Source organism: Lontra canadensis, unplaced genomic scaffold (genome assembly GCF_010015895.1).
Source record: "Lontra canadensis isolate GAN:19392208 unplaced genomic scaffold, GSC_riverotter_1.0 scaffold1, whole genome shotgun sequence".
Classification (NCBI taxonomy): Eukaryota; Metazoa; Chordata; class Mammalia; order Carnivora; family Mustelidae; genus Lontra; species Lontra canadensis.
Genome location: NW_022630995.1, coordinates 97,711,213 through 97,855,391, shown reverse-complemented (window position 1 = coordinate 97,855,391; position 144,179 = coordinate 97,711,213). Strand labels below are relative to the sequence as shown.

Sequence of the window (144,179 nt, the reverse complement as noted above, 5' to 3'; positions counted from 1 at the left end):
TTTAATCTATATGGAAGCAGGATATACACACTGTTGTGTACCTTACTTTTTTCACTTAAGATGAGATGATTTCATTCCTACTTAAAAAGAGCACTCTTGTTCTTTTTAACCAATGCACAATACTCCATTTAATGGCTGAAGTTATAATTATTTAACCAATCTCCTGTAGACAGGCATTTAGATTGTTGCCAGTCTTTAACTATTACAATAAAACTTCAATGAGTAACATTGAACAAAGGTCACTTAACACTTAGACAAGTATGTCTGTAGAAAAAGATTCCAAGAAGTGGAAGGATGTAGAAAGATACAGCCATTAGATAGATATATATGTATTATTAAGTCAACCTTCTTAGCTGTTGCACCAGCTAAGTTACCACCTGTGTGAGAGGGCACCTGTTTCCCCAGACTCATGCCATTATTGTGTTTTATGAAATTTTTGGATATTTGCCCTTTTAAGAGCAGAAAAACAACATCAGTGGAGCTTTAAATTTAATTTTTCCTATCACAAATGAGGTCAACTATATTTTCTCAGGTTTAAGGGCCAATTATTTTGCTTTTTCATGAACTGTTGTATCTTTTACTCATTTTTGGTTGTTTTGGGTTTTTTTTCTTATTGACTTGATGGAGATTTTATATTAAGAAAATTAGCCCTTTTCTTATGATTTGAAAGTATTTTTTCAGTTTTCATTTGTGTCTGACTCTTTTAACAGCTTTATTAAGATACAAGTGATACACAATAGACTGCTCATAGTCAAAGTGTATAACTTGAAAGCTTTTAATACCTATAATTAAGGAACAATTGACCTGCCATAAACAGTATATTTAAAGTATGCAGTTAGGTAAATTTTCACTTATGTATACATTCATGAAATTGTCACCACAATCAAGAGAAAGAACATATTCCTGGGATGCCTGGGTGACTCAGTCGGTTGAGCATCCAACTCTTGATCTCAGTTCAGATCTTGATCTCAGGGTTGTGACTTCAAGTTCTGTGTTGGGCTCCATGCCAGGTGTGGAACCTACTAGAAGAAGGAGAAGAAAGGGGGGGAGTACATATTATATTTCTCACCCCCAAAAAGCTTTCTTGTGCCCCATTATAACCCTTTCGTCTTGCCCCTCCCAGCCTCCCACTCCATCTCCCCGATAATAGCAGTTCTGTGTTCTGCCACTATTGATTGGTTTGCATTTTCCATCATTTTAAGTAATGGAAATATACAATATATACTCTTTTATTTTGGTCTGGTTTTCTTTGTTCTGCATAATTATTATGCAATTATTCATGTTATGTACACCAATAGTTCATTCTTTTATTGCTGAGTAGTATTCCACAATCATCTCAAATGATTTTCAAAAGGGGTCAGAAAAAATGTATACATACACATACATACATATGTATATTTAGAAAAAGAATATGACAAAGTGAACGGGGCAAAATATAAACAACTGGTGAAATTGAGTAAAGGGTAATTGGGAGTTCATTGCACTATTTTTTAAAAAGTAGATTTATGGAGGTCAAACTTACATATCATACAACATATCCATTTTTTAAAATTTCTTTTCAGCGTAATATATCCATTTAAAGTGTGAGTCATCTGGCCTAGGTTTATGCAATCCTCCAGCACATCTCCAAAGCCCAGGTGGCCCATTCCCAGAAATACATAGATGAGGCTTCAAGAAAGAGTTCAAAGATATCCTTATCTAGTATGACCAGACCTTGCTGGTAGCTGAGCCCAGTCAGTGTAAATCCAAGCAGCTCAGAGGTTCTGAGGCACGCTCTGGATGCCAGAAATCCTACTGAGAAGCCCACCACAGGAACAGTTTTCACTTTTATACAACACAATGGTTGTAGGGTTTTAAGGCTTAAAAAAAAAAGGTAGGGTCTCTTGCAGGTTAGGATGATGTGAATACATACATCTACTTTTCTCTGTCCCCAAACTCTACAAAATTACAGTAAATGAGTTTTGTTTAGTATCTAAACCTACAAGTCTGAGGAAAACGGTAGGGGAAACAGCAACATTCTAGACATTGGAAAATAGGTGATGTGTGAAAACTGCTTTAGTATCCCCCAAGGAACCCAAATCCCAAGTTGACCCCAACAAAGGTTCAAAATCAATACAGTTTGCACCACAGTCTCAGAAGGATGAGAAATTGGCAACACCAGAAAAATCTGAAACAGGGTGAGAGAGTTCTTATGTGGGTAGTGCTCGCTTTGGCAGCACATATACTAAAATTGGAATGGTACAGGAGGTGTGAGTAAAAGCTGTTTGAGAAACAGTAAAATGCCAGGTCTCTTACTCCAACCTAGAAAAACAGAGAAGGGACGCCATGAGACCATATGTCTAGTGAATTGCTGGATGCGGACATCCCTAGCCTTCTTCCCCAACACAACTCCCAACATGCTGACGGCCAGAAAAGAAACTAAAAAACTCTTTTCCATAGAATCTGACCTTCCTAAGAGCAAGACCTTCAGACGCTGATCCTGGAGGTTCCTCTGTAAATGGCCCACCCAAATTCTGAGTCAGTAAAATTCAAAGTTGAAAAGTTCTTCCCACAGGCTCAGTGCATGAATCAGTTTTTTAGGCTCACATTTTCTTGATCATGAGCAGAGAGCCAGGGGATTACAAACCTAGTGAAGAACGCCTCTACCACAGAAAATGGAAATCAAGATAAGCAAACAGTGGAGAAAAACAGAAAGCAAACATGGAGGGGAAAAAAGCTTAGAAAAATACATCATAAATTTATTTAAAAGAAAAAGAGGGATAGAATGTATTGTATCCATGAAACAAAAATAAGATGCCAGGAAAGAAAGAAAGAATGGAAGGAAGGAAGGAGGGAGGGAGGAAGGAAGGAAGGAAGGAAGGAAGGAAGGAAGGAAGGAAGGAAGGAAGGAAAAGGAAAGAAAAGAAGTAAAAGAAAAGAGCCTTAAGACATTAGAAATGCAACAGCAGAAATGAAAATGTTGATAGACAGGTAGAAAGATAAAGTAGAGAAAATCTCTCAGAAAATAGAATAAAAAGTCAAAGAAATGAAAAACAGAAAAAAAAAAAAAGAAAGAAAGAAAGAAAGAAAGTTACAGCACCATCCCAGGGGGGCTAGCGTCTGAGTAATGAGGGAAAGAAATCATCAATGAAACAGTCTAAGAACATTTCGTGGAACTGAAGACCTTGAAATTACTGATAGAAAGGGCCCAGAAACAGGCACATCATTATAAACTTTCAGAACTCTGGGAAGAAAAGTAATTTCTTAAAAACTCTCAGTGAGAATAAAATGAATTACATATCAAGGATCAGAAATGCGATCCTTTACCTCTTTTAGAGATACTTATTGGATATTGAAAAGTGAAACAGTATGATGTCTGGATTTTGATTTAAAATAATTGAAAGTTGAGTAGGAAGTGGGAGGGAGCTACAGATGCAACATTATTGGCCAGGAATTGATAACTGTGGAAGTAGGGTGTATATATGGGGGGAAATCATTATATTACTCTTCTTTGTAGATATTTAAAAGAATTGTAGGAATGGTTTGGATTTCTCAGCAACACTGGAAACAAAAAGACAATGAAGCAATGCTTTCAAAATTCTAAAAGAAATATATTTCCAAACTAGAATTCTATACCTAGACGAGCTATAAGTCAAGTGCAATGGAAATGCCAAAGTAGATCATGGCCTTAGATGAATCAATGGTGGCCCATCCATTTTATTAGGAAGTAAGACAGAGTGTTAGGTGCTGATAGAGTTAAGTTGTATATTTGTGTAATAGAAATAAGTGTTAGCTCTCTTCAGATTGCTTCTGATTGCTTTGCTCTGAGGAGCTCCATAGTCTAGTAGGGGTTGTGGATATAAAGATAAGACTTAATATACTAAAATAAAATGTATTAGGTTCTATAATAAGAGAGCTCTGTATAGGATCTTCTGGACCTCAGCCATATTATGGGGTCAGTGATGCCTGAGATGATTCTTGAGGAATAAATGAAGAAGAAAGGGAAAAGCATTCAAGGTAGAAAGATCACATTAACAGTGGTACAAAGGAATAAACATGGTGTGAATAGAATATAGCACAGAGCCAAACACAAGAGAGTGCAATAAATACTAACTGGCATTAGTTAAATTACTTGGTGTTTTCACGGACTTGGCATATCTGGCATTACTGGAGGCCGGGGATGAAACCAGAAAGAATTATGCAGATGTCTATCCAAGGGTTAGGCTAATCATCATGAAAAAGCAGAGCCAGGAAACACGGTGCTGAAAACTGTATAGGGTGCCTCATTTTACTGTGCTTTGCTTGACTGCATTCGGAAGATAATTTAGTTTTTTACAGATTGAAGGTTTGTGGCAACCTTACATTGAGCAAGTCTATTGGTGCCATATTTCCAACAGCTTTTGCTCACTTGTGTCTCTGTGTCACACTTTGTTAATTCTCAAAATAGTTCAAACTTGTTCATTATTCTGCTGTTTTTTATGATGATCTGTGATCAGTAATTTTTTTTAAGATTTTGTTTATTTATTTATTTGAGATAGAGCATGTGCACAGTGGGGGGGACGGGATGCAAGCAAGGGGGAGAGGGGCAGAGGGAGAGAGAGAAGCAGGCTCCCCGCTGAGCAGGGAGCCCGATGTGGGGCTCCATCCCAGGACCTGAGATCATGACCTGAGCTGAAGGCAGACGCTTAACCGGCTGAACCACCCAGGCGCCCTGAGTGATCTTTGATGTTATTATGGTAATCGTTTTGAGTCATCATAAATCACACCCATATAAGACAGTGAATTTGATAAATGTTGTGTTTGTTCCAACTACTCCACAGAATAGCAGTTCCCTGTCTCTCTCTTCCCCTCAGGCGTCCTTATTCTCAGAGACACAACAATCTTGAAATCAGCCCAAGTAATAACCCTACAACGCCTGTAAGTGTGCAAATGAAAGAGTCACAGATCTCTAACTTTTTTTCATTTTAAATGTTTTATTTATTTTGAGAGAGAGCACGCGAGCAGGGGGAGGGCAGAGGCAGCTGGTGAGAGAATCTCAAGCAGGCTCCACACTGAGCTCAGAGCCCAGGGCGGAGCTTGATCCTACAACCATGAGATCACAATATGTCTCTCACTTTAATTCAAAAACTAGAAATGATCAAGCTTAGTAAGGAAGACATGTTGAAGGCTGACACAAGCTGAAAGCCTCTGGTGCCAAACAGATTGCTAACCTGTGAATGTAAAAGAGAAGTTCTTAAAGAAAACTAAAAGTGTTACTCCAGTGAACACTGAATGATAAAGTGGAGCAGTCTATTGCAGTGCTCTAAATAAAAGATCAAAACAGCTACATTTCCTCAAGCCAAAGCCTGATCCGGAGCAGGGCCCTGACCCTCTTCAATTCTATGAAGGCTGAGAGAGGTAAGACAGCCGCAGAAGACAAGTTGGAAGCTAGCAAGGGTTGGTTCATGGGTTTGAATAAAATAAGCTATCTCCATAACATAAAAGGGCAATATGGAGCGACAAGTGCTGGTGTAGAAGCTGCAGCAAGTTCTCCAGAAGATCAAGCTAAGGTAGTTAAGGAGGGTGGCCGTATGAAACAGACCTTCAATGCAGATGAAGCTCCTTTATATGGGAAAAAGATGCCTTCTAGGACTTCATAGCTAGAGAGAAGTCTATGCCTGGCTTTAAAATTTTAAAGGACAGGCTGACTTTCTTGTTGGGGACCAAGGCAGCTGGTGACTTTAAGCTGACACCAATACTCATCTGCCATCCTGAAAATTTGAGTGCTCTTCGGAACCATGCTCAATCTACTCTGCCTATGCTCTATAAATGGAACGACATATCCTGGAGGACAGTACATACGTTTACAATGTGGTTTATTGAATATTTTAAGTTCGCTATTGAGGCCAACTGCCTAGAAAAAAAGATGCTTTGCAAAATATAACTGTTCATTGGCGATGCACTTGGTCACTCAAGATTTCTGATGGAGATGGGCAATGCGATTAGTGTTGTTTTCATGCCTACTAACGCAACATTCATTCCAGCCTATGGATCGAGGAGTAGTTTTGACTTTCAAGTTTAAGAAATACATTTCATAAGGCTCTAGCTGCCATAGACAGTGATTCCTCTGACTGACCGGGGCAAAGTAAATTGAAAACTTTCTGGAAAGGGCTCACCATTCTAGAGGTCACTAAGGGGTTCCCTGGCTGGCTCAGTAGGTAAATAATGTGACTCTCGATCTCAGGTTTGTGAGTTCAAACCCCACATTGGGCATGGAGCCCATTTAAAAAAATTTTTTCAATTAAAAAAATTAAAAATAAAATAAAATAAAATAAAATCTAGATGCCATTAAGGAAATCCATAATTCATGGGAAGAAATCAAAATAACAATACTCACAGGACTTTGGAAGAAGTTGACTCCAACCCTCATGGATGACTTAGAGGAGTTTGTGAGACTTCAGTGGAGAAACTAACTGCAGGTGTGGTGGAAACAGCAAGAGAACTAAAATTAGAAGTGGAGCCTGAAGATGGGACCGACCTACTGCAACCTCAGGACAAAACTTGAACAGACGAGGAGTTGCTACTTAGGGGTGAACAAAGCACGTGTTTTCTTGAAATGGAATCTATTCTTGGTGAAGATGCTGGGAAGATTGTTGAAATGACAACAAGGGATTTAGAATGTTATATAAACTTCGTTGATAAAGCAGTGGCAGGGTTTGAGAGGACTGATTCCAATTTTGAAAGAAGTTCTACTATGGGCACGAGGTAGTCAAATAGAATTGCGTGTACAGAGAAAGCATTTGTGAAAGGAAGAGTCCATCAATGCAGCAAACTTCACTGTTGTCTTATTATAAGAAATGGCCACAGCCACTGCAATCCTCAGCAGCCCCCAATTAGTCAGTAGCCATCAACATCAAGGCAAGACCCTCCACCAGCAAAAAGATTATGACTTGCTGAAAACTAAGGTGATGGTTACCATTTTTTAGCAGTAAAATATTTTTATTTTTTTAAATATTTTTATTTATTTATTTGACAGAGAGAGAGAGATCACAAGTAGGCAGAGAGACAGGCAGAGAGAGGAGGGGAAGCAGGCTCCCTGCAGAGTAGAGAGCCCAATGCGGGGCTCGATCCCAGGACCCTGAGATCATGACCTGAGCTGAAGGCAGAGGCTTAACCCACTGAGCAACCCAGATGCCCCACAACAGTAATTTTTAACGTATGTTATAAGCAAGGACCAGGACAAAAACTAATTTGGTCTTCATGTTTGTTTATTTTTAACTGAAACACTAACCACTATTTATCTTTTCCTGTGAATTTCTGAGTTTTCATTCAAGATGAGTCTAGGCCAACTGCGTAGACTCTGAGTAAAATTACAGAACATTCTACAAGGAAAACATAAGAACATATAGATTCATTCTCTTTTAAGTTTGCAAAAAGAAGTCATTGACTGAAATGGAACTTCTGTTTGGTGAATTAATGGGCCCCTATAACCAAACGATTATAAGTCACAATTTAACTGAAAACCAGAAGGGTAAAAATAGCAAAGACTAAACATATAATATCCTTCTTTCTTCATCTTTACTTCTGGAAGGTGTGTCTTTCTTGCACGATGAATCACTGCCACAGACCTTAAAAATTTGTTCCATAAGAAGGAAGTACCAGAGAAGCAGGAAGACTGTCACTGTGGGCCCCGCTGCTCAGGAGGGAAAAGGCACACAGTCTGCGTGTTGGAAAACTCTCCTTCCCTGTAGGCCCCACAAAACGGAAACTAATGTTAAAAGAGAAAAACTCCTCCTTGTTTCAACTTTACTTGTCCATACAACTGAAGTGATTTTGCTACTGATTATCATAGAAGGCAAGCTTTTATTGCCACCTAACCTTCTTGAACTAGTCTTGGGTATTCCCATAACCAACACCACTGTAAAACTTTCAACATCTCAATCCTAAAAGTTGAATGAAAGCATGGTGCCTAAAATTTGCAGTGTATGTTTGAGATTTTGGCAACCATCCCTTCTCTATAAGCCTGGAAACAAAATGAAAAATTATTGACTTTAAACCAGAATCAAAATTAAGGTTTTCTCTTTCAAGACTTAGCTTGATTGCTACAGAATTGTATCCAATTTCCAGATTAATAATTGTTATAGTAACCAAATGTTCCAATAGTATTAAAACCACAACATTGTCTAAAGTCTATGTATATACTTTATCTCTGTTTTTTGTGTGTTCTCTAAAATTTCTATTTTTACATATTCCTTTGATTGTTTTATTAGAAAGTGAAAATCAGTACTGACCTTTTTTAGCTTTTCTCCCAAGACATTTTTCTTTCCATCTATGAAACACAAGTTGCAAATAACAGTGTCTTCAAAGTTATACAGAAATAAGTTATGTACACTTATTTTCTCATTTGCCTTTCCAATAATGATTACATAAACAATTGTGATAAAGAATTCGTGGGTAGAATTATTAATATTTTCTATTTCTTTAGGCTCTTTTAGCTAATTCAATATACCAGAGCAGCCCCTAGTGGACATTTTTGTACTCCGAGAAGAATCACCTCATTACCTTACAATGTATGAAACTGGTTAAGGAAGGCAATCTGTACAGATATTACTGATGGTTATATTTCTTAATATTGCTCTGGTGAGCAAATATATGAGCTAATAGAGTTCACCTAATACAAAGAATGATAACCAGCCTCACAACTATTGAGTATTTAAAGAGAGAAGTATTTCAAATGTGTGAACATACACATATAGTCCTTGCTTCAAATTTAACATGTCATATTTTCTAAAATAGTCCTTATAAGGAAAACAGCCGATGCCCAGATTGCTAGCAATAAAAATTCTCAGTTAAGCCATTCATTCTCACTTACTCTCCTGGATATCTATGGAAAGATGCTTAATAGAGACAATGCTGTTGCTGTAAAACCAAGACACAAGGTAGAAATTACTGTATGTTATCCCAGGTGTTGATATGTAAATGCAGTTAACAAGGGGGAAAAGCTATGCTAATACCAACAGTCTCATTTCCTTTTGTTGAAGTAAGGTTGGATTCGTCAGACATTCTATTAAAACTAGCATGGGTTTTAATTGAATTTAAATTATACAGAATTATACAGGATTTTACACATTCATGGAGAAACATAAACAGGTGCCATCAAAATGCAATAATACAGTATTTAACTTTATTCTAATACTCTTACCACTTTCTCCCCAGAATAATTTAACCATGCACACAGCTCCCCTGCTGGGTTGGATTAGAGACCCAGAGAGGCACAGATGTGTAGGACAGGCAACTCACCCCTGCCTCCACACGTTGTTCATCCAACTTGTTGCTAGGATCCAACACAGGAAAAGTGTCAGGACTTCAACCGGTGCAGGGGAAAAGGGAGCAAAAGGGAGTCATTTGCAAGCGGTGAAAAAGAACAGAGGCACTCCTATAGAGTTCGGCCATGTCATCACTAAGTCAACGAGACAACGTTCTTCTGTTAACTTTTATAGGCATAAAACACTTATCTGGGCACTTGGACAGTTAGCAGGGGTCAGCAAATTATGTTTTTGTATGGCCTGTGAGCTAGGGATGAATTCCGCATTTTCAAAGACTTTTTTTTTTTTAGGATTGATCAATTGATTGATTTTAGAGAGAGAGAGAGAGAGAGAGAGCTCTAACAAGGGGAGGGACAGACGGAGAGGGAGAGAGAGCAACAGACTCCCCTGCTGAGCACAGAGCCCAACGAGGGTAGGGGGGCTCAATCCCACGGCCCTGAGATCATGACCTGAGCCAAAAACCAAGAGTCAGAGGCTCAACAGACAGAGAACCCTGGTGCCCCTCAAAGATTTTTTTTTTTAAGATTTTTTTAAAAAGGAAAAAGAGGGGCTCCTGGGTGGCTCAGTCAGTTAAGCGTCTGATGCTTGTTCTCAGCTCAGGTCTTGATCTCAGGGTTGTGAGTTCAAGCCCTTGGACTCCATGCTGGGAAGGACCCTACTTAAAAAAAAGAATATGTGTATCAGGAAAAACTCAGTTTATTCTTCCTATAAGTCTCCTTTACTCTTACACTACAATCACATTCACAACCAGATATGAAAGTAGGGAGTTCCCCCCAAGAAAGCCTCTGACACCAGCTGGGTGTCCTATGACTTCATTCAAGTCTGACCCTGTTTACTTGGAGATAGCCTCACATCCCACAGGTTAATCGCCCATGAGACTGCCTCCGACATCAGATGCCAATTGTACATGGTAGGTCCCCAGGTTACCCACAACCTGTGTCCAACTCGACCACAAATTTGAGCCAAATCACAACCCCCTCATTTGGGTTCAATGACTTTGCTAGAGGAGTTCCTAGAACTCAGGGAAACACATTACTGGTTTATTAAAAGGTATGATAAAGGATACAGATGAAGAGCCAGATGAAGAGATACACAGGGCAAGGTCTGGGACGATCCCCAGCACAAGAGTTTCTGTTTCTGTGTGGCTAGGGTGTGTGGATACGTTCACCAATCTGAAAGCAATCCAAAACCCATATTAGAATTTTATGGAAATTTCCTGTCATTGGCATGATCAAGTATTAACTTCATCTTCAGCTCCTCTCCCCTCTCTGGAGAAAGGGGGGTTGAGTTGAAAACTCCAAGTTTCTTTTTTTTTTTTTTTAAGATTTTTATTTATTTGACAGAGATCACAAGTAGGCAGAGGCAGGCAGAGACAGAGGAGGAAGCAGGCTCCCTGCTGAGCAGAGAGCTCGATGCAGGGCTTGATCCCAGTGTACTGGATCAAGCCCAGTACACTGGGATCATGACCTGAGCCAAAAGCAGAGGCTTTAACCCACTGAGCCACCCAGGTGCCCCCAAAACTCCAAGTTTCTAATTATGGCTTGGTCCTTTTGGTGACCAGTCCCCATCCAGGAGACCACCCAGAGTTGCCTCATTAGAACAAAACACACTCACATCACCCAGAAAATTACAAGGGTTTCAGGAGTCCTGTGTCAGAACGGAGATCAAAGACCAAATATTAGAACAAAAGATGCTCTTCGTGCTTTTATCACTTAGGAATCTACGAGGGTGTCTGTTGTTCTGTGCCAGAAACCAGGGGCAGAAACCAATATATATTTTTTTCTATTATTTTACAATATGTGACAGAGATATATGATTCCTGCAAAGCCTAAAATATTGACTGTCTGGCCTTTTACAGGAAAAGTTCGCTGATCTCTGCTATACAGAGAGATTTAACCCTCCATAAAGTTAGTGTCTAGAAAGGAAATTAAAATAACAATAATAATAATAAACAAAATAACATAATTTTTTGACTCCTTACTATGCAACAAGCACTGAGTTAAGTGTATGACATTCATTACCTCATTTAAGCCTCACCAAAAAAAAAAAAAAAAAACCCTAGAAATAATTATGATTATCAATCTCCCAATGAAGAACACAAGACTTTAAAAGGTTAATAACCAAGGTCACATAAGTGATAAGACCCAGAATTAAAATCTAGGCTGTCTGACACAGAGCACTTAACTACTCAGTTCAGGTGCACATGTAAGGATGCCAAAATGTAGGAAGTGGTAAGAATCTCAAGGAACATTAAAAACCCAGCATGCAGTGGAAAAGCAAGGATGACAGATAAGCCTTCTAGAGGGATGCTCTGGGAACATTTCACGGACCAGGCAGCTTTTAAACCAGTCCATGAAATATTGGAAAGATCGAGATAAAGGACAACCAGGTGGGGGCAGTTTAGAGGCAGAAGCCTTGGGAGTGTTGAGGGAATGGTGAGCCTCATTTCATAGAACAGGCAGGAAGAGTCTGGGAGATCAGAAGGACACTAGGTTAGAGGGAGACTGTGGATCCCAAGGAATGCTAAACCTAGGGGAAAAGGGTCACTGACATCAATGGGCCTGAACATTTACGACTGAACAATTGGCACAACCAACCCAATGCTCTGGGGACATTAACCTGATCAGGATACACTGGATGGATTAGAAGAAGGAGAATTAGAAGCAGAAACATAAATTAGGAGAGCGTTAACATACTCCAGATCCAAAATGGTAACAATCTGATCCAGAGGGCAGACAGGGAGAGCAGAGTGGTACAGAGAGAGAGATGTCCAGAGTATTCGTAAGGTCTCTACCTGCAGCCCTTCCAAGTCACAGAGCAATGTAGGGGGGTGGGGGGGGTGGGGAGAGTGGTCTGGCAATGGCAACCCCTTCTTGTTCCCACAGGCCCCCCACCCCCCGCCTCAGGCTAAATATTGCCCCTTTTCATGACATTGCTACTTCACTTTTTCCCCAGGTTTTTGCCTCCCACACACCCCCCCCACAGGTTTTACTGACTAAAGTTCCCCGTTTTTGTTCTCTTGACAAAGTCACTCTTTGATTTTAATGGAATTTTATTTTAATGGAATTTTATCTGAATAAAAATGCCAACATTTGGGGGTTGTGTAGAGGAGGCAGAGGGAAAAATACTCACAGTGTGGTTTACCAGGTCTATAATCCCCGGGAATTGTCTTCTAAAAGAGTGATGACATCCATACACAGATGAACGGTTCATACTTCCTGACATTCAGGCCTTGGTTTAATGAATCTGTCAGTTTGTCACTTAAAAAAATTGAGTGTCTATTCAGCAAGGGAAATAAGAGAAATGAAAATGCAGTCTCTGCCCTTAAGTAGCTGAGAGTTTAATATACATACCAAATGAATCAAATAAATCAAATGTACACCAAATAAATCAAATATACATACCAAATCAAATATACATATCAAATGGATACAGAACATTTTAATGTAACTATATGTTAGTACCATCAAATCATATTCCTTTGGAACACTTGAGGAATGACTCTTTTTTAATAGCTAAATAATATGAACAGGTAAGTTCACTTACCCTCTCATTCTCCTTTTACATGTTTTTTGCATATCTACTTTAACAAAGTTCTTTATTTCAAACCCCTTGAATAGAAAAGTTCTTTTAAAACATACTATCTCGGGGCACCTGGGTGGCTCAGTGGGTTAAAGCCTCTGTCTTCAGCTCAGGTCATAATCCCAGGGTCCTTGGATCGAGCCCCTTATTTGGCCCCCTGATCAGCAGGGAGCCTGTTTCCCTTCCTCTCTCTGCCTGCCTTTCTGCCTACTTGTGATCTGTCTGTCAAATAAATAAATAAAAACTTTAAAAATAAAATAAAATAAAATAAAACATACTATCAGTTTATGGGGTGCCTGGGTGGCTCAGTCGGTTAAGCACCTGCCTTTGGCTCAGGTCGTGATTTAAGGGTCCTGGAATCTAGTCCTGCATCAGGCTCCCTGCTTGTCCCTCTGCCTGCTGCTACCCCTGCTTATGCTCTCTCTTTCTCTCTCTCTTTCTCTCTCTCTCTCTTTCTCTCTCTCACACACATGCACAAATAAATAAAATCTTTTAATAAAATAAACGATCTCTTTAAGAATACACCACCATGTCTTTAACCTACCAGGATCTCACTGGAAGGAGAATGTCCCAAAAGGCAGGATACCGTTTGTTAAATCATGAGAGTAAAAAGAAGCATGGAAGAGCATCGTTACCCTGACCCTGTCTGTGAATGCTTCAAGACAGAGAGGAGCGATGAAAATGTTGCTGAGGGGGAAAACAAACTCAAAAGCCAGCAGAGACTATTTTAGCAATGAGCTGAAAGAGTGGAGTGAGGACCCCAACCCCAGGGAGGCATCAATGTCGAAAGCCGAGAGGATGAAAGACTGTGGAGGGGCTGGAGCCGGTAGGTCAGGCATTTGGGACAGGAGGTCCTTGTGTAATAGCGCAGTGAAGTCTGGCCTGTGGGGGAGCAGAGGGGTCCCTTGCAGGGGTCACGAGGCTGGACAGCCCCAGTCTACTGACCAGATATGTGTTTTGGACTGGTTGATGTCACAAGACAAAGGTCCTGACAAATCTGAATGCATACATGCTGAAAGAACTCAGAGAGTAACCACTGACATAATCAAATCAGAGCCACCAGGTATATTCTCACAGGGGTAAGTCTAGACTCAGAGTTTGGAGCTGGTGTTCCAGAACTTCTTTGTCCCTGCTGACCCGTCTGGTCCACTTCCCAACAGCAAGTTCTGGCTTCCTTTCTGCCCTATGGTGCGTTTGAATCAAGTCCCACCACCCTCCACGCATGAATCATCGTTGAGCCCACAAGGAAGGATTCCAGTAAAGGAAGCGAGCCGGACTGTTAGAGGAGCTATTCTGGGAGCCTCATTCTTCACTGGACGCTGCTGATTTCACTTTGTGGATTTACAGGGTAGCAGCTGTGTTTCGATTTCTCCTGTAAAGCTAGCTGCGGAGAAATATCACGAATTAAAACAGACAAAAAGAGACCAAAAATTACTTTACCAGTTACCCCCAAGTTGACAGTCTATAGATTACAACCAAATCTGAAAGTGGTTTGCTGGTCAATCGTATTATTCTGTAGCTCAAGTGTCTCATTGAAGACCTAAAGCAGGTGAGGTTTTCGGCCCAGATCCAGAATTTAAAACTTGTGTAATACAATGTCAGCCTACCTACAGTTTTATGAGAATCTCTGTGAAGTTTTGAGGGCTTGGGACTGTATGCTGTTGTCCTTTGTTTTCAACGAATACATTTTTTTTTTAATGATGGTGTTTCCCATATCTACTTCCCATTGTCGGCAACTGAGACCTGAGTTATTTATAAACTGCTGTCAGACTCTCAAAATGTCTCTGCCTCACCACATACTGAACTGATCCTTCTCCCTCCCTCTTTCACTGTAGATGGAGAAACAGATGATCACAAAGCTTTAAGAGGCCCTTGGCAGGTTTGTATGGTGGGAGAGAGCTTGGGGAGAGAAAGGAGGAACTGGAGTTGAGGCACAGAAACAGTTCCTGGGAAAATGGCTTTGCAGGGGAGTGACTCCAGCCGGTGATACTGAGCACAAACCTGTGAGAAAAGAGAGCCAGCCATGTGCCAATGGGCAAGAGGGATGGTCCCTGTGGACCCGCAGTGGGAGTTTGCTCTGCCCCTTCAAAATGTCATCCAGAGACATCCTTGGGCTGCTGAACGGGGCACACAAATCCAGATCTATGCCTCCAGGTGAGAAGCATAAGAAAAAGGCTTCCTCTCCCCTGTGTTTAGGAGACCTGGGTTCTCTTTCTGATTTTACTCCTAGCTGGGTGGCCCAGGCTACAATCCCTTAGCATCTATGAGTTCCAGTGACATTTTGTGAATCAAGAGAGGATCTGAGTAAATCAGCCCCCTGGCCCTAAAATCCCCCAGGCCTATAATCTGTCAGTGTATCTGGTAGCCTCTGCAGAAGGAAAAGTCTGGGGCAGCGGTTCCTCTAAAGCTTCTGGTCATTGTCTGGTCATGTCTGTGATTGGGCCAAGTCCTCTGGTTTGTGGGATTAACAGGAGGCACCAAATAACTGTGTGTCATCAGAAACAAAGAGTTTGGAAAAGACATTTCCCCGAGCTAACTTAAATATCGCTGCTTGAAAATAATAAAACGCTACAGAAAGCAAACATCAACGCCACCACAAATCAACATCTGAAGAACAGCTCTAGAAAACATCTGGAAAATAACAGCAAGTGAACCAACCACCAGATAAAATGTTCGATTTCCCAGTCACTGATGTTACTCACTGCAAAAGCTGTTAAAAGGTCTTATGAGGAATCCTATCTTGGCACTGCGTGAACAGCAAGAAACCCAGCTGTTTGCACTTGCTCTGTAACAAGTGCCAGTGTACATACAGTAATCCGCAGTCGGCTGAGGAGGGAGCAGCAAACTGCGAGATGCGAGGTGAAATCCCGACGCAGGAGTGATCAGGCTACTGGGACCAAGTAACAGGCAAATGCCTCTTTTCACTCCAACAGCCCACTTCCAGAGCAACTTCCTTGTGAAATGTTGTTTCTTGCTATATATTCATTCATTTGCTTTTACTAGCAATTTATATCAAGGCCTGGAAAGAACTTCTATTTCCAGGCAAGCGGCCCTCTAAACCATAACAGATGTTGGGAATGCTATGAGACTGGCCAAAAAAAAGGCCGGGAGTGGGGGGATGGGGGGGAGGAGGGGATATCAGCAGGGACCCTATCAGCGACAGACACGAAATGAAGGGGCCCCCAGGTGAGTGGGCAAGAAGACAGATAAGCTGATGAGCATGACAAAACAAGATACAGTGAATCCTTCAAACTCCTTACCTCAAAGAACCAGAGGATTGTATCCATTCTGCAGTTGAGGTTTTGACAGAGAAGGAGGTAAAATTGCAAGCAAAGGGGGTGCCTGGGTGGCTCAGTGGGTTAAAGCCTCTGCCTTTGGCTTGGGTCATGATCCCGGGGTCCTGGGATGGAGCCCTGCATCAGGTTCTCTGCTCGGCGGGGAGCCTGCTTCCCTTTTTTCTCTCTGCCTTCCTCTCTGCCTCTTGTGATCTCTGTCAAATTTTTTTTTTAAATCTTAAAAAAAAAAATTGCAAGCAAAGGAAAAAGGTGGGAGTGCTCAGACACTCAGACATCAGGGCAGAAGGATTATTTGTAATTCTATTTAAGCACTCACTGAAATCAGCAATTCCCTGGAATTTCAAAGGAAAAGTTTAATCAATTTTGCTATTGCTCATTCAATTGTTAAGCTCCTTACTATGTATCAGGAAATCTTCTGGGTGCAGCTGGGGTGAGCAGAATAAGAGTAAACAAACTGTAAGGTCTGTAGGGAAGACATATTATTCTGGTCATCTCGTGAGTAAATAATCACCACCTACAATCACTGTCGTGAAAACAAACCAAAACATATGCAGAAAAGGGGTTTTGTCTCTTCCTTTATACACTAGGAAAGATAGATAGTAATCAAATAACCACAGAAATAAATATAAAATTGTAACCATATGAGTGCTGCAAAGGAGAGGCAGGGGTTATAAGAAAGAACAATTACAAGACCAGAATTTGTCAGAGGTAAGAGATGGCTTCTTTGAAGAAGGGATATTTGAACTTTAATTTGAAGGATGAGTGCAGTTTAATTAGGTGAAGGAGGGACTGGGATACAGGTGGGAAAGAGTTCTCTGGGGAAAGATCAGAAGGAATGGGCATCAGCTGCAAAGCCAGTGGTCAGGAATGGAGGCTTCATACGGAGCATGCTGCAGACTGAAACTGGGAGAAAAGGGAAGAGAAAAATTTGCAGTCTATAAGCCATATTTGTCTTTGCTCTCAGGCATTAAAGGATTTTTTTATGGGAGATAATATGATCAGATTTGGTGTTAAGATCACTCAGGCTGCAGTGTGTCAAATGGATTACAGGACCAGGAATGGGTACAGGTAGACCAGTCAATGGATTCTTTCAGGCCAAGTGATAGAAGACTATAGCTTGCACTCAGGCGGGTGGTGGAGGAGATGGAATTTCATCCAGACTGAGGGCCAAGACAAGGTGAGCTTGTTGGGTCTATGATCAGGCGGGTCAGCGTGGGGAAGGAGGGTGGGTGATGCTAACAATCCCAAGAACCCACACTTCTCAAACAAGACCTTGCTTTGAATGCAGAATGCAGAAAGACAGCAATGACTTCTAGGCAACACAAATACCCAAGGAACGCTACCATGTCTTTTCTTATTTCCTGACACTCCTTTTCTTAATTCCTGATATTATCCAACAACTTGTGCCCGAAAATGATGACATAGAAGGAGAAGGAAATATAGGAGAACCAAAGTTCCTTTTTCCTTTCGTCCTTCCTTATTCATCAGGAAGATGGAATGTTCTAGAGAGTATTGGTATGCTGTACACATATAAATAAGTGCAAAAAAGAATTGAGTTGCCAACACCTAAAAAAACAAATAATCCAGTCAAGAAATGGGCAGAAGACATTTCTTCAAAGAAGACATCCAGATGGCCAACAGACACATGAAAAAAATGCTCCACATCACTCGGCATCAGGGAAATACAAATCAAAACCACAATGAGATACCACCTCACACCAGTCAGAATGGCTAAAGTTAACAAGTCGGGAAACACCAGGTGTTGGCGAAGATGCAGAGAAAGGGGAACCCTCCTACACTGTTGGTGGGAATACAAGCTGGTGCAGGCATGTGGTAAATAGTATGGAAGGTTCCTCAAAAAGCTAAAAATAGAGCTACCCTAGGACCCAACAAATCCCCTACTAGGTATTTACCCAAAGGATACATAATGAATTGAAGGGGTACCTCCACCCCAATGTTTATAGCAGCAATGTCCACAATAACCAAAATAGGGAAAGGGCCCAGATGTCCATCAACAGATGAATGTTAAAGATATACACACACACACATATATATATATATTATATATATATATATATATTATATATATATATAATGGAATATTACACAACCATCAAAGAAAATGAAATCTTACCATTTGCAATGTTGTGGATGGAACTTGAGGGTATTATGTTAAGTGAAACAAGTCAATCAGAGAAAGACAATTATATTATTTCACTCTTATGTGGACTTTAAGAAATAAAACAGAAGATCATAGAGGAAAGGACAGAAGGATAAAGTAAGATGAAATCAGAGAAGGAATCAAACTATAAGAGACTCTTAACTATAGGAAGCAAAATGAAGTTTTCTGGAAGGGAGGGGATGGGGGGATGGGGTAACTGGTTGACAGGCATTAAGGAGGCCACATGATATGTAATGAGCTCTGGGTATTTTATGCAACTGATGAATCACTAAACTCTACTTCTGAAACTAATAATACCCTCTATGCTAATTAATTAAATTTAAATTAATAAAAAGAGTTGAGTTAGTTTTATGCCATATTTCCATTCTTCCAGTAAGAATAAAACGCATATGCATGTACAAGCTAAGAAGTAAAAAAAACTGTGTAATTTTGTGATTTCACAAGTTAAATCCTCCTATATTTGCCTTTTTTAAAAAAGATTTTATTTGTTTTTTTTGATGGAGATCACAAGTAGGCACAGAGGGAGTCAGAGAGAGAGGAGGAAGCAGGCTCCTCGCTGAGCAGAGAACCAGATGCGGGGCTCGAACCCAGGAGCCTGGGATCATGACCTGAGCTGAAGGCAGAGGCTTTAACCCACTGAGCCACCCAGGCGCCCCCATATTTGCCTTTTAACTAGTATTATACTTGGCACACCTGGGTCGCTCGATCAATTAAGCATCTCCCTTCAGCTCCGGTCATGATCCCAGGGTCTTGGGATCGAGTCCCAAATGGGGCTCCTTGCTCAATGAGGGGCCTGCTTCTCCCTCTGCTCTGCTGCCCGCCCCTTTGTGTGCTCTCCTCTCTCTCTCTTTCTGTCAAAATAAATAAAATATATAAGAAAATAAACTGGTATTGTACAATATAGATGAATGGTAAAGTTCATGCCAATAATTAAAAATTTTATCTTTCCTTACTTAAAATGACATGAAATAATACTCAAAAGACAGACCATTGAAGAAAAAAACTAAACATATATTAGTGTCTTTAATGGTACTTTCCCCCTGCTCCTTTGAATAAGACATCTGGAACTTTCATTTGTGGTAGACCCAAAAATTTCATAGCAGGCCCTGCATACTATATTCCTTCGTATCTTGTAATTGACTGTTTATTTGCATAATTCTTACTAGATTGCCTCCCTGCTGAACATACAGCAGACAGGAAAGAAATGTCCAATAGAAACAAATCTGGACGTGGGTCAAGAGAGAGTATATTTGAAAGGATTATGGCAATCAGAGGATAGGAACTACTGGAATAGGGAGAAAGCTCTGGTCAACCAGACCATCGCAAGTGTATCAGTGGTCCTTCTAAGAAGAGGAGATATGCACACGGACATGTGTACCTGCAGAGGAAAGACTGCGCCAGGACACCGAGGAGGCACCATCTGCAAACCACCGAGAGAAGCCTCAGAAGAAATCAGACCTGCTGATTCCTGTATCTTGGAATTCTAGTCTCCAAAACTGAGAAAAGAAATTTCTGTTGTTTAAACCACCCAGTCCATGGTATGTTGTTATAGCGTCCCAAGCAGACTAATGCAGTCTTCTTATTTTTGAGATACTTTTTTATATTCTGTATGAAAGTTTGTGCTTTCTGTGGAGTTTGTTGTTGTTGTTGTTGTCAGATATATGTATTGCAAATATTTCCCACTCCAGTGACTGCCTTTTCATTTCTTCATGGTGTCTTTCAAGGAGCAGAAATCTCTAACTTTCATGAAGCCACATTATTTAATTCTTCTATATTATGGTTTGTGCTTCAGTCATTCCCAACATCTCCGCTGCCTCATCCAGTCAACCAAGGTCGAATCAGGAGACAAAACACCTCAGTTATGTACTTCTTTTTTTTTTTTTTAAACAATCAGACCTTTAAACAGAAATGTTCGGTATAAATGATTGTTAAGCAATAAATTGTGGTGAACCACTAATGGAGATTCTAAGAGTTTTCTGAGGGACAGATGGTAGCTACTTCCTTCAAAGCCAATGGAGAGTGAATGGGGAAGGAAATTTCAAAATGGAGAGTCATCTCTCCCACTAGGGCTGAGACTGAGACCTTCCAGGGAAGGGATGGCTGCCACAGGAGCCCTCAGCCTGCTGGTGGCAGGAGACTACTGGAGGGCACTAGGGGACAAAGAAAAGTGACAGAGGACACAGACCTCACCTGTGTCAATGACACAGCAGGTCAGGTCTCAAGATAGATATTTGTTAGTTAAAACACTCCAAGCAAGAAAGCGAGCAAAGAAAAGAAGAGGGAACTCCAAACCAGGAAACCTGAGAAGGAGCCAGAAGACAAGTAGAACCAAGCAATGCTGCTAAGAGAAGGTCCCAACACCAGGTTTTTGTATTTGCAGTTTCTGCTCGGGGATTTCTTTCCTAGCCCATCTCCATTTAATCCTACATAACCTTCCTACCTTTCAATATCAGTTTAACACATCTCCTCTTCTGGACGCCTTCTCAAATCCAACACATAGTGAACTGCTCCTTTGGGTGTAGAACGTGTCTGCATTTACCCTGTGATAAAAGTTAAGCTCCTTGAAGTAAGGAGACGTGTGTATTCTGCATTCGATCTCCAGATCATAACACACTTCTTAGCATGTTGTTGGTATTTTGGCATTCAGTAAATGAAGTTTTCTTTTGTTTTGTTTCTTGAAATCTGAATAAATCCCTCTTTTCTCTGTCCCAAACCACTTTATTTATACTTCTGTCGTGGAATGTATTGCCTATGGTTATGTTTCTATGTTGCTTGGTCTCCCGAAGAAAGTATTGTTCCTACTAATCTTCGCATTCCTGTGATCGACAAGCACTGTGTTTTGCACCGAGTAAGTATTTTCAGAATATTTGCTATATGAATTTCAGCAAACTCATACAAGGCCTTTATAGAGTAGTAAAACTGATTTGTGATTGGCTTGTGAAGCCATTTCCTTTATAACTATATCATATAACCTTGGAGGTATTGGTTTAAACTCGTTTGCCTGACAGAAACAAAAGAGCTTAAATAAGAAGGAAGGGAGTGTTTTGTTTTTTTGAGGGGAGTTTTTTCTATGAAGAGTAGGACTGTGGTTGAAACTCTGGAATGGGGGGTGCCTGGGTGGCTCAGTCGGTGAAGAGTCTGCCTTCAGCCAAGGTCGTGATCCTAGGATCCTGGGATCCAGCCCCGCATCCTGCTCCCTGCTCAGCAAGGAGCCTGCGTCTCCCTCTCCATCTCCTTCCTGCTTATGTTCCTTCTCTACCTCTCATTCTCTTTCAAATAAATAAAGAAAATCTTGAAAGAAAGTAAGCAGGAAAGAAAGAAAAAGAAAGAAAGCAAGAAAGCAAGAAAGAAAGAAAGGAAAGAAAGGAAAGAATGGGCTGGAGGGAGCCCTCATCACCAGCACTGCCTCCTCTGTGCGTCCTCATGGCCTTGTCCCCACTTACAGCAGATCTTTCATTCTTTACTGCCTGCCTTTCCTCCTTTCCTTTCTTCCCTCTAACGGGTGAAATCACAAGGCACAGGAGGGAAATGCTGTTGATAAGCATTCGCTAGGGTTGAATATGGCCTCTCACAGCTCCAGAATCTACAGTTTCTCCACGGAGACAGACTCCAATCTAAGAGAACTGAAATTGGATTATTTTAGTCAGTCCCAGGTTGCAACTAGAGGGACTCTGACTTCGCCTGTTTGTGTCCAGTGCCTGCTTCTGTTCAGTCAACTGTAGGGTCATGCAGTGTCAGCCTGGCTAGGACCCCACTGCCCTCCCCACCACCCCGGGACAATGGGGCCTAGAGGAGGAGAGGAGAGAGGTTAGAAAGGAAAGGAATCTAAATAGAACTAGACAGAAGGAACCTAACACCTTATTCACCAACCCAGTCAGAGTTTAAAAGGAGGAAATCATGTCTGGGTGGGAAGAGGGATTCTACACCACCAACCATAGGGCTGGCCCTAAATTGAATAGTCAGCAATACAATGTAGAGAGGGTAGGGTCAGGTTGCACATGCCCCGGTCACATCAGATATGACCTCTTACGGGGCTGAGGCTTTTGGGGCAGCTCCCATCTTGCTCAGTAGCGGCTTACCAATGGTTGAAGTCTGGCCAGCAGGCAAAGGCACTGGGCTGGACACTGGTAGAGGTTTATGATTTCCACCATATATGCATGCTAGCAACATATCATTGCCCACAATGACCGTTTTTGAAAGGCAGCATGTATTTATATAGCTATATATATTTAAGTGAGTCCGAGAAAAAAATAATTTTATTATATTTTTATCACATCTCATAGCATTTTCCTATATTTATTATGGGAGAAGGTACCACTGAGCCAGCTGCAGATCTGTCTCGTTTGTTTAATTAATGTAAAAATAACAAAATAAATTAATTTTTTTAAAAAGTCAAGTTTTCTGATCTACTCTGCTGTCTGTTGTCAACTGCTAAGTACTTTCCTAGAATCATAGCACTTTCAAAATCTTAATTCATAACTTATTGACCAGAAAGTGTCCCACGGCCAACCTAACCACCGAAGTCATTGTGCTGAAAGGCAGGGTTTTGGAACAACTCGGTACCCAGTACTTCATACTGCTGTCCCCTGTCACCCACATCTCTGCCCTAGCACTTTAAGGCTTATCTGTATTTTAAAATTAAAAGGACAAAATCTTTAAAATTAAGAAGACATAGGACAATCTTATCAAAAAAGAGTAGATCCTAAATGTTGAGATTTTAGGTGTAAGAGAAGTGCGATTATAGAAATAAAAATGGATGTAGAAACAGAACTTCCTGTCCTCTCAAACGAGAGCACCGGGTAAACATCTTTATTTAATGTGGTCCATGGTGCTGGGGTTGTTTATGGAGTGATATATACTATGGAATGTGGAATTGAAGGACTCTAATTCTAGCAAAATTAGTTAAAGAACATTTTCATTACTTTGGTTCCATATCATCCTACTTTGTGATCCAACACCTAAAAGTGATTCCGCTTTCTAATTACCAAAAAACAAACTATTTTTTTGTCCATTTTGTGTTTATATTCCCATGCATTCTTTCCAGATTCACTGCATTATAGAACTCCTCTCAATCCCACTCTTCATGTCCTCTTCAGTCAAAGCACTTCTATTCATTGTCCACCAGATGGCGATGGAAGCCCACCGACACATTATACCACAAAGCAGAAGAAAAATGAGGTAAACCCAAAGGGAGAGGTAGAACTTTCTACTTTGTTTTTAAACTTAATTGTTAAATGGAAGAGGGCTATTGCATCTTACAGCCTCAAATATTGAGCTTCTTAAAAACCCCAATTTTTAAAAATTTAGAAAGGTTTGTTAACGACAATGTTTTTAGTGAGCTAACTAGATAAAGTTTGCTAACCTTTTTTTTTTTTTAATTCTCAGTAATCTCCTTATTGAAACTTCTTGGGTGGGGAGGAATCAAAAGTGGTGTTCCTCAATATGCTTGAAATCTCTTATACTTTTTTTTTTAAGATTTTATTTATTTATTTGACAGACAGAGATCATAGGTAGACAGAGAGGAAGGGAAGCAGGCTCCCTGCTGAGCAGAGAGCCCGACACAGGGCTGGATCCCCCGGGCTCGATCCCAGGACCCTGGGACCATGACCAGAACCGAAGGCAGAGGCTTAACCCACTGAGCCACCCAGGTGCCCCTCTTATACTTTTTCATACTCAACTATAGCATAGAAGAGAAAATCTTCATAATGGATATAATTAGCTACTGGAGACCGGATCAAATACCTTCATACCTGGATTCTGGAGTCTTTCAGGCAACCCTCTCTCCTTTCTTTGTGGCTTCCCCCATTTCCTATCCCATTCACTGAATTATTGAGATAAATGTGATCTTGGGGTGAGTTTCTTAATCTCTTCGAGTTTCAGATTTCTTGTTTATAGAATTATTATTTTTTAAAGATTTATTTATTTATTTATTTGTCAGAGAGAGAGAGAGAGCACAAGCAGGGGGAGCAGCAGGCAGGGGGAGAACCAGGCTCCCCATGAAGCAAGGAGCCCAATGCTGGACTCGATCCCAGGACCTTGGGATCATGAACTGAGCCGAAAGCAGACACTTAACTGACTGAGCCACACATGGTGTCCCTATAAAATTATTTTTTAAATGTCTACTATTTTGTGGAATTAATATGCTAGCATACCTAAAGCAATGCCTACCACATAGTAGGTGTCCCCAAATGGCAATATTTTTTTTAAGATTTTATTTATTTATTTGACAGACAGAGATCACAAGTAGGCAGAGAGAGAGAGGGGGAAGCAGGCTCCCTGCTGAGCAGACAGCCCGATGTGGGACTTGATCCCAGGACCCTGAGATCATGACCTGAGCTGAAGGCAGAGGCTTAACCCACTGAGCCACCCAGGCACCCAAGAATTTTATTTTTATTACCAACTTTCCCCTTATTTTGAAAGTGTACATGTTGCTTACTAACCGTAGTGATTTGTATACAGTTCTTATCATTTATGCCTAATGATCATGGGACAAAATTATGACTATGCCTTTTGTTTACATATATGCAGATTAGCTATCAAAATGACTACATTTTGTATCTCTGAAGAACTCATGTATTTGCAGCCATTATAATTTTTTGCTACTTTATCTTGGTTGGCTGATTACAATATCAACATAATACATACCACACACACACACATACACACATAGAGAAGATACGTTACCTAAGCCCAGAGTGTGTCTCAAAGCACATATTTTCCAAACTTCAGCTAGGGGCAAAACTAACAGATACCAGACCCAATGACTTACTCTGCCTTGGTTCTAGAGAAAGACAGTGGGTTATATGACCTGATTTCAGCTCTACAACTTCTACACCTCTGCTAGAGTTCCATGGAGAACAAAGTAAGAACTCTTTGTCTTAGAAAGTAGGCAGGAAATCCCCCACTTCACTCATGTATCAGAAATCTCCCAGATCCAGGAAATAAGAACAGCTAGGCCTTAGAGATGGCTTTTGGATGAAGTTTGTGCAGTCTACGATGGGGCACCGTCCATCCAGTTTCGGTGGGCAGTTTCATTCAAGGATAATAAGACTAATTTTGATAAATAATAAAGATCTTCAGTAGGTTCCCTTAAAGTTGTAACACAGAAATCTTTCACAGGGAAAAAAAAAAAAGAAAGAAAGAAAGAAAGTAAAGGTACCTACAACACTTCTATGTACCATTCCTCACTATCCGTGACAGTTAAATTCTCCTCCTCTTTCAATCCCTCAGTCCCTCCGTGTTGTTCTCTCGGTATTGCTTGTACTTTGCTCACTCCCTTCTTCACACGTGGTATAAAAGTAAGCAGCCATCAGTCGCATGCAGCCGGGCACCAGCCACAACGAGGACAGCTAGAGGCCTCTCCGTTCTCTCCTTGTGAGAAGTATGTAGGATCCCTTAGAACGTATCGTTCTCTCTTCCTGAATGTTTTTTCTCAAAAGAAATGTTCTCAGAGAATTTCTGGGGAATAACATTACCCATGTTGTTATATTTAAAAGAAGAAAATCTCATGGGAGAAATTTCTGTTTAAAATAACCCTCTCCCATACCAACTTTCTTGTAGCTCGACCCCCATAATACCAAATAAATGTGCTAGAATGTGATAAGGACTTGTTTTAGTGTATTACACAGCCACTGTGAATAGGATTCTATGTGATTTCTACTTTTCACCAGTGAAGTAAAAAGTTGTAATAAGAAAAAAAAACCTTTCGAAAGAAATTGTGAGCCAAGAAAATAATGAAAATCTACTTCAATCCTTGAACAAAATACAGCAGAAAGAAAGACCCCATGGGAAGAATACCATATTAGCTTGCAGGGGTACCTTAACAAAATACCACAGACTGGGTGGCTTAAACAATAGACATTCCTTGGGACACCTGGGTAGGGTCGGTGGGGCATCCAACTCTTGGTTTGGGTTTGGGTGGTGATCTCAAGGTGGTAAGACAGAGAGACCTGTGTCAGGCTCTACGCTCAAGTCAGAGTCTGCTTGAGATTCTCTCTCCCTCTACCTTTGCTCCTCCCCCTTCTGCTTGAGATTCTCTCTCCCTCTTGCACGCTACTCTCTCGCTCTCTCTCAAATAAATAAATAAATCTTAAAAAAAAAAAAAAGGTAAATTCCTTTTCTCATACTCTGAAGGTCTGAAGTCCAAGATCAAGGATTCAACAGGTTTGGTTTCTACTGAGGAGTCTCTTTGGCTAGCAGATAAATGGTGGCCTGCTTGCTCTGTCCTCACATGGTCTTTCCTCTACGCACAAATATCTATGTCCTCATCTCTTCTTATAAAGACAGCAGTCACATCGATTAGGGACAACCCATATGAACTCATTTTACCTTAATTACCTCTTTCAAGGGTCTATCTTCAAATACAGTCACATTCTGAGTTATTAGTGGTTAGGACTTGAGGATGGGTCCGTCAGGCCCCTTGAGAACGTATCTCTTTGGCATGCAGATTATTTTGAGAACCTGTGCGCCCAGGAGAAACTTTTACGCTTCCCTTAACTACGTAGAAGAATCTAAGTTAGAGAGTCTTTCCAGAATAAGGGTATTAGCAAAGATAAAATTTATCTGTGTGACCTATCTACCCAGCAGGGCAAACATCTAATTACTAAACATCTGCTCTTCTTATCTTCCTGGAATTACATTCCTTTCCTCTGAGGTCCCAAATCCCTTCCCCCTTCTTAGTCCAGAATGACATATATACCTCGTTTTGCTGGTCTCTGGAATATCCATGTCTATGTGGATTCCTTGTACATATGCTCTTACATTTGATTTTCTTCTGTTAATTTGCTTCGTGTCAATCTGATTTTTAGTCCCTCTAGGACCTTTGAAGGGGACAGGAATTCTTGCTTTCTGACATACAAGTTACAGGGGAACACAATTCAGTCCATAACAGAGATTTAAATTTTGTTGGAATTTTAGTTGGATATGCTTTTAAAGACTGTAAGGATATTAATAAGCATTTTTGTAATTACTGAAAATATCAAACTAAATGAAATCCATGTGGCAAATGGAATGACAAGTTATGGAAGCTGGAATGGGGAGCAAGTGTGGAGCATGTGTAGTTGAACTTCTCTCCCACTATGGGGCTACCTTTTCCAGAATTCCCAGAATCCCAGATTAAATGTAGCTCATGATCAAAATTCAGCTCATTTGTCCTGTTCTGACACCTGAAACAATAGACTTAACACTCTTCAGAAGAAAGCTTTCTAATATTTTAGGAAGTTAGACTCATCTTCTCTAGTCCACCCCCCCCACCACCCACAAATTCTTGCACATTTTTATATGTCAATCTTTTTTTTTTTTAAGATTTTTTTTATTTGAGAGAGAGAGAGCAGGAGAAGTGCAGTGTCAGAGGGAGAAGCAGACTCTCTGCTGAGCAGGGAGCCTGATGCGAAACTCGATCCTGGGACTCCAGGATCATGACCTGAGCCAAAGGCAGTTGCTTAACCAACTGAGCCACCCAGGTGCCCCAACCTTTTTTTTTTTTTTTTAAGATTTATTCATTAACTTGAGAGAGCATGCATGAGTGGGGGGAGGGGCAAAGGGAGAGAAAGAGAGAATCTCAGGCTGACCTCCCCACCCTCCCACCTTGAGCTTAGAGCCCTACTTGGGCTTGATCCCATGACCCATGAGATCATGACCTGCGCTGAACTCATGAGTCAGACGCTTAACAACTGAGCCACTCAGTCACCTCTATATATCGTTTCTTAAAAACCTTGTCATCGTAATGATTTTTTTAAAAGTGTGTCCTAACTGAATCAGTATGTTTGGCATATTTAATCTGGGATGTTTTGAAGAGAATTGTTTCACATAATTGACCTTTTTATGTAATTGAATCTTATCCTTTCCACTTGTAACAAAAAAAAAATGAACTAGATCTGAAATATAGAAACACCCCTTCTTAGGATGTTTTAACTTACGTAGCTTCATAAATAAAAATTTATCTTCTGGAGCAAGTTTGTCAATTTTGCATGCTTCCAGCAGATGGCACTAAAGATTGTGCTCAGTAATTTTAGTCGCGGGTAGCCCTTCCCAGCCCCTTCATGGCCTCTGCCACCCAGAAAATAAGGGTTTCTGAGGGGTAAACACACAAGGATGTTGCAGGGAAGGAAACTAGGCTGGGGTCACCCATAGGCCCCCTGAGTTGTCCCGCTGTTTGAGAAGGATGGGTGTTTCCCGCATCTCGCAATGCACTGTGGGCCACAGTGTGCCCTCGCTCTTCAGTTGGGAAGTTCTGATCTGGGCCATCTTCTTATTAGTTTGGAACCTATAATGAGTTTACTTTTTTTTTACTTTTTTTTTTTTTTTTTTAAGATTTCAGTTATTTATTTGAGAGAGAGAGAAGAGAGGGAGAGGGAGAGAGAGCAGACTCCCTGCTGATCTTAGAGCCTGACGCAAGGCTTGATGCCAGGAACCTGAGTTCATGACCTGAGCCGAAGGCAGACGCTTCACCGGCTGAGCTGCCTGGGTGCCCCTGAGTTTACATTTTTAAAGTGTATTTTATAAATATGAATCCCAGGTCAGGGAGAGAGCAGTGAGAATTTTGAAGGTATTCAGAATAAGGCTTTGAAGATAAAGGGATTTAGGAATGGAAATTCATAATAATTAAGTATACAGTGAATTGGCAGGGCAAAGAGTGAATCATGCCATTGTTATGGACTGAATTGTACCCCCGCTTCAAATTCATATGTTGAAACATCAAACCCCACGTGACTGTAGTGGAGCTAGATCTTTAAGGAAATGATTTAAGGTTAAATGAGATCATAAAGATGGAGATCTGATCTGATAGAACCTGTGTCCTTACGCAAAGAGACACCAGAGAAGTATCTCTCTCTGTCATATGAGGACATAATGAGAAGGCCGAGTTCTGCAAGTACAGAAGAGAGCTCTCACCAGAGCTTTACCAAGCTGACATCCTGAGCTTAGATTTCCAGCCTCTAGAGCTATGAGAAAATAAATTTCTGTTATTTAAGTCACCCAGTCTGTGGTATCTTGTTGTGGCAGCCTGAGGTAATACACCATTTTTTCTATAACAGACAATGATCAGCAAGAGGAAAGATAAATGCCAAAATGGAAACACTGCTGAATGTGTGGCAAGGTGAGCAGTATCAACATCCCATGGCCATTAACCCATTAGGAGCTGGTTTGGGATCTTAAAGGCCTAAGAAAATACTGCTGCTGTAGAATGCCAGGGAAATGCCAGAACTGGAAGCATCAGCATCACCTGGGAGCTCATTAGAAATGCAGAATATCGGGCGCCTGGGTGGCTCAGTCAGTTAGGCTGAGCGTCTACCTTCGGCTCTGGTTGTGATCCCAGAGTCCTGGGATCAAGCCCTACATCAGGCTCAGCAGGGAGCCTCCTTCTCTCTTCTCTCTGCCTTCTGCTCCCTCTGCTTGTGCTTCAGCACGCACGTTCTCTCTTTCTCTCTCACTATCCCTCTGTGTCAAATAAATAAATACAATCTTTAGGGGCGCCTGGGTGGCTCAGTGGGTTAAGCCTCTGCCTTCAGCTCAGGTCGTGATCCCAGGGTCCTGGGATTGAGCCCCGCATCGGGCTCTCTGCTCAGCAGGGAGCCTGCTTCCCCCCCGACCCTGCCTGCCTCTTTGCCTAGTTGTGATCTCTCTCTCTGTGTCAAATAAATAAATAAAATCTTTTAAAATAAAGTAAAATAAACACAATCTTTAAAAAAGAAAGAAGAAAGAAATGCAGAATCTCATGACATCCCCAAATCCACCAAATCAGAAACTGCCTTTTAACAAGATTCTCAAAGTGATTCATATACACACTGAAGTTTGAGAGGCACCACTTATCGGTTGCTACAGGCAAAAAAAGAGAAGAGTAAGCTTGCTCCTAAAACTTCAAAGAGCTGGGGCACCTGGGTGGCTCAGTGGGTTAAAGCCTCTGCCTTCAGCTCAGGTCATGATCCCAGTGTCCTGGGATTGAGCCCCGCGTCGGGCTCTCTGCTCAGCGGGGAGCCTGCTTCCACCTCTCTCTCTCTGCCTGCCTCTCTGCCTACTTGTGATCTCTGTCAAATAAATAAATAAAATCTTAAAAAAAAAAAAAACTTCAAAGAGCTGACTCAACTTTCTGTTTGGTGGACATGCATATATGGCCCAGGAGGTAAACTTTTCTACTTACTCAGGACTTGTGAATATTGGGGCTTAGAAACAACGGCGCTTTAGGAACCTAGCCTAATCATATGTGAGAGTTTCTAAGGGTTCTAAAATAGGTTGTATAGCCTTGCTGCTGTATATCTCTCTGTGTGTGTATGTGTAGAGAGAGAGCTGTCCTAAAGAGATTTCAAGTTACATAGTAGGTGCTCAGTAAATGAGAATTCCATTCATTCAATTCCCTTCAGAATAGCAGGTTAGAAATTCTCAGATGGCAGACTTGTGGGCCATGTTTATCATATTCCCAGTGGAATATATACGGTTGTTCAATTTAATTAATTGCTTCAGACTGCTGTGCATTTTCAGTTCTTCCATTTTACCAATTTTCTTGTCTTTCCTGTATTTATTTTGCCAATAGAGATTGTTGCTCTCAATGTGTCTGTATCAATAACAGCTCTTCCCCTGGCCTTGTGATTCATTGTTTCTAACTTGCTATGGGCTGGAGAAGTATAGAAATTACAGTACTGTAGATCTAAAATAATAGCCAAATATTCTAAGTAAGAACCTGAGAGAATTTCCTGCATGTACTTTTATGCACAGGTTGACTATGTGATAACTATTTGCCTAATAATCCCATTTCTTTTTTCTTTAAGGATCTTAGCTATGTCTTTGATGTTCAGATATAACCCTGCTACTCAAAGTGTGGGCCTACTAAAAATGCACTAAATGTGTAAATGTACCAGATAGAGGAGGAGAAAGAAGAAAAATAATTTTTCATTTTGGGAGAAGGGACACCTAATAGGGAAAGCTTCTAAAAGAGAAAAGGTGGGGGTGCCTGGGTGGCTCAGTGGGTTAAGCGTCTGCCTTCGGCTCAGGTCATGATCTCAGGGTCCTGGGATCGAGTCAGGCTCTCTGCTCAGTGGGGAGCCTGCTTCCTCCTTTCTCTCTGCCTGCCTCTCTGCCTACTTGTGATCTCGTTCTCTGTCAAATAAATAAATAAAATCTTTAAAAAATAATAAAAATAAATAAATAAATAAATAAAAGAGAAAAGGTGTTCCACAAAGTCAAACAGGTCAAACAGGATTTAAAAACTAGAGAATTAAAAAAAAAAAAAAACTGAGGAAGATACAGAAAGAATTGGACTATCATCTTCTGAGATACACACTGGTCTTTAGTTGTGAAATCTCTTGCACCTTCTATTAAAGAGAATAGGACTCCTAAGTTAAGGGTGACAAATAGTGGTACATGTGTCAGAACTTCACACTCGGCAAAAACGTCCCTCCTGTACCTGCAGAAGGGCTTAATTTCAATTATAGCACTTTCCCACTGAACACAGACTTGGAGTCAGCATTTGCCTCCAAACTGCCCATCATTTCAGAACTGACACAGGCCCTACCACATTTGGCATTTCTGTATTTAGATGTGTATTCGCACATCTAAAAACTATGACTTTTAATGACTGGTGTAAAAAAAAAAAATTGAAGAGATGTCCTGAAGAAAAAGAGCATCACCTCCTAATGTTAAATAAAACAACGAACCAATTCAGCTTAACTTTGCTGTTCAAAAGCAGTGTTTCTCCTATTCTCCTGTGTGTCAGAATCACCAGGAGAGACTGCAGTTGGGTGCCCTGTCCAGAGTTCAGTAGGTCCTGGGTGGGACCTAATAATTTGCATTTCAAACATTTTGAGATCCACCATTCTAAAGAATACTGGAACAAATTTTAAATATGTAAAACTGAAAAATCCTTTGACAAGCAAAATAGTACATCATAATTAGCATAGCTTTATGAAGAAAAATGTAAGGGAACCCAGCAGAGTTTGTAGTGAAAGAACAAAGATTGTGAAGCTAAATAGACCTTGGTTTGATCTCTGGTTCTGCTACTTATAGGTTCATGATTTTTACTAAGATGACTTGAACTCTACTAAGCCTTAGTTTCTTCTGGTAAAGTGGGGATAAGAAAAATATCCTGTAGAGTTATTGTGAGGACTAAATGTATCAAGTGACTAGTACAGTGCCTGGTGCGTGGTTAAGTATTCATTCAATCCTTCTTCCTTTCCCTCCTTTTCTCCATTGATGGCAGTCATGGAACTTAAAGTAATGGAGTGAAATAACATTTTTTTTTTTAAAGATTTTATTTATCCATTTCACAGACAGAGATCACAAGTAGGCAGAGAGGCAGGCAGAGAGAGGAGGAAACAGGCTCCCAGTGAAGCAGAGAGCCTGACGCAGGGCTCGATCCCAGGACCCTGGGATCAGGACCTGAGCCAAAGGCAGAGGCCCCAACCCACTGAGCCACCCAGGTGCCCCTGAAATAACATTTTTTAAAAGGTTGTAGGATCTGACATGCAAAATATTCTTATAACCATACTAGAAAAAACTACAGTGAATTAGTGGACAAAGTGGAAGCAATTTAGGTTGTAAAGACTGTGGGGAAGATCTGCGGAAACATATGGTCGCAGTCCACCTCTTTAGAAGTCGCCGGTAAAGTAACAGGGCTCACCTTCATTCCATATACCTGTGATGAAAATGGGATTCCTATACCCAGGAAAATACATTCAGGGGCACAGTACCAATTGCCTCGTTATTCCCTTACCCTCATAATGGTAGCCCTTATCCAGGAGTTTTTCTTCTGAGCCTTTTTTCAAAAAACTCCTGGAAAAGTGTTGGAAGAGCTTCCCCCTTTTGTCTAAGTGTAGTGTGATATATCGTTGAAAATCATAAAACCCAAAAGCACAAACCCAACCACTGAAATCCTATTTGTAGTCCATTTGGGTCATTAAAGCACCAAGTACCATTAATTTATGGCAATGAGGAGAGGCAAGCTTTGCATTATTCCGGAACACACTACATGATCTCCATAATTAATTCAGTAGACTTATCACTCCAGAAATATCTTGCTAGATCCCATTTCGAGTTCAATGATGTTTCTGAGCAATTTCATTTCGAATACAGAATGATGGTAGCATACTCAGAATTCCAAGATGGCGAGACGACTTGGCTAATGTAGTCCAAGACTTGCTTGCCTGTCAGCATGCTGGGACAGGTCAGGGATTCAAAGATTTCAATGTAGAGGAAGCAAACTGAATTTTTGCTTCGGATGCTGGAGCTCCTTTCCTAAACATCGAAGAATGAAGCTACCCTTGGCAAAAATCATAAAGATAAAGCTTGTCCTCCAGTTTCTCTTACTCTGTTTTCTCCTTCCTCTTCCCCAGGTTTAAGTCGGCGGGAAAAGTTTAGAATATTATTTCGATTCTTGTGCTTATCAAAGAGAAATGTTTCCTTCTCCTCTGCTGAAGATTAGAATTCCCTGGGAATTCATGGACCCTGAAAGCCATATTTCCTTTAGAGTTAAAAGTAAGGAGGGGAAATTCAAGATTAAAAAACAAAACCGAATCCAGGGTTCTCTTTCGGGGGAAGGGAGGACGGGTGGGTGGGGTCAGTCCGGTGCAGCGTGGCCCCAGGGCTCCGGATGTCACCCCGCGGCTCTCGGATCCCCCTCCCAGCAACGTCGCGCCAGGCTCGCCGCGCGCCCAGCCTCCGCACCGGTGGGAGCCGGCCCAGGTTTCCTTCTCCTACCGGGGTCCATCCCTCCCGCCTCACAGCGACCCTGGCTACGCCGAGGCCAGAGCCTTTGTCGCCAAGTTGGCGGTGAGGCCGCGGCCCCCTACTCCGCCTCGGGCCCGAAAGCGCCGGGCTTCCGCCGGCAGGGGGCGTTGCAGCGGCGGCCCGAGGCCCGCGGTGCGGGGACCGACCCGAGGCTGGAACCTCGCACTCAGCGTTGGGGGCGCGCAGCACCGCCGGGCGGGACGGGCCTGGGTCAGGGGCCAAGGGCCAGGGTCGCGGCACTCGCGGCGGCCCAGCCTGGCTCCGCGGTGCAGCGCCGGCACGCCCGGCCGCGGTCCCGGGCGACTCCCTCGGTGACGCGGGGCGCGTTCCTTCCTCTTCCTTTCGCCTCTCCGGCCCCGCCTTCCCTTCCCTCCGCCCACCTCCCCGAAGCGGAGCTGCCGCCGCCAGCCGCGCCGTCATGTCGGCCCCCGCCGAGTCCCCTCATCGGGCCGCCAGTGCCCGGATCTCGCCCAAGCTTGGCGGAGCCACAGCCTCAGGAGCCGCCGCGCCCGCAGGCCCGGGCCCGGCGCCGCACCAGCAGAACGGTGAGGCGGCCCGCCCCAGCGGAGCGCGGGGCCTAGCGCCGGCGGGGCAGCCTGCGCGGCCGCTCAGGACACACCGGGCCGGGCCCAGAGGGGTGATGGGGCGGGGGATGCCGGAGGTGGGGGCCAGGGTGAGGGGAGCCGCGGACTAGGCCAAGCTGGGGGCGGCCTGGGGGGGGGGGCCGCGGGGCGCGGGGGGAGGGGACGGGCGCCCTGGCGTGGGGGCGGGGGCCGACCCGGGAAAGCTGGGGCCGGGGCTGTTTACGTAATGTGACCCTAGGCCCGAAGGCGTCCGGGGTTAGTAGGGGAGGTGAACAGGGAGGGGCCCAGGTCCGCTTTAAAAACCGTCGTAACCCGGCCTGAGCGCCGGCGAGTTGCCCCGAGCGACCCTTTCGCCGGCGAAAAGGCGAGGCCGCGGAGTGCGCGGTCTGGGGAAGCCTGGTGTAGCCCTCGAGCTGCACGGATTGTGCCCTTCCCGTCTCAGGAAAATTGCTTTGATTTCTGCGGCCCAGCGAGCACGTTGCCTTGAAGGGAACTTAAGTTAGCGCTCAAGTTTGTAGACAAAAGGGTGTAAATATGCAACACAAGTGTAACCGTAATCCTGACCCAGTTCGGCCGCAGGCTCTGTCATTGCTGCTGCGGCTGCCGCTCTGGCGTTTGGAGTCTGCTTGTGGTGTTGGAAAGGGAGCAGGTGTCAGACGGATTTAAACGAACACCTTTAGATGGAGGGGGAGGGGGGAGCTTTTTTTTTCCGCCAGCTCCACTTTCAGAAAGACGACAGCGTGCCAGAGTTGGCCCGGCTTGGAGGGAAGCTTTCAAGGCCTTCATACAGGCAGCAGCCAGCAAGACTTGAAAGCCGCGTTCATGCTAAAGTCGTAGCATTTTAGTATGCGGGAGGTTCAAGTGAAAAACGATCATTTCTAGGATATTTATTCCCTGATCATTGCGATCTGAATGTTTTGTGGGTGGCGCCGGGAAAGGGGGACCTCACGTTATAAACTTGATAGTATTTTAGATGAGAACCTTCGAAAGTCATGAAAAAGGCCCTGTTTTTGTAAGAGAACAAAACTACACTAGTACTTTTCAAACAGTTGTTAGACTGACCTGTTTTGTCCAGGAAATTCACTGGACTATATAAATCAGTTCAGCCAATATGTGGTTTTTCAGCTGACGCTTTTCAAACATGAATACCATTTATCCCGAGAATCAGAGGTTGAATTTTTTTTTTTCATAAAAGTGATGTCTTGGGCCGACTATCCTTTGGATCAGCCATACTTGTCAATATTACATGCTTTACTTCCAGTGGTCATTGTTTACTAGGGTGTAGAGTGAACAGTGTAGTAGATTTTGTGTTCCTGTCCTGAACATTCATAAAGATATTTCTGAGCAGTGTTTGTCCTTGTAAACTTGATATAAATTGTTGTTTTTCCTTTTAAACGGTCTTCTGTGTAAAGGAACTGGCACGTTTATTTAAGGAGAGATTGCGAGTCTTTTGGAGTATTGTAAACCCATGTTTAACAGTGATCCAAGGATTGTCTTTTCTTGATTTTCTGCGTATGCATTATTTTGTTAGTGAATGATTTTTTTTTAAGATTTTATTTATTTATTTGACAGATATCACAAGTAGGCAGAGAGGCAGGCAGAGAAATAGAGGAGGAAGCAGGCTCTCCGTGGAGCAGAGAGCCCAAAGTGGGGCTGGATCCCAGGACTCTGGGATCATGACATGAGCCCAAGGCAGAGGCTTTAACCCCCTGAGCCACTCAGGTGCCCTGTGAATGATTTTTTAAAGTGGCAAATACGTCTCTTAGCCTTACAAATTTTGTGAAGGCCCAAGAGATGCCAGGATATCTATTGTAATGAGGATATTAAATCTGTTAAGAACATTAGACGCCAAATATAGATGATGCTTTGTTTCTACTGTTTGTAATCATTACTTTAACATAATTCATTACTAGCATTTGTTGCGTATTTACTAGTTGGGTACTTAAGATTAGCCTAGTAGAAATCAGAATCCCTGCCTTTATCCTAAATTCACCCTTATTTTGTTGATATTCAAGTTGATTCTGACCTTGATGGATTTGAAGGGTAGGAATAGGAGGGCAAGACTGTCTTGAGGCAGAGGTTACAGCATGAACTAAAGTCTCTAATTGTGAAAGTGCATGGCATGTTTAGAAACTAAGCTGTCAAGAGGCAAGAAGTGTGCTGGGTAATAGGGAGAACCCAAGGCATTGAAACTGAAAGGAATACTTAAAAAGGGGTCAGGTTGCAGAAAAGCCTTAAATGTCATTGTCATGGAATTTGGAAATTAAATTCCTCCTACATTCCATCTCCTTCATAGGCCAAGAGAGTAAATTTTACCAGTTCTCATCACAAGAAAAACAAATCTGTAATTATGTATGGTGACAGACGTTAACTACACTTATTCTAGTGATCATTTTGGTAATTTATACAAATATTGAATCATGTTGCATACTGGAAACTAATAGAGCGTATGTCAGTATATCTCAATTTAAAAAAGATAAAGAACTAGAATCAATTTTTTTGTTTTATGGAAGGTAGTAGCTTAAGTTGAGAAGTAACAAGGTCAAATCTAATTTTGGGGGGTTTTTTTTGCTAATCTTAGAAAAAAAATTTTTGCTGCATTGTATCGGCATTTATAGATAAAGACTAAGCAGTCCTTTGGGGTTTTGGTTTATTCTTTAGGCCTACATGAAACAGTTTGCCTTTTAATGTGTCTCTGTGGAATTCCAGACATGGTGAAAAGAAACAGGTCAGAAGTGTGCATATGAAACATTACAGGAGACAGAATTGTTAAACTGGAATGGTGTCTAGTGATCACTGATTTTAATGGTTATCCAACATTTTAAAAATCAGATTTATTTTTTCAAAGAAAGTAGTGGCTAGAGCACTGATGGAGAAATCCGAAAAAACTGAACCTGCTACAGTTAAAATAGAGGTAGGGGTTCAGTTGTTCTTGGAGTGCAGTCTGAAAAACACCTGGTCCACTTTTGTAGATGTCCAGTTTTGTAGATGAAACCAAGATCTGGAAAGGTTAGGTGGGTATGTTTTTCACCAGTTCCTGTGTAAACTTTGTGAGGGCCGCAGTTTTGTTGCCCTTGTCACTGCTGTATATTCAGGTATTCGTTAAACATCTGTTACATCAAGTCCAATTCAGTCTTCTAATTATTCCAGTTCTCTTTCTATTAAGAGACTATAGAAAGTCTCTTTAGAGACTTTGACCTATTTTTGCAAGGGTAGGGAATAGGCAGAAAACTGACACTTCATTATCACTTTTGTTTTCTAGGTTTAACTGCTCACATGCTTTCCCCCCACTCATTTTGAAGATACAGTTTGACTTGAGCCTGTGACGTACTTGTCTTAAACTTCCTTTTGTGTACTTGTATTTCTATACTTCAGTTTTTCACTGAGCAGCTTATGGGCTTTCAGAATTATTTGTATTTCCATATGAAGTGTTAGTTGAATATTCTTCAGATTTTTCTCCACCTTTTGAGAGTCTCTCCAAAGCCCAGTCCTCAAAGAAGGGAAGATTGAGTGAAATAATATCCTGGTAATATGATGGTGTAATTCCAAAATTTCTCCCAGTTGACTTAAATTAAAAGAGATGTTTTAATTAGTTTATTTATGTATGTATTTATTTTAAAGGTTTTGTTTATTTATTTGACAGAAAGGCAGCAAGAGAGGGAACCCGAGCAGGGGGAGTGGGAGAGGGAGAAGCAGTCCTCCCACCAAGCAAAGAGCCCGATGCGGGACTCAATCCCAGGACCCTGGGATCTCAACCTGAGCCAAAGGCAGAGACTTAACAGACTGAGCCACCCAGGTGCCCCTGAAAGAGATAGTTTAAAAGCTTTTGATGGTGGGGGGGGGGGGGGGCACTCGGATTTAACAGTAAACCACTACCGCTTCATTCTATTTAAGAAGCAAATGGTACTCATTTTCAAATGAAAACGTGTTTTCTTCTTTCCATATGCCTTTTCCAGGAATGATACTATTGGCAGTTTTATCATTTCTATAGCCAGTCATGTGAGAAAGATGAGTTAGTAATGGGAATTACTGGGATCCATTATGGAAGATATAAACATACCTTTCGCTCAGCAGTACAATCGGTCAGTTATAGGAAACACTTCAGCTTTGAGAGCACATGCAAAATTTAAAAGGATAAAAATCTCCCTAGTGTGTCTGAAGTAAGTTCCTTTTGCTCAGAGCAGGATCTGTGTCTCAGGTTTCTAGTCTTCCTTTATAGCTTAGCGGAAGCATCAGGTCCTCTGGTGAAGATATTGCCATGGTGTAATGTAACCATCTGGATACAGCATTTCCTTCTAAGCTGATTAATATTTCGAGAATCTTAAAAATCATTCCTTATATAAACAAGTGCCTTTTATCTGGATTTAACTTTTCTTTTTCATTGCCGTTTGTGTTGCATTAGTTATTGCGGTATCTTATTCCCACACCACACCCTCCCTCCCCTCCTGGTTTCTGAGACTAGATCTGTAATAATTTTTGTAAACCCCATTCCTTGCCACTGATTATAGTATTTCAGCTAACTTCATTTTCCTAATTATCTGTAAACCCTGAAGTATTAGAAGCCTAAAGACACTGAAATTTTTGAGCCAGTCTTCAATGGACTTTCCTAGAAATGAGAGCATCCTCACAGTCAGCCCTGCATGTGAGAGCAGATCGTGTTTTATTCAGAATTGTCAGAAGGTGTGGGCTAGTGAGAAGGTTGACGGCTTTGATACAGCTCCAGGTTTTATAGAGGTAATTACTTTACATCTCTGAGCTGAAGGGGATAATAATACCTTCCTTCTAGAGTTGTTGAGAGAATTATATTAAATAAGTAACTATTTTTAAAGTACCTGGTGCTTAGCAAAATGAGATACTTAGCAAATGAGAGTCTCCTACATTCCTTCTCCTTCAGAATACCAGGATATAATTTCTTCAGATGGTGGAGACTATATGAGTTTTCCTCATCATATTCCCAATGGCAGCAGGCAGTAGGCACTCAACTGAGTAAGTGAACTTGGCTTCATATTCACTATTGTTTTTGAAGACGCCCCTAAAAGGATCTGTGTAGGGCCAGCTCTCCCTATCCTTTCCTATATTTAAGGCTCAGTCACTGTTTCCGTCTTTTTATTATCTTATTCCCCTGCCCAGCCCTTCCTCCCTCCAACAGATCTGCTGTTGGAAGGTTCCCTCTAATGGCCATCTACCTCAGCTAGCTGGCTTGTGGGAAGGTGGATTTAATTGGTTTCAAGTTTTCTAAAATTCTGTGCTGGAAGGTGCTTGTAATAGGAGCCAAGGAAAAGCAGGATGAGGTAGGGAAGCGAGAGGGAGTAGTAAAATGCCTCGCCTAAGCCAATGGCCAAGTTGTAGCTTGCTTGTTGTTCCTAGTATTTCTGAGAAACAGGTATTGTGAAATGAGCTTTGGAACCTGCAATGCCTGGCCTTTTCACTACTTACCAACTCTTTGAATCTGTATATATTAATGACCTTGCATGTCCTTATTTGTAAAATGATGATAGTGCTACTTCACAGGGTTGTTGTAAGAATCATGTAAGATTACGTAGAGAAAAGCAAAGTACTTGGCATGTAGTGGGTTCTCAACCAGTATCTGTTTTCTTTTGGTCCCGTTACTCTTTTTTTTTTTTTAAGATTTTATTTATTTATTTGACAGAGCGAGAGAGATCACAAGTAGGCAGAGAGGCAGGCAGAGAGAGAGGGGGAAGCAGGCTCCCCACTGAGCAGAGAGCCTGATGCGGGGCTTGATCCCAGGACCCTGAGGTCATGACCTGAGCCGAAGGCAGAGGCTTAACCCACTGAGCCACCCAGGCACCCCAGTCCCGTTACTCTTAACACTCTTTATTAAAGCAGCCAAAGAGGAGAACTGATGGACTTAATGCAGTGAGATTTCATCCAAATGGTCATATAGACTGTCTGGCTCTGTCTGCCAGCAGTGACTGGGACAGTTAGTTTTGTAGCTATTAGTCTTCCATTAGAAAAGAATAATCCAGGGTATCCAGATGTGATTGGAATTCCTCATTTTAAAAAAAGATTTATTTTAGAGAGAGAACACGTGGAAGTGAGGCGGGGCAGAGGGAGAAAGAGAGAGAGAATCTTCAAGCAGGCTCCCCACTGAGCACTGAGCCTGATGTGGGGCTCCATCCCAGGACCCTGAGATCATGACCTGAGCCGAAATCAAGAGTCAGATGCTCAACTGACTGAGCCACCCAGGCACCCTAGGAATTCCTCATTTTTAAAATCACTAAGGGGCACCTGGGTGGCTCAGTGGGTTGGTTAAGCCTCTGTCTTCAGCTCAGGTCATGATCTCAGGGTCCCGGGATCATGAGTCCCGCATCAGACTGTCTGCTCAGCAGGGAGCCTGCTTCCCCCCTTCTCTCTCTCTGCCTGCCTCTCTGCCTACTTGTGATCTCTCTCTCTCAAATAAATAAACTCTTTTTAAAAAAATAAAAATAAAATCACTAGGGTTGTGGTGGTCATATATTTTTTATGCTTGTAAAAAATGTATATTTTAACAACATTACTGATACTTTATTGCCAGGGGTCCTATATCCAAAATATTGAGTAATCAGTACTGCGTGTACTGATGACTGAATGGATACCAGCCTTGACACTAGAACAGGATTCTGTAAGCCTGTAATGTTCCAGGCTTTAGTCTTTTAATTAGCTGGATCATGAGGAGGTCTTGCAGGTCTGGGGCAAGGGACCAGCTTTGTGGGGTATAACAGGAAAGCAGGATCAGGGCTGTGTGACTATTTACTGGTGGCATTCTTTAACAAGAATGATTGTTAAAATGCATAGTAGCTGGATATTGACCTATTTCTTGGTAGTTCAGTGATGAATAAATTATGTTCTTGTATCTGATTCTGCCTCTCCAGGTTAGTATGAATGGGTCTCTGTAGGATAGAGGATCTTATACTTTGCTGACCTTGATGTTCTTCTTAAGGTGCTGAAAAAAAAAGCTTTAATCTGACTTAAAAAATATTGAAATGTGATTCAAGAAAAGACTAATGAAACAAATATTCTTGATATTAAAAATGTTACTTCTGGGACGCCTGGGTGGCTCAGTGGGTTAAGCCTCTGCCTTCAGCTCGGGTCATGATCCCAGGGTCCTGGGATCGAGCCCTGCATCGGTCTCTCTGCTCGGTGGGGAGCCTGCTTCCCTCTCTCTCTCTGCCAGTCTCTCTGCCTACTTGTGATTTCTCTCTCTTTGTCAAATAAATAAGTAAAATCTTTTAAAAAAATGTTACTTCTCTGACAAGGGAGAAGATGAAGAAACTCATTTAAGGAGAGCTTATGATTAATTTTTTTTATAAATGTATAGTGACTAGATATTCCATAAAATATTTACCTTGTAAATTTGGATTTTCATGTCTGGCTTGCTTACAGCAAGAATAGAATAAATTTTTCTTTGGTGGGAATCTAGTCTCTAGAAAGAGATTATGTCCCTGAGGCAGATATATCCTTTGGGTAGATCTTATGATAATTTAGTCTTGCCAAGAAGGGCATAGATGTCTAGAGAAAACCAGTTGAGCAGAGAAAGTAGTGAAGAAAGAAAACTCAGCCAGCAGAGAAAGTAGTGAGACCACAGAAGCAGAGGTGGGAGTGATGTGCTTTGAAGATGGAGGAAGGGGACACAAGCCAAGGAATGCAGGTGGCTAACTGATGGTATAAGCCAGGCTGACCAGATAAGTACCTCCATTGAAAGGTATATAGCCTGTTTGTTGAAAATCTTATGTTTACTTCTCAAGTCAAGTTTGGTAACAGTGAGTAGATAATGTGTTAGAATAATGTTTCCTTTTTTATACAGACATACCTCACTTGAGGCTAAGAATGTAGAAGCTTTTCAGAGATTGTATATAATCTGAATTTTTCTGCTTTTCAGTGATTTGTTGATGCTCTTTTTGTGAGTCACTGTTAAGCCATTAGGTGGATGCGGTGACACTTTTTTTTTTTTCACATTTTTATCTCTGAATTTGGGGAGCATCTTAGAATTGGTAATTTTTTTTTTAAGATCTTATTTATTTATTTGTCAGAGAGAGAGAGAGGCAGGCAGAGGGGGAAGCAGGCCCCTGCTGAGCAAGGCATCCGATGTGGGACTCATCCCAGGACCCTGGGATCATGACCTGAGCTGAAGGCAGACGCTTAGCTGACTGTGCCAAACAGGTGTCCCAGAATTGGTGAAATTTTGAAATTGGTTTTACTGAAACTGTACAAGTTATAGTACAGTTTTTTTGAAAAGCTGCCATTGACATCTGATGTGGTGAGGTGAGGAATGGCCCGGTACTATGTTCCCATCCTAATCTTTGAAATCTTTGCAGCTAAGATTAGGAAGTGGGGATATTATCCTGGATCTGGGTGGGCCTGATATAATCACAACAGACCTGATTAGAGGGAATCAGAAGGAGTCAGCCAGCAGAGAAAGTAGTGAGACCACAGAAGCAGAGGTGGGAGTGATGTGCTTTGAAGATGGAGGAAGGGGACACAAGCCAAGGAATGCAGGTGGCCACTAGAAGCTGAAAAAGGCGGGGAGAGGGATTCTCTTCTTGGAGCCTCAGAAGGAACCATCTCTGCCCATGACACTTGGACCTTAGCCCCATGAACTGATTTTGGGCTTCTGACCTCTGGAACTGTAAAATAATAAATTTGTGTTGTTTTAAGCCACTAAATTTATGGTAATTTGTTATAGTAGCAGAATATACCTTGTAGGTTTAAAAAGCAGCATCATCAAAACACCTTAGATATAATGAAATACAATATATTACTATTTTTCTTTTGTTTCAAGTGATGTTCTTTTACTTGAATTAGTAGAGTAAAATGTGTAAAATGCCACAGTAAACAAGTTCAAATGTACAAGAACATGTTTGTTCTTGTACTAGAGTGTAAGTTGCTTTAAGTAGCGGAAGCTCTTAAAGTTTTGTGTTCTTTCTTTTTACTTACCATGTAGTCCTTGTTGATCCATCATGATGAGGGAAATGCCTGATTCAGAAGTATTTTATGATTATTTACTAGACTTTACTAGACTCAGAATATAGGAATGGTTTCCATGGACCAGGCACTATGCTGAGCTTTAGGGATATGATAGAGCTGAGAGCAAACTAGACTTGTTCTTCACTGAGTTTGCAGTCAGACAGTTACAGTAGCATGTGAAAAGTGCTAGCATCGTGGTCCAGGATACTACAGATGCAACATTAAGTAGCCATTCACTTGCCGGGTTAGCAGATGTTTTCTAGAAGCAGAGCTGACCTGAGATCTGAAGAATGAGTAAAAGTTGATCAGATGAAACGGGGAAGAGGGAATTTTTGAAGATTCCAGGTGGGGGGGTGGTTAGAGGTGAACAAACACAGTTTGAGAAAAATTTAGTATGGTCAGAGTGCGCGTGGAACAGTGTTTCTCAGCCTTTTTATACGCAGGGTTACCTTAGTGCTAAAATTTTAGGTGGTGGCATTCTTGAAGGAATTAAACTTTAGACACTTGTATTTTTAAAAAGCGGATTTTAGAAAAGTATCACATGTTTATTTGATCCCCTTCAGAAGGCTTTACAAGGCAACTTAACTGTATTCTGCGCTTACCAACCCCTTTGATGGCCTTTTGAGGTAAAACTCGCATATACTCTTTCCTGATATGTTGTGGCTTCTTTGCTCCCTTCCTGCTAGGTCATCATTCTGTGTCACTTTGACCTAATGATAGGCACCTTTGGTTTAATAAAATTATGTTTTATTTACTGATATCTCTCTCTGTCTCTCTTAAATAAATAAATAAAATCTTTAAGAAAAAAATTCTTAAAAAACATAAAAAGACTGCAATCAAGGCGTCAGCAGGGCTGAATTCCCTCCTCAAAGCTGAGGGAGAGTATCCAGAGAGTATCTGTTTCTTTGCCTTTTCCCACTTTTAGAGGCTGCCCGCATTCCTTGATTCATGGTCCCCTCTTTCTGTCTCCAAAGCCAGCAACATCTGGCGCCGTCTCAGGATCTTCTGTAGTCACACCTCCCTGACTCTCTTCTGCTTTTAAGGACTCTTACAATTACGTTGAGCTCACCTGGATAATCCAGGCTTTTCTCCTGATTTTAAGGTCAGCTGATTAACGATCCTGATAACAGTCTGCTACCTCAGCTCCCTTTGCCATGTAATGTATCATATTCACATGTTCTGTTGAGTAGGACATGGACATTTTGGCGGCGGGGCGGGGGTGAATTATTGTGGCTCCCAATGTCTTACAGACTTATGTTTAAAATTTTGAATATTTTCTTGATGGCAAGAAAAACCATTAGAAAACTTTAAACAGAGAAATAACATGACCAGATTTGCTTTTTAGGAAGATCACTCGGGTTATGTGTGGTGCAATCATTTGTCTAAAAAATAGTGTCATAGAGGGGCGCCTGGGTGGCCCAGTCAGTTAAGTGTCTGCCTTCAGCTTAGGTCATGATCTCGGGGTCCTGGGATCGAGCCCCACATCAGGCTCCCCACTCAGAGGGGAGTCTGCTTCCTTCATCATGCTCCACTCCCTGCCCCAGCTTATGTGTGCACACACTCCCTCTCTCTCTTTCTCAAATGAATAAATAAAATTTTTTAAAAGTTGTGTCAGTTTAGTAAGTCATTGCCAGCACTTTTTTCCGTTTATGCTTTAAAAGCTTATTTTGCAATAATTTTAGATTTGCAGAATTGTTGCAAAGATAGTACAGAAAATGCCTTGTTCTTCACTCAGCTTCCTCTAAGTATTACATCTTCTCATGTCTTAACATCTTACAAAATCATGGTACATTTATCAAAACTAGGAAATTAACATTGCTGAAATACCATTAGCTAAACTATACCATTTCCGCTATTTTTTTTTTCCTGTTCCTGAATACAGTCCAAGATATCTTGTTGCATTTAGTTGTCATGTCTCCTTAGCTTCCTCTGATCTGTGACAGAGCCTTAGTTTTTTGTTTGTCTTTTAGGGCTTTGACAGGACCAGTTATTTTGTAGACAGTTCCTCACTTTGCTGATGCTTTCCCATGATAGGCTGGGTGTATTCTTAAGAATTTATGAATTTTTATGAATTCATGAATTTTTAGGAAGAATAGCACAGAGGTGAAGTGTCCTTATCACATCCTATCATATCAGGGATTATATGTATCTGCTTGTTTTATTACTAGTTTTGTTAATCTCTTGGACACTTGATTGAAGTATCTTAGCTCAGACCTCTATAACAAAATGCCATAGATGGGGCGCCTGGGTGGCTCAGTCATTAAGCATCTCCTTATTATAAGGATACTAATTCCATCATGAGGGTCCTACCCTTGTGACCTGTTCTAAGTCTAATTACTTCCCAGAGGCCCCATCTTAAAACTATCAAATTGGGAGATAGAATTTCAACTTATGAATTTGAGAGGACATATTCAGTCTCTAATAGAGGCTTCCAAGTTCCTCCACTGCAAAATTAATATTTTTTTCCCTACTGTTTGTTAGGAGTAACTTAACTTCAGTCCACATTCAACAGAAGGGGAATTAAGAATTACACTCTTCCTTCTGCAGTTAGGTGTATCAAATAATTTGTAGGTATATGCTGAAATCACAGTAATTCGTAAATATTCTTGGGGAGATACTTTACTATCCTGCTGCTTCTTAAAATTTTATCCACTAATTTTAGCATTCCTCAGTGGCTCGCACCTGCAGTGATTTTTACTATGGAATTCTAATGGTAATTTTCTCTTTTCCTCATTTATTCTACATTTATTATTTGGAATTTTTCCATATTTTTCCGTAAGGAAGATTTGCCCTCTTTTTTTCATTTTAAAATATTTTCAGTCATTTAAATTATTTTGGACTCATGAATATTTACTTTATTCTTTGAATTATAATATAGCACTATCATTATTTATATTTCTTGCTCAAATTGTTACAGTTTTAGCCATTGACATCTCTTTGAGGTTGTCTCCTGTGTTTCTCTGCTGCCACTGTTGTGTTTTTCGACTGCTTCCCTACTTTGTTTTTTTTTTTTTAATTTTTAAATTTTTTTATAAACATAAAATGTATTATTAGCCCCAGGGGTACAGGTCTGTGAATCACCAGGTTTACACACTTCACAGCACTCACCATAGCACATACCCTCCCCAATGTCCATAACCCCACCACCCTCTCCCGACCCCCCTCCCGCCAGCAACCCTTCAGTTTATTTTGTGAGATTAAGAGTCTCTTATGGTTTGTCTCCCTCCTGATCCCATCTTGTTTCATTTATTCTTTTCCTATCCCCCAAGCCCCCCCACTTTGCATCTCCACTTCCTCATATCAGGGAGATCATATGATAGTTGTCATTCTCCGATTGACTTACTTTGCTAAGCATAATACCCTCCAGTTCTATCCACGTTGTCACAAATGGCAAGATTTCATTTCTTTTGATGGCTTCATAGTATCCATTGTATATATATACCACATCTTCTTTCTCCATTCATCTGTTGATGGACATCTAGGTTCTTTCCATAGTTTGGCTATTGTGGACATTGCTGCTATAAACATTCAGGTGCATGTGCCCCTTCGGATCACTACGTTTGTATCTTTAGGGTAAATACCCAGTAGTGCCATTGCTGGGTTGTAGGGTAGCTCTATTTTCAACTGTTTGAGGAACCTCCATGCTGTTTTCCAGAGTGGTTGCACCAGCTTGCATTCCCACCAACAGTGTAGGAGGGTTCCCCTTTCTCTGCATCCTCGCCAGCATCTTGTCATTTCCTGACTTGTTAACTTTAGCCATTCTGATTGTTGTGAGGTGGTAACTCATTGTGGTTTTGATTTGTATTTCCCTGATGCCGAGTGATGTGGAACATTTTTTCATGTGTCTGTTGGCCATCTGGATGTCTTCTTTGCAGAAATGTATGTTCATGTCCTCTGCCCATTTCTTGATTGGATTATTTGTTCTTTGGGTGTTGAGTTTGCTAAGCTCTTTATAGATTTTGGATACTAGCCCTTTATCTGATACGTCATCTGCAAATATCTTCTCCCATTCTCTCAGTTGTCTTTTGGTTTTGTTAACTGTTTCCTTTGCTGTGCAAAAGCTTTTGATCTTGATGAAATCCCAATAGTTCATTTTTGCCCTTGCTTCCCTTGCCTTTGGCAGTGTTGCTAGGACAAGTTGCTATGGCTGAGGTCGAAGAGGTTGCTGCCTGTGTTCTCCTCAAGGATTTGGATGGATTCCTTTCTCACATTGAGGTCCTTCATCCATTTTGAGTCTATTTTCGTGTGTGGTATAAGGAAATGGTCCGGTTTCATTTTTCTGCGTGTGGCTGTCCAGTTTTCCCAACACCATTTGTTGAAGAGGCTGTCTTTTTTCCATTGGACATTCTTTCCTGCTTTGTCGAAGATTAGTTGACCATAGAGTTGAGGGTCTCTTTCTGGGCTCTCTATTCTGTTCCATTGATCTATGTGTCTGTTTTTATGCCAATACCATACTGTCTTGATGATGACAGCTTTGTAATAGAGCTTGAAGTCCGGAATTGTGATGCCACCAACTTTGGCTTTCTTTTTCAATATTCCTTTGGCTAGTTGAGGTCTTTTCTGAATCCATATAAATTTTAGGATTATTTGTTCCTTTCTTTGAAAAAAATGGGTGGGATTTTGATAGGGATTGCATGAAATGTGTAGATTGCTTTAGGTTGCATAGACATTTTCACAGTATTTGTTCTTCCAATCCATGCTTCCCTACTTTCTGACACTTCAAGATAGTCCATTTGTCCTTGCCCTATCCCAGCACCAGAGTCAGTCCTTTGTCCTAGGAGCCCTGGTTCCTTCTTTCAGGGCATGGTATTTAGAAACTGAGAATTGGGCCCTGAAAATATTGTAGCTCCTGGCATATCACTGCCTCAAGGCTTTCTCATTAGACAGAGTCAGGAGATATATATGTATCTACTAAATTATATATGTAAACATCTCCATAATTATATCTACGTCTGTCCCTCTGTGTATATATATTACCTAAACATCCTGCAGTTAGGTTATCCTACATGTAATGCAATTAGACTGATCTATCAGTTTTTATTCTATCTATCCTAGATTATCTTTTTTTTTTTTTTTTAGAAGTTTGTGCATAGTAGCTTCTGGTTTGGTTGATTTTTTTTTTTTTTTGAGATTTTATTCATTCATTTGACAGACAGAGATCACAGAGAAGCAGGCAGAGAGAGAGGAGGAAGCAGGCTCCCTGCCGAGCAGAGAGCCCGATGCAGGGCTTGATTCCAGGACCCCGGGACCATGACCTGAGCCAAAGGCAGAGGCTTTAACCCACTGAGCCATCCAGGCGCCCCCTATCCTAGATTATCTTGACATCCTGGTTGATTTTTTTTTTAACAAAAATTTGCATATAGTACAACTTGCTTGTATTCTTTGTAGTGTGCAGCTCCATGGATTTTGACAAATGCATGCAGTCAAGTATCTACCACCACAGTATCATATAGATCAGTTCTGTTACTATAAAATGGCTTTAACGTAGTCCTGTTGTAATCCTCATCTCTTCCTGCACCAGCCCTGACAACTATTGCTCTGTTTTCCAATTCTGTCATTCTGCTTTTTGAGAATGTCATATAAATGGCATCATAAAATAAGTAGTATTTTAGTTCTTGTTTCTCTCACTGGGTTACATTCATCTGTGCTGTTGCATGAATCAGTTGTCTGTTCCCTTTTATTGCTGTGTACTATTCAGTTGTATGTGTGTACTGGGATTGTGTAACCATCCTCTGTTGTTGAATATCTTGATTGTTTCTTGTTTTTGCTGATTGTGAATAAAGCAGTTGTAAACATTCATGTACTGGTTTTTGTGGGAGCACAAGTTTTTGGCTCACTTAGGTTAAACATGTCGGAGTAGCACTGCTGGGTCAAATGGTAAATACAGTTGATTGTGAACAACACAGGTTTAAACTGCATGAGTCCACTTATGCAGATTTTTTTCGATAAATACAATACAGTACTATAAATGTGTTCTCTTCCTTATGATTTTCTTAGTAACATTTTCTTTTTTATAGCTTACTTTAGTATAGTAATGTACAAAATATATGTTAAGTTTATGTTACTGGTAAGGCTTCTGGTCAGTAGTAGACTATTGGTAGTTAAGTTTTGGGGGAGTCAAAAGTTATACTCAGATCAACTGTGCAGGGTGTTCTTGCTCCTAATCTCTGTGTTGTTTTTTATTTGACAGAGAGAGACACAGCAAGAGAATGAACACAAGCAGGGGGAGTGCGAGAGGGAGAAGCAGGCTTCCGCGCAGCAGGGAGCCCGATGCAGGGCTCAATCTCAGGACCCTGGGATCATGACCCAAGCTGAAGGCAGATACTTAACAACTGAGCCACCAAGGCGCCCCTATATTTAACTTTAATAGAACTTGCCAAACTATTTTCCAAGGTGGCAAAATAGTACTATTTTGCATTCCCTCCAGTAATGAATGAGAGTTCTTGTTGCACCACATCTTTGCCAACATTTGATATTCTGTGATTTTTGGGGGCGGGGTTTAGTTAGTCTAATGGGTGTATAGCAGTATTTCATGGTTTAATTTGCATTCCCTAATGATTAATGATGAGCATCATTGTGTATGTTTATTGTCATCCCTATATCTTCTTTGGTGACTCTATTTTCAGACCTTTTACCAGTTTTTTGGTTGGATTATTATTTCTTAATAAATACTGGATACACATCATTGAGCATGTGATTTGCAAATGTTATCCCCTTGTCTGTAGCTTGTCTTATAATCCTCTTGGTGGTTTTTGTAAATCGAAGGTTTTTAATTTGATAAAGTCACTTTTCTCAATATTTTCTGTTCTTTTTTTTTTTTTTTTTAAGATTTTATTTATTTAGTTGACAGACAGAGATCACAAGTAGGCAGAGAGTCAGGTGAGAGAGAGAAAGAAGCAGGCTCCCTGCTGAGCAGAGAGCCTGCTGCGGGGCTGCATCTCAGGACCCTGGGATCATGACCTGAGCAGAAGGCAGAGGCTTTAACCACTGAGCCACCCAGGCTCCCCAATATTTTCTGTTCTTAATCATGCCTACATAATCTTCTATACTTTCTTCTAGGAGTTTTTAAATTTGACTTTCATAAATAAATAAATAAAATATATATATATATATAAATTTGACTTTCAGATCTATGAGTCATTTTGACTTAAATTTTGCTTAAGACCTGAGATATGTTGAGGCTCATTTTTTGAATATGGACCACAGCAGCAACATTTGTTGGAAATACTATCTTTTCTTCATTGAATTGGCTTGACAGCTTTGTCAAAAATCAGTTGGCTGTATCTTTGTGGCTCTATTTCCAGAGCCCCTTTTTTCTTATGTTCTACTTGTCTGTCCTTTCACTGGTACCACACTTTTTTGGATTATTGTAGCATATAAAGCAAACCTTGAAATTGGGTAATATGAGTCCTCCAACTGTGCTTTTTCAGAGTTGTTGAGATTTTAGTACCTTTGCCTTTCCATAGAAGTTTTAGAATCAGCTTGTTGATATCTATAAAAGAGCCTATTGGTATTTTTATCATGATAACATCAAACTTAAAGATCAAAACTGAGATAATTTATATCTTAATACCAAGTTTTTCAGTCCACAAATACAATATATCATTCCATTTTTTTAAAGAAATCCTTGCTTTCCTCAGTGTTTTGTAGTTTTCAACATATACAGGTCCTTCACATATTTCATTAAATTTATATTTTAAGTACTTTCTTGTGATACTATAAATAGTACTGTTGTTAAAAAATTGTGAATCCTGTTTGTTCGTTATTTAGTGTGAGAAGTGCATTTGACTCTTACATACCGATCTTCTGTCTTGTGACTTTGATATACTCACTTATTAGTTCCAGGCTTTTCTTTTGTGTGTTTTTCTCTTTTTTTTAAAATCCTGTCATTCTGTAAATATCATTTTATTCTTTAATAGTCTGTGTGCCATTTATTTCTTTTTCTTGCCTTACTAAAGTACGTGGTAAATCCTGAACTTTGTTGAGTAGGGGAGTGGCTTTTATTTTTTTACTGTGAGTGTGTGGTAGTGAAGAATATGGTAATTACTAGTGTTGCTTAGTGCCATTGCTTCAGTTTATGCCACAGGACCAGCGTGTTACCCGTCATTGCTTTTGTGCCATTAGTACAAATGTCACCACAGTGAAGAAGGCAGATATTTTAATATTGTTATGAAAGTAGTTTTTAACCTGTGGATCCCCCAGGAGTCTCCAGTATTACCAGGGTTCTAGGTACTACATTTTGAGAATTGCTGTTCTATATCCTTACTGTATGCATTTCCTAGGTCGGCTGTAACAAAGTACTCCAAACTGGGTAGCCTAAAATAACAGAAATTTATTCTCTTCTGGTTCTGGAGACTAGAAGTCTGCAGTTAAGGTGTTTGGCAGGGCCACATTCTCTCTTTAAGGGAGAATCTTTTTTTTGCCTCTTCCAGCTTTTGGTTGGCTGTTGGCATTCCCTATATTTTGGCCACATCAATCTGCTTTATCCTCTCATTGCCTTTTCTTTGGTGTGTAGGTCTTCTCTTTATGTGCATCTTACAAAGATATATGTGATGGCATTTAGGACCCACTCAGATAATCTCACGATCCTTAACTTAGTTGTGTGTCTTCTGTCATAAAAGATAATATTGGTCCTTTCCCATATAAAAGCATTTTTACACATTCTGGGGATTAGGATGTGGATGTATCTTTTGGGAGGCTGCTGTTCAACCTACTACCCTTATTCATTACATAAATGTTAGACTGCTTCCATTTATACACACCATTTTATACACACTGATATTCTCCTGTTTATATTTTTCTGTCTTAATAGTTATATTCAGTAGGAACTTAATAGCTTACACATGTAATTTTAGATAGCAAAAAGAAGTAAAATCAATTTTGATTTATCCAATTATCACAATATATAAAACATCATTTTAACATGTATTCAATATTAAAAAATTACTGAGATATGTTAGTTTTTTCACTCAATTCAGATTAGCTATAGTCTAGTACATAATAGCCACGTGTCACTGGTGGCTGCCATATTGGATAGTGCAGGTCTATAGCACATGTGTATGATTCCAGGTGTTTTTACCTCTTGTGATAGATCCAGTTTTCAGCACTTAGTTGTTGTTGTTTTTTTTCCTTTCATTCTTTCCTAGTGTACCTGATTCAATTTGTTAATATTTTCTTTATGCTTTATAGCTCCCAAGTAATATATTCTAGGAAGGAACTATTTTTCTAATAGAATAGGATAACTTAGTGCATTCTCTACATATGTACACATACTATGTTTAACTTATTTGAAGATAATACTTTCTTATGTAAGACTTACTGAAACTATGATGTCTGGACTTTTAAGAATATAATGCATTTTTATGTTAGGTAAAGGTGGATGTTTTTCAGTTTTAGAATCTGGAGTCTGAACCTTTTTTTAAAAAAAAGATTTTATTTGTCAGAGAGAGAGAGAGTACACAATTAGGGGGAGTGGCAGGCAGAGGGAGAAGCAAACTCCCTGCTGAGCAAGGAGCCCAATGCAGGACTTAATTCCAGGACCCTGGGATCATGACCTGAGCCAAAGGCAGGCACTTAAGTGACTGAGCCACCTAGGTGTCCTTGGATTCTAACTTTTAAAAAAAGTAGTTAGTTACTGCTTTCAGTTACTATTGCTACATAATAAATTATTCCAAAATTTTATAGTTGAAAACAAGTATTTTATTATGCTCACAGATTCTGTTGATCAGGAATTTGCACAGGGCAGTACCAAGATGGCTTTTCTCTGTTCTCTGATGTCTAGGGCCTCAGCTTCGCAGACTCAGAGGTGTTTTGATGGCTAATGACTTAAAATCTCCAAACTTCAAACCTGAGTGCCTAAAGGTGACCTCTCCATGTGGTTTGACTTCCCCAAACCATGGTAGCTGTGGAATAATTGGGACTTCCTACATATCTAGCTGCTCAGGGATCCACATGCAAATGTTCCATCAAACAACATAGAAACTGAATTTTCTCTGACCAAGCAGGGAAATCACATAGCTTTGCTTCTGCCAGTCTTTCTTGGTGGAGCTGTGATAAGCCTGCACAAATTCAGGGGAAGTAGACAGATTTCACCCTTTAGTCCCCACAGTATCAAAGAATTTGGAGACCGTGTTTTAAAACTGCCACAGTTACTGAGGGAATTATAGGAAATACAGGCAAATGAAACTGCTAATACTAATGAAATGTCCATGATTTATAGATTGTGTTAAAAATAAAAGAGCATAAGTTTATATGACTTATGTATTTATAATATTTGTCAGGCTTGGTTTTAGTATATGCAGAAGAAATAAAACTTTAATATTAGTTTTGGTATTATACCATAATAAAATTAGGAGAGTTATTGAATACATTTTAAAGTTGAAGAAAATGTGTTGCTTGTTAGGTCACAGTAAGACAAAATTTTTAAAAATATTTTTACATATCCTAGATACCATTTTCTTTTCATTTAAGCTGATCCTTATGTTTTTTTTTTTAAAGTAGAAGCTTTTGAAAGTTGATTTAAAATATTTGAAAGGAAATATTTTTCTTCCAAAGAAATCTTGATTCATTTATCATTTTGACCAAATTATTTTTGTATACTTTTCATACATTTAGAACATTTAGATCTTGATATAGAATAAGGAATGGTGAGCATTGACATATTGTTAGCTCTGTACACCTTCACATTCCCCTGAAGTAAGCACTTTCTTTGATGGACTGGGAAGTTAAAAAGTTCTCTGGTGGGTAGTTCACTTCTGATAAATTCTAGCATCTAGTTACAGCATTCCTGTTAGTTTTAGAAGAATGATGTTTGAGTAGGTTGGACATACTGATGGTTATTTCCCTGTTTTCAGATCATGTAGCATGGATGAGCCACAATATTTATTAAGTGGATAGATACATAAATAGGTTTGTCTAATTCTACTTGGCTCTTCTCTTCACTAATTAAGTCTTACCAGTGTAGAGTTTTCTGAGACTGAAGTCAAGAGTAGCAAACCATCTTTGTATATTTAAGGAAAGAAGGGAGGGAGAACATTTCTTTTTTTCTTTTCTTTTCTTTTTTTTTTTTTTTTTTTTTTTGGCATGTTAATGAAAGATTCCTATTGACTCTTTTCCTTTTAAGTAAATAAATTCTTTCAGGTGCACTATGACCATGTAAAATATCCTGTAAGAAAAGTAAATTATAGGGGCGCCTGGGTGGCTCAGTGGGTTAAAGCCTCTGCCTTCGGCGCAGGTCATGGTCCCAGTGTCCTGGGATCGAGCCCTGCATCGGGCTCTCTGCTCAGCGGGGAACTTGCCTCCTCCTCTCTCTCTCTGCCTGCCTCTCTGCCTACTTGTGGTCTCTGTCTGTCAAATGAATAAATAAAATCTTTAAAAAAAAAAAAAGAAAAGAAAAGTAAATTATACACCTAGTAAAACAGCCGTTATCGAGTTTGGGTTCTTTGTATACTTCTTGGAATTATAATAAGTATGGATGTTATTTTTTATCTTTTTTTCTGCCATAGAATATGTATTTATGTGACCAAACTTAAGGTGCCACTACATTATTGAGTAGAATTGAAAACAGAATAAGGAAACATAAGCTTTATTCATATATCTTTTATAACAAGTATTTTTATATTTTTATGCTTTCTATTTTTAATACATTAATATAGCACATTTAATACATTATTATAGCAATATTATATATTATGGCAATATATATTATATTTCTATATTTAATACATTATTATTTAATACATTATATACATTTAATACATTATTATTACATTATTATCAATACATTGTTATTAATACATTACATAATTTAATACATTATTATATTATATTTTAATACATTATTTCTATTTTAATACCTTATTATAGCAAAGGAAGTGGCATTTCCTTTGTGTCAGTGAACTTGAATCAGCTTGTGAATATTTTTTTGGTTGTCCTTTCATTTGAGGTATGGTACAGATAATGATTTCCTTCCACAACATAGAAAAATTAGATTCGAGGATAAAGTTTGCCCTTCGTTGGAACCAAGACTGTTAGGGACAATTGACTATTTGCCTGGATAAGGAAAGCCAGCCAGACTTTAGTATAGCGTGGGTGGGAGGTCATTGTTTAAAAGCATGAATTTGGGCCAGGTTACTTGATTTATCTTGGTTCTGTTACTTCCTAAGCATGTGACTGTATTAAAGGACTTAACTTAGGGGGCACCTGGTCATCTCAGTCATTAAACATCTGACTTCGGCTCCAGTCATGATCCCAGGGTCCCTGCTCAGCTGGAAGACTACTTCTCCCTCTCCCACTCCCCCTGCTTGTGTTCCCTCTCTTGCTGTGTCTCTGTCAAATAAGTAAGTAAAATCTTTAAAAAAATAATAAAATAAGTAAGTAAATATAGGACTTAACTTCTGTGCCTCATTTACCTAACTTGTAAAGTGGGTATAATGATACATTTGCTTCGAAGGACAGTGAATGGCACATAATGTAATATGTTTAATGATATTTATAATATTAACAAAAGTAATACTAAGGTTAATGTTAATTTGAATGGTATTGATAAAAATACGTTCTGTAGTGATCAAGGAAATAAATATGTATGTCAGTGGAAGTATTAAAAGCATTAGAGGAAAATGAGTATATATTTATATAACATTAGAAAAGGGAAGGCTCTTTAAGTATGATTTTAAAATGAATGAGGTCAAAAAATAGTAACCTGATGGAAAATACGTGTAGTACATAATAATAATTTAAGGTTAAATTTTTTAATATACAAGAACATTTATAAATCATTATGGAAAGCACAAGACTGTAAGAAAAGGGCAAATAACAAAGAAGACACCTAAGTAGCTAAGAAATATCTGGAAAGAGTCTCAGCATTACTCAGGTAAGTACTGCAACCTGAAATGTTTCTCTCCTATCAGATTGGCAAAGATTGAAATGTTACTCAATGTTGGGAAGATGAGGCACTCCTAAGCATTATTCATAGGAGGTATGAATTGATAGACTTCTGAAGAGATATTTGACAGTAATTGTCAATCTTAAAAGCACAATCCCTTTGAACTCCCAGTTTCACGTCTAGGAACTTATCCTACGGATTCATTACAGAGGTTGACCTCATAAATGTAAATTAGTTCAGTCCCTGAAATAAATATTCATCAAAGGAGATTTAGTAAATAATGTTACATTTCTAATGAAATACTGTGTAGATTTTTAGAAGAATAGTAAAGATTTATATATGCTAATAGAAGGATATTCAGGACACATTAAGTAAAAGAAAAGCAGGTTGTGGAACTGGGTCATGAAGGATATAAAAAAGCCATTAAGTAATAGATACATGTGGAAAGAAGGATATTAGCTACCAGTGAAAGAGGGGGAATTGTACTTTTTACTTTGTATTCTTCATTATTTGAATTTTTTTTTTTTTACAATGGGTATATTGTTACTTTTATAGTTTAAAAGAAGCTAATAAAAAAGGTTTGCACTGTCTATACTGGGTATAATAGTTATCTATTGTTGCATAACAAAATACCCCCAAATTTAGTGGCTTAAATAGCAAATATTTGATCTCAGAGTTTCTGAGGGACATGAACTTGGGAGCAAACTTGCTGGGTGGTTCTGACTTTGGATGTCATGAGATTGTAGTTAAGCTGTCAGCTGGGGCTATAGTTTTCTCAAGACTCTACTGGGTATGAAGAATCTGCTCCGAAGTTCACTGATGGGGTTGGTGCAGGCCCCAGTTTCTCTTTGGCTATTGGCCACAGCGTTCAGTTCCTTACCTCATGGATTTTTCCATAAGGCTCCTCACAACTTGGCAGCATTGTTCAAACTGAGTGATCTAAGAGAGGGAAACCAGCACCCAAGATCAGGCTCATCTTGAAAGTGATACATCATTACCTCTCTGACATGGTTTTGGTCCTACAAATCAGTCTTGGTATATTGTGGGACGGTGTGAATTCATATACAAGTGTATGAATACCAGGATGTAGGGATCACTGGGGGCCATCCTGGAGGCTGGCTACCACAGTGGGTCTATAACAGTATTATCTTTTGTGACTATTGGAGAAGTAAATTAATTAGGGCGACATTTGATGGGAACGTTGCTTGAAAATTAGTTATCTCCTTGCCAATTCCTGTGTTTGCTCTTCTTTTTCAGGTCCAGCACAGAATCAAATGCAGGTTCCATCAGGGTATGGAGTGCATCCTCAAAACTACATTGCTCCCTCAGGACATTATCCTCAAGGACCTGGGAAGATGACCTCATTGCCGTTGGATAGCCAATGTGGTGATTACTACTCTGGTCTCTATACGGTACCGACACAAAATGTGGTGACTCCTAATACAGCAAATCAACAACCAGGAGCACAGCACATGTATGGCAGGGGTCCTCCTGCACCTCATATAGTGGGATCCACTCCGGGATCTTTCCAGGGGGCCGCATCACCAACATTGCATTTGCATACGAGTGCCGCCCAGCGGTACTCCCATTTTGTGAATCACTACAGTAGCCCAGCCGTGTATTCTGCCAACTCTTCTGTTGCTTCTCAGGGATTTCCCTCTACCTGTGCTCACTACGCTATGTCAACTGTTTCTACTGCTGCATATCCTAGTGTTTCATATCCCTCTCTGCCTACCGGTGATCCATATGGGCAACAAATGTTTACCTCACAGAATGCTCCAACAGTCAGGCCACTCAGAGAGAATTCATTTTCTGGTCATAGTACAGCCATCAGTCATCCCTCACCGCTTCCACCTCCTCCATCACACCAGTACCACCAGCAGCAGAGTCTTTCAGGATGCAGTACTCTCTCGTGGTCAGCTTCAGGCCTTCCATCAACCCAGCATAATATCGTCCGAAACCACACTGGCTCCCCGGCAACAGCCAACAGCAACCCAACGAATACTGGTAGGTTGAATGGAAAGTTCACCAAAGCATGGCTGAAAATCGTTGCATTTCCAATCAGGTTTTTATTTGCATGAAGATTTAAGATGATATTGCCTAACAGAAAAAGTGGAAATTAGCTCACCTTTGCAGTTTATTTGCTTTATTTATTGTGGTGTTTTAGCAACATCTCCCTGAACCCTTCCCCTTGCCCTGTTCAGTTAGCCACCCAACCACCTACCGTGCATAGTTATGTTCCTTATCATGACTGGGATCTTAGTCAATATTTATTGATAAATTTTATGCCTCTGCAGTAGTTGTCTTTAGTATGAGTTAGGTCAAGGGCAAAATAGGAGGGTCCGTTTGGGCATATGCTTTGTTAGCCACTACTTTCTTTTTTATATTGTTCAACCTTAGGACAGTTACTATTCCAGCCAGAACCCTACTCACTATATATAGAATACCACTGTGGTTTCTCTAAGTGAGCCCCTATTAATGATGCTCACAGAAGATAATATATATGTATGTAATATGTAGGAATACATACTAAAGCTTATGTTTCCTCTTCCCAAATTGGTAAATTAGGATGGAGGCTGGGAAAGATGAAGAAAGATACTTGAAGAATAGTCTTGTAGTTAATCTTTCTGACATTCTTAAACCAAGGTGTAGTTAAATTTATTAGTGTAAAACTTACGTAAATTATGTGGTCTTTTTAGTGTGGGCTTTCCATATCATGTACTCATTTTAATTCAGCTTGTAAGCTTGAACTTAACAACATACCCTCTTGAACTGAATGAAAATGTATGTAAAGAATGGGAACTGGTGAAGCTGTGGTAGTTTTCTGAATGTTGCCTTTAAATTCTGTATCAGAGTCCAAATAGCCCTAAGTCAAGGATGCCATTGAAAAGTATCCTTCCCTGGACAGTTAGATTATTTAAAATTAGAACTTCGGAATATTGTATCTGAATATATTTGAGATCATCTATTCTTTCATTGCTGTTATTTAGAAACCCTTTTGGCTGCAATCAACTAATAGTGGTTTAAACGAAAAAGGTGGTATTTTTCTCACATAACAAGAAGTCTAGGTAAATGTTGTGGATCCAGATGTCCTCTGTGTCTTTTCTCTCCCTGGTCTACCATTCTTTGCATGTTGGTTTCCAGAAACTTCTGTACCTGTAGACATCAAGTCAGAGTTAAAAGCAGGAAGAAGGGAAAGGAAAGAAGATTGGGTGCTGGCACTGGCAGACTTTCCCTATCATTTGCCATAGCTGTTTTTTTTTTGTTTGTTTTATTTTTTTATTTTTAATAAACATACAATATATTTTAATCCCCAGGGGTACAGGTCTGTGAATCGCCAGGTTTACACACTTCACAGCACTCACCATAGCACATACCCTCCCCAATGCCATAGCTGTTTTAAAAGAAAATCCCTTGGGGCGCCTGGGTGGCTCAGTGGGTTAAGCCTCTGCCTTCGGCTTAGGTCAGGATCTCAGGGTCTTGGGATCGAGCCCTGCCTCAGGCTCTCTGCTCGGCGGGAAGCCTGCTTCCTCCTCTCACTCTCCCTGCCTGCCTCTCTGTCTATTTGTGATCTTTGTCAAATAAATAAAATCTTAAAAAAAAAAAAAAAAAGAGAGAGAATCCCTTATTTTAGGGAAGGTTAGAAAATGAATACTTAACCTTTGTAACCTTCACGGTAGACGCGGGTAAGAAAGAAGGGGGTTGGCATTGACTGGGTCTTGGGTGAATCAACCTAAAGCATCTGTCACAGTTCCCAAATGTGGCTGTGCACAGATTGTGATCTTCAACCTTACTTACTGAGCTAGAATAGAATCTCATTCTCCAGGCTCGTCTTGGGAATCTGTATTTCTGACTTGATCTTGTCATGATGCCTAGTAAAAAAGGTCAGTTTTTTTGTTTGTTTGTTTGTTTTTTAAACAAATGAGGAAAGCTATCCAAATTGGGTTGCCTGCTTGTGGTTATTAATATTAGAAACCCAAGTTTGTCCTGGAGCTCAGTTTCTTTGACTCTCAGCCTTCCCTTCTCAGAGTCAGGGCTTTCTGTCCTCTAGAAATTCTGTTTTTTTTTCCTCTCTTCTTTCAGCAGTCTGTTTACAGATCAGTTTATCCTAAGGTCTCTGTGACTTAAGGATTTTGTGACTTTCGGGACAAAAAAAAAAAATACACGTAATTCCTATCTTATTTCTGAGATGGGAATGGAATCCTGGATGGAACCAATTATCCTGAGATAAAGGATCAGGGAAATATGGGGTCACTTGGCTAATGAACAGAATACCTAACTGGGAAACACTATCCCTGAAAAAAATATTGAATAAAGAATACAAATAATTACAAAATTACCTTCTATATGAATAACTAGTAATTAGTTCTTCATATAGAGAGATGGGGTATATTTCCATTCTTTTAATCCTAGTACTATACTGTGAAAGCCATAATAAATATGATTTTAGAAATTAATTCATGTTAAATAGGGGTTTTTTTGCCTTTAGATTGGTAAGTTACTTTTTAATTATATTTTGGAGATTGACAGATATATTAGGTTAATTTGACACTTGTTTTTCATATTTCAAAAGAAATGAAGAAGTTACTTTTAAAACCTACTTTGAAATATTATAGAAGTTCCCAAATTTTCTCATTGAGCCGATGTTTATCAATATTATTTTTCATGATGTTCTATGCAACTTAGTAATAATAGTTCATAAGGTATTTGGTAGATATCACTGTGTTTCTCTTAGAAATTTAAAACGTCCCTTGGTAGTTTTTTATAATGAAAAAATAATGAATATACATAGAAAGAGTTCAAAGAAATAGATAAAATGGAAAGTAAATGTTTCCTACCACTAGAAATTTTGGCCACTGATTTTCAGAGATAGCCACAATTAACAATTTTTTGTGTATCCTTCCCAAAATTCTCTACGCATGTACAAGTGTTCTCTGTTAGAAGTATCATAAGCATACACATACATACTTAAGTGAACCATTAAATAGCAAGGAACTGTTTTGTATGATATGCTAAATACATGAAACTATTGAAATTTTTAATTTTTTGGTTAATGTATGATACTTTTACTAAAAACCCACTTAATCTTAGTATATAAATGTGGTATATTGGAATGTAATAAACTCAATTCATTGAAAAAAAAAACCTTTGGAACCCTATGAATTTTTGCCAGGGTGACTTGGGTGCCTAGGTACAAGGTTTGGCAACCATGGAAATATTGATTTAAATATTCTAGAAAGAAAGACAACTTTTATTTGCCTTGGATGCCTTTACATAATTTTGGCACATTAGAATAATTATCTTAGCTATTAAACATACTTTTAGGTGAAATTCAACCATCGAGTAATTAACAAAAATGATTGTACTTTTTATTACTTGATTATACTAGTTACATTTTCAGTGTAACAAAAGTTCTTAAACAATTCATAAAGTGTTAGAGATCCAAAAGCATGAACATGAGTTAAATGATTACCAAAAACATGTTGCTGCATACATGCTACTATTTTTAGGCAGTCATTGAGTTCATTTTCAGAAACATTGGAATAAAAGAGAACTTTAAATGTTATCTCACTTGCCTCTCTATTTTATAAGAGTATATTTCAGCAGTATATTTCAGCCAGTATATTTTAGCACTAGAACTTCAGATTTTTTAATAAAAGTTCTATCCCAAGTATGTATGTCTGGGGTGCTTTGTTTGTTAACATAGGGTGAAGTTTTGGCTGCTGTGTAAAAAGTGTCATTTCATTAGGACTGTTACTGTAGATAAATCTCTGAAGGTTTAAAAAGTTTTTCCTAGTTTGAGATAAAGTTAGTTGAGTATGTAACTTTGGGATATAAAGATACCCATCTTTGATAGCAAGATGAGTATTGGAACATCATTTAAAATCATTTTCTTAAATTTTTACTATCCCTTTGTTTTGAAAAGTATATAATTTTAAAAATTAGCAAGATAAATCTTGGCTAAGAAGTAGAGTTTTGCCAGAAAATATTATATTCATTAAAATTATTTTTACTTTTTTTCCCTGGAGAATCACATATTAATATTATGAAATAGTATTGTCTAATGGTGTTTTACTGTGTGCAATTTTATAAAACAAGAAGCATTTTTTTAAAAAGTACTTATAGAAATAATAATAATAAACTTCTATATAATTCTGTATAAAAATCCACAATATAGGGGCACGTGAGTGGCTCAGTCAGTTAAGCGGCTGCCTTTGGCTCAGGTCATGATCCCAGGGTCCTGGGATTGAGGCCTGCATCTAGCTCCCTACTTGGTGAAGAGTCTGCTTCTCCCTCTCCCTCTGCCTGCTTGTGCTGTCTGTCAGATTAATAAACAAAATCTTTAAAAAAGAAAAAAAAAATCCACGATATACATGGCATACAGTATCTAGTTACTGGTAAGTAAATGTTGTAACTGTTGTCTTGAGGTACTGATATGCCTGAGGAAAAGCAAAATAAATTCTCAGTGTTCCCTGATATTTCAGCCTCAGTCTGAAGAATAAATTCTTCACGTATGAAGTAAATTGCAGGCAAAATAAATATTTAAATGTACGAGGCAAAATTTAAGAAACTTTTTAGCAAAAGTATGAAAGACTACCTCTAGAAACTTGTAGAGAAGGGTTTCTTAAAGACAACACAGTAAAATAAATTATAGTTTTAAAGAGTAAGCATGCTCAATTTGACTAATTTTTGAATTAAGAACTTTTCTTCATTGAAGGACATGAAGAAAACAAAAAGACAAGGCATAAACTGGGAGAAAAAAATACAGTATTTATCCAGAATACACACATAATATATAAAATTAATAAGGAAGAGAACAACAACCCAAGAAAAAAACAGAAGATCAAATGAAAACATACTCAACCTTATAATAATCAGGAAAAGAAAATTAAAACTAGAGTGGGATATCTTTTTATACTTAGCAGCAGAATGGTAAAAATTCGAGATCCTGACCACACCATTGGCAAGAATGTGGAATAACAGAACTCTTAGACATTCTTCTTGTTAGGAAGATTTATGGCTTCAATATTTTAGGAAAATTTGGCATTACTGGAATTGAAGATGGCCATGCCCTAAAATGCAGCTATTCCACTTCTATAATGTGGTGCATGAGTCACCCAGATTCGTATTAAAATGCTTGTTCTTACCAAGTCTCATATGGCATGGCCTAAGAGAGTACATTTTTATCACATGTCTGCAAGAGCTGTTGGTAGCGTAGGTACCACACTTAATAGGAAGGCTCTAGAGCACCACATCTTTTGAGATGTGTAGCACTTACAGGACATGGTGACATTTGCTTGGAATACTGGGCAAAAAGGACTAGTCTGCTCTTTAGGCCAAAAGACCTTATTTCCCCCAGGGGGATTCTGAGCCCCTTGCTTCACAGCTACAGCTACCTGAGGTGGGTACACACCTTGAGAAGCTCCGCCCTAGAGAAACATGCATATCTGCTCCAGGGACAGGTTCATGAATATTTATAGCAGCACTGTCTTTGTAAAACCAAAAAGTGGAAACCCAAAAGTCATGATAGTGGAATGGGTGAATAAATAATGTCCTTCCACTGGAGTGCTGAACAGAAGTGAAAATACGATCGAGGGCTGCGCTTATTAACATGAGTGAATCCCAGCAATGTAACAGCAGAAGTCATGAAGAATGGATGTAGTGTGATACCATTACCAAGTGAAAAAAACAAGCAGAAATCATGTTTAGGAATACTTGTCTGTGTGGTAAACTATTTAAAAACAAAAGTAAGGGAATAATAAGCACAATTCGGAAGGGAGGACTTCTGTGAGGAGTACGCGGACAGCGTCAGCAGTTTTGGAAAGGTTTTATTTTCACAACTGGATGCTGAGTTCATGGGTATTTTATTACGGTTTTATATGTGTATTTATGTACTTATGCATATACGTATCACAAGCTCATCTATACCAATTATTAAAGAAAAATATTTGTGATAACAAAGCTGGGAGTCAGTGTATTCTTTACTGGGGAGAGAGCGTGGCAAGTTCAAGGGACTGGAAGACGACCAGTGAAGCCAGAGGAGAACTCAGGCCAGGATGAGGCTAGGGACTTAGGATCATTCCAGGCCTTGTTAACCATGTTAGGAAGTTTCAAGGGTAAGATGTTTTGTTTCCACCCTGAAGCACTGGCAGAATTTTGAAGGATTATAAGCATGTCAGAGACGGGCTGTAGTGGTTCTGGAACAGAGAGGGGCCCTGTTTAAACTACTTATCTTTGACTTTGTGCTGGGAATTGCTTTTTTAAAATTATTGTGGGACTAGTTTGAGGCCTAGGATGATGGAGTTGTTCCTGATACAGTTTTTTTTTTTGCTTTCTTATGCCAAGTGCCTCTAGGTACTACCAGTTTATTGCACTAATTCAAGTCCAGAACTCTAGCCTCACTGGGCTCTGAATGCTCTGAACCAAAGCTGCTGTTGTTTGTTAGGATTCGTTTCCTGGTTTATCCTTCTCCTGAGGCTATAACCCTGCAGAGCACTCACTTCAAAGTGGAAGTACTTACGGTATGCCTTATCAGGTACCCCACCCGGTATGCCCTGGCTTGTGTCTTTTGTTTCAACACAAAACAGCAGATCAGCTTTGTAGCAGACAGTGAAAGCAGCTGTGAGTGTTGGCTATTTCTCTGAGTTTTCAATTTTGTACAGATTTTGGCCCAGAAATTTATTAATAGCATGTTAGATCTTTGATGATTTTAGGAAAGTATTATAAAAATGGTTTTTAGGGCGCCTGGGTGGCTCAGTCAGTTAAGTGGCTGCCTTCAGCTCAGGTCTCGATTCCAGGATGGCCTGCATCAGGACCCCTGCTTAGCAGGGAATCTGCTTCTCTCTCTCTGTTCCTCCCCCTACTCGTGCTCACTCTCTTTTTCAAAAAAATAAATGAAATCTTTGAAAAAACATAGTTTTTAAAGTTACCTTTAATGGGAGGTTCGGTCTTTACCTCACCCATCCTTACTGTGTCTTCTACCCCCCCTTCCCTTTTCTCCATCACCCAATGTTAGATGATTTTATCTTTCTTAGTTTTCACTTTGTATTCTTAAATATACTCATCACTCTGTTATGTTTTAATGATTATATCAGTTATCTAATTCTGGTTTAAAACGAAATGACTTTTTTTTTCCATAGTTCTGTGGGTTGGTTGGACAGTTCCTCTACTGGTTTTTCTTGGACTCACCATTGGGTCTTCATTTAGCTGGAGACTTGGCTGGGTTGGAAGATCTTAGAACTTCACTCATGTATCCAGCAGTTGGTGCAGATAGTTTACAGGGGTACCTAGGTTTTTTGACACTTAACTAACTTCCTTACATGATTACCTTAGGGTAGCATTTCCAGAGCAGAGTGGATAGCTACAAGGTTTCCTGAGATTTGAGTTCTGGGACTTGTATACCGTTGCTTCTGCCACATTCTGTTGATTAAAACCAGTCACAAGGTCAGCCCTAATTCAGAGGGAGGGAAAATAGACTCCACTTCTTAATGAGAAGAATTGTAGAATACTGTGACCATGTTTTTAGTTTCCCAAAATGATGTTTGTCCTCCCTAAAAACGATGAATAGCACATTTAGACTCCTTCCACCTTCTTTCCCATTCCCTATTATATTTCTATCATTTGTACACTGTGGAGCATATAATGTGTTGGGGTTTTTTTTCCTTAATTTTTATTTATTTATTTTAAGTAGTCTCTATCCCCAGTGTGGGGCTTGAACTCATGACCCCAAGATCAAGAGTTGCATGCTCTTCCAGTTGAGCTAGCCATATAACATGTTTTGTTCTATCACCACCTTCTTATATTTGTTTTAGTCTTAGCCCTTCTAAGTTTGTCTCTCTCTATATGCACACACACATACATATTTAAATATACATGCACACGTATGTACACACATATATGCATGTGTTCATTATATTTTCACTGTTCACTACTAGTTTTTTGCCATAGGTTTTTTTTCCCCTAACTCTGAGATATAATTGACATACTACATTGTGTAAGTTTAAGAGGTACAAAGTGATGATTGATATATGATGCACATATGTATTAGAAAATGATTACCACAGTAGGGTTAGTTAATATATCCATCATCTCACAGAATTACCTTTTCTCTGTATGTAGAGAACATTTAAGATTTACTGTCTTAGCAACTTCCAAGTTTATAAAACAGTATTGTTAACAGTAGTCACCATGCTGTACGTTAGATCCCCAGAACTTACTCAACTAAATATTTATGGGGCTGCCTCAGTGGCTCAGTGGGTTAAGCGACTGCCTTCGGCTTAGATCATGATCCTGGAGTTCCAGGATCAAGCCCCACATCTTACACTCCCTGCTCAGAAAGTCTGCTTCTCCCTCTGTCCCACACCCCGCCGCCCCTGGCCCATGCTCCTCTCTCTCAAATAAATAAATAAAATCTTTTTAAAAAACCTAAAAATTTATGGTAACAGATGGTAAGTATGCTTATTGTGGTGAGCATTATGTAATTGTCAAGTTACTATGTTGTACAACCAAAACTAATATAATGTATGCCAGCGGGTATACATCAATAAAATAATTACAGTTTATACCCTTTGACCAACATCTCCCTGTTTTCCTTCCCCCTCCAGCCCACCCCCATGCCAGGCCCTGGAAGCTAACATTCCACATTCCACTCTGTTCCTATGAATTCCAACATTTTCTACATATAAGTGAGATTGTGTACTATTTGTCTTTCTCAAACTTATTTTACTTAGCACAATATCCTCAAGGTCCATCCGTTTTGTCACAAGTGGCAGGATTTCCTTTTTTGTGGTTAAATAATATTCGTGTGTGTGTTTTTTATCCACTCACCCATCAGTGGACACTTAGGCTGTTGCCATGGGTTTTTCAATGAGCTCTTGGTCTACTGAAGATTATCGTCTAGATCGAGCGGTTTGAGCTATCACAGAGGCCCACTATGAATCACCTGTACTTTGTTTATTCCAGACGTCCAACCTAGAGTTACCATTGAGTCCTTACTTGATTACGTTTGAAATACAGTCTCTGATTAGTAGTAGTAAATAAGGTGTGACAGTTTATAGTACAAAAGGGGATATGAGCCGATACTAGAAACGTTTGTGGAATTCATGGACTGCATTACTGCAGAAGCAAATAGCCTCTATTCACCTTATCTTAGGTACCATTATGTTGTACAATAATGAATTAATAGTAGCGACCATTAAAATTGTAAAGAAAAATTGTTTGGGGTTCATTTTGTTTAAAAAGGTAAGGAGGCTTATGACATGTTTTAGGAAAGTTGCTGTTAAAGATTATTAAAACATTTGGTATTTAAGTTTTCAGTTTTTCTGGAAATCATTTCTTTGGACATTCTTGTTTTCTCTATATAATACTAGATAAATGTGATCCTACCGAGGTTTCTACAAGAACTTCAGATAAACCATATTTTGTTGGTATCTTAATATTTTTAAGTTGATTGCTGTGGGTGAAATAGTTTTTTGTCTCCAGTTACAGATTCTTTATCTTGTCCTGTTATGCAAAATGTTCAGCCTCTCAAGTCCAGCCCAGTCGTATCCACTGTTTTATCAGGAGCCTCATCAACACGAACACCTCCAGCTGCAAATCGCCCAGTTGAGCCTGGAGCCTCAGTTACACAGCCATCAGAGCTGCTACAACAGAAAGGTATTTAAAAAATGTATTACGTATATGTGGAGAGAGCACACACACACACACACACACACACACACACATACACACACATACTGATTCAAAAACCTGATTTTATTATTTAAAAAAGATTTTTAAAGTTATTTATTTATAATCTCTATACTCGATGTGGGGCCTGAAGTCATGACCCCCAGATCAAGAGTCACATGCTTTTCTGACTGACCCACCCAGGTACCCCTCAAAGAGGTGATTTTTTAAAAAGTCAAACTGTGTAACCATCATTTATAGAAAATAAGACGAAATGTAATTTATAATCTCAATTCAAACACTATTCCCTTTTTATATATTAACTTCCAGTCTGTTTATGATTATTTACATAGTCGCAGTCATATCTTACATACCATTTTGTGTATTGTGTTTACATTTATTAAATTACACACAGTTCTTCATATATCCACACATAGTCGTTGTAGTCATTTTCATGGCTAATACTTCATCGTTTCAGTGTATTACAGTTTACCAATTCATCCCTCTATTGTGGAACATTTGTTTCCTGTTCTTTAAAGGTTATTATAGTTTTCTTTTAGGATAAAGCATCCAAGATTTTTTTATTTAATGAATCTCCATATCCTATTTGATGATTTCTCTACTTGTTACTATTAATGAAAGTAACTTTTGACCCAGTTTTGGGAATAAGAAGGATGAAAACGAAACTCTAAGCCATACCTTTGCAGCATGGACAAACAATACAGGGTATTCATTTGCTTGTTTAATATTCTCCATGTGTTAAATAAGTGACAGGTAACTAAAATGTGTTATTTTTTACTCTCCCTACTTTGCCTTTTATTTTGGTTTTTTTTCTGTCTAAAATTCCAAATCTGTTGATGTTTCCAGTTGAAATACTATATTTTTTATTTCGTGAGAGAGAACTGAACTATTACTAGGAAGTTTGTATTTCCATAGCAACCATTAGTTATATCTTAGGGACTATACTTACTGTGTTATGGCAGCTTCTCACCTTGAATTTGAAGAATTCTCTTTCTCTCTCTCATGTTTCTGAAACTCAGAAAAAGCATTTCAGGTTGATCTCACTACTTGCTATCTGTTGAGTATGTGGTCAAGAGTACTTTCTATCATTTGATCAGATTATACATTATAAATTTTCTTATTTGGCTTTATAGGAAAACCAACTGCAGCACCCTGGAGTGTCCATTGATTCCCAACAAGCCAGTGGGTATATTAGGAATAAAATCTAGTTTTTTTATAAGCATTTGCCTTTAAAATGAGGGATAAGAAAGTTTTGCTTATCATGAGTAGAAAAAAACATAAGCATAGGTTGAACCCCTAACAAATGAATGGTATCTTTCCTCTACATTGATGACTGCCTTCCATTTCTTAAATATTATGCTCATTTTGACCCTTCACATTCCTCCTCCTAATATCTTTTTTCCTATTATATTTTCTTTTTTTACCATTTTACTTTAAGTAGCATCTTACCATTGTACTTTAAGTGTCATTTTACATGGTTTTACAAACCACATTTCCACAAAATAATCATAATTATGTTTCCTTTCTTTTTTACTCTAATATAGATTTAATAGGATAGATTTGAAAAGAGGAGCTACCATTTATGGAGCATTTACAATGTGCCAGAAACTTTATATTTATTATCTCATTTAACTCCCATTGCAATCCTATAATATTATCCCTGTTTTACAGATGAGAAAAGTGAGATTCACAAAGATTAGGTGATTTCCCCAAGATTTTAAATTACTCTGCCTAAGTAGAAGAGTTAAAGATTTTTAATTCAAGCCTGTTTATTTTTCTATAAAGTGAGCCTGAATTGTTTTCTTATTGCTAACAAACTTTTGATGTACCTAAGAGACGCTCCTTGAATAAGTAACAGTAAAGAGAATACTAGAAACATTTGAACTGTAGCTTTTATTGTTCCTTTTTCTTAAGTAAGAGATTGGTTTAGCTTAGGGGCCTTTTTACCTTTGGATAGATCTGGATGTACAACATACAGTGTGCGGTGGGGCTACTATATGTGTTGTGTAAGTTGTGGTTTGTGTGAATGGTGCCTGTTGTAGTTGGGTGGTGTGTGGGCTGCATAAGCTATGCTGTGGTTCTGATATCCCTACTAAAATATTAATGCTTCAAAGAGATTACTGTTTTTCTCCCGGCTTCAAAGACATCCTTGCCTAGTTAATTCTCAGAAGGACCCAGCATTCTTATACCGGTTTTAAGGCAGGAGGCTGCAAAGTTTTGCTTGCATATCTCCTAAAAATTTTTTGGGTAAACTCTGTAACCACTTAAACATTTTTTAGATTGACATCTAAAATTTTTCACCAGAAGTCTAAATAGTTGAAGACATGTAATTTTTCAGCATAATGCGTTTATTGACTTTTAAAATAAAGATGTTGTATTATTCTTTGTATCCACTAGAATGAACCTGCCATCATCCTTTTAAAAAAGGCCCAAATGAACCTTTCTTTAAAATTTTTCTCTTTAATGTCATACTGTTTTCCCTGAATATAATAATATAATATACTCTTAAGCTAGAAACTCTTTTATCATTCTATCATACTTCTCTGCCATAGTAATATTATATAAATTGAAATATTACATTTTTCTTTATTGTCTATGACCGTAAGATCTAAGCATTAACATTTTTTCTTCTGGATTAAACTGTCAGTACAATTATTGTTAGCATATAGTTGGTCAAAACAACATATAAACATTATGAGTTTGCGTATTTTTTAGTGGGAAGTACATTTTTACTGGAAGTATATCTTTCGATGAGATGAATGGCTCTCCCCCCATCCCCACTGTAGGTTTGTGTACCTGAGTTGTATATGATTGAGTGCTAGAATAAGATAAACTTCAGATAAATTTCATTCATAGTTTTTATTTTCACACATATAATTGTTATAAACTTTGTTCAAGTGAAGTAGCTAGGAATGGTAATAAAAGGCTTTTATTAAAGCAGTATTGTTCTTTGGAGTTTTTGAATATGTTTAACCTTTTGAGTTACATATCAGAAATTTTTATTGTTGTTTGTTCCATTTTATTTTCCAGGTTGTAGATAGATGGGAGCATCATTACTGTCATGTAGCAGTTTACTTTTTATAAAGTGTCTTTAACTTTGCTTTTCTCACTTGATCATCAGGTGAAGCAAGCATAGCATATTTCATCTTCCTTTTATAGAAGAAGAAATTGCAGTTTAGAGAGGTTAGGTGTCTTACCCAAAAACAAACTCCCTAAGTGGGGTGCCAAGATCAATATAGATCTTCTGCATCCAAACCTAAAACTTGTTTAACTGAATCAGCAATATTCAGAATATTGTGAATTTCATTGTACCGTTGCCAGTACAATATCATATCCTTTAAGTGTATTTTTATCAAAGACTTGAAGCTGTGATAGAGGTCATTTGTTTTATGTGTGGTATCGCATATAACCTAATTGGCAAAGGCAGTCTTCATTTTCAAACCAGTGGGACAAATTTTATTCTTCGTCAGAAAATCTAATTTCATTTTTTTAATCTAAAGAAATGTATTCCTGGAGTTTCAAAGGAGTATCATAAGCTCCATTGAGAAATAAATTATAGCATATATCTTTTAAGCCAAATTACTAAAAGCAGTCAAATTTAAACAGCAAAGATCTAATGTGATTAATTTATCCTTTTTTGGGCGCCTGGGTGGCTCAGTGGGTTAATGCCTCTGCCTTCAGCTCAGGTCATGATCCTCAGGGTCGTGGGATCGAGTACCGCATCGGGCTCTGCTCAGCAGAGAGCCTGCTTCCTCCTCTCTCTGCCTGCCTCTCTGCCTACTTGTGATCTGTCTCTGTCAAAGAAATAAATAAAATTTTAAAAAAATTATCCTTTTTTTTTTAAATAAACATATATTATTTTCCCCAGGGGTACAGGTCTGTGAAAATTATCCTTTTTTATAATAAGTTATAAAAACTAGACAATGAGTCAGTATGCTGTTTTTCATTACCAAATTTGAAATAAAGCAGTGCAACATGTACCCAATATTACACTATTTATGAAGTGAGGATTAGCTTGAAAAGCATTATATTCCTATGGTAAATATATGCATTGTGTGTATCAAACTCTGATATTTGACTTTTTAAAATGTTTAAATAGGAATCAAGTATAAAAATCAGAAATAACTGTTGATTTCATCAGACATAATGATAAAATGTTTCCATGTAATTAATTGAAAAAAAGAAAAATACATACCATTAAGTGATAGTAGGTTCCCATTAGTAAATATTTTTTGTTGTTAAAAAGAGGCAGAGAGAATTAAATATTGTATAAAATAAAAGGTGAGAAATGATTATAATCATTGTAAGTATTTTATGATAAAATAGGTTGTAAAATACTTTATTGAACATCTCAGATTGACTCTGAAAGAAATTATGTATAATTTTTATCTATGAGTTTTATCCAGTGTATCTTAAAAAAATTGGTCAATCCTAGAAAACATTCTACTTGTTTTTAAAAGAATTTACATTGCTAAAAATACTACTAAGATTGGTGGAGGTTTTTTTATTAATGACTTGCCCTATCCCCTGTAGGATTAAGTATAAATGTTTTTAATTAAATATACACAAAGATACATTTTTAAAGTTCAATAATAATAATAGCTAATAATTATATAGTAATTAGTGTATTTCAGGCAACATTTTAAGCTTTGAAATATACTAATTCATTTAATCCTCACAACAACCATTTGAGGTAGTTATTACCCCTTTTTACAGATGATGTAATTGAAAACTAGAGAGGTCAGTAACTTGCCCACAGGAATATAGCTGGTAAGTGATAGAACCTAGAATCGAATCCAGAGTCCCCATCTTTATTCACAGCGTCCTGCAGCTTGTCTTTTCAGTCTTCCTTACTGTTTTTGCTTTGTTCTCATGGGACTCTTTCAAAAGCAGTGTGTTCTCTGACAGTAGTAGTTTCGAGCTACATGTATACAGAATTATTAAATAAAGTCATCATTAGTCCCACCAGTCTACTTTTCAGTATTTCTAAGTCAAGAATATTCCAGTGAGCACCAATCCTATTTCTAACATATTTTGTCTTAACTGAAACATGAATGGCAGGGTAACAGAAAGTCTATAGATACAGGGTGTCTTGATTAATCATTTAAGGAAGAAGGAAGCTTTCCTTTCAGGGCCAGAGGTATTTTTATATCTCAGGGCCATGTATTATGGGAAGATTTAGGATAAATTAAGAGTACGTGTTTCCTTTGTAAAGTGAGCGAATGGCTGTTGTTAACATAGGCACTTTCTTAGCTGGTAAGTTTCAGAAAGAGAGTACTATGGAAGTTGATTCCCTTAAAACCTTTATTTTGCAAAGACTAAGAAAGTCACATAGTTGTATGTGTACCTAGTTTGAAGACCAGCTTAGGCAAGATAGCACTCAAAAGTCTGAACTCTTGAATTTAAAAAAGCTAACTTCCACAAGGGATTTGTTCTCTTCAGACTAGTTTTATTTATTCCCAGCGTAGCTGTATCCAGGGAACAGTAAAGATGCCCTGTATTAAGCAGCTCCAAGAGTATGATCTCTTGGAGAGTTTTGCCCAGAGGTACTTTAATATGAGAGGTAGTTTAAACCGAATGTCCTTTTTAAAATACTGGGGCTCAGTTGATAATAAAGCTCTTCATTGTGTTAGGTTCTATCTATGAAGATAGATTACTTCCTGATTTACTAGATTCAAACCGTGAAAACTCTGGGTAAAGCAGAGTAAGTTAGGATACAGCATTCCCATGCCCTTTGGTGGTGGTGGTAGAGGCGGTGATGGTGGGTAGAGTGGGAGGTACTCCGTGTGCGTTTCTGCAGTGGCTTTTAGACTAAGCTCTAGAGGGTGCCGTTATCTGCCACCTCATATATGCAGTCTGAGTATCTCATCCATAGGTTCTGGCTCTCAAAGAAGGTCTCAGGAAAGGCAGTCAGGAAGTTTGCATAACCATTCACATACCCTACAGTACATGACTTGGCTGTCAACTCCTTTTTGGTTGTAACTCCCCATTTGTTGGCCGTTTGTATGTACTGTACCCAGCCTAAAGCGGGGCATTTAAATAAGGATTGATTGTTATTCTGGAGTCACAAATAAAAATGCCATTTAATATCCTCCAGCTTTAGACAAAGTTTACTTGGACAAGCAGAAGAAGGCTAAGTTCTGAGCATAGTAAGAGTCATAGTTGGGGAAGGCTTAAATCTTGACGCTTTTATCATTAGCACTTCTTAAAACGGATTGCATCTTTTTTCAGGAAAGTAAAAATTTGAGTATGTTGTGTGACGGTCTGTTAATACAGTATGTTGACTTCCATTGTATAATATAAAATGATATAATAACATTATTCTGTCTTATTAATAGGTTTCTTCCAGTGCATTAAGTAATTGCTCTTTAGGTTTTTTTAAATCATTGTATAGCCATCTCATTTGTTTCCAATTAAGCGTTGGATATTTTTCTAATAAGTGAATCTTTTTAATTTAGTAAATGTGGAGAAAAAGAGGAAGATGTTTTATCATACATATAGGTTTGTGCTGTACTTTGGCTCCTTTGGTTAGTGTCAGAGTCAACAGCCTGAATATCGATTCAGTCATGAAAAGAGTGGATTCTCTTCTGATTTTTTCCTGCTTAGTGACCTCTCTTAGCACAGTAAGTGGAGTTTCTTCTTTCTCATTTCTTCTTATTGTATATACACACTTGTACTTTTTAAAGTGCAATGCTAATTGCATTTTGAGAAAGTACTTCATTTTTTAAAGAGGTTCTTAAATTGAAGAATTTGTTTTCTCTAAAATCTTTTTACAGGGGTCCCTTGGGTGGCTCAGTTGTTAAGTGTCTGCCTTCGGCTCAGGTCATGATCCCAGGGTCCTGGGATCGAGTTCTGCATTGGGCTCCCTACTTTGGAGGGAGCCTGCTTCTCCCTGTCCCACTTCCCCTGCTTGTGTTCCCTCTCTCACTGTGTCTCTCTCTGTCAAATAAATAAATGAATAAATAAAATCTTTAAATAAAATCTTTTTACTGTTAACTTGTGTTTAATTGCAAACTTTTTAGTATATTTAATGCAAGGTCTAATATTAGCCAAATTTTCATTTTAAATAGGCTTTTATTAGAGGACTATGCCACTCTGAATGTGGTTTTTCAAAGTATCAAATTGATTTCTTGTATTGCCTGAATTTATTTTAGTTTGCATTGATTTTTACTTTCTCAGATGAGTTTGTAATAATTACTATTTTATCTATATATATTTTTGAAAGATTTTACTTATTTATGAGAGAGAGAGTGCGAGCATGAGCATGGGGGTGCTGGGAAGGTCAGAGGGAGAGGGAGAAGCAGGCTCCCTGCTGAGCACAGAGCCACCAAGGGGCTTCATCCTAGGACCCCTAGATAATGAGCTGAGCTGAAGTCAGATGCTTAACCAGCTGAGCCACCCAGGCACCCTTATTTTATCTAACTTTAAAAAGATGTCTCAGCAAAGCCAGCAGATTTTTCTGTGACTTATTTGGTCCTAGTGGGAAGATCAAAGCTTCACTCATCAACAGTTTAACCTTTGCACTCTTCTGAGCTTAGATTTTTCTCTTTAATTGCTTTTTTCCTATGATAGACATGAATTATGTTTATTAACATGCTAATTTTAAAAGGTCATCTGAAAGAAAAAAAGAAAGCATCAGAGGACTACCATGTGATTTTGGTGAGGCAGGGCGCTTTATTGTGCTTCCAATTTTGTGAAATGTCCTTAAAAATCCACACTGTGTTTTTGTGTTTTTTTCTTGTATCTTTTTTTTCAAGTTGAATTATAAGGTTTTCTTTATAAGGATATTTATTCCTTTTTTTATATTCTTATTTTTAATTGGGGTTATTTTATTTTCCCTCATAAAATTTTGTGAATGTCAATTTTTAGGCTAATTTTTACCAGATTTATTAAACAGTAGAAATGCCCAATCACTTTTTTTTTTTTTTTTTTTTTTTTGTAGAGGGAGAAGAAGTGTTACATAGTTAACCACTGTGCCTTTTCCACACAGTCTTCCCTCTCAGTGTGTCTTACACAGAGGACCATTCTCATTCACCTGCTTCAGACTAACGTGTAGGCAATAGGCTGAGATGATTGGTCATCTGAGAAAATTCAGTGTTTTGTAATTGTCACACTTGTAGGGCCACAGTTAATAAGCTCTTTTTATGAGCATCTGTGAGCAGAGAACTATTCTGAGTACAGTTCTTTTCTTTAACTGTCATTCTTTTTCCGTTACGAGAATTGAGTTACCATCAAAGTGGCATTAGCAGAAGGAAGGTATCAAGTATTTGCATGTGTGTTGAATGCGGTATAAATTCATTTCAGTAGAAATGATCACTGCTCAGCAAGAGTGCACAGTCCCAAAGGAAGTATACCACAAGGGCCCCAAGGTCAAAGAAGGTAAACATGTATAGAGCTCAGTAAAATTTTCAAAGTATCATTGCAGTTTCCTGAATACTATCAGTGTAATACGTGGTACTTCTTTCACACTTAAACCAATTCATGTAAAAGCTGCTTTTACTAAACTGCTTTGCAGAAATTTTCTAACGGTTCCAGTTTTGATAATAAATTTGCTAACATTAAAATGCATGCTGGGATGTTCTTTAGAATGTCAGAGTTCTTTCTCACTTTTAATGCAATGTCAAAATTTTATTTCTCATCTTTCCTGTTGGTTTGACTCTTGTGTTTGTGCTTTCCACTTTACAGGCATGCAGTATGGTGACTATGTTAATAATCAAGCTAGCTCCGCACCAACTCCCTTGTCATCAACTTCCGATGATGAGGAAGAGGAGGAGGAGGATGAGGAAGCAGGTCTGCTTTAGCTTTACACCAGTTCTCGATCTTTTCCTACTCAAATTTTCTTTTTATGTCCACAGTCTATTAGCCTTAAAAAAAAAAAAAAAAAAAGTGTTGCAGATTTAGCTCCATGAACTTGCTTGGTTTGGGTTACAGAAAGGTTGGGGCACCTGAGAGGTTGGATCACTTGGGTTACAGAAAGGTTGTGTTTTGCTTGTTTATTTTTCTTCCTTTGGACATCTTTTACCATTTTGTAAGTAACAACGTATCTTTCATGATGATAGAGTGCTTTCTTCTTTCAGAAATGCATTTCCTCTCATGTCACATGCCAAAGAATGAGCCCTAACTGAAGCTTTTGGCTTATGATTGCTTTAGCACCCTTTTAGGAATAGTGTTTTATATTCTGCTTTACATGTCACTTTCATCTAATTGAAATGAACCATATGGGTTTTAAAATAGTAAAAAGAAATTGACAGTGGTTTTTTTAGGTCCTTTTTTGCCCTTCTCATCATATACTTAAAAGAGCAAGAACTTGTAGTTATTATCCTGCTTCTTGAAGTTGTAGTTCACATCTTTCTAGTGAAGAAGTTGCGTATGTGATTATGTGTTGCAGCCTGTTTAATATCATTTTCTAGCTTTGCTGGGTAGAACACTGCTCAACATTAAACAGTTCACTTCCTTCATTAATTCTAACAGTGTAAGATAACCAATAAGTGCTGACCTTTCAAGGTATGTATGACCATGATTCTCCTTTGGTCATCTTTATTAGTGAGTAGAAGAATATGCCTTATAAATAATATTTTTATATGTTTGGACACAAGTTTATTTCTTAATGCATTTTTGAAATATTCAGATCCTTGTGCACAATTTGAGGAGGGCTAAAAATAGAGGGTTATAGATGGGGGGTAATTTTTTTTCTTTAAATATCTAAATACCCATCTGTCTTTTTGGATTTTTTGTCATTTTTAAATTTTGTATAATTTCAGTCTTACAGAAAACTTGGAAGAAGAGTAAAAGAAACTCCCATGTGCACCTATATAAACAATTTTGCCCTTTTGCTTAATTATTATACATTTTTTTCCTACATCATTTGAAAGTAGGTAGGAGTTATGTAGCTTTACTCCTCTGTACCTTAGTATGTATTTCCTCATTATAAGAACAATGTCTTACATAACATAAATGCAATACAGTATTCAGGATATTAAACACTGTTGTAATAATATCTGCTACGCAATCAATAGTCAGATCTCAGCAGTTGTCTCAATAAAATCTCTCATAGCTGTTTTCATGGCCCAGCATCCAGTTCAAGGTCATCCATTGAATTTTGTTGCCATTTCTATTTAGACTTCTTCCATAGAAGACAGTCCTTTAACCTTCCTTTCTTTTTCTTGACTTTGACATTTTTGAAGAATACAGGCAAGTTGTTTTTTAGAATGTACCTCAGTTTGGGTTTATCTAATGTATCCTTGTGATTAGATTCAGATTGTGGTTTTGGCAGGATTACCACTGAAATAATGTTATGTTCTTGGTGCGTCCTGTCCCAGGCACATGATGTTGATTTGTTCCCATACTGATGATGTTAACTTTGATTGCTTGATTAAAACAGTGTCTACCAAGTTTCTCCACTGTAAAGTTACCACTTTTTCCCCTTGAAATTAATAAGTAATTTGTGGGGAGATTTTTTTGATAGCATGTAAATGTCCTGTTCTTAATTAAACTGTCACTCAGTTTTAGCATTTATTAATGATTTTCTAATTCCTACATTCCTTCTATATTTAGGAGTCAAGGTTTCAGTGTAAAGGAGAGCTTTTTCTTCTCCCTTGTTGACTTCTTTGGGTTCATATTGACTCATGGATTCTTATTTTATTCACTCAGTAATAATCCATTTCAATCATTAGTTATTTTCATAGCAGCTTGTTTGAGATGTGGCCATGACAGATCCTTCAGACCATCTTTTGAACATGTTCTCATGAATCTTTAAGCACATCGAGGCCTCAGTAAGAAATTCCTAGCTCATCTTATACTGCTGCAACAGTGGACTGAGCCATTTCTCCAAGGTGTCCTGTTTCCTTTAGTGAAGAAGGGTATTTTAGAAACTAAGATCTGATTGTAGTGTGTAGTTATTGCCACTAATGGGTCGTTTGTTCTCAGGCCCTATAGTATTACTATTATTTGATGTATATATTATTCAGATCCTCTCATGATCCTTATTTTGCCATTTCAAAAGTGTATTATTTCATATAATGTTATTTGTCAGCCTAACTTTTGCCCTCTTTTTGTAATTTTTTTAAAATTCCCATATAATTAACTAAATTACTCTCATTTTTATTCTGCTTGTAATTAGGTGCAATTGTTGAAAAATCTGTTTCCTAAGGCTAAAAATATTGGGAAATCAAAAAAATTAAGCATTTATGGTCTTTCTCCTATCATCTTTGTCTTGTTTAATTACTTTTTTCTTGAATATATTACAGATTAAAAATTTCAGAGTTTTTTTATTAAAGATTTTATTTAAACTCCAGTGTAATATTAGTTTCAGGTGCATAATATAGTGATTCAGCACTTCCATACAATGCCCAGGACTATCACAACAACTGCCCCCCTAATCCCCATCACTTCTTTCACCCTTCCTCCCACCCACCTCCCCTTTGGTGACCATCAGTCTGTTCTCAATAGGTTAAGAGTCTGTTTCTTGGTTTGCCCCTCTCTTTTTCCCTTTGCTCATTTGTTTTGTTTCTTAAATTCCACATGAGTGAAATTATATGGTATTTGTCCTTCTCTGACTTATTTCGCTTAGCATAATACCTTCTAGTTCCATCCATGTCACTGCAAATGGCAAGACTTCATTCTTTTTTATGGCTGAGTAATATTCCTGTGTGTGTGTGTGTGTGTGTGTGTGTGTGTGTGTGTGTGTACCCACCTCTTTTTTATCCATTCATCAGTCAGTAGACACTTGGACTGTTTCCATAATTTAGCTGTTACAGAGAATGCTGCTGTAAACGTCAGGGTGCATTGAGTAAATACCTAGTAGTGCAATTGCTGGATCATAGGGAATTCTATTTTTAACTTTTTGAGAAACCTCCATACTGTTTTCCAGAGTGGCTGCACCAGAATAATTTCTAAGTTCTTAACTGAGTGGCATTTAGATTTTGATAATACTGGACATTTTTGAGCACTTACTATATGCCAGTTGCAGCACTAAAGAGCTCATGGATTTTTGTGTCAGTTTTTCTAGATTCAAATTTTGACTTTGACACTTAACTAGCTTTGTGACAAGTTTCTTAAACTCGTTGATTCTCAATTTACTCATCTGTAAAATGGGAATAATAATAATAATAGTAACATTCACGTATGGTTATTTTGAGGATTGACAGTATTCTTTGTGAAGAGCTTAGAACAGTGTCTGGAAAATCAAAAAGATAATAGTCATTAACATCGAGGTTATGTTCTTACTGCAGTTTATTTTGTTCAGCAGTCCTGTAAACCAGAGAGAATTGGCTCCATTTTGCAGAGTTGACCGTGATCTGAAGGAGCTAAGTACCACTTGTCTCTGGTCCCACAACTACTAAGTAGCAGGGCGGAGATTCAAACTGATGTCTGTCTTGTCTGCACGAAAGTGTGAAAAGGAAAATGTCTCTGTCTGCTAGTGAGCCCACAAAGCACTGCATTTCAGGGAAACTAGAGGGCCTGTGACAGTGATCACTACTGTGTTACTTACATACTGTCTTCTTCCTGCTTTTTTTTATTATGCAACAAAATAGTAGGACTCTACCATGGACATTTTTATTAGAATCATGTTTTCTCAATTCATGGTTAAAAAAAAATCATATATTTGTTGATTGCAAATTAAAGACATGTTCTGAATGGGAAAGAAGATATAACTTTTAAAAGAATTTAATTTTATTTTTTAAACCCTGCTCAGTTCCAATAATTTTTTCATGTGTGATGAGGTAAAAGAAAATGGTTGTGATTGTTGTGGGGACTACATATAAGTACTTATAAAAAGTAGAGCTTTAGAGTACTCTACTTTTTAAGCATTTCAGTGGGATTCATTCCCTATATTCATGGAACGTTTGTGTGTTGAGTTTATATGGAATTGTTCTCCACTTTTGAAAAAATTTATTGAACAACAAGGAAATATTAATGAGCAGGTTCAGAAATCATTATTATTCCTCTTTATAGTTATGGTATAGATTTTGTAGTAAGGACTGTCTTATATTTTGTTAGAAGCTACTAAAAGTTCAGAATTATTGGAGAATAAACTTAAAGGAAGCTTAACAAGTAGCAAGCTATCATGTTCCCATATGATTTATCTTAAATCCTTGTCTTTAAGTTTATTCAGTGACAGGTATTCACTCCTTCAGTTATTGGTGCTAGAGTGGACGGTCAGTTAGTTTTAGGTCCCATACTCCAGACGAATACTGGCATAGTTGTTACAGTAAGGACTAGAGTGAAAGGAAGTAGGCAGCGAAATAAAAATTGAGAAGTGAAATGATGTGAAGTTGGGGAAAGAACACAAAGACTAATTCAGACTTCAGACTTTATCAGCCCTGTTCCTGCAGAATATTGTCAGGTAATGTTCTGTTACCTGCTATACAAACTCTCAAGCACCTTTCCTCTAGGGAATTTTCAGGTTGGGAAGAGGCGAGAGGGCAACAGGTAGCTTTCTCACATGGTTCTGGGAATGTGACAGCTTGGGTGCTGTGTTTCGTAAGTGCTAGTGGAATAAAACTTTTGATTTCTCATAACGAGTTTTAAGGTCGTAGTCAGTTTTTGTTTGACTTTCACACAGGCTAATAGTAATTAATCAGCTCCAGGTACTACGTTAGAAATAATGATATATTTATGGTTTGCTGTAGATATTTTAAAAGATAATGTTTTCTTATGACACAGAATAAGTTAAGTCGACTCCTATGGATAACAAGAGAACATTGGCCTGCTTAGGTCTAACTTCCAAAGAGGAGAATTCTTTTTTTTTTTAACTCAAGTATCATTAGATTTCTCAAACTTCTTCATCTTACAACTAGAAGATTATACTCTTTGACCAATATCTCCCCCTTTCCCCTGCCCCTCAGAAGTAAATCCTTAAAAGGGTTCAAATCTGTATTTCCCTTTAATTGATGTAGTGTTTTATTATTTTAACAAGTAGATATCTTTCAGCTGAATTCAATACATATATATTTTTAAAATTTTATAAATTGAATACATGTCCTGGGTCTCTGAAGGATATTCATGCCATAAGAAAAGTATTTGAAGGTTTCCAGTGTTCATCTATATTAAAAAGAAAATGTACCTGTTATATTTTGTGCATTACCTGTTACCTGACATTTAACTTAGAAACATGCCATACATTCATATATATGATTGCTTTAGCTGGAAACTAACTTTCTGCAGAGTGAGAGGGGGAGAGTATTAGGGCTACAGTGGAAGAAGATATAGTACTGGCATCTAGAGTTAGAATTCAAAAACTACTTTCAAAAAGAAATAGTGTTCAAGTAGTAATTAGATGTCTAGGCTAGCCCCAAATCTAATTAACTGAAATACTAAACATTTGAAAATGCTTTCTTTTTTTTCTCCAGCCATGGCAAATGTAATATAGATTCTGTGTTTTATAAGTACCTGCAAACTGGTCCTATCTAAGGTTCAAGAATGAGGGCAAGTCCCTAAGCTATTCATTGGACTAAAGCCAGCTTGTGCACAGAAAGCAGTGTATATTGCTTGGTGTCATGCTTCAGAGATTAATACAGTAGCATAGCCTCCTCCGTATACCCCTCATATGATAGGGAAGCATATGTGATCACAGTATGTCTTGAGAAGTGCATTAAATAAGGGGTGAGGAAATTTCCTGACATAGGAAAGGAAATGATTTCCCATGGGTATATTAGAAAGGTTTTATGGAGGATTTGAAATTTGAAGGATGAGTAGGAATTTGCCATGTGGAAGAACAGAATCTAGGCTCGTGAACCAATATCTATGGTGCAGAAATACGAGAGAAGATGGTATGTTGGGTGCAGAATGAAAACATCAGTGTGATTGTATCGTGAGGTAAGAGAGAGAAAGTGGTATGAGAACAGGAGAGAAAAAGAGGTAAAGAGGGCAATTGGAAGCCACATTTTGAAACTCTTTGATACCACAAAGGTGTTTAGACTTTATTCTGTAAGATGGTAAGGGAATAGTGAAGGTGTTTTTAAATTTGTTCAAAATACTAACTTGTATAATGTACCTCTTAAAAAAATACGACTTCAACTTGTGTTGGCAGTGAAGTCGTGACCTAGTTAGAATTGAACAATAAGTTTTAGCAAAACTTGAGATGTTCAGTGGTCTAGAATTAAAACTTTTATCATGGCTTTGCTATTTAACAAGTTGATAATAGAGGGGCACCTGAGTGGCTCAGTCGTTAAGTGTCTGCCTTTGGCTCAGGTCATGATCCCAGGGTCCTGGGATTGAGGCCCACATCAGGCTCTCTGCTCAGAGTGAAGCCTGCTTCTCCCTCTCCCACCCCCTCTACCTGTATTGCTGCTCTCGCTCACTCTCTCTTTCTGTGTCAAATAAATAAATAAAAATATTTAATTTTTTAAAAAAGTTGAAAATAGAGATTTGCATTGATTCTTTTCCTAAAGTGAATTTTAGAGTAAGCTAGCAGGTTTCAAATTATTTAATAAATAAAACAGAATATTTCTTTTTAAAAAAAATTTATTCATTTGAGAGAAAGAGTTGGGGTGGGGGAGCAACAGAGGAAGAGGGAGACAGAGAGAATCTCCAGCAGGCTCCCTGCTAAGCCTGGAGCCTCACATAGAGTTTGATCCCAGGACTCTGAGATCATGACCTGACTTGACATCAGAAATCAGATGCTCACCCTACTAAACCAGCCAGGCCCCTGAAAACAGATTATTTCTACAAAATTAATACTTTAAATCTTTAAAATAATTTGATATGTGTAAACAGTCTTAACATTTTTTTTTCCCCAAGAATAATTATTTCCTGATATTTACATTTGAGTTTTTCTTGGGCGCCTGGGTGGCTCAGTTGGTTAAGCATCTGCCTTCAGCTCAGGTCGTGATCCCAGGGTCCTAGGATCAAGTTCCGCGTCAAGCTCCCTGCTTGGGAGAAACTGCTTCTCCCTGTCCCTCTGCTGTTCTCCCTGCTTGTGTACTCTCTCTCTGTGTCAATCAAATAAATAAATAAAATCTTAAAAAAATTAAAAGTTTTTTTCTTGATCAGAGAGGAATGCTATGTATTTTTTTAAATAATAGCTTTATTGAAGTACTGTAAAATTTACTCATTGAGTTTTTAGCATATTAACAAAGTTATGCAGCAATCGTTATGTAATACCAAACATTTTTATTGCCCCCCAAGAGAAACTTCATATCTTTTAGCAGTCACTTACCGTTCTTACCCTCCTCCATGCATACGTACATGCATCTCTAGGCATCCACTAATCTACTTTCTGCCTCTGGATTTGTCTGAGCATTTCATATAAACAGATCATATAATATGTGGATTTTTGTGACTGGCTTCTTTGTCTTCACATGGTGTTTTCAAGGTTCATCCATGTTGTGGCATATGTCAATACTTTGTTCCTTTTTATTGCTAATACTCAGTTGTGGAGATACATCACACTTATTTATCCATTCATAAGTTGATGGACATTTGTATTGTCTCTATGTTTTGGCCATCTGAATAATGCTACTATTAACATTCATGTATGTGCAGGTCTTTGTGGAGGTTTGTGTTCTCATTTCGTTTGAGTGGAATTGCCAGGTCTTTAGGTAACTCTTGTGTTGTGTTTAACCTTTTGAGAAACCACCAGGACATTTTCCTACATGACTGTACCCTTTTAAAGTCTCATGTAGTTTCCAGTTTCTCTGTATTCTTGCTAAAACTTGGCATTATCTGTCTTTTTAATTATAACCACCCTGGTGTATGTGAAGTGGCATCTCATGTGGTTCTGATTCTCATTGCCTTAGTGGCTGATGATGTTGAACATCATTTCATGTATTTTTGGCTATTTGTTTGTCTTCTTCAGAGAAGTGTCTGTTTAAGTCCTTTACTCATTTTTAATTTGGTTATTTGTCTTTTTATGGTTGAGTTGCAAGAATTTTTTTTTTTAAGATTTTATTTATTTATTTGACAGAGATCACAAGTAGGCAGAGAGGCAGGCAGAGAGAGAGGGAAAGAAGCAGGCTCCCCGTGGAGCAGAGAGCCCAATGCGGGGCTCGATCCCAGGACCCTGGAATCATGACCTGAGCCGAAGGCAGAGGCTTTAACCCACTGAGCCACCCAGGCGCCCCAAGAATTCTTTTTATATTCTGCATACCGGACCCTTACCAGATATATTCTCCCATTCCGTGGATTGTCCTTTCCTGAGGGTATTGTTTGGAGCATGAAAGTTTTTAATTTTCATAAAATCCAGTTTACTCTATTCTTCTTGTTGCTTGTGCCTTTGATGTCCTATTTAAGAATCCTTTGCTAGTCCACGGTCACAAATATTTAATCCTATATTCTCAGATTTTTGCTGCTTACATTTAGGTCTGCGACCCATTTTGAGTTAATTTTATTGGAGGGTAAGGAAGGGGTCTAACTTTATTCTACTTCACGTGGCTGTCTTATTGAAAAGAATATTCATTCCCCATTCGTTTTGTCTTAACATAAGGTTTTTAGATGAAATTCCCATAGCATGAAATTAACCATTTTAAAGCGTATAATTCAGTGTTGTCTAAATAGTGCAACCACCGCCTCTGTCTGGCTCTTTCATTTTGGTGGTTGTGCAGTCACCACTTCTCTCTTGTTCTGACTTTGAGAAAGTACTAAGCTAGGTAGAACTGAACATTTTCATCATCCCAGAAAGAAACTATTTTCATTAAGCAGTAACTTGCCATTTTCTCCTCCTCTCAGCCCTTAGCAACTGCCAGTCTACTCTCTATCTCTGTAGACTTACCCATTCTGGATATTTCATATAAATAGAATCATAATCATGGCCTTTTGTGTCTGGCTTCTTTCATTTAGCATGTTTCCAGGGATCGTTCACATTGTAGCATGTATCAGTATTCCACTCATGTGTATAGCTGAATAATACCCCATTATATAGATATGCCACATTTTGTTTATCCATTCATCTGTTGATAAATATTTAAGCTGTGGTATATTTTGGGGGGAGGCTTACTAAACAAGGATTTTATTTTAATTATTGAAGTATAGTTAATATACAGTGTTAGATTCATTTCAGGTGTGCAGCATAGTGATTTGACAATTCTATACGTTACTCAGTGCTCACCACAGTAAGTGTAGTCACCACGGGTTGCCGTATGGTGTTTTTACAATATTATCAACTGCATTCCCTCTGTTGTACTTTCATCTCCATGACTGATTAATTTTATAACTAGAAGTTTATATCTCTTACTCCCTTTCACCTGTTTTACCCGTGCACCTACCCCCCTCCCCTCTGGTAATCACAGTTTGTGCTCTGTAGTTAAGAGTCTATTTTGTTGTTTGTTTTTGTTTTTTAGATTCTACATATAAGTGAAATCATATGGTATTTATCTTTCTCTGACTTACTTCACCTAGCATAATACCATCTAGGTCCATCTGTGTTGTAGCACATGACAAGATGCCATTCTTCTTAATGGCTGAGTAATATTCCTGTGTGTGTGTGTGTGTGTGTGTGTGTGTGTGTGTGTGTGAGAGAGAGAGAGAGAGAGAGAGAGAGAGAGATCTTTACCCATTCATCTGTCAGTGGGCATTTGGGTTGCTTCTATACCTTGGCTGTTTTAAATAATGCTACAGTGAACATAGGGGTGCATGTATCTTTTCAAATTAGTGTTTTGGTTTTGGGGGGTAAATAACCACTAGTGGAATGACTGGATTGTTTGGGTTTGTTTGTTTGTTTGTTTCATTTTTTGAGGAACCTCCATACTGTTTTCCATAGTGGCTGCACCAATTTACATTCCCAGCAACAGTATAGGAGGGTTACCTTTCCTTTACATCCTACCAAAGCTTGCTCTTTCTTGGCTTTTTGATACTAACTAGCGATTCTGACTGAGGCATAGAAATGCTGAGTAGCAGGCTAAGTAGCAACCTAGCCCAAGCTGGAGACTCCTTTTTTAAGGTTTCATACAGCTGTGCTGCCTTGTAAAAGTCATTAAAATGGCATTATCCTATGATATCCTAATACTGATAAAATGTATTTAATAGCTTGAGATTTGGTAGATGCAAGCATGGAGGTGTTACTCTAGTAACGTTCCCATCAATCTAACATTTATATTTGTGTTTTTGACTGCTTTTAAAAGTTTGATACCTGTTCTTCTCTAAGACAGCTTCACATCATCTGATTAATTTTTGTTCCACTTGTCAGCTCCATATTCTCCCCACTCATATGAACAGAAATTTACATATGGTTTTTTTTGGGGGGGGGAAATATTTTTCTTTTTTTTTTTTTATTAATAAATTTTATTTTTTTTTAAACATATATTTTTATCCCCAGGGGTACAGGTCTGTGAATCGCCAGGTTTACACATTTCACAGCACTCACCATAGCACATACCCTCCCCAGTGTCCATAACCCCACCCCCCCAACCCCCCTCCCCCCATCAACCCTCAATTTGTTTTGTGAGATTAAGAGTCACTTATGGTTTCTCTCCCTCCCAATCCCATCTTTATATATGGTTTTTAAAGATCGTTAAACATCAGTCACTTTCAGTTTAAAGTCAAAAATTTTTCCTAGTTCAGCAAAACATCTTTTTCAACATTGCCAGGGGGTGCTCTACGATCCATTGTCATTTTAAACTTAGTGGATATTTTGGTTTTTCCTTTTAGGTGTTGACAGCTCTTCTACGACAAGCAGTGCTTCTCCAATGCCCAACAGTTATGATGCTTTGGAAGGAGGCAGCTACCCAGGTAATTCATTTTGTGCTTATTTGATGCTTACTTGAAAAATTACTGACCCATCAGTTTTTTCCAAACATCAACATGTATTAGACATAATTAGCAGGCTTTTTTTATATAGCAGTATTTTTAACAGAAAAAAAGGGACATTTTCTGGTATTTTTCAGCCTTAATTTAATAGTTGTAATTGCCATGTAACAACTACAAATGTTGTTTCTGGGAGGCCTAAGAAAATTTATTATTTTACTTTTGTTATCATGCTCTTTATCTTTTTCCTCTTTCTAAAAGACTTTTAATGCTAAATAATTCTCCTCTTTCCCTTCTTTCTTATGCTAATAACTTCTTAAGTAAATTTTATATTTCTGTTCTCATGCTTAGGTCCTTGAATTCCTTTCAACTAGCCTTTGAGTATAAATAGTCTTTGACTCTTTATTCCCCCAATGGCTCCTAGCTGCCTCACCAGGTAAACAGATTAACCAACTTGGGGGTAGATCTTGGAGGCATTAATTTTAACTTTATCTGGAAATAATTTTGGTCATTACATAGGAATAGGAGTGGTGCATAGTATTTTAAAAATACAAACTTAAGTTTTAGAATTAGTAGTTATTTCATTATATCTTAAATTGTGATCTTCCTTTTTTCTATGTCTCTTATCACAGATAAACTGACAACCACATCTGACTCTCTTTTTCTCACTTTTTCTAATGATTCGAAACTTTAGGATGAACAGAACAAGTAATTTGCCCTTCTCTTTATTTCTTACCACTTTGGTAATAATCCAGGATGGAGCTTAATTGAAGTTGACATATGTTGGACTTAACATACTATCTTGCTATCACTGTGCTATGAAGCAGTAGAAAACTTTCATCTTCTTAGCTTAGTATAGAGTTCTCTTTTAATGTTTCAAGAATACTTCAATAAGCTATTCACTCTTTTGTGCATAAGGATTTTTTTTCCTCTAGGGATGCGTGTTTGTGTAAGAAATTGGGGACCGTTCCAAAAGCAATCACTGTTATCAAAATATTCCAGAAGAGTTCATTCGTTCAGTAAAAGGGGAATACTACCTGTGGAATCACTGTATTGTACACCTGAAACTAATGTCAGTCTCTATGTTAACTATCCATTTGTTTAATTAAAAAAAACTTTTTCAAGATGAATTTACTATAACTATATAGTATTTCATGAGCTTCAAGTTAACCTAACAAAACAAAAACAAAAATTAACCTGAAGCGAAATGCTGAATGGGATAGTTAAAAGATCGTGGCTTTGAAGTTTGAAGTTCGACCTTGATTTGCTTGTCCATATTCATTTCATCAAAAAATCATAATCTTCCTATGAACTGTGCTGACACTAAGTGAGTGACCTTAGGCAAGTTTTCTAGCTATTTATAGTGCACCAGAATTAAAGATGTGAACATCTAGAGCAGTAAGATTAAATGAATTGAAAATACTGTGTCAGGTGCTAGGATAGAACTTAAGACTATAGAAATGTATGGTATATTGTCCCTTTCCTGAGAAAGAGGAGAAGTTTTAGATCTCCACATTTATGACTCCAGCTTTTTATATCTTATGCTAATTACTGTTAGCATGTTAAGAGAACGTTCTACTTATAGTCCCATCACTGTGATGAAGGATAAGCAGGATATGATACTACATTAAATTTCTTGTCCTAAGAAACCTGAGAGGTTTCCAGAAAACCAGTAAGCCAGCCCTTGCCTAAGAAGCATAGGCACAAGATGATAGAAGAATGTCTGGGAACATATCTTCAAAATGAGAGCCAATAGATATTGTCAGTAGAAAGATATGATTCTTGAAGAATCTTTAAAAAATATGTTTTATTAAGTCACACGCTTTTAAGAGCATTTTTTTGCAGAGTCTGGTTCCTGGTGAAGAATACAATTTTTATATGAAAAATAGATTGAAATTCATATATATGATATAGATTCATTTGACTTTAAAATAAGACTAACAGTATAGCAACATATTAATAATGGTATGTATAGTAATTTTTAGGGTTTCTTGTGATTTTTGTGCTTAATGATTACATTTTCTACAGTTTTTTTCTCAGTTTTAATCAAATTTTAGTTTTTTATTTTAACATTTTATTTATTTGAGAGAGAGTGTGTGTGCACAAGCCGGTGGAGCGGCCCGCAAAGGGAAAGGGAGAAGCAGGCTCCCTAGTGAGCGGGGAGGCCAATGTGGGGCTCAGTCCCAGAACCCCAGGATTATGACTCAAGCTGAAGGCAGATGCTTAACTGAGCCACCAGGAGCCTGTAGTTTTTTGTTTTAAATTTAAATAATAGAAGAGCATTTGTTCATTAAATTTTATTTGGCATCTGTTACATACCAGACATTGTTTTAGAAGCTGAACACTATACACTAGTCTTTCATAATCTCAGTTTTGCCTCTGCAAATAATACAGACTTCTAGCTGAGTAAAGGGGGCAAAGGGTTCATGATTCTATTCTCTCTACTTCTGTGGATGTTTACAATTTCTGGATGTTTGCAATTTCTCCTAGTCAAAGGTTTATAAAAGGAAAATGCTAAAGATTATGCCTTGCCCAGGAGCCAGCTGTTTCCAGAGTCCTGGTTTTCAGTATTAACACCATGTTTTTCCCTTTGCTAGATATGCTTTCCTCATCAGCAAGCAGTCCTGCTCCTGATCCCGCTCCTGAACCTGATGCTGCCCCTGCTCCTGCTCCAGCATCTTCTGCTCCTCAGCCTTCAAAAATGGCCAAGCCATTTGGGTATGGTTACCCAACTCTTCAGCCCGGTTATCAGAATGCTACAACACCACCTAACTCTGGAGTAGCGCCCAGTAGCCCAGGGTATTCTGGATTCCAGCCGTATCCTCAGGTATGTATAAAGACACCGCAATTCTAGAATTGGCAAACTATTATCAATTCTCACAAATCCCTGGTGATTCAAATGGATCATAGCTGCGAATACAGATAAGCCTAGGTCAAACGTACATAGATTTTGTTTCCAGTTTGTGTGTGTGTGTGTGTATTTGTGTGTACATAGATAGAGATTAAAAGAAATATAAATATCAAATCTTTAAAGTCGTTAAATCTGGATCAAGTTATTAGGTATGATTTTTCTGTCCTTTGTTGTACTTTTATTTTTTAGAGCCTTGCTCTTTATTTCTTTATTTCTCACTCTCCCTCTGTACTCTCTGTCTCAAATAAATAAATAAAATCTTAAAAACAAAAACAAAAAAAATACTTTCCATTCTACTATTTCAATTATTCTTTTATAATCAGGAAATTAAATGTTAAGTTTTTGTTAAAGTCTGTAATATTAAGCTGGCTTTTTCCTCAAAAAAAAAAAAAATGATGTTACAAATGTGGTTTGGAATTTTGGTTCCAATTCTTAGATCAAAGAAGTCTTCATGGTGTGACATAGAACTGAAATTGGTAACAGTCTCCATAAATGTAAATGCTAATCAGTAGTTATATTTATTACAATAAATGACCCATTTATTATATATATTAGACAATCCATTTAATATATAAGAATAGGAATTATATTATTTAATAATATAATATATGATATGTAATATCATATATTATTATATTATTATTATATATAATATATATAATGACCTATTTATTACAAAGTGACCCATTCTGATACAACCTTTTTTGGAGTCACCTTTTAAATGCCATATCAATTTAATATAGGGAATAGTAAGTATCTTACATTTATATTTATTAAGAATGTAAAATGTAAGAAAACAATTGAAATGGTAAAGCATTCTACTTAAAATGAAAAACTGTTCTTAGTAGACTAAACTTACAGAAAATTCATCTTATGGTACACTAAGAATGAAGATTAAATGGGCACCTGGGTGGCTCAGTCGGTTAAGTGTCTGCCTTCGGCTCAGGTCATGATCTCAGGATTCTGGGATCAAGCCCCGCATCAGGCTCCCTGCTTAGCGGGGAGCCTGCTTCTCCCTCTCACTGTGCCTGCTGCTCCCCATGCATGTGTTCTCTCTGTCAAATAAATAAATAAAATCTATAAATAAATAAATAAATCTTTAAAATATTTACTACCTGACCCTCTACAGAGAAAGTTTGCTGACCCTTGAAATAGTAGAATGGAAAGTATTGGGTTTTTGTTTTTGTTTTTAAGATTTTATTTATTTATTTGAAACAGAGAGTACAGAGGGAGAGTGAGAAGCAAACTGCCCACTGGGCAGAGAGCCCAATGTGGGCCTCAATCCCAGGACCCTGAGATCATGACCTGAGCCAAAGGCAGCTGCTTAACCAGCTGAGCCACTGAGGAACTCCAAAAGTATTCTTTTTCCATTTTATTTTGCAGAAGTTAAGAGATTGTCCTTGGACTAAAAGTAAAAATTAATATTTATTATACTAGATTTTAAAAATAACTTCATTCTTGGGATGTCTGGGTGGCTCAGTCATTAGGCGTCTGCCTTCAGATTAGGTCATGATCCCGGGGTCTTGGAATCGAGCTCCGCATCGGGGGTCTCTGCTCGGCAGGAAGCCTGCTTCTCCCTCACCCACTCCCCCTGCTTGTGTTCCCTCTCTCACTATGTCTCCGTCTGTCAAATAAATAAAAATCTTCAAAAAAATAAAAATAACTTCATTCTGTCCTTCTGTAATTTCCATCCTTTTTATACTCTAGCTCCAATGGAAAGATCACAGGAGTTTGAATGAAGGAGACAGGGGCATACTAAAAAGTAACTGGTGATTAATCACGGGAGAAATGAGCATCATGAAGCAAAAGCTTTAGACTTTATACTGTTAGAGATCAGTGACTTACACCTTTCCTTTTTTATAACTTTTTATTGAAACATCTGTATTCTCTTTATACATAATTAAATAAATCAATATCATACTATTTGATACCTTTCTACAAATTGGACACATGTAACCAACAGCCAGAGCCCTTTCTCATGCCTTTTCTAGCCACTAACCCCCAAACAAAAGTTAGTAACTATCTTGACTTCTAATACTACACATTAATTTTACCTGTTTTTAATAATAGCTGTGTTATATATTCTTGCCTAGACTCTTTGGCTCAACCTTATGCTTACTGTGTGCTTACTGTGTTCATTCGTTTTCATGGTTTCATGTACCCCATTATGTGAATATAGTAGTTTATTTATTTGTTCCATTGTTGCTGGGCGTTAGGGTAAGTTTCCAGTGTGGGGCTGTTATGAATAGTGCTCTTGTGAATATTTCTGTTCATGTCTTTAAAATGAATGTATATATCAAGGAGTGGAATTGCTGGGCCGTGGAGTATCCAGACTCTCCGAAGTTAATGCAAAACAGTTCTCCAAAGCAGATGTTCCAGTTTATACCTCCATTAACAGTGTGCAAGAGTTCCAGTTACTGTATGTCCTAGTCAACACTTGGAATTTTGACCTTTTTATAGTTATCTTCTTTTCATATTGAAGTGAAGAAATTGAGACTCAGATAAGTGAAATCGTCTGTCCAAGACCAGGCTTAGTTCTGAGAATAAAAGTCTTTACAGTTCAAAATTAAGCACTTTTTTCCTTCTCTTTAAATGGTAGGGACTTGTGCAAAAGAAGACCAAAGTCACACTTTGATATTCCAAATCTAAGGAATTTGGTTTTATTTAATCTGAATTTAAAATAGTTTTTTGGACATTAGTTTCAGCAATAATAATTTAAACACACAGCTAGGATGTACATTTAAAAATTCTCACCTATCAAAAAAAGACTGTAGATGGTAATCTAAGATTAATATTAGCAAGCTAATTTTAAAAGAAGGCACTTAAAGGTGACTTTTTATATGCCCTGGTTCACGGTTATGGCCAGAGGGGTATCAGGGTCACCAAGAATAATTTGGAGGTTGCCAAGGACTTGTCTTAAAGTGTTTTCAAGTCTGACCGAGAACTCTCACATTGTCGGGGAGGGGGAAATTAAGAAAACAAAAGAGTAATAGGAATGAGATCAGAGGTAATGAAGGACCATAGTCAAAAGCTTAGATTTGGGGCGCCTGGGTGGCTCAGTTGGTTAGGCGACTGCCTTCAGCTCAGGTCATGATCCTGGAGTCCCGGGATTGAGTCCTGCATCGGGCTCCCAGCTCCCTGGGGAGTCTGCTTCTCCCTCTGACCTTCTCCTCGCTCATGCTCTCTCTCACTGTCTCTCTCTCAAATAAGTAAATAAAATATTTTTAAAAAAAGCTTAGATTTTATCCCAGGTCCGCAGGGGAGACATTGGAGATTTTATGTAATGGAATGATACATCTGATTTACATTATTTAGAGAATCATTTGGGCTGCTGTGTGAAGAACAGATTAGGGATGGAATTTTCTGAAAAGACAAAAATCTGAAAAAACAAAAATCGAAACAGAGCCTGGGTGGCTCAGTGGGTTAAAGCCTCTGCCTTTGGCTCAGGTCATGATCCCAGGGTCCTGGGATCAAGCCCCCACATCGGGCTCTCTGCTTAGCAGGGATCCTGCTTCCCTTCCTCTCTCTGCTTCCCTCTCTGCCTACTTGAGATCTCTGTCTGTCAAATAAATAAAATCTTAAAAAACAAAAATGGAAACAAGGAGACAAATGGAAGCTTTGCCATAATCACAGAAATGTATGATTGTGCTTTGTTCTAAGGTAGTTATCGGTGAAGGTAATGAAAAGTGGATGGATAATGTCTGTCTTTTGACTTATTGATGGATTTGTTACTGTAGTTGAGAGAAAGGAACGTATAAAAGATAACATGGGTTTTTGGCAGGGCAACTGGGTAGAGGATAGTTCATTTACTTTAAAGGTGAAGAGAGACAAATACTTCTAAGAGTGGCAATCGAGTTGGCCATGTTAAATTAAAATGCCTTGTAGACATTTACATGGAGCTATGTAGAAGGCAGTGGAAGTGTATATGAATGACCATTCCTCTATATTACCAAGTTCATCAAGAATTATTTTTTATTAAAAAGAATTATTTTTTATAAGTAGACATATTTTTTTATAATTTAGTCATAAATTACTAGAGTCCCAGTTCATATTCTTTCATAATTATTCAGGTCCTCTGGTTTGTCTGATACACATTGCAGTATTTCCTCCACCTTGACATTTGTTTTTAATTTTAATGGTATTTTTTGGCATTGAAGGAATATCTTAATTTTATATAGTCATATTATGATTTCTTTTTAATTTTATTTTCAAAGATTTTATTTATTTATTTGACAGAGAAAACACAAGCAGAGAGAATGGCAGGCAGAGGGAAAGGGAGAAGCAGGCTCCCCACTGAGCAGAGAGCCCAACAAAGGGCTAGGTCTCAGGACCCTGGGATCATGACCTAAGCTAAAGACAAATGCTTAACCAACTGAGCCACCCAGGTGCCCCCATATTATGATTTCTTTTGTTTTTACCTTTGTTTGTATCCTTTAAAAGATCTTTTCAACCTTAGATTAGGAAATAATCCCCCTATAAATTTTTTTAGTTCTTAGGTGATTTCAGTTTATCTTTAATCTATTTAAGGTTTTATTTTGGTTTATAATGTAAATAATAAACTCATTTACCTCCCAAAAAAATAGCTCTAAGTTCACTATCATTTACTAAATAATCTGTCTTTTTTCACTGGCCAAAAATTGGGTAGTTTGAGCATCAAAATGAATAACTGTAACTCATTAAGTCACTTAGAGTTCATAGAAAGCTGTTAATTCATAATAATACTAAAAATATAACAAATGTAACGCAGAAAAAATAAAGCAAACTCATTGAACATGATTATACATTTTTATGCCATCAACTCATTATCCTGAAAATTGATTGTTGAAAAAACTTGGAAACAAAAACGTTTATCCTGCCTCACAGAATCCAAATTCTTAATGCTGAGAAACATTGCTGAAATTTTGTTATGAGGTTTAACTGTGCTGAGATTTAAATGTATTCATTATTTTGCTTTGAGTTTTTTTTTCCAAGACTTCTTTAAATTGAGCTGCCCTATTAAAACCATTCTATTTCCAAGCCAGGTTCAAATTTTTTCATATTCTTACTTATTCAGTATGTTAAAATCCTATATGTAGTATAGTACATTGTATTCATGCTCGTTACATTGTTCTTTTGTTTGTTTTGTTTTGAATTGCTTTTTCAGCAGTATCCTGGTATGAACCAGCTGTCCTCCGGTCTGGGAGGTCTGAGTCTTCAGAGTTCTCCACAACCAGAAAGTCTGAGACCTATAAACCTCACCCAGGAGAGGAATATTTTACCCGGGACTCCTGTTTGGGCTCCTGTACCTAACTTAAACTTAGACCTTAAAAAATTAAACTGTAGCCCAGAGTAAGTATTTATTTTATGATCTTTAGTAAATGATACACTTTGTCAGAAATGCTTGACTTTCAAAACTAGTAAAAGTGATATATTAATTCCTTGATTGGAAGTTTTGTTAATGGGGAATTTTCCATTTTACTTTGTACAGAAGTTCTAGCTATAAAATGCATTTTAGGTCCTGTTCCTGCCTTCATCTCTCTATCAATCCTATTCCCTATCACCTAATGCAAGGGAAATTTTTTTTTGAGAGACGGAATCAGGAACCCAGATCCAACTCTATTTTTCTTAAATTTCTTTTTCCTCACTTATCACCAGTAATAACTTCTGATGTCTTTTAAATAAGGTGGAATCTTTAAAAATGTATGCCCTTCGATCTCTGCTTTAAAAAGGACTCTGACTTCACTTAACGTAATCCCAAGAACAGGTTTAAATGGTTTGTCTTTGAGTTTCCTTTTTCCACACAGCATAGAATGTAAGACCATTACCGTATCCAGCCTGGATTTAAATTTGGATTTCCTTTCTTGAATATTTCCTCACCTCATGGAGAAGGTTAGCTGACTGTTGGCATCTGGTGGCCACCAAACCCAGGTGTTTCCTCCTGGTGGATGAGTTAGTTCTGCCACGCACCTCACAGTACCTTCAAAACCAAGCCTTCTTCTTTGTTGTCTGCTTTCAATACTTCTTTCTCCTGAGAGTAGGATATTCCTACGCACCCCAATGCTTCCTAGAAAACATCTTTCTGCTCCTTATAAAGTAAACTCTGATTCACAGAACATGTGTCTTCTTCCTCGCATTTGGAGAATTAGTGTTCCTCTTTACAGCCAGTATTTTTCTTTATTAGGGCAATAGTTTCCTGGCTTGTTAAGAAAACTGTAAACTTCTCTTTTTTCAGTCAAAATCTTATGTAGATTTCCAATATAGAAACCAGAAAATGGAGTTCCTTCTGCCACACACTATGACCAACCCCCATCAGTGCCTGAGGCAGTGTCAAGATCATTGCTGTGAAAATGTACAGTCATCGATCCTAAGAGGAAAACAGCTGCCCATTCCTATGAATATAAGTTGGTGTCAGGTCTATGAGTATGTGGATTTGGGCCTTCTATTTTGAAAGATTAGGCATTGCCTAAGTAGGTAAATATAGTGTTTATATATGTCATAGATAGTGGATGGTGTATGCTTCTACTCAGTTACGTGTTTTCTGTGAAAGTCCCTCTCTTACCAAAATAGCAATGCATAGTATTTGGGAGTGTAGACTTTACAGTTGGATGGACTCAGGTTCTTACCATGGTTCCACTGATAAGTAACTATAAGACTCTGCAAATTTCTTAACAAATTTTCAATATTGTCAATTGTGAAGCAGGAATAATAATAGTGCCTACATATAAAGGTAAATCATTTATTCAATAAATATTTACTGAATGCCTTCTAAATTAAGGGCCAGGCACTGTTTCTAGATGCCAGGAATGAACCAGTAAACAGAGTTCCCTATCTCTTGCAACCTTTATCCTATTAGGGAACACATACTATGAACAGTCAAAATGTCTAAGTTAACCATCATACGTTATACACCATCTGTGTAATATAATGTCAGAATATTACCGTGAAGTAGGGAGTAGTGAGGCCAGTGGAGGTTGGCTGTATTCAGTTGAACAGTCAGGACAGGTTTTCCCAAAGAGTTAACACTGAGTGGAGATCTGAATGGAGTGTGAGAGCAAACCACATGACTCTGGGAAGCAAGTGCCAAGCATGTGCAAGCTACATAAGCAGCAAATGCAGAAGTCATGAAGCAGGGATCATCTTAGTGTTCAAGGAATGCCACCAGCCTGGAGTCCAAATATGTCTGGGTATCTCAACATACTGTGAGCTGCTCTTCTTAAAATTCCTTTCCTGGTTTCCAGTACTTCTCCTGCTTACCTCCTTGCTCCTTTATTGATTCTGTGTCTACTGACCTTAACTTAAAACTTAGTAAGTTCGAAACACTAAATAAATAAGTGAGTACTTAGTAGGTTATGAACACTTTCTCTAAGAGAGAGATAGTGCTATGAAGGCACAGAACAAAATGATGACGATCTCAAGTGGAAAAGACAGACAGGGTACACAGCCAACTAAATCAAAGCAGACTAATGATACCATAGAAGCATAAACTGATCTCAGAGCACAGAGGAAGACATCGTTTCTTCTGACTTGTGATTGGAGGCAATAATTTTGATGGGTCTCAAAGTAAGAGACTCATCAAAGGACTTTCAGCAGGTGAAAAACGGGTAGTAAAGCAGGAACAGCATTATTAAAGATAGAGGTTTCCTGCTCACTTTTGTTTTCCTTTTCAGTCCTTCCTAATTTATGTTCTACATGCTAGTGATAATGTTTTTTCCCAAATCTGTTGTACTTTACCACCATGAAAATGTTGAATCCTTAATTAGGGTTTTTGACCTATATTGTATATATGCCTGCTTAGTGTAATATGGATCTTCCTAGTTGTAGTTATATAACACCCAGACGATTTTCATTTATGCCCTTAAATTCTCTTGATTATCTGCATCTATAGTATGTATGTATTTTCTGATCATTAATAAAGTCTGTGTTGTCTGTATTTTTTTGCAGTTCATTTCGGTGTACTTTGACAAATATTCCGCAGACACAGGCTTTACTGAATAAAGCTAAGCTTCCTTTAGGACTGTTGTTACATCCCTTCAGAGACTTGACGGTAAAGTAACATATTTTAAAATAATTGTGGGTACTGATGTGTGTTCATGTGTAGTGTGTTTTGACTGTATATTTTCTTGGAGATTTTTTCATCTTTTATCTTTTAAGTTAGAAATAATCATTTTTGTCAGTTCACCTCAGCAGACATTTTCTAACGACCTGCTTTGTAACAGGCCCTAACCAAGCACTGGTAAATACAGAGATAACTAAGTCATTGACCTTGCCCCTGAGAAATTTGTATCTAACAGGGGACAAAGATATAAAAAGAAATAACTACAGTACAGGGTAACTAATGCATGTACCTAGCCAAATTCTACGAGGTGCTTATAGGCAGGGAGTATAGTATAGTACGGGGTGCAGTAGCAGAGGTTTGCTATGAGTGATGAGGTCTGAGCTTGACTTTGAAAGATTAATGGTTTTGGAGGTGGGAAAGGACATTACAGTTAAACCTTAGGCATCTTTATTAAACATAAAGGTCACACCAACGGTTGTCCACTTGGGGGTGGAGGAACTGTATGCTGGTTCCTAATTCTATGAAACAAATAACTTTTGTAATAGTAAGTCCAAATGCTTCAGGTCTTCTGAATGAAAACACTTCTTAAGTTTCCATAGTCTGTTGGTTTCATACTAAGCCTGCCGGATTTTTACATATACTTCTGATATTTTATGCAAATATTATCCTTAAAATTTCTAATCTTCAGAAATTAAGTTTCTGCAGATACATTTTATTTGTACTCTAAAAGGTGCATTACTCTCTCACATTTTTTTATTACCGTGGTTTTCTACCCCTCTTAATGCTACTGAGTTTCTTTTGCTCTCATTCATCCAAAAAAATGTGTATAAACTACCCATTATGCTAGGTGCTAAATACAAAGGTTAGTAAGCGTCCTCATGGAGCTAACTTGCATACTAACTAGGATACATAGAAAGGAGCAGAGTGGATAGAAAATAAAATAATTATAAATGTGCAGTAAATACCTTGAATTTATTCACTTAGTAAATACTGTTTGATCACCTCTAATACTGTTTCAGCTATTATCTCTAAATCAAGATCGTTAACTTCCCATATACATAGGTGAGAATTTTTGTCTAAATACAGATGCCATCATGATACATTCTGGAAGTATACACTAAATTGGCAACGGTAACTTTCTCTGTGCTGTAGAATTCTGGCCAATTCTTTATTTTCTCATTTTCAGTTAATTGTATTTCAGGTTTTTTCATAAGTATTATGTCATTACTTGTGTAATAAAAACTATATATGTGAAAGAAATTGAATACAAACACATAATTATAATGTAGAGATAGGAAAAAAGTACCAGAAGGAAATATACTAAAATGTTATCAGGGATTAATTCAGGGAGATAGAATAATATGTGATTTCTAAGTGTTTTTTTGTATTTTCTAAATTTCTTAAAAATAAATATAAAGTCCCTTTCCCAAATCTTTTCTTTCCTTTTCCTTTTCCAGAAGCTCTCTGAAACAAATTTATAGGTTTATTTTTACATAGCATAATTTGTAATCTTTGCCCCCTCAGCACTTGAAAAGATCACTAAAATTACCAGCTTTTCAATGGTCTCTTTTTTGTTAAGTTTAGCACCATAACATTTTCACCCTCTTAAAAAACAACTCATTCGAATTAGGAAGGACTTCTGCCTTTCGTCACCTGAAACTGTCTCACGCACACAAAAAATTTTTTCCACTTCTTTTAAAAGCCACACTGTGCTTGGTTCTTGTGGCCTTGGTCCCCGTCAGGACTGTGGCGGCCCTCTAGTGCACAGTGCCTTATGCTCTGGGACTAGGTGCTGTCAGGCAGCAGACACAAAAACATTTCTGTGTGGTATGTGTTTCTTTCTCAGTGGTGTTTCTGGAGGCTAGCTGATGAGCTCTAAATTAAATTATTTTCTTGGCCAACCAGGCTTTTCATATCAGTCAGTAACTTTTACTGCATTTGGTTTGGTGTTATCTTACGGTTTGTGACAGAGAAGGAGAAAACTTGATGGCTGCTTGTGTTGCTCAGCATATCACGGGATTTTATGAAAATGCTTCCATTTCAGAACACTGTTACAGTTTTCTGTTCTGTCTGTGGAGCAGAGCAGTATGTGTTCCATTTTTACCCTGAAGTGCTTTTTTTCTGCTACAGCATCTTTATTTTACTTCCTAGCAATTACCAGTGATAACATCAAATACCATTGTGAGGTGCCGATCTTGTCGAACATATATCAACCCTTTTGTATCATTCATTGATCAACGGAGATGGAAATGCAATTTGTGCTATAGAGTTAATGACGGTGAGTTTCAGATTCTTAAAATAAGTGTGTTTAATATTATGTTAAACATTTTGACATTTTTGGTCATTAGCTGGTCTCCATTGCTTCAAAAACTTTCATGCCACTTTTTAAGCGAGAATATGGGCTAGGGACACTTGATCTTGGCTGGGGATGATTGATAATGAGGAGAGTGACAGTAATGGCAAAGTAAAAAAATAGTCACAAAACAAGCAATGAAGGTCATGTAGACTAATTGTGCCATGTCTCTCTGTTATCCCCTTTAATCATTTCTTAGGTCCTCTTAGTATCATTGCTTTCAAATTTGCGTTTCTGGTTTTTTTTCCGTGTCATGTGATAAAATAAATAGGACATAAACCTAAGAAGGAAGGTTACCTGTGTCCTGGTTTCCTTACCTGATTTCACAATAAGTTTTTTTTTTATCTTGATATATTTTTAAAGAGCATTTTTATCATTGGATGTTCACGGAACCATTGTAAACCTTACACAAATATTGATGGTAAAGATGTTTATTTCTTGGTATGCATAGGTCTTGTTTAGTTACAAATTATATTACTAAATTTGTACTGGATTTCTAAATTTTACCTAGTTCCTGAAGAATTTATGTATAATCCCCTGACTCGATCTTACGGAGAGCCTCATAAACGACCAGAAGTACAGAATTCAACTGTGGAGTTCATTGCTTCTTCAGATTACATGGTAACTGCTCAGTGTAAAAATGAGTCGTGGGCTATAACTGTATTGTCATTTATAATTTGCTGTTGAGCGAATTCTTGGAAAGTTTAAATTGTCCCCAATATGAATTTTTTTAAAATAATGCTGAAAGTTTATACTTCACAAAAAGAAAACTCTACAATTGTAAAGGTTACTTGATGTCCTAGAAGAATGCAGTTATGTCAGTAAGAAACATTAGTAGGTTTTTTTTATGATAAGGACTGTTTACAGTATCGTTGCCATTTTGATTTAATTGCTGACATGAAATAAAAATAAATATTATTTTACCATGTAATATTTAAGACCTTCAAACAGAAAAACTCACGTTTTTGCCAAAAAGTGCAGTTTTCAGGCCCTTAAAGAGATCACCATCTTACTGATTCACCCAGTACAGATATCAAAATAAATGGACAGTGACTTTAATTTTTCTCTTTCCAGTTTATCATCAAATTCTACTTTTCTTTTTTTTTTTTTAAAGATTTTATTTATTTGAGAGAGAGCGCACAAGCAGGGGGAAGGGGAGAGGGAGAAGCAGACTCCCCAGTTGAGCAGATAGACCATTGTGGGACTCATCACAGGACCCTGAGATCAAGACCAGAGCCACAGATGCATGCTTAACACACTGAGCCACCCAGGCGCCCCCTACCGTCTCTTTAATTGTACTACAAGACTCATTCTTTTCCCTTTATAAAAACAAATTCTTGGCTTAGGTTCTGCTCATCTTCTTTATTGTATCTGCTCACTTTAAATGTATTTATAATAGCTTACACTTATTTCTTCAGTACCCTCATCACTAATATTTGTTGTCTACAAAAATGGAAGGTGTTGCTAGTGCGGAAAGGTGAACAGAGACAGCTAATGTGTATTAAATTTCTGTTTGGCCCATTTCTTTCTTGGTTTTTGTAGTTTTTATGGTCCTTTGGGTCCGCTTTAGCATCTGCTCGCTTAAACTACTATTTCCTTGTCTGTTTCCATATTAACTATAGTAAACTTTTTCTCTTGGGCATTTTTACTCTCAGCTTCTTACCTTCTTTACAACTTACATTCCCAACTCTGGTCTGACTTTGTAGGATCTTAATCTAATTGAAATGGTAAAGCAAGAAGTTAATCTTTAATTTTTGTCTTATGACCCATGTGATCCTTGGTCAGCATATTAAGAAAAAAAAAGATTTTCTTATCCTTTCAACTTTCTATAACAATAATTTTCGAGCATACTTCAAAAAAGAGATAATCGTATAGTGAACTATTATTTACCCCTCACCAAGATATATTTACTATATTTACTACTATTCAACTATTATTTACCCCTTACTAGATATATTTCATCTATCCCCAGTCCCACCTCAATATCCCCTCCCCTCACACCACCCTGGAATTTATACATATCATTTAACCTATAAGTACTTCAGTGTATATCTCTAGCAGATAATGACTTAACATCCTTGAATACCATCACAGGACTTCCTTTATACTTGGTATTTAACCCTTGGGATTTAGCCACGACCAGCTAACCCTAGAGCTAGTACTAATGGCTAGTACTACTGTCCGATTTTAAAAAGTAAATATAAAAAAAACAGTGTTTTTCTGGATTAAGGAAGGGATAGAGGTGTTCATATTAAAAAATAAGCTCATATTTTTCTTTGAAAGATGAATCTCAATCAACACTCTACCAGGAAAACATTAGCCCATTTATTTAACCATTACTGTGTAACAACTCCTCATTATTATTATTATTTTTTTTTAATTGAGAGAGAAGAGAGAGAGCACACAAGCTGGGTTGGTGTGAAGGGCACAGGAAAGGGAGAGAATCTTAAGCAGGCTCCATGCCCAGTGCAGAGCCTAATGTGGGGCTGGATCTCACAACCCAGAGATCATGACCTCAGCCGAAATCAAGAGTTGGACACTTAACCCACTGAGCCACCCAGCCGCACCAAAAACTGCCTTATTATGCTTAATCCATAACCAACTTTATAAGAAAAAAGTTTAAAGGAGTGTCATTTTCATTAGTACATAAGATCTAATAAAATGCCAGTCCTCCTATTTGTGTATTTTTTGTGTGTCATTTACTCAGTAAATATCCAGTAATAATAGTGTTATAAAAAGAATAAATTGTGCCTGCTAAATAAAGTACATTATTTTCATTCCTTTCAGCTTCGTCCTCCTCAACCTGCAGTTTACTTGTTTGTTCTAGATGTATCTCATAACGCAGTAGAAGCTGGATATTTGACAATTTTGTGCCAGTCATTGTTAGAAAATCTAGACAAGTAAGAAATTTTTTTACTCATGATGTGTGTGTACAAATATATATAAATGTGAAAAGTTTATTAGCAATTTATGGAGTTAGTTTTTAATTACAGTTTGACTTCATTTATCTCTCACTGCAAGAGTACTTCTTGTCCACCTCAGACTAAGGGTCCTGCTTCTTCGGTTACTACACTTTATAACATGGTATCTGAATCATAAAATTGTTTTGTTTTGTTTTTAATTTTTTTATTTACTTGACAGAGATCACAATTAGGCAGGGAGGCAGTCAGAAAGAGAGGAGGAAGCAGGCTCCCTGCTGAGCAGAGAGCCTGATGTGGGGCTCCATCCCAGGACCCTGAGATCATGACCTGAGCTGAAGGCAGAGGCTTTAACTCACTGAGCCACCCAGGTGCCCCTTCCTTTTAGTTTCTGCTGATAACTTAAAGAGTTCTCATATTTTTATCCTTATTGAAGCATTTGCCCTGGTTTTAGTCACGGGTGCTTAATTCAGATAGAGCTCTAGCAGTGAGTGGCAATGGAAGACTGTGCAGAGATAGTTTTGAAACTGTAGAGTCAGCTTGCTGGAACAGTGTGAGGATATATAACCCTAGAAATAGGAGCCAGACCAATGAGTAACTATTTGTGAGTTAAGTAGGCTATGCAAAACCAAAAGGACAAAATTGGGAATGGAAAATCACTTAAAACATGTATATATGTTTAATTAAGCAGAAAATAGAAGCATTAGGAAAGTAAAAAAAAAAAAAAGGTAACCTGTTTTTGGAAAGGGCTAGTGATAACAACATTGAGAAAGGAATTTGATGTGGAGCAATTTCAGCTCAATTCTGAATTTTGAGCTTGGAATAGAGTAGATACATAGTCTCCATTCTAATTGGTAACAAACTACCCTAACACTCATTGACCTTAGAAATTTCAGACGAACAAAGAATTGTCTGTAGAAACATCATAAATCCTGACCTATATTGGCAAGCTAAATACTTGGATTACTTGGTGCATTCTGTTCTCTGAAGTGCTTTTTGACCTTGTTTGCAGACCATCTGACTAGCCTGATCAGTCATGCATAATAGGAATAATGCTTCTTGTTTCGATGCACACTATTTTGGCATCCTCTAATATTCAAAAATATTTTTTAAATATTGCTAAAATAATATAATTATTATATATAAAATTACATAACAGCTGCTAATATAATTGGTGGTACGTAGAAACATACCTTTTTAAGATGAGGCATCCAAATGAAATGGTAATTTATTCTTTTTTGCCAAGGCATTGACTTGTGAATACTAAGTTCTAACAGAAAACTTCTAAAAGGCTGATGATAGATAAAATGTCTTGATGTTCTTAAATGTGGTTTTTATTTAAAATTTCTACATTAAAATCTGATTTACATTACATTGTCTTTTCTTGGAAAGTACTCATATGTCATTCTTCCCTTAAACTGTTCAAACTAGATAGATACCTCATTTTTTTAATATTGGAACTGAAAATATGAGTAGATTTTTAGTTAAAGGAGTGTGTTTTAGAGGAAAGTTAGCAAGAAATCTTTGGGGGTTTTTTGTTTTGTTTTGAGAGAGAGAGAGAGTGTGCATAAGGGGGGCAGAGCAAGAGGGAGAGAAAGAGAATCCCAAGCAGGCTCCACATACCCAGTGTGGAACCCAACTCGGGGCTTGATCTCACAACCGTAAGATCATTGACCTGAGCCAAAATCAAGACAGACACCTAACTAACTGAGCTACCCAGGCACCCCAGAAATCTTCGATTATCTAATCATTTCATTTTTAGTTTTGGTTTATTATTTATGGTTCAGTTTTCTGAAATACTTTCATCTGAAAATGGTATGTTTCATCCTTGGTCTTCTCTGATGTATGTTGGTTTAGGGAGGAATAACTTCCTGTCATCTGTGGAAAAGCACATGTAATTGTTCTTAGACTTAGTTTACTATTTTATTATTTTTTTAAAATAAAATATGCAACTGAAAACTTTGAATTTAAAGTTGCCCTTTTTATCCTTAGGCTTCCTGGAGATTCACGAACAAGAATAGGATTTATGACCTTCGATAGCACTATTCATTTCTACAATTTACAAGAAGGATTATCACAGCCTCAAATGTTGATTGTGTCTGATATAGATGGTAAGCAGTGAGTAAGTCTTTCTATCTATAGATTTTGGAATTGAGGCTATTTGTTTGACAGTATATCCTGTCATAATTCTGTAAGGATAATTTGTTGTACTTTGATATTTGTCTTAAAAAGTTTCCTGGGGGGGGGAAAAGGTTTCCTGGAAAAAAAAAAAAATAGTTTCCTGGAAAATACTTCATTCTAAGTTTTCTATGCCCGTGTATGTACTTATACATGTGTGCACACACATATAAAATGTATGCAGAGTGGATATATAAGCAGTATTATGGTGCCCATTATATATGGCCAGATTTTTAAATTGATGATATTCCTTTGACTTGATTTATCTGTTGATTAAAATACATGTTCTTCCCTTTAGATGTTTTCCTACCTACACCGGATAGCTTACTTGTGAATCTATATGAGAGTAAAGAGGTGAGACAGATTTTTTTTTTCTTTTTTTTTTTTTCTTTTTTAAGATTTATTTATTTATTTATTTGACCGAGAGAGATCACAAGTAGGCAGAGAGGCAGGCAGAGAGAGAGAGGGAGAGAGAGGGAAGCAGGCTCCCTGCTGAGCAGAGAGCCCGATGCGGGACTTGATCCCAGGACCCTGAGATCATGACCTGAGCCGAAGGCAGCGGCTTAACCCACTGAGCCACCCAGGCGCCCCCCAGATTTTTTTTTTTTTTCTTAAAGTATAAAAATATTTCTTTTATTTCAACTGTTGACTGAAGTCTTTAACATTTGTTTACTTGGTATATAAATATCACATAGATAATGTAGATCGCGTATCTGTTGACCCCTCAGTTTACAGTCCCCCAAGATAGAGTGGTATATATTATACTCCAGAATGTTTTAAGGAAGACAATTTCCTTGCCCTCTCAGTAATTCAATTTTTAATCTTTGTTTTCCCAGCTTATAAAAGACTTACTGAATGCATTACCAGATATGTTCACCAATACAAGGGAAACACACAGTGCCCTTGGTCCTGCGCTTCAGGCTGCCTTTAAATTAATGTCTCCAACAGGCGGCCGCGTGTCTGTATTTCAGACACAGTTACCTTCCTTGGGTGCGGGACTTCTGCAGTCCAGAGAAGACCCTAATCAGAGATCAAGCACAAAGGTATTGTATATCTGGTTTCTTGGTCATGGTGTTTGTACCTCTATAGACGTGTGACTATTTGTTCATTCTTCTACTTTTCTACTTCATTAATAGTAGAACCTCTGCTGAGCAGGTTTAATCAGATTATCGTTTTGTGTTGTTTTAGTTCTTGGCTTGCAAGTCATAGAAATTTAGAAATCATTTCCTCTAATCCTTTCATTTTACAGATGAGGGAAACAGATTAAATTTGCCAAAGGTTGAAAAACGAATAGTAAAGATGTGACTTGATTTTCTGGCCACAGTGCTCTTTCATGTTATACAAGAGATAATACGTACTGAATCTGAGATATTATAATTTAACATGCTCATACTAATAAACATTTAAGTACAAAGGTAATACAAATCATTGCCTAACAAATTAAACCATCAGTAATCTTTACTGTCAAGATAATAGTGTTTATGGGCACCCAGCTGGCCCCCTTGGTAGAGCGTGTGACTCTTGATCTCAAGGTCTTGAATTTGAGCCCCACATTGCAGGTAGAGATTACTTAAAAATAAGATCTTTTTAAAAAAAGTGTTCCGTTATATAAACGTGTACAAATAAGCATAGTTGGGCATCATACATATACAGGACATTTTTTAACTGGCTTTTTTTTTTTCATTGAAAGAGTATATTGTGAGCATTTTCTGAGGTCCCTGGAAATGATCTTTAAAAAATATTTTTTGGAGGTATCTGGCTGGCTCAGTTGGAAGAGCATGCAACTCGATCTCAGAGTTGTAAGCTCAAGCCCCACTTTGAGGGTAGAGATTACTAAAAAAATAAACTTTCAAAAATAAAGTAAGAAATATTTCTTAGTAAATATAAATGTACTCTTTTTAAGTAGTTGCCTCCTAGCTACTAAATTGTTGTCTCCAGTACTTTCACTATTAAAGGAAGACTATGAGGCTGAATACTACTTGAGTTTTATATGAAGATTTTGTTAGAGTATTTTAATCCCTTATTTCAAATAGTAAGTGAACTGGAATAATTTTGTGCTGTAAGTTTTGTCTGACCTCAAAGAAATATTACTGCAAATAATTATGAGTATGAATTTAGCAGTTTTAATAGTACCTTAAATATTTAGCCACATATTCAGTTTTTCCTTAGGAAAAATTCTTAAAAGTAAAATTATTGGGTCAAAGAGTATAAGCTTTATTTAAGTTATTAGTGTGTTTTATTTGTGTGGGGTTTTTTTTATTTTGTTTTGTTTTATTTTATCAACTGTACCCTTAAAGACTCTCAAATCTTCTAGCCATCATTAGGTATTGTTGCTTTTTTTATTCTTCACCAATTTGCCAGGGAAAAATAGTGCCATATTTCACTTTCATAGAAACTGCATTTCTAAGTTATTTTTCAGAAAAAAAAACCCTAATTTTAAAATAAATTGGGGCAAGTATATTTTTTAAACTCGTCAAGTATAGCGATCACTCAGTTCATCGATCCATTGCAGTCCATTATAGAATACTGAGGGGTTTGGAACACAGGAGGGTAGTTATGTGTTACTGAAGTCTTCAGTGCAGTTTTGTTTTGTTTTTCTCATTTAACTCCTAGAAATATTCTTTATCTGCCTGGGACTCAAAAGCTTAAATGCCTGTGCTGGTTTACATATTTCTTCATATCGGAATAAACTCTAGTAATTTTACACTATAATTAAGAGGATTGAAACATTTTGTCTTGTAACGTAGGGTAGTAATGAAGAACTTGGAGCCTGGCTCTTAAATTTTTAACTCCTCTCGGTTGCCACCTTCTCAGCTTAAGTGTCCTTGCACCAGTAGGAAAAGCCTTCTTTAACCTCTGACTCTTAAACATCTTTACGAACAGTGTACAGTGGTGGTTAACAGCACTCAATCAGGGGCCAGACTTGGCAGGTATATCTTCCAACATATACCACTCAGTAACTGTGTAATCGGTCATTACTTAATCTAGTTTTTGCCTCAGTTTCCTCATCTGTAAAATGTAGGTAACTTTAATTTGCATAAAACATCTCGAACAGTGCTTTTTAAGTGCTTTATAAATATTAGCAGTTATTACTATTTTTAAAGGATCTGTGCCAACTATCTCGACATTTAAAAAAACTAACTTAGTTTGATAGGAGGACGAAGGATAGCCTCTTCGTTATTGTAAGAGAGACATAGAAATAATGTGTCCAGTGCAAGGTTTCTAGCTCTTACTTTATGACCTGTTGACTTAGGTTGTACAACATCTTGGCCCTGCAACTGATTTTTATAAGAAACTGGCTTTAGATTGCTCAGGGCAGCAGACTGCAGTGGATCTGTTCCTTTTAAGTTCACAGTATTCTGATCTTGCTTCTCTAGGTAAGGAGATATCGCCACGTTCATCTGTTTACATAAACGCTTTTAGCATGTAGTCAAATTTAAACTCTTTATTAAGAGTTCTCAACATTTGGGGGTAAAAAGCATGTGAATTAGATAGATACAATCTGTGAAAATTACCAGTAAACTGTAAAGCGCTATACATATCTAAAACGCTATTACTCTTTGTTTTTAAAATCTAATTCCTTTACCATTTTGCTTAATAATAAACCTTATCACATACTTTACAAATATTTGTGTTTGCTCAGATTTATGTATTATCCTTTTGACCGCTTAGGTTTTCTCATTATGACAGATTTTGTTCATGACATAGAATCTCTTCTAGTGTTGGACAAGTAAGATATTACTGGGTATTATTAAGGATATTCTTATTTCTGTAGCTAATACTTTTTCTGTTTCTCTCTGAAGCTTGCATGTCCAAGTACTCCGCAGGGTGCATCTATTATTACCCATCTTTCCACTATACTCACAATCCTTCACAAGCAGAAAAGTTACAGAAAGACCTAAAACGGTATCTCACAAGAAAAATTGGATTTGAAGCGGTTATGAGAATAAGGTGTACAAAAGGTATGAAATTATTAAAGTTAGGCTTTATATTATATACTTTCGTCAAAATTAATTACCGATGACCACCTGTAATGATCCTTCATCATGAAGAACTTTCTGCCTCATCCAGGTAGCTGTAAGCTCTTTTAAATATATGTAGTTATTGAATAATCATTGCCCAGTTTTTTAAATAATTTGAATAAGCAAAAGTAATGTTTGCTTTATTAGGAAGAACTTAAGAGAAAGCCACATTGGAGGTGATTTTAGAAGGAGAATTAGAGGAGTAGGGAAGATTGTAAATGAAAATTGTCTGATGAATGATCTTTGCCTTCGTAATCATTCAGTTAGTCTTTAGTTTACCTCAGTTTCATGTGAATGTTTGCTGAAGGGAATCTCCTCTCTAATTTTAATTCTTAAATGAGTTACACAGTAACTACCATTTGTTTCATATGAGAATGTATAAGATCAGTTATCAATACAAGTTAAATGTCTACTTTCCCTTTTATATAACCTGTATTGTTTTTTCTGAACTGGTATTTAGAACCTCTGCTAACACACCAGTCCTACTCTCCAGTTATCCTTTTGATTCAAAAATCAGAGACGGGTTTTACTTTAAAAAGTAACTTCAGCCTGAAATAAAGATACTTTTGTTACTTCATCTTTTATAAAAAGTTTTCTCTTCCCTAGGTCTTTCAATGCACACTTTTCATGGAAACTTCTTTGTCCGTTCCACTGATTTGTTATCCCTTGCCAACATCAATCCTGATGCTGGATTTGCAGTACAACTGTCAATAGAAGAAAATTTGACAGATACTTCCTTAGTGTGCTTTCAGACAGCCCTGTTATATACATCAAGCAAAGGTAATGTTAACAGACAGGAAATAAAAAGAGTAGTAGTTTTCCCCTCCTTTTACATGCTAGGGAAATGGGGAGAGAGAATGAACGAACATACAGTGGGAGATAAATGGAATTTGCATAGTTAATCAAATATGCAATTGTTTTTGTTGTTGTTGTTTTTAACTCATTTTTGAATCTTTAATATCTTTTTTGACTCGTGGAAGTCATGTATTCTCAGGGTCATATGTGTCTGGTAAACTCATGCTAAATCCAGTTATGTCATCCTTAGCATTATTTTTTGCCCCATAAAATAAAAAATTCTGCCTAGCACCTAAGGCCCATATTAGTTATTTGACAGTCAAGTTTTCTTTTTTTTTTTAAAGATTTTATTTATTTATTTGACAAAGATCACAAGTAGGCAGAGAGGCAGGCAGAGATAAAGGAGGAAGCAGGCTCCCTGCTGAGCAGAGAGCCTGATGTGGGGCTCGATCCCAGGACCCCGGGATCATGACCTGAGCTGAAGGCAGAGGCTTTAACCCACTGAGCCACCCAGGGGCCCCAACAGTCAAGTTTTCTGACATTTTACTATGTTGGATATAATTTGGAATGATCGATATTAAAATAAAAACCAGAACCTAATGTTCAGCTATATACAAAGTACAGTATAGGTTCATAGTCCACAGATTTAGAGAGTGTTTTATTTTTCTTTAAAACATGTTACTTGAGGGGTACCTGGGTGACTCAGCGGGCTAAGCCTCTGCCTTCGGCTTGGGTCATGATCTCAGGGTCCTGGGATTGAGCCCTGCATTGGGCTCCCTGCTCAGCGGGGAGCCTGCTTCCCCCCGTCTTTGCCTGCCTCCTCTCTGCCTACTTGTGATTTCTCTCTCTGTCAAATAAATAAAATATTTAAAAAAAAAAGTGTTACTTGTAACACTTTGTTTTCACATTTCAGAATCCTATGGGTGATTTAATCCAATTGGAATGGTAATTTGAATAATGTTTTGACCTGTTTGCTTTATTTTTGTCTTGTCCCAATGTGTTTCTGCAATGATGTTGCTTCCTCCTTCCGTGTAGGTGAGCGGAGAATTAGAGTGCACACGCTGTGTTTGCCAGTAGTAAGCTCACTCGCAGATGTATATGCGGGAGTGGATGTACAGGCTGCCATCTGCCTCCTGGCAAACATGGGTGAGTGAAAATGTGAAGGAACAGGGGAAATGTGGTTTTCTGTCCTAAAAACTGAAACCTGGGCATTTTTTTTGCCCTACAAATCCCTTACTTAGAAAATATATACGTTCTCCATTTTCATTTATAGCACTGTGAATTGGACTGTTCTTATAATTCTTATTAATTCGTTAGTTTAAAAATCTTTGAGGGCTTCATAATAACTGAAAGCTGGTAACAACCCAAATGTCCTTCAACTGGTAAAAGTAGGAACAAACCATGGTATATCCATACAGTGGAAATACAACTCAGTAATAAAAAGAAATGAACTGATGCTATGTCAGTAGACACAAATGACTCTCACAGGCATTATGCTAAATGAAAGGAGCTCTACATTCATATGACCTTCTGGAAAAGGGAAGATTATAGGGATGAAGAACAAACAGATCATTAATTATCAGGGTTAAAGATAGTGGGATTTTATCACAGTGAGGCAATACCACTGGATATTTTGGGGGTAATAGAACTGTTGTGTATTTTGATTATGGTAGTGATTATATGGCTGTGTGTTTGACATATAATCACTGGACAGTTACACCCAAAAACATAAATTTTATTGTGTGTAAATTAAAAAAATATATTTTGGGGAATCAGTGTAACATTGAGTGTTTGGTTTTCAGTGAATTTTCTCTTGGGGCATGAAATGAACTTTATTTTTCATATAGTCCTAGAGAAAAATAGTCATTGTTATTCATTTGGGGAAAATTATAATAGCATTTACAAAAGTATGCCAATTTTTAATTATTTTTATCTATATTTCAAATTCAGTATATTATAACTGATTGTTTTTCAATGTAGTTTTATTTTTAATACTTGAGCATACCTGTAGGCTATCTTTAGCTTAATAAAATATGTATTTAGAAGAAAATAAGTTTCACACTGATGTCTGGCTTTTCATTGTCTGTGTGAGAACCTATGTTCAATTGCCCTCTTTGTTTCCTTGACCCGGAAATGCTTTGACAAAGAAGATTTCAGAGGATCACAAGGAATAACTCAGATTGTAGAACTTACATTGCTTATGCAGAAAAAAAATGATACTTTATACGTGTGACTTCTACTGGAGTAACTGCACCATCCCTAGAGCCTTCTCAGATGTAAATGGTTGATACACATTCTCTAATATCAATGGCAGTTAGGTGGTTTCAGATGTAAAGAGATGAAGACAAAAAGATCCAAAATAATGTAGATCTGTTCTGATTGTGAGGATTATGCAGATTTACTTCCCAAAAATTGTGTAATGAGCAGATACTTGCAAAATGAAGGGGCAAGTAAAATGTTAGTTTTCTCTCCTAAAAGCAGAAGTTTTGTTGGTTTCTTAAATAATGCATGTAAATTTTATCCCTTGTAGCATTCATGGGAGTCTGGTGGTTAAATCCATGTTCACTGTGATTGCGTTACAGCTGTTGATCGGTCTGTCTCGTCCAGCCTGTCAGATGCAAGAGATGCCTTAGTGAATGCTGTGGTGGACTCCCTGTCTGCGTATGGCTCAACGGTCTCGAATTTACAGCACTCCGCACTGATAGCACCCAGCTCCCTCAAGCTCTTTCCCCTCTACGTTTTGGCCCTTCTCAAACAGGTAGCTCTCTGTCTACACTGGTACATTTCATACATGTATCAGATACATTACATACCTTCTCAGTACATAGATGAAGAAATGAAATCTAGGTTTTCTGGGGTTTTTAATAATTAACTAGATAGTTTTACAACTTAGCATTGGAAAAGTTTTGAAAAACAATAGACCAGTAGAAAAAGTATATAAAAACAAATGATGACTGTCATGAAGCCATATGCTCTCACTCTTCAGTATGTGGGAGCAGCTTGAATAATGGTGTGCTTATAGCACACTCTTAATAATGTATGTGCTTCTGGAAGGAGACTCTGAGGAGAGGATTTACTGTCCATCGAACATCTTTCCAAGTCTCAGGCACTGTAATAGTTGTTTTATATGCATCATCCTATTTAATCCTTACAGCAGCCTACAGAGGTTTTTTTTCTGTTTTTCTTAATGATAATATAGCTTTGAGAAGCTAAATAACTAGCTCACATATCTACCTATTGAATGTCAGAGCTGAGAATTCAATCCAGGTCTATTTGAAGGCTGTGCTTTTTCCATATGTGATGGTATATATATTTGTTTTGATATTTGTCTGTATTTATGTTTTATTTGAAAAATACGGTATTGTTGCTGTTGTTTTATAGAAAGCATTTAGAACCGGTACAAGCACACGCCTCGATGATCGTGTATATGCCATGTGTCAGATAAAGTGTCAACCGCTCGTTCATCTGATGAAAATGATTCACCCCAACCTATACAGGATAGACAGATTGACAGATGAGGTATAATTTTTTTAGTGTATTTGAAATTTTCGTAATTTAAATATATTTGAGTGTCTTGATTCTACAGCTAAGCTACTAATGTATTAGTAACAATTTTTTACATCTGCTTTTTCCCTATGATAGTAATAATACATTAAGGACACTAGCTATGAATTTGGTTGAATAATAGGACTGTCAGATACTGTCTGTGGTTATGGAGTTTTCAGAAATATGGGAAGTAATTCACCTTGTAATTTGGTTATAATATTTATTACAAAGTAAGTTGTAGAGTGGACATTTCCATTTATATTTTGTAGATATTGGCTGTTCTTATTGTGATCAGAGTACAATTTTTATTTTTGTTGGGTTTCTTTTTTTTTTAGATTTTATTTATTCATTTGAGAGCGAGAGAGTAAGCATGCACAAGTGGGGAAAGGGGAGGAGGGAGAAGCAGACTCCCCTGCTGAGAAGGGATCCTGCCTGACTCAGAGCTCAGTCTTGGGACTCTGGGATCATGACCTGAGCCAAAGGCAAAGCCTTAACAAGACTGAGCCACACAGGTGTCCTGTTTCATTTTTAATTCCAGTATAATTAATGTATAGTGTTATGTATTAGTTTCAGGTATATAATATAGTGCTTTAGTAATTCTGTATATTACTCAGTGCTCATCATGATAAATATACTCTTGATCCCCTTTATCCACCCCCCACCCACATCCTCTCTGGTGACTGCCAGTTCTCTATAGTTAAGAGTCTGGTTTTTTGGTTTGTGTGTGTTCGTTTGTTTTGTTTCTTAAATTCCACATGTGAGTGAAATCTTAACGGTATTTGTCTTTCTCTGACTGACTTATTTCACTTAGCATTATACCATCTACATCTATCCATGGTGTGGCAAGATTTCATTTATTCTTATGGCTGAATAATTTTCCATTGTGAGTGTGTATGTGTATACACCATTTTTTCTTTATCCATTCATCTGTTGATGGATACTTGGATTATTTCCGTACTTTGTACATATGTCTTTTTGAATTAGTGTTTTTGTATTCTTTGGGTAAATACAAATTAATAGCTCATATTGTAATTCTCTTTTTAATATTTTGAGGAACTTCCATATGGTTTTCCACAATGGCTACACCAGTTTGCATTCCCACCAAGAGCACATGAGGGTTCCTTTTTTCTCCCCATACTTGCCAACATTTGTTGTTTCTTGTGTTTATTTTAGCCATTCTTACAGGTGTGAGGTGGTAACTCATGTGCTTTTGACTTGCATTTCCCTGATAAGTGATGTTGAGCATCTTTTCATGAGTCAGGTGGCCATCTGGATGTCTTTGGAGAAATGTCTGTTCATGTCTTTTGCCCATTTTTAATTGGATTATTTGGGCTTTTGTTATTCTGTAAATAATAGTATAAATTCTTTATATATTTTGGATATTAAACCTTTTCAGTTTATTGGATATATCTTCTCCCATTCGGTGTGTTGTCTTTTCGTTTGGTTGATTGTTTCCTTTGCTGAGCAGAAGCTTTTTATTTTTACGTAGTCCCAGTGATTTATTTTTGCTTTCATTTCCCTCACCTTAGGAGACCTTCTAGAAAAATGTTGCTATGGCCAGTGTCAGAGAAGTTACTGCCAGTGCTCTCCTCTAGGATTTTTACAGCTTCAGATCACATATTTGGGTTCCAGTTTCATTCTTTTGTGTGTTGCTCTCCAGTTTTCTCAACACCATTTGTTGAGGAGCCTGTCCTTTCCCATTGCATATTCTTGCCTCCTTTGTCAAAGATTAATTGACCAAATAATCATGAGTTTATTTCTGGGGTCTCTCTTCCATTCCACTGATCTATGTTTCTGTTTTTGTGCCAGTACCATACTGTTTTGATTATTATTGCTTTGTAGTATATCTTGAAATCTGGGGTTGTGATACCTCCAGTTTTGTTCTTTTTTCCAAGATTGCTTTAGGTATTTGAGGTCTTTTGTGGCTCCATAAACATTTTAGGATTATTTGTTTTATTTCTCTGGAAAATACTGTGGCTATTTTGATACTGATTACATTAAATCTGCAGATTGCTTTGGGTAGTATGGACATTTTAACAATATTTATTCTCCCAACCCATGAACATGGAATAGCTTTCCATTTGTTCGTGTCATCTTCAATTTCTTCCATTAGTGTGTTACAGAGTTTTCAGAAACAGGTCTTCTACATCCTTGGTTAAGTTTATCCTTAGGTATTTTATTGTTTTGGGTGTAATTGTAAATGAGGTTGTTTTCTTAATTTCTCTTTCTGCTACTTAATTATTAGTGTATAGAAACACAACAGTTTTCTGTATGTTGATTTTCTTTCCTGGAACCTTACCAGATTCATTTATCAGTTCTAGAATTTTTTGGTGGTGTCTTCAGGGTTTTCTTTCTTTCTTTCTTTCTTTTTTTTTTAATTTTATTTATTCATTTGACACACAGAGAGAGATCACAAGTAGGCAGAGAGGCAGGTGCGGTCGGGGGAGCGGGTGGGAGCCAGAGGCTAAACCCACTGAGCCATCCAGGTACCCCTTCATGGTTTTCTGTATAGACTGTCTTGTCATCTGCAAGTAGTGAAAGTTTTACTTCTTCCTTACTGATTTGGGTGCCTTTTATTTTTGTTGTTGCTATCTGATTGCTGTGTGTAAGACTTCTAGTACAAGTGGTAAGAGTGGGCATCCTTGTCTTGTTCCTGATCTTAAGGGGAAGGTTCTCAGTTTTTCACCATTAATTATGGTGTTAGCTGCGGGTTTTTCATATATGGCCTTCATTATGTTGAGGTATGTTCTCTCTGATACAAGTGCAGTTTTGATTATATTATAAACCAGATCTGATGTCCAACAGTTATTTTTAATATGCAAATACATAGTGTCTTTTCTTCCCAGAGTTAAAACTACTCTTTGGAATCTTCTGTATTTTGCTCCTTAAGAAATGTAAAAGAGTAGCTTGCTTTCCAGAAGATTTAATAATCGTACTTTTAACGTATCCAGATCCCAGGAGGGAAGAAAGTGACAGATCATTTTACATATTCATGTTTTTATCTTTGTTTTTTAAAGATTTTATTTACTTATTTTAGAAAGAGAGCATGCACAAGCAGGGCGAGGGCAGAGGGAGAGGGAGAGAATCTCAAACAGACTCCTTGCTTAGCACAAGCCTCATGCTGAGCCCAACACAGGGCCCGATCTCTTGACCTGAGATCACCACTTGAGCCAAAACCAGGAGTTAGACACTTAACCGACTGAGCCACGCAGGCGCCCCATCATGTTTTTATCTTTGTAACTTGAATACATTTGAGTGTCTTGATTCTATAATCAAGGTGGTAATGTATTATCAGTAACTTTTTGCATCTTACAAAATTCTCACGTGTCGTTTTTCAGTATTTTTATAAAGAGCTAGTAGCCATTATGTTCCACACTGTGCTGATAGTTATATAAGCTCACTCCACCTTTTTTTTTTTTTTAGGGTGCAATACATGTTAATGACAAGGTTGTACCTCAGCCACCTCTTCAAAAATTGTCTGCAGAAAAACTGACAAGAGAAGGCGCTTTCCTTATGGACTGTGGCTCTGTAAGCACCCTCTACTGATAAAGTTTAACACTGTTCCAGTGGGCAAAAGGAGAAACACGTATGATCATAGATCAGGCAGTGAAAGGTGAAACAAGGAACAGAAAGGCAATAAGTTAGTCCCTGGCACAAGAGGTCAATTTATTTTAGACTTTTCTAGTTGGATATCGTTTTATTATCATGGATTATTTATTGTATGGATAATGAATACATGATAGAAAAATAAAGAAATAAGTTCTGTCTTTAAGGATTTTACCATCTAGAATCCCAAAATTCAAAGGGACCTCAGTAGTCTATCAATTTCAACTTCTGTCCTTTGCCTGAAATGCCAGTAATAATTAGGAGTTTAGGAGAAGTCACTGGGCAGGTTGGAGGTGAAGGGTATCAGAATGGTCAAGATGACTTCATAACTGATACCTTTTGAGCAGGAAAAGGGTGGATGTGGGAGAGCCCATTAGTTAAAATAGACAATAACTGAAAAAGTGGATAGGAAAAATAGTCTTGGCTAAAATACTTGGTTATCTTGGCTAAAATACTGCCTTCTAAAGGGAAAAAAGATAGAAGATGGTAAAATATAGTTTATGGGAATTCTTGAAATTTAAGCTAAGAAGATATGAACCACTGTTAGATTCCTGGATACAGATTCCAAATGTACCAATTACAGGTTTCCTTTTTACTTTTATGTTTGCTCTTACTTAACTGCGATCATGTATTTTACCCCTTTTCTGCTTGATAGTTTTGAGAAAAGTAGCTATAAAAAATTTCAGATTAGGGAATTTTAATATTTTGTTGTTTTTTTCATTTTAGGTTTTTTACATTTGGATTGGAAAAAGCTGTGACAATCACTTCATAGAGGATGTACTTGGGTATCCTAATTTTGCATCAATACCACAGAAAATGGTCAGTGCCTTTTACAGTTTTAAGTTTTTGTATGCTTGTTTGTTTAAAATTTTTAGTGAGCTAAAATTCACATACTTCACCATTTCAGTTGTCATAAAGTATACAACTGTGGTACAATAATCACCAGTATTTTAATTTCAGACCATTTCTGTCACACACACCCCAAAAAAAACCTGTATTCCAAATTCCCCTCCTGCTTTCCCCTGGCAACCACTAATTACCTTCTGTCTCTCTGGCATTGCCATTTCATGTTTATGGAATCCCATAATATGTGGCTTTTGTTTGTGTGTGTTTGTTTCACTTCTCATGATGTTTTTAAAGTTCATATTGTAGCATGTATGAATACTTCATTCTTTTTTATGACTAAGTAGTAATTGAACGGTTAGGCTACATTTTTGAATCTAGTCATTCATTCATGAACATTGGGTGTTTTTCATTTTGGGGCTTTGTGAGTAGTGTTAGTATGAACAGTTCATGTGCAAGTGTTTGTGTGAACACACATTTTCGGTTGTTGGGTATATAGCTAGGAGTAGAATTGCTGGGTCACATGGTAAACTGTGTTTAACTTTTTGAGGAACTGCCAAAATGTTTTCCAACAACTTAACTTCTGATTTAAGTTATTTTATTGATAATAAATGTAATTTTTTCAGTGGACATTTACTGTATGTTTATTAACCAATACCAAAGAAATATGATCCTAAAATAGTTCTCTGTAATTAATAGGAAAGGCCTACTTTACCATTGGATATTGTAGTTATGTCCTTCCTCCTGAAGTTAATTTAAAATCAGTGTAATTTTTATCACATTCTGATTGTGATATTGCTATTTCAAAATCACAGTTGTTTGCAAATAGCAAACAATTGCTGTTGTCTATTTCTGTTTTTTTTTTAATTTGATACACTAATTCCAGAGTTCACTTCTAAGACTCAGCAAATGAAGTTAATAAGGAGAAGTTTGAAAAGAGGAAAAAAAGTCAGCAAATGGGAAAAGCATATGAAAAAGAAGTTCTAAATAAAATAGTAAACTTTATTTTAATGCTGTAGTTATTTAAGCACTGTGATACTAGCATTATAAACATATAAGCAGAACAAAACAGAGGTCAGAAATGGATCTAATTCATGAAAAATAGAATGTGCTAATGAATATATTTAAAGAAAAAATACTAGAAAAATAATCTTTACTATATTAAAATGGATAAGGCCTTTGTAAGTCAGCGATGAAAAAGATTAATAAATCTGATAGCATTAAAAACTAAAATATTTCTATGTGGTAAAATAAATAAAGCCAAAAGATAGACAACAAAATCAGAAAGTTATCTGTAGCTCAGGACTGAGAATGGGCTAATTTTTCTAGTATAAAAAGTTGTCTTACCAATCTTTCAGAAAAAGACACCCTGGTCCCCTCAGAAAAAAAGGAAAAGAAAAATGGGCAAAGGATTTGAATAGACAATTTACAGGGGGGAAATATAGTGGTAGCCTTATGAAACAATGTTCAGGCTCACTCATAATTAAGAAGATAAAATAACAGTAAGTAAAGCTTTTCTATTTAAATTTTTTTGTTTTACATGCTGTATTTTGAGTGATTTAGTTTACTATTAATTTGGCTTTGGAAACATAAATGTTTCCTCCCATCATATAAAATCATATACAAAAATATTTATTTCTATTTTGTAATATATATTTATTCAATTTATAAAATATATAAGAATAAACTCTTTGTCTTTAAAAAGAATCTTGCATGTAGTTTTTAAATGTATTTACACGTCCACACTGTTCTTTAAAATTCCTTACCCTTAAATTTTGTCTTAAGTTTTTATTTTGATTCCATTTAGTTAATACACAGTGTTATATTAGTTGTAGGTGTGCAATGCAGTTCAGCACATCCATACACCACCAGGTGCTCATCACAAGTGCTCTCCTTAACCCCCATCCCTTATTTCACCCCTCCTACCCTACCCTGGTAACCATCAGTTTGTTCTCTATAGTCTAGAGTCTCTGTGGTCAAAAGTCTGTTTCTTACTTTCTCTCCCTCTCTCTTTTTCCCCTTTGCTTGTTTGTTTTGTTTCTCAAATTCCACAGAAGAGTGAAATCATGTGGTATTTGTCTTTCTCTGATTATTTTGCTTAACATTGTACTCTCTAGCTCCATCCATGTTGTTGGAAATGACAAGATTTCATTCTTTTTTATGGCTGAGTAATATTCCAGTGGGGGTGTATATATATTATATATATTTATAAGTGAGAGAAACATATATATCATTTCTTCTCTAACCATTCATCAGTCAGTGGGCACTTGGGCTACTTCCCTATCTTGGCTATGGTTGATGATGCTGCTATAAACAGGGATTCTTATATCCCTTTGAATTAGTGTTTTTGTATCCTTTGCGTCAGAACCTAGTAGTGCAGTTGCTGTGTTGTAGTGTGGTTCTATTTTTAAGTTTTTGAGGAGCCTCCATACTGTTTTCCACAGTGGCTGTCTAGTTTGCGTTCCCACCAACAAGTACGAGAGAATTCCCGTCTCCCATCCTCACCAACACCTGTTGTTTCTTGTGTTGTTGATTTCAGCCATTCTGACAGATGTGAGGTGACATTGTGGGGAGGGGGGTGTTTTTTTATATCTCATTGTAGTTTGATTTGCATTTCCCTGATGATTGGTGATGACTAACATATTTTCATGCATCTTGTTGGCCATCTGTATGTCCCTTGCCCTTAAATTTTAGGGACTAACGGAAACACACAATTCTCTGAGAATAACTGTTTTTAGAAGAGGATGGAGTCTATAACTGTTGGGTAAATTTAGAAGTTAGTGATAACCCCCTTCATTTGCATGTTTCCTTTAGACGAAACTAAAAGTACAGTACAATACCAGTGACATACTAATCATTGCATATGTTTTATTGACTTAGTTAGAAAAAATATAATATGCAGGCAAAATATCAGTGACCTACTTATCATTAAACATGTGTTGGGGCACCTGGGTGGCTCAGTCAGTTAATCATCTGACTCTTGATCTCACCTCAGGTCATGATCTCAGAGTTGTGAGATTGAACCCTGCCTTGGGCTCCACACTGGGTGTGGAACCTGCTTAAGATTTTCTCTATCCATCTCCCTTTATCTCTCCTTGCTCCCCTTCCCCCTGCTTGCGCATGTGCACACACACACTCTCTCTCTAAAAATGAATGAATGAAACATGTTTTATTAACTTACCCAGAAAAATACAAACAGATTTGTGAACAATTTGAATTTCCCCCTTTTGGTTGCTGCTTTAGGTCTGGGAATAGAGTGCTGGCAGTTGGTTGGTGGTAACGGGAATGAATCATGATTTAGTTCTAATTTTGCTACAGTCCATAAGAAAGGAAGTAATTTCCTAATTGTATTACTTTTACCAGACTCATCTTCCAGAGCTAGATACACTTTCATCAGAAAGAGCAAGATCCTTTATAACTTGGCTTAGAGACAACAGACCATTAAGCCCAGTTCTTCACGTGGTAAAGTAAGTACTTCTGTAACTTAATTATGAAATTGTCTTATCCTGTGCAGTCTGTGTGAAACTGCTTGTCTTCAGAGCAAACCTTAAATAATATTATGAAAACATATACTAATAGGAGAATGCTGTTAATTGATTAATAGCCATGTTCCATTTTCCTAAAGCCCCCACGTGTTAGTAATTTTTTTAAATATATAATTACTCTGTAATGATGCAAATACCCCCTTTTTTTTTTCATTTCAGAGATGAGAGTCCTGCCAAAACAGAATTTTTTCAACATTTGATTGAAGACCGAACAGAAGCCGCATTCTCTTACTATGAATTTTTGCTTCACATTCAGCAGCAGATTTGTAAGTGAAGTGGAATAAAATCTGAATATGAAGAAAAAGACCCATAGCCTAGGTAAAGCGTAATCTGTCAGGGAAGCACATCTAGGATATTTGAAATGAAGGCGTTTGCTGTTAAAAGACAGAGTGCGTATAGTGTAGCACCCTGAGGCTTTGGCAAAAGGTGAAGGGGAAGAAAGAACTTGACAGGTTTTCTTCAGCCTGAATTAATGGTATTGATGATGCTGTTTCACCGAGTCCATTTTGAATTGGTTTCTGCACATTTCCAGTAGCTCAGCAGTGCAAGCCGGCACATTTAGGTAGCTCTGTGGAATGATACGTCATAATGTCAAATTAGATCAATTCCTTTTTCTGATAATTAATATAACTCTTCCGGACTTGAACTCTGTCTGACAAGAGATGCCAAAAGGCAGTGGTACCGTGTTACTTGTTTATATGAATTACTTTTTAACAAGGAATGATTTGTATTCATGAATTCAATATTTTCCCTGTAAAAAAAAAAGATAGCATTTCAGTACATGAACTATAGAAAAATATATATATAATGTACATAAATGTTACATTTGTAAAGAAAATGTAAAAATGTAACTACAAAATACGAATTGCTTAAACTGTGCTGCATTGTTGGATGACAACTCCTTTTGTCACAGTTCAAGAATGAGGTTGACTAATGCGTATTATGAATTGAGTCCACAAAAGAAATACAAAACTCTTTGTAATTCTGTTAAATCTTTTATGTGGATTTATTTATGATCAGCCTACTAATTAAAAATATTTTGCTTGACAATATTTGGTGTTTTTTGTTTTGGGGAGGGTTGGTGTTACTTTCGCATATAGGATATATTGAGTTTACTACTTGAGTTGAGTAGTATTTGAATCCATTCATTTTTATTAGTTTCTGGACATTACCAAGTACTCATTCTGTTTGTATTCTAAAAAACCAATGTCACTTTTAAAATACATACGAGTATTGACTAGGTATAATCTTAATTTGTCTTTCTCAGTTAAATTAGGCATTTTTTTCTGTACATTCATAGCAAGAAAATTTTCATGACATATGTGACTCTTCTATTTAATTGACTGTTATGATTATCATCTTGAATTTTGAGGGTGATTTTATTCTAATGAGAAAAATCTCTCATTTGCTAACAGCATATTTAGTATAAAAACTATTAATGATCTGTTAGATTGTGGAATGGAATTCTGTTTTATAACTATGAAAGTCCCATCAATTAACTTTGAAAGGAACAAGATTTTTGGTGTGTGTAGTGAGTGATTTTTACTGGTTTTGTGTTTGGTGGTATTTTCTTTAGATAAAAATAAAAGTACTCTCTCACATTCCCTGATGGAAATGAGAGGTTAAATGACTCATCCTAAATGACATTACTAATTAGTGACAGAGCTAATAGTAAAAGCCAAATGTTCTCCCCACCCACCGCCTACTCCCATCCTGCCCTCACCCCCAGGACTGTATTTGTCTCTGTACCGTGCTGCCTCCAGGAAGAGTGAATCTTACTGAACATTAGGGAAAACTACAACACTCTTAAGGACAGCTAAATACTGTAATTTTATAACAAAAAGTGTCATGTTTCTATTTTAAGAAAAGCAAAAATCTTTTGTCTGGGTATTTTGTTTTTCATTCAATAAATATTTATAGGCACTTAATACTTGTCAGACTTTGTTCTAGGCACAAAACACAAAATCCCCACTTTCATAGAGCTTACAGTTTAGAGTAATGGTGTGGAGGACTACAGAAAAGACAGTATATGTCAGGCGTCATGAATGCTACAAAGAAAAACTGGATAAATCAAGAATGCCATTTTTGATAGTAACTAGGGAAGACCCTTCTGGAAAGGTGACAGCTGAGCAGAGATGTAAACCCACCTGGATATCTGGAAGGAGAGGCATCCAAGTGACAGGCGAATATAGAAATTATTTTCAGATTGCCCTTGTTTTCTCTGGGGAAGGGGAAAAGTAGGAGAGGTTTCAAGAAATAGTTACCCAGGAGAGTGAGCAATTGAATCGATGAATGGCCTGTAGTAGGGTTGTCAGGCAGCACTGAGGCCCCGTCTTGGCATATGAGTCATGAGCTTGAAACCATCTAGCTTAGCTGTGCCTCTTTGCTCTTGCATTCAGCTGCAAGGTAGACGGTTGGATTTCAGCATGGTTGGTACAAGGGAATTGAAGACACATAAAAAGGACAAAAGAGGGACTCATTTAAAGGAGTGGCATGCAAAATGGGAGATGGACCGAGAAAGGGAAGTGGGCTTAGTAGTTTTAGGTCCTCTTGAGGTCAAAGGGCTGTTAAAATATGGACACCAGAGAGAATGAGATGGAAAGACAAGAAGTGGTGTCAGTATATGGGATGCTTGAAATTGAGATCTGAGCGAAGTTTAGAATTTGGTAATGACAGAAATGTAGGATCTGTCTGTGGGAGTGGGTTATTGAGGTGGCGTAAAAGATCAAGGGGGATAGGAGGTCAGAACTTAGAATCCAGTGTTTCCAATGGACCATTCATTTGACTATTAAAATAAGTGACAAGAAATAGTTACAGAGAGATGGGGACTATAAATAAGGGAGTAGGGGATTTTCTGGCGTGATGGCATGAGCTCAGAGGACCTCGGGTGGGCAAAGAGAAAGGATAATCTGGATGTCAACAATTGAGCTGAGGGGTGCCTAGCAAGGGTTTGAGATTAAAAAAGACACCTTGGGGCTCCTGGGTGGCTCAGTGGGTTAAGCCTCTGCCTTTGGCTCAGGTCATAATCTCAGGGTCCTAGGATTGAGCCCCGCATCAGGCTCTCTGCTCAGAAGGGAGCCTGCTTCCCCCTCTCTCTCTGACTGCCTCTCTGCCTACTTGTGATCTCTCTCTGTCAAATAAATAAATAAAATCTTTAGAAAAACAAAAACAGATACCTCTTGAAAGGTTTGTAAGGAAATTGTGTCCTCAAAACACAGCCAGGTTTGTTAGAATGTGTAGAGACTGACATCAACAGGAATATAGACATGATGGGTTAATCGTCATGGGAGATGGGAAATTAGTTCTGGTCTGTGGCCATTTATTTGTGAAGAAAACAGGTGTGCTTTCCAGGAGTTCTGAGCCCCTTTTCAGTTGATTGAAGCTGTCTTTAAAGTCAGAGGTTCTTAGTGTTTGTCGTGGGAATGAAAAGAGAATTTCCTGGGAGAGCTTTCTCAATGCACAGCAATTCTGCCTCAAATCATATTCACCACCTGGATAGGAGGTTGACCAAAGAGATGTACTTTATTTATGACAGAGCAAGAGAAAGAACACAAACTGGGAGTTGGAGAGGGAGAAGCAGGCTCCCCGCTGAGCAGGGAGCCTGGTATGGGGCTTGATTCCAGGACTCCAGGATCATGACCTGAGCCGAAGGCAGACGCTTAACGACTGAGCCACCCAGGCGCCCAAGAGATGTATTTTAAAAGACTATGCCAGGTGGTATGAAAAATTTCCTAATCTCCTATTAAAACCATTGTTGACTAGGAACATACAGTTCAATTTATAGAGATGTTTACATTCATATTTACATGTTATAGGGATGTTACTAGCATGTTTCCATGCTAGTTTTATGGGATACTTCTATAGAACAAATTAAGGGTAGTCCACAAATCAGTGGAAGACGGATTCTATGTTTATTTATACATTAATGTATATGTGTGTGCAAAAAACTCTTTGAAAGCTGTTTGTGGATAGGAATCTATTGTGGTCAACTCGTGAGGCTGTGACATGCATATATTAATTAACGACATGTAATACTAAGCCATGAGTCCTCTATTCAAAGTAACTTTTTAAGACATTAAAAATACTTTCAAAGTAAAAAAAAAAAAAGCTGAAAACAACACTGCAGATACTCTCTGAATGCAATCACTGAGAAGTGAAAGAAGAGTTGAAGGGAGAAGAAAAAAACACTTAAGCTTTGCTATAAGAGACTGAGTCGTCCTGAAAAATAAAAGTAGTAGGTAGATATTTTATGAGTCATTCATTTTTTAGCTTTGCATCCAGAGATAGAATCTGTATCAACCAGAAAATTGGGTCTCCTCTTCACTTCTGCCTTATAATATCTATAAGACATGGCCCTTGGCATAACCAGTGGGCAGGAACGGTACGCGTACACAGCTTGTGCGAGGAAGGTTGTGTGACCTGGGGACACAGAGGCAATGAATTCCCTTCTGATAGGTCTGGAGCTAACCCAAAGGTGAAAGCCATTTCTTTAGTTTCCATCATAAACAATGCACAGTTATGTAGTTATTCATGTCCATCTGGAGGCCAAAAAGCATTCCTTACTAGGAACCACTGTGAATTGATAAAGGTTGCTAAAGTTTTTTTCACTCATTTGTGAATAAACAATCATAAGCATAAAGCAGTATTAAAATTACTCAAGATTCTACGTCTGTTCTCCTAAGAAACTTGGTTCCCATGCAAGGTTCATAATTTTGCAAAAACTCCCAAAAGTGTAATTACTGTGCCACAGAGAGCCTCTCAGACAACAGACAGAAGCTACCCTCCAGCCAGGACTCAGGCATTTCCTTATGAGTGCATCATAACTGTTGGGAGATGTTCATGGTTTTTGCTACTTTAGCTTTTCAGATACCTTTATTTTAGCTTGGTAGCCGTGTAGGTTGTTGATAAATTCGATCAGTGTGTAGTGATGTCTATATGCTTATTTTTACACTGTAATGTTCTAGTTTTCTGTAACTGTATCTTAAAGTATGTTTTTAGTGCACGAGTCCTAAAACAATTACACTCTCATTGCTAAGACAGAAATACGTATAACCTACACCTCTCCCTAGCTTGCAACACTACATTGACGATATCACTAGTATATAGGTGCTAATATAAGGAGAGTAAGTGCAATATAATAGTTTCTTTTAAAGTTAATAGCCTGTGGCGTTATAATATTAAATCACGGGCGCCTGGGTGGCTCAGTGGGTTAAGCCGCTGCCTTCGGCTCAGGTCATGATCTCAGGGTCCTGGGATCGAGTCCCGCATCGGGCTCCCTGCTCAGCGGGGAGCCTGCATCCCTCTCTCTCTCTGCCTGCCTCTCTGCCTACTTGTGATCTCTGTCTGTCAAATAAATAAATAAAATCTTAAAAAAAAAAAGCTTTAAAATTTAAAAAAAAATTAAAAATAAAAATAAATCACGTGCTCAAGCTTATCTTTTCTTTAGAAATAAATAATATGCAAACCCCATATGTTCCTCTCAGTTCTTTATTATGTAGAAAGTTACTTTAAGCACAATATTATCTTGGGTTTTTTAGTACTAATCCCACCTCACATATTTATGAGCCCTTATCCCAGGACAGGCTACATAACAGGAACACATTTATTTAATTAAATGACCAGAAAACTGATCAGCCTTTCTTACCATGAAATCATTTCACAATGACCCTAGAGAAAGCCATGAAACACTGTACTAGTTTGGAAAGCCAGTTCCATTTTTTTTTTTTTTAATTTATTTGACAGAGATCACAAGTAGGCAGAGAGGCAGGTAGAGAGAGAGGGGGAAGCAGGCTCCCTGATGAGCAGAGAGCCCGATGCGGGACTCGATCCCAGGACCCTGGGATCATGACCTGAGCCGAAAGCAGAGGCTTTAACCCACTGAGCCACCCAGGCACCCCAAGCCAGTTCCATTGTTTATAGAATTTTTTATCTGTATTCCAGTTCCTTTCAAATCTTGCTCCTTTAGGACCTACGTCTTATGACTCCCCTATGAACAATAGGAAATACCTATTAACTATCAAAAGGTGAATAGTTTTACTAGAATGCAAGATACTGTACCCCTAGACTATCTCCTAGTAATTATCAGAAACTGATAATTATTTGCTGAGTCAAGAATAATGGTCAGAAATGAAGGAATAATTTGTTTCAGCAAGAAGGGTCAAAGCTTAAAGCAACCTTCCTTAGTAACTAGGATCCAGAGTTTTGTGTCCCCAAGAAATAAGGGGTCTGAAAGCGTGTTTTTCCCCCAAAAGGTAGTGAAGCTATATTGTCTTTGTAGAACTTAAGGCAAACTTTTGGGTCTTCCTCAGGGAAGGAATGGGAACAAAACTGGACTGGGGAACGGGTGGGAACCAGAAGGAGAACTCTGAAAGGAGAAGGAGACTGATGGCACTTTAGAGGAGCTGCCCTTTTTTCCCCTCCAGGCTTTGCATGCGCTGCTCCCCTTAGCTGGAGAACCCTCTGACCCTGACCTGGCTTTACCTCCGGAGACCCACTCAGCTTTCAGAACTCAGCCTAAAGATCACCACCCCCTGGCAGGCTTTCCTGACCACTCCCCCATCTACTTTCAATCCCCCTCCTGTGTTTCCAGCCCTCCGTCTGCTATCTCTGTCATAGCCCACTGTGTTGTACTTAACGTTCCCCCTTAAATGAAGGCAGCTGTGTTGTCTCAGCGCCCAAATGCCTTCGATGTGCCATACGTGGCACATCATAGGCATTCAGTAGATACCAAATCAATGTTAAATGATTGCAACTTCGAGATAAAATGAGTTGAGAACCTGGAAGCAAAAAAAAAAAAAAAAAAAAGACGCCTGGGTGGCTCAGTCGTTTAAGCATCTGCCTTCGGCTCAGGTCCCATGACCATGGGATCAAGCCCCACATCGGGCTCCCTGTCTGGTGGAAGCCTGCTTCTCCCTTCTCCCTCTGCCCCTGCTTGTGTTCCTCTCTCCCTGTCTCTCTCTCTGTCAAATAAAGAAAGAAAATCTTTTTTTAAAAAAGAAAGAAAGAAAAAGTAAACAGTCTCTGGGGTAAAGAAGAAACATACTATACAATGCTAGGTAGAAATCAAAAGGAAGTCAGCCAGAGAGAACGGGAACAGTGCCAGAAGGTGGATACGAGTCCCATGAAAATTCCGGAGTGCACCACCTCTGCAGTTTCCGGAGGTTCAGCGGACTGGAGCTTGTTGCCAGGTTCCCCCCCAAAACAAAAGCCAATGCTGCTCCTGGGGTCACCTTCCACAACGCTATGTACAACACTTGTGGGTTCTGGGGGCTCTTGGAAGCTGCATATCCTACACTTGAGTGTGCTGCTCTGACGCATTTACCAAGTAACCCGCTGGCAGGCAGAGCAGGAGATGGCTCCACACCGAGGCGGGCCGCAGTGCAAGCCCCTCTGCCGCTTGAACTTCACCTCTCCAGAGTTTGGGAGTAGCTGTATCTTCTGCAAAAAATTTTTTTGTCTTTTCGAGAACAGCTCCTAGATTGCCGCTGGGCATGCCTGCCACAAGATACCAAGTGCCCTTGTGATCAGAGCTGACTGGTGTGAACTGGGCAGTAAGACTGGGTGTGCCCAGCTGCAGGCTTCTTAAATGGAAAGAGTGTGTCAGGGCTCCTGGGGGTTTCAGTTGTGAAACGTCTGCCTTCACCTCGGGTCATGATCCCAGGGTCCTGGGATGGAGTCCTGCGTCTGGCTCCCTTCTCGGCGGGGAGCCTGCTTCTCCCTCTCCACCACTTGTGCTCTCTCGCATTCTCTCTCTTTCTCAAATAATAAATAAATACAATTTTTTTTTAAAGTGTGTAAGGTGTCAGGCGCAGCTGGTCCTGGTAAGTGGCGAGCAGGTGGCTGGGATCTTAGGGCAGCTCCTCCCACTGCACTGCAGCTGTCCCTCACTCCCTATCTACGGCCTCGGGAGGTATTTCCCTAGGACCAGTTAGCTAGGGAAGAAAAACTTGACTATAGTACTAGTCTAGTGGTGAAGGGAAATCCCCTTTATGGGCAGCATTCGAGCTATTTGTCTACACTGAGATGGCCAAGAGATGTAGGTCTGGACAGCTTCCCAGGCAGTAGCTATCGGCTAAATGGTAATGGATTTGGAAGGAACAAAATTGGAAATTGATGACAAACAGGTTCGGAGAACAGGTATGCAGATAGATTTCATAAAACTGACAGAGTGAGAAGATACTTGTATTCCGTAAGAATGTACACCGAAGGACATCTGCAGCAAAAATTGTCCACCTCGGTCAGGTGAGCAAAGTGACCCAACTGTGAATGTCAGCCTTTTCCTTAGCCACCCCATGGGCTCAGTGGCCCGTGTACCAAGTTGCCGTATCTTCAAGAACAGAAGCTACGCGTGGGCCAAATAATGACTCTCACTACTGTTCCTAAGCCTGTTTTCAGGGGAGACCTACTTTGATTTCTCAGTGTGGCATCGTTTTTTGGGAAACAAAGCAGCCACCCACTAGTAGGATGATGACACTGGACCTTTCCATCATGGAGTCATTTGTTATCGATGGAATAGACACATACCCTGAGTATGGCTTTGCCTGCCCTGCCTTTGGGGTTTCTGTCTACACCACCATCTGTGGGCTTCCAGAATGCCTTCATCATTACCATGGGACCTTCACGACATTGCCTCTGATCAAACCACCCATCCCATGGCAAAAGAAACATGGCAACGAGAATTCACTGGTCTTCCCACAATCTGTCACCTCAGAAAGCAGCTGGCTTGGTAGAAAAGTGGAATGCTCTCCCAAAGACTGAGTTGCAGTGACTTCTGGTATAATGTCCCATAAGATAGAGTGTAGACTTTAAGTCTGCAACCAAATTTTTCTTTCATAGCCAGAACACACAGGTCTGAGAATCAAGATTCAAAGTGAGCGCATTGTCTCTTAGCCTAGTCACAGAATTTTGGGGTCTTCCTTCCCAAAGGTAAGATGGTCCCATTGGGGGAAGGGGGTGACACTATAATGTCGCCTACTGAATTGGACATATGACAACCATCTGGCTGTTTTAGCTTCTTATACCAACAGCCAGAAGGGAACCAATTCTGATGGTGACGAGGAATTAATTTGCTGCTATATAATGGGGCAGGGAGGACTATATCCGGGACCTTTAGGATTTTTTAGAGTGCCTCTTAAAGTGCCTCTTCAGCTCTAAAAATTAATGGAATATTGCAGGAACTTGTTTAAAAAAGGGTGAGGAGGTCATTGATGACCCAGACTCTTCAAAAGTTAAGGTATCTCTCTCCCCACCAGGTAAAGAATGCCAAGTAGCATCTTATACTGCGCTGAATACAAATTGGAAAATGATCTGAGAGGTATAGTGCAAACAAATTTGACAGTGAAAAAGAACTCAATTCTAGCCCTGGATCTGTCACATTATATTAGACCAATCAGAGTGGAAAAAATAGGGTTTGAGAGCCAAACAGAACAAAATTTGGATTCTAGTCTCTCTGGTAGCTGTGTGACTTGGGGCAAGTCTCTAAACTTCTCTGAGCTTTATTATTCCTACTAGAGATAATTCTATGCTAAGAATCTTGTGAGAACTCTGTGGTACAAATGTGTAAATTTTCTTGTGTAATACCTGGACATGATAGAGTTAACCCTTGAAAAATAGTGGGTTTGAACTGTGCAGGTCCATTTATATGAAGATCTTTTTCTTCTGTTTTTCGTCTTTTCTTTTTTTTTTTTACCTTTATAAAACCAAGTTTTCGTTTCCTTTAAGTTCCTTTTTTTTCAAATTTTTATTTAAATTCTAGTTAGTTAACATATAGTATAATATTCAAGAGTAGAATTTAGTTTTTCATCACTTACATACAACACCCAGTGCTCATCACAAGTGTCCTCCTTAATGTCCATCTCCCATTTAGCTCATCCCCCCACCTACCTCCCCTTTAGCAACCCTCAGTGTGTTCTCTATAGTTAAGAATCTCTTATGGTTTGCCTCCTTCTCTTTTTTTTTTTCACTTCCCTTATGTTTATTGTTTTGTCTCTTAAATTCCACATATGAGTGAAATCATATAGTATTTGTCTTTCTTTAACTGACCTATTTCACTTACCATGATATACTCTAGTTCCATCCACATCGTGGCAAATGACAAGATTTCATTCTTTTTTATGGCTGAGTAATATTCCATTGTAGATCTATACCACATCTTCTCCATCCATCATCTGTCGATGGACATCTGGGCTCTTTCCATAGTTTGGCCATTGTGGACGTTGCTGCTATAAACATTGGGGTGTATGTATTCCTTCAGATCACTGTATGTGTATCTTTGGGTAGTGCAATTGGTAGTGCAGCTTTTTGAGGAGCCTCCATACTGTTTTCCAGAGTGGCTGCACCAGTTTGCATTCCCGACAACAGCGTAAGAGGGTTCCCCTTTCTCCGCATCCTCACCAGCATCTGTCATTTTCTGACTTGTTAATTTTAGTCATTTTAACTGGTGTGAGGTGGTATCTCATTGTGGTTTTGATTTGTGTTTCCCTGATTATAAGTGATGTTGAGCATCTTTTCATGTGTCTGTTGGTCATTTGGATGTCTTCCTTGGAAAAATGTCCGCTCATTTCTTCTGCCTATTTCTTAACTGGATTATTTGTTTTTTGGATGTTGAATTTGATAAGTTCTGTGTAGATTTTGGATACTAACCCTTTATCAGATAGGTCACTTGCAAATATCTCCTCCCATTCCATAAGGTGCCTTTTAGTTTTTTTTTACTGTTTCCTTTGCTGTGCAGAAGCTTTCTATCTTGATGAAGTTCCAGTAGTTCATTTTTGCTTTGGTTTCCCTTGCCATCAGAGATGTGTCTAGTAAAAATTTGCTACAGCCAGTGTCAAAGAAGTTGCTGCCTGTGTTCTCTCTAGGATTTTGATGGTCTCACATTTAGGTCTTTCATCCATTTTGAATTTATTTTTGTGTATGGTGTAAAAAAGTGATCTAGTTTCATTCATCGGTGCAATTGTAAATGGGATTGATTCCTTGACTTTCTGCTTCTTCATTTTTGGTATTTAGAAAGACAACAGATATCTGCATGTTAATTTTAATCCTGCAACTTTGCTGAATTCTTGTATCAGTTCTAACAACTTTTGGGTAGAGTCTCTTGGGTTTTCTACAGAGTATCACGTTGTCTGTGAATAGTGAAAGTTTGATTTCTTCCTCGCCAATTTGGATGCCTTTTATTTCTTTTTGTTGTCTGATTGGTGAGGCAAGGACTTCTAGTACTATGTTAATGGACATCCTTGTGTTGATCCTGAACGTAGAGGAAAAGCTCTTAGTTTTTCCCCTTTGAGGATGATATTAGCTGTGGGTCTTTCGTATTTGGCCTTCATAATGTTGAGGTATGTTCCCTCTATCCCTACTTTGTTGGTTTTAATCAAGAAGGGATGCTGTACTTTGTCAAATGCTTCTTCTTCATCTATGGAGAGGATCATATTGTTCTTATCCTTTCTTTTTTTAATGTAGTGTATCTCATTGATTGATTTGCAGATGTTGAACCAACCTTACAGCCCAGGAATAAATCCCACTTAATCATGGTGAATAATTTTTTAATTATTTAATTGTTACTGTTGGATTCGATTTCCTAGTATCTTGAGAACTTTTGCATTCATGTTCATCAAGGATATTGGCCTGTAATTCTCCTTTTCGGTGGGGTTTTGTCCGGTTTTGGAATCAAGGTAACTCTGGCCCTGTAACATGAGTCTGGAAGTTTTCCTTCCGTTTCTGTTTTTTGGAACAGTTTGAGAAGAATAAGTATTAACTCTTCCTTAACTGGTATAATTCCGCTGGGAAGCCAACTGGCCCTAGCCTTTTGTTTGTTGGGAGATTTTTTATTCCTGATTCAATTTCTCTGCTGGTTGCACTATTTTTTTTTTCAATAAATGCAGTATAGTACTTAAATGTACTTTGTCTTATAATTTCTTTTTTTTTTCAAAGATTTTATTTATTTATTTGAGAGAGAGATCACAAGTAGGCAGAGAGGCAGGCAGAGAGAGAGGGGGAAGCAGGCTCCCTGCCAAGCAGAGAGCCCAAAGCAGGGCTCGATCCCAAGACTCCAACACCACAACCTGAGCCAAAGGCAGAGGCTTAACCCACTGAGCCACCCAGGCGCCCCTATCTTATAATTTTCTTAATGACATTTTCTTTTCTCTAGCTTACTTTACTGTAAGATTACTGTATATGATACAGAGAACAGGGAAAATATGTGTTAATTAACTGGTTATCAGTAAGGCTTCTGGTCAACAGTAGGCCATTAGTGGTTAAAATTTTGGAGGAGTCAAAAGTTAAACATGGATTTTTGACGATGGGGTAGGGATGGAGGGGGTGTTGGTGCCCCAGATCCCCGTGTTTAGGGGTCAACTACACTCAGTAAATGGCCATCAATGATTTGACAAAATAGCAGCACAACAATAATATAGTGATGAGCCGCTCATTTTGAGCCTACCTTTTTCCCTCATCACCAGCTTCATTGGGCCTCCCATCTATCAGTTTCTACCTTCACTGAAATTCTTCCCCACTGAGACTGTTGGGTCCCCCCAAAATTGGGTACCCCAATAATGGGTCCGTGATTAAAGGAGCAAGACTGATACAAAGTGAAGGTCAAGCAAAGCTTTATTTCACACCGAGCATCAAGAATCAGACCGACCGTCAAACAGACCGGTCGGGGATGCCCCTACAGAGAGGACAACCCCTCCCTGCTTTCCAGACTAACTTTTTATAGAGCAAAGGCCATGTGGTTGGGCCTGACCACACACAGGTGGCCAATGTAATTGTAACACACAGAGAAAGCTTCACAGTCATGCTAGGTCACACACAGGTGGCCAATTGAATTACAATTTACCCTAGTAGACATTTGATGTAGCCTATCACACCTTGGTTAGGATTGGCGCCAAAAGGCTCCCAAAGGGCGCGGGCCCATACTCCTTGGTAGCTAGGAGACAGTATGCACCCCCACTGATTAAATACCTCCACCTGGTCTGACCCACCCTTGTACTTGGGCTTTGTTACCTGGGACTGGTTTCCGGGACTTGCTTTTAAATAAGTTCCCCTGGCGGGGGCAAGGTCAATTTAAGTTTTACAACAAAATGGCAGTTCAACTGGGTTGGGGCCGCTCTGGCTGAATAGGCCCTTACAAGACCAGGGCTAAAACTCTTAGTGCTGGCTACCACCACCATAACTCCTTTTTTCCTATGATCAATGTATTAACCACACTTCTCTTTGCTTCAGACCAGTCAGCACTGTGGGTATATAGAAGCAGTCTTACTCCAATCCGTCATATACCATCGCACCTCAAAACCATACTAAGTTTCATTTGAGATCTAGCTTTAACTTTCTACCTGATAATCCCTTTATTAGTAGTTACGAACTCATGCCTCTGGGCCTTTGAACATGCTGCTCCCTCTGCTAGAAACATATATTTACCTCTTCATTTGGCTAGCTCCTATTCCTCTTTCAGTTACTAGTGTGTTCAGACATCCACTTAAACCTTATCCCAAGCCTAGGTGGGGGCTCCCTGCTACATGGGTCCATAGGATCTGGTATTTTTCCTACTACAATATTTATTTCACTTTATTTAAATTACCTGCTCTGTTTAGCTTTCCTACTATATCCTGTTTGGGCAAGAAACTCAGCTTTTTCTTCTTCTTTTTTTTTTTTTTAGGATTTATTTATTTATTTGTCAGATAGAGGGGCACCGGGGTGACTCAGTCAGTTGAGTGCCTGCCTTCGGCTCAGGTCATGATCCCAAGGTCCTGGGATCGAGCCCTGCCTCAGGCTCTCTGCTCAGCAGGGAGACTGCTTCTCCCTCTCTCTCTGCCTGACGCTCTGCCTACTTGTGCTTTCTATCTCTCTGTCAAATAAATAAATAAAATCTCTTTTAAAAAGATTTTATTTATTTATTTGATGGAGAGGGGGAGAGAGATTGGGACAAGACACAAGCAGAGGGAGCAGCAGGCAGAGGGAAATGCAGGCTCTCAACTGAGCAGGGAGCCTGATGTGGAACTCCATCCCAGGGCCCTGGGATCATGACCTGAGCTGAACACAGACACTTAACCAACTGAGCCACCCAGGTGCCCCGAAACTCAGCGTTTTCATTCATCACTCTATCATTAGAGCCTTGAACAATAGCTGGCACACCCCTGTGCCCACATAACCAGAAGTATGTGTGTTTGTGTTATTCTTTATTATTATTATTATTGTTATTATTGTTATTATTCATTTCTTGAGAGAAAGAGAGCACACGTGCCCACACAGGAACAGGGTTGTAGGGAGGCAGGGGCAGAGAGAAAATCTTAAGCAGGCTCCATGCCCAGCACAAGCCCAACAGGGGCTCGATCTCACAACCCTGAGACCATGACCTGAGCAGAAACCAAGAGTCTGACCCTTAACCAACTGAGCCACCTAGGTGCTCCAAGTTTGTGCTATTCTTTTTTGTTTTTTTAAGATGTTTTTTAAAGATTTTATTTATTTATTTGACAGAGAGAGATCACAAGTAAGCAGAGAGGCAGGCAGAGAGAGGGGGAAGCAGGCTCCCTTCTGAGCAGAAAGCCTGATGTGGGGCTCGATCCCAGGACCCTGAGATCATGACCTGACCCTAAGGCAGAGGCTTTAGCCCACTGAGCCACCCAGGCACCCCAGTGTGTGCTATTCTTAAAGGTGGTTGCTCTTTTGAACTTTGAAGTCCTGTTCTATTTTTCATCATTTTATTCATTCATTCATTCATTCATTCATTCATTCATCGAATATTTAAGAACCTACTATGTGACGGGCATTGGGAGGTAATAGTTTTAGAGCAGTGAACAAGACAGACAAGGTCCCTTCCGTCATGGAGCTTGCACTCCAGCTGGAGGGAAGAGATAAAAGATAAATATATAATATGTCAGGTAATGATTAAATGCCAGGAAGAAAAGTAGAGCAGAGTGAAGGCTACAGGCAAGGAATAGGAGATAGTGTGGCCAGTACAAAGCCTTTGAAGGGCTTTGAAAAGAGGAACGATGTGCTCTGACCCTCACAGGAGTCCAGCCAGCCTGAAGTAGGCCACTGAAGAGGGGAAGGTGGACGCAGTGAACAGCTCATGAATAAATAGGGCCCTGGGCGTGGTTCAGATGGGACCTGTTTGCTTTCAGAGAATGTGAAATTCGGGAATTGATTTCAGCAGGCTGGATGAAGCCTTACTTGATCCTTCTTTTGTTACGCTACTGGGTTCCATTTGCTAAAATTTTATTTAAGATCTGTTTTATTTACTTTTAGAAGATTGGTCTATAGTTCACTTTTATAGTATTCACCTGTTTAATTTTGATCAGCGTTATGCTTGTCTTATTAAATGAGTTGGCCAGCATCCCATCGGTTTTTGACGTTTTGGAACAGTTTGTATAGATTTTGGTATATAAGATAGGTATTACCTATTCTTGAAGTTTTGGTTGTACTGGCCCATTATGCCTCCGGGCCTGGGGCACTTTTCCAGGTAGATCATTAACCGCTGTTCTAATCTATGACCTTGGATAGACTCAGGTTCTCTAGGTTGAGCTAAGTTTGGTCTTTATAGTTTTAACTTGATTGGTATAAGCAATTATTATTGGGGGTTAGCTTTTTTCTTTTCTTTTTCATGTGGGGGTTAGCTTTCTTCATCCTTTCTTTCATGTTTATGTATTCCTTCTTTCTTTTTCATGATCATTCTTGTTTCAGGGTTGTCTGTCTTGGCTTAAAAAAAAAACAAGAAACAAATTTTGGTTTTATTGACTCACTCTATTTTGGGGAGAGATTGCTTTAGAATAAAATGTGGAGGAAGTTTGATTCACTTTCTGCCTTTACCTTTATCAGTTCCTTTCCACTTCTTCCGTTGGGTTTATTTTTGCTGCTGTTTTACAAGCTTCTTGTATTGTAAGTTTAGCTTATTTTCAAATTTTCTGTTTTCTAATAAATGCATCTAAGACTGTGCAATTTCCTGAGTAGAGAAGTTTTAATATTAAGTGCTTTCATTCCTATTCAGTTTTAGAAAAGTTCCTGATTTCCATTTATTTTCTATTTAATCCATGACTATTTGTAAGTGTGTTATTTAAATTCCAATGGTAGTGATGCTTTGTCTTTTAATTTCTAACTTCATAAACATACCTTTTTTTAAAAGATTTTATTTATTTATTTGACAGAGAGAGAAATCACAAGTAAGCAGAGAGGAGTGGGGGAAGCCGGCTCCCTGCTGACCAAAGAGCCCAATGCAGGGGCTTGATCCCAGGACCTTGAGATCATGACCTGAGCCGAAGGCAGAGGCTTAACCCACTAAGCCACCCAGGCGCCCCATTAACATAGCTTTTTGTTACCAGGTTTGAAAAATTTTCTGAGAGGGGCACTTGGGTGGCAGTCAGTTAAGTGTCTGATTCTTGGTTTCAGTTCAGTTCATGATCTCAGGGTTGTGAGATCGAGCCCCATGTCAGGCTCCATGCTCAGAGCAGAGTCTGTTTGAGATTCTCTCCTTCTATCTCTCCTCCTCCCCCAACTCACATGCTCACTCTCTCTCTAAAACTAAAAAAAAAAAAATTTTTTTTTTTTGAGAATTCCTTTGGGGCCTGATATATGGTCATTATATTGTGAATCTTTCACAGTGTTTGAAAATATGTATTCTCATTTGGGTACAAAGCCCTTTATGATTTTAATTGTTAAAAATTAAGGTCTCTCTTAACCTCAGGAAACAAACTGAGGGTTGCTGGAGGGTAGGTGGGTGGAAGGGATGTGCTGGCCGGGTGATGGACATTGGGGAGGATATGTTCTATGGTGGGTTCTGTGAATTGTGTAAGACTGATGATTCACAGACCTGTACCCGTAGGGCAAATAATACATTATATGTTAATAAAAAATAATAATAATAAAATGAAGGTCTAGGGCACCTGGGTGACTCAGTCAGTTGAGCATTCAACTCTTAATTTCCGCTCAGGTCGGGAGATGGAGCTGTACATGGGGCTCCATGCTCAGTGGAGAGTCTGGTTGGGATTCTCTCTCTCTTTCTCTCTCTCTCTCTCCTTGTGCCCCTCCCCACCATGAGTGCTGTCTCTCTCTCTCTCTCTCTCTTTCTCTCTCTGAAATAAAGAAATAAATCTTAGAAAAAATAAAAAAATGAAGACCTTGGGCCTGGAGGCAGAATAGGGAAAAGGAATATCCTTCTCTAGAATTCAGTCAGAAGGGGGCTTCCAAGTAAGATACCTGAGGGGACCCATCCGCCATTCTGTCTGCCCCTCCTACAATCCAGTGCAGCTCATATCTTCAGAGGATATATTTAAGGTTGTTCAATTCATATGATTTTACCAGTTAAGACCAGGTGACAAAAAAATATAAAGCTTTTTTTTTGAAAATAAACTTTCTTTCCACCTTGACTGAGACTAGCTTCTTCTTCTTCTTCTTTTTAAAGATTTTATTTATTTGTTTGACAGACAGAGATCAAGTAGGCAGAGAGAGAGAAGCAGGCTCCCCACCAAGCAGAGAGACTGATGTGGGGCTCAATCCCAGGACCCTGAGATCATGACCTGAGCCAAAGGTAGGGGCTTGACCCACTGAGCCATCCAAGTGCCCCTATTTATTTATTTGAAAGAGAGAGTGATTGAGAGTGAGAGCGAGAGTGGGAGAGGGAGAAGGTGAGGGAGAGAACACAAACAGGGAGAGGGGCAGAGGGAAAGAGAGAAGCAGACTTCCCACTGGGGCCTGTCCAGGGATCATGACCTGAGCTGAAGACCACACTTAACTGACTGAGCCTCCCAGGCACCCCTGAGGCTAGCCTCTTTGCCAGTAGCAAGCAAGCAGTACTAACACTAGATAATTCAATTCATTATTGGATGGCTCATCTGTGAAAAATTGGTTATTCAAATGGAAGGTAGTTTGAGGACATAAGTGAATATAGAGTCTGCAAGTGCAGGTTGCATGAGAGCAGTGGATGAAATCTGTGGACTAGCTTTATTAGAAGTTAAAGTACAAATATGAATATTAATGACCTAATTCAGAATAGGACACAGGGTTAAAACAAGGGTTCAAAATTTTAAAAGAGCCCTAAAAACTCAGTCATTAAGATAATATCTTTATGTAATTTTTTTTAGTTAACATACAGTATAATATTAGTTTCCAGTGTACAATATAGTGATTCAACACTTCCACATGTCACCCGGTTCTCATCGCAACAAGTGCCTTCCTTAACCTTGTCACTTAATCTACCCATCCCCCCACCCACCTCCCTTCTGATAGCCATCAGTTTGTTTTTTAGAGTTAAGAGTCTGTTTCTTGGTTTGCTTTTCTTTCTTTTTTACCCCTTTACTCATTTATTTCTTAAATTCCACATATGAGTCAAATCATATATTTGTCTTTCTCTAATTGATTTATTTCACTTAACCTAGTACTCTCTAGTTCCATCCATGTCCTTCCAAATGGCAAGATTTCATTCTTTTTGATGGCTGAATAATATTCCATTGTATGTGTATACACCACCTATTTATCCATTCATCAGTCAGCGGACACTTGGGCTGTTTCCATATCTTGGCTACTGCTATAAACATCAGGGTGCATGTATGCCTTTGAATTAGTATTTTCCTATTCTTTGGGTGAATATCCAGTAGGTTGATTGGTGAGTCAGAAGGTAATTCTATTTTTAACTTTTTGAGGAGTCTCCACACTGTTTTCCACAGTAGGTGTACCAGTTTGCATTCCCTCCAGTGTAAGAGGGTTCCCCTTTCTCTACATCCTAGCCAACACCTGTTGTTTCTTGTGTTGTTGATTTTAGCCATTCTGACTGGTTTGAGATGGTATCTCGTTGTAGTTTTGATTTGCATTTCCCCGATGAGGACTGGTGTGACATCTTTTGATGTGTCTGTTGGCCATCTGGATGTCTTCTTTGGAAAAATGTCTATTCATGTCTTCTGGCGCTTTTTAATTGGGTTATTCATTTTGGGGGTGTTAAATTTAAAGCTCTTTATCTATTTTGTATACTAGCCCTTTATTAGGTATATCATTTGTAAATATCTTCTCTAGTTTATAGTCTGCGTTTTAGTTTTGTTGATTATTTCCTTTGCTGTACAGAAAGAAACTTTTTTTTATTGTGATGTCTTCTCAATAGTTTATTTTTGCTTTTGTTTCCCTTGCCTCAGGAGACATATCTAGAAAGAAGTTGCTATGACTGATGTCAAAGAAGTTACTATCTGTGTTATCTTCTGGGATTTTTGTGGTTTTAGGTCTCACATGCAGATCTTTAGTCCATCTTGAATTTGTTTTTGTTTGTGGTATAAGAAACTCGTCCAATTTCATTCTTTTACATATAGCTGTCCAGTTTTCCCAATACCATTTTTGGAAAAGACTGTCTCTTTTTCCATTGGATATTCTTTCTTGCTTTGTCAAAGATAATTGACCATAAAATTGTGGGTTCATTTCTGGGTTTTCTTTTCTGTTCTTTTGATTTAGGTGTCTTTTTGTGTGTGTCACTATCATACTGTCTTGATGATTACAGCTTTTTTTTTTTTTAAGATTTTATTTATTTATTTGACAGAGAGAGATCACAAGTAGGCAGAGCAGCAGGCAGGGGGGCGGGAAGCAGGCTCCCCGCTGAACAGAGAGCCCAATGCGGGGTTCAATCCCAGGACCCTGGGACCACAACCTGAGCCGAAGGCAAAGGCTTTAACCCACTGAGCCACCCAGGCTCCCCGATGATTATAGTTTTGTAACAGAGCTTGAAATCCAGAATTGTGATGCCTCCAGCTTCGTTTTCTTTTCTAAGGCTGCTTTGGCTATGTAGAGTCTTTTGTGGTTCCTTACATATTTTAGTGTTAGATTGTTTGTTCTAGCTCTGAAAATTACTGGTGGTATTTTGATACAGATTACATTAAATGTATAGATTGTCTTGGGTAGTATTGACATTTTAACCATCTTTGTTCTTCCAATCCAGGAGCATGGAAAATTTTTCCAGTTCTTTGTGTTGTCTTCAATTTCTTTCATCAATGTTTTATAGTTTTCAGAAGATGGATCTTTCACCTCTTTGGTTAGGTTTACTCCTAGGTATCTTGTTGTTTTGGGTGCCATTTTAAATGGGATTGATTCCTTAATTTCTCTTTCTGCTGTGTCGTTATTGGTATATAGAAATGCAATAGATTTTTTATGTTGATTTTGTATCCTGTGACTTTACCAAATTTGTTTATCAGTTCTAGCAGATTTTGGGCAGAGTCTTGGGTTTTCATTTTACAGTATCATGTCATCTGCATGTAGTGAAAGTTTTACTACTTCACTGCCTATTTGGATGCCTCTTGTTTCTTTTTGCTGATTGCTGTGACTAGGACTCCCTATGTTGAATACGTGGTGATAGGGGACATCCCTGCCATGTTCCTGACTGCAGAGGAAAAGGTCTGTTTTTTCCTATTGAGGATGGTATTAGCTGTGTATTTTTCATATATGACTTTTATTATGTTGAAGTATGTTCCCTCTAAACCTACCTTGTTAAGGGTTTTTATCATGAATGGATGCTTTGTCAAATGTTTTTTCTGCGTCTATTGAGAGGATCATATGGTTCTTATCCTTTCTTTTATTAACATGATATATCATGTTGTTTGATTTGTGAATATTGAACCACATTTGCAACCCAGAAATAAATCCCAGTTAATCATGGTGAATGATTTTTTTAAATGTATTGTTGGATTCACTTTGCAAATATGTTATTGAGAATTTCTGCATCTATGTTCATCAGGGGTGTTGGCTTGTAGTTCTCTTTTTTTAGTGGTGTCTTTACCTGATTTTAGTATCAGGGTTCATTCTTGGTTCATGGAATGAATTTGGAAATTTTCCTTTTTTTTTTTTTTTTTTTTGGAGTAGTTTGAGAAGAATGGTTTTAACTCCTTGTTTTTTTTGTTTCTGTTTTTGTTTCTTTTTTTTAGAGACAGAGAGAAAAGTGCATATGCACATGCAAGCAAGGGGGGAAAGGCAAAAGGAGAGGAAGAGAGAGTATCTTTTTTTAAAAAGATTTATGTATTTTAGAGAGAGGGCATGCACAAGTGGGGGAGGGGCAGAGGGACAGGATGCTCAAACAGACTCCCTACTGAGCACGGAGCTTAATTCCAGGACCTTGAGATCTTGACCGAAGCCAAAATCAAGAGTTGGAGGTCTAGCTGGCTGAGCCACTCAGGCGCCCCAAGGAGAAACACAGTCTTAACCAGGTTCCATGCCCAGTGCAAAGCTGAATGATGCGGGGCTCGATTTCACTACTCTGAGATCATGACCTGAGCCAAAATCAGGATGGAGTTGGATGCTTAAGCAACTGAGCTATCCAGGCACCCAATAATTAACTCTTCTTTAAATGTTTAGTAGATGGGGCTCCTGGGTGGCTCAGTGGGTTAAAGCCTCTCTCCCTTTGGCTCAGGTCTTGATCTCAGGGTCCTAGGATCCAGCCCAGACTCAGGCTCTCTGCTCAGCAGGGCGCCTGCTTCTCTTCCTCTCTCTCGCCCTGCCTCTCTGCCTACTTGTGATCTCTGTCTGTCAAATGAATAAATAAAATATTTTAAAAAATAATAAAAAAATATTTAAAAAAATACATGTTTAGTAGAATTCTCTTACGAAGTTATCTGGTCCTGG

The 144,179-nt window shown here is 38.3% G+C and overlaps 1 protein-coding gene across 8 annotated transcripts; it reads left to right on the top strand.

The window, feature by feature from the left end:
* The first annotated feature begins 34,413 nt into the window (after positions 1–34,413).
* Positions 34,414–123,661, top strand: SEC24B (SEC24 homolog B, COPII coat complex component). 8 transcript variants are annotated; one of them, XM_032860040.1, is made up of 25 exons: positions 46,290–46,293; positions 54,248–54,252; positions 57,747–58,496; positions 67,971–68,144; positions 76,863–76,967; positions 87,762–87,842; positions 90,455–90,684; positions 95,912–96,096; positions 98,689–98,791; positions 100,955–101,081; positions 101,668–101,777; positions 103,944–104,056; positions 106,067–106,185; positions 106,551–106,606; positions 107,089–107,295; positions 109,506–109,629; positions 110,056–110,214; positions 110,881–111,054; positions 112,105–112,215; positions 113,652–113,827; positions 114,451–114,588; positions 118,039–118,143; positions 118,948–119,040; positions 122,428–122,531; positions 122,769–123,661. In XM_032860040.1, exons 3-25 carry the CDS (start codon positions 57,764–57,766, stop codon positions 122,881–122,883), a joined length of 3,642 nt encoding a protein of 1,213 aa, XP_032715931.1. In that variant the 5' UTR covers positions 46,290–46,293; positions 54,248–54,252; positions 57,747–57,763; the 3' UTR covers positions 122,884–123,661. The 8 variants fall into 8 exon arrangements, 7 of the variants coding, with proteins under 7 accessions (XP_032715898.1, XP_032715890.1, XP_032715920.1 ...); XM_032860007.1 differs by lacking the exons at positions 46,290–46,293; positions 54,248–54,252 and adding an exon at positions 34,416–34,603 and having other exon boundaries at positions 95,915–96,096; XM_032859999.1 differs by lacking the exons at positions 46,290–46,293; positions 54,248–54,252 and adding an exon at positions 34,416–34,603.
* Positions 123,662–144,179: the final 20,518 nt, after the last annotated feature.

Excerpts from the sequence above, each read along its gene's own strand:
- SEC24B (XM_032859999.1), top strand. The coding sequence starts at position 34,477 with ATGTCGGCCCCCGCCGAGTCCCCTCATCGGGCCGCCAGTGCCCGGATC. Across the intron at positions 87,843-90,454 it reads GGAAGGAGGCAGCTACCCAG|ATATGCTTTCCTCATCAGCA; the intron begins GTAATTCATTTT and ends TCCCTTTGCTAG. Across the intron at positions 96,097-98,688 it reads AAATTAAACTGTAGCCCAGA|TTCATTTCGGTGTACTTTGA; the intron begins GTAAGTATTTAT and ends ATTTTTTTGCAG.